Raw genomic sequence first — 144,179 nt, 5'->3', positions numbered from 1 at the left:
ATAATCACAAACTTAAATTTGAAGCCTCATTTTACTGAATGCAACTTGCTTTTAGAGTATAATACTGAAAAAAAAATTAAGGGACAGTTTTATAGCCAGGTACATGTGTATACATCTGAAACTTGGTCATTTCTGAAGCAATACATACTTACTATACACATTTAATCATTTCATGTGATAAATCTTCTTCCTGGAAGCTTTCTTATACCATGTGTTTCAAGAATTCATAGTCTTTGCTTTTATTTAATTATTCAATCAATTAATTAGCTTACTATTTGAAACAGCTTTTTGTGTAGCCCAGTTTGGCTTCAAAATTATGTGGCTGAAGCCAGGCTTGAAGTCCTAATCCTCCCATCTCTATAAAGTGCTGGGATTACCAGGATGTGTCAGTAAACCTTGGACTGTCACCTCATTTGATCATTTTGAAAAAGTTCTTATTTTTCATTCGTTTATAAAATATACCTGCTCTTGATATAATGTTTTGAATTGGTATTAATTTTCATTTTATACCTCATCATTTCAATACTTTTTGGCTAGTTAGTTTATGGTGAGAAATTGGTGGTAATGCACACTTTAATTTTTATGCTGTTTGTCTTTGAGTACTTCATTAATGAACACTGAGTTTCCATCATTCCCACCCTCACTTGTCCCCAATTCCTCCATTGTCCCCTCCCTCTCTCTTCTTTCTTATGGTTACACACACATATGTGTGTATGTATATAACATCTACTAAGTTCATTTAGTGTTGTATCCATGTATATGCGTTTAAAGCAGACCACGTAGGATTGGATAATTCAGTAAGGAGACAGTCCCTGAAGAAATCTAATTCTCCTATTCTCAGCAGTATTTGATTTTCTGTATCTTTTTCACCAATCAATATTTTATCTGAATAGCTTTAACTATGTCTAAGTTAGTCTTTGCGCAGAGACCTCTGTATTATATGTGATAACTATGTTAGTGTAGAGTTGAAATAGCTAAGAAAAGAATCCCTGAGAGACAGAAATCAGTTAAACACAAAGAGAAAAGAACAAACCAAGCAAGAAAAAAGAACAACCAATCCAAATGCTGTGGGAGAATATCAGGTTACTGTGGGAAGCATTTTGGTTTCTGCAATCACTGATTTGGTACCCTCAGGTTCAATTACCACTCTTAACAAAGCATCTGCGTTGTGAAAGGGTGATCTACATGTGACTGATGCACACAAGGGGACATGCACAGGTAAGGGCAGTGTCATCCTGTACGGAGATTTGAGTGTGCACAGGGTTTGCTGTTCTGGAGACAAACACCCCAGATTCAGAGTGGCAAGAGCGTTTATGTTGCATGTGTTGTTTGAAACTGTCCACCTCTGCTTTGGTCATCCTCTGACATTTGGAAGTTTTGTGTAGTGCCTCCTAAAACAGGTTCTCCTCTCCTTGCTCACACAGCTGCTGCAACTCCATGCCCATCAGGGGACTGGATATCGCTCTAGAGTTTTGTTCTGGTATTTTGAACTGCATTTATTGGTAGTTTTTCAGTGTTTTCTTTTCTATGCTGCTATAGTATTTCAGATTCCACTAATTTCCATCCCTTTGATCAATTTCCTTAATTTTCAAAATCCACTGGCCTCCTATACTTTTCTACCCCTCCCAAAACTCATCCTTCTTTTCCAGAAGAGCACATTTTCACTTGATCATCAAAAAAAAAAGAAAACCAATAATAGTTATTTTAAAAGCCTATCTAACAGTTACAGCATCTGAAGCAGCTCCCAATATGTCTCTATTTATTGTTTAGTGTCAGACAATGACCCAGTGTTGGATACAAACTGCGAGAATGGCCTCAAACATTAGTTAACACTTCACACACTGAAGCATCTGTCTTAGGGTTTAGTGCCTGTATTAATTACTTTTTGTTTTTGTGATAAAATACCATGAAAAAAAAAACAAGCTTAGGGGAGAAAGAGTCTATTCTGGTTTATAATTCCAAAAGAGATGCTGTCCTCCATGGTGAGGAAGGCCTGGCAGCTGGAGTCTTGAGCATTCCTAGCAATCAGGAAGCACACTGATGACATTTTATGTACGTACAGGAGCCAGAGAGAAAGAATAAGAAGGGAATCAGGCTATAAAACCCTACAGCACAAACCAGTGATGTCCTTCACTAAGGCTCTACCCCTCATTGGTTATAGAACCTTCCTAAACAGCACCACTAGCTAGGGACTAAGTGTTCAACAAGCCAGCCTGTAACAGGGGGATTTCACACTCACACCACAAGAGTGTGTCCTTCTTAGGTGACTGAAAGAACTTAGAGATAGAAATGAATGAAGACATTCCAATCTGTAATTTTTGCCTAGTTCATTCCAATCTTGTAATTCAATTCTAAAATTGAATTTTAGGATCTTCATATCATAGAATGATTTGCAGTGTTAGGATCAAAGCACTTTCTATTGACTTCTTATGATGGCTGAGTCATTACATCTCCATTAGATGAGTATTCCTTTAGAGCTCAAATAATAATGCTCTCTGAAAATAATACTACTAGTAGAAAAAAACCAATTTGTTATTAGCTCATGGCATTTTTGTCGTCATAATTCTGTATTTTTATAGGTCAAATAATACCATGAGGCCAGGTCTGAATATCTCTAGTTCCAAGATCTCTCTCTCTCTCTCTCTCTCTCTCTCTCTCTCTCTCTCTCTCTCTCTCTCTCTCTCTCTCTCAGAAGGGATCCTTTGCCAGCAAAGGAGCAGCAGTTTTTGTCAAACTTAAGAGCACTGGTTTCATACTAAGCAGCGACAGGGTGCTAGAGATTTAGTACTGTTGTCTTTGTCCTAAACTTTCTCACAGGGAAGAGTTATCATAGTTTGATAGCTGAGTAAATGCTTTTCTTTCAGGATTAACTCTGGTAGACTGCAGACCTTCACCACTTTGATCTTGATAATTCTGCAATCAATGCAGGAAATAAAGAGCTACTCACTGCCTTGTAAAACAGTGCCATGTAATAACTGAATCTGGATGCTCATTTAAGTTTGATATGTAAGTCTAGATAAAGTTGCTTTAAGTTTGATTGATAAGGCATGAATGATTCTTTTGCTTACTTTCATTTTGATCATGGAGTTCATGTTTGCATGCACCATGTATTAACAAAAATCTGAACCCACACAAGTATATAAAAATCACTATGTAATAATAGAAAAGCATAAAATAAAAAGGCAAGTTTGTCAATTTCATTATTTTTGTACAGAAAACCCACAATGCAGTCTAGAAATCCCTGTCTATATTCTAAGTGCAACCAAGAGTTGTAAACACAAAAGTAATCAGGTTATAACATTGCTTTCAGCTCAGGAGAACAGAGAGGAAGAAATAATACCTGGCCTGATCCTTGAAGAACATGCACATAAACGAAAGGACAACATACAAAACGGGAATATTTATTTTTCTGAACTATTTAGATTGAAAATGCTCCCTATCCACCTACCTACTTGTATTTCTGTACTATCTATCCTCGATAAAGTTGAAAATAAAATGCTAACCATCTACATCATAGTCCTTCACTTGAACACAGTACATGCAGTTTTCTTTATTTGAATCATTGCTCTTTAATCTTTCCTCAGGACATTTTCAGCACCATGTAACATCATTCATACGTGTCTCTTCTAAAGAAGAATGTGAGCCCTCTGTTTCCATACAGCTTGCATTCTATAATAGGAATCGTCTTTAGAAAAAACTGTAGATTTATCAAAATTTGGAGTCTGACTTCTGAATTTTTATTAGTTGCAGAGCTATTGATCATTCCTCTCCACCAGTAAAAATGAACTCCATCCATTTCTTTCAGAGGATCCAAGTTCAAGGCCTAGTACCCATGCAAAGCAGCACACAAGCACCAGTTCCAGGGAATCTGATGCCTGCTCAGGCATCTGCATACACTTGCCACACACCCATACAGGTAGACATGTACACGTGAGTGAAATAGACAACTGAAAAAAAAGAGAAGATTCTTAGCCACTATAATAACAAAACCCTAGCAACTGTCTTCTCATGGTCTGAATCAAATCTATGCCATAACTGGAGAGCAGGTCTGCCCTATATATCAATTTCTGTAAAGTGGAATTGATATCATAGCAGGTGTATAAAGGGAGATCTGTGAAATCTACGTTTGTACTGCTGTGGTAATTAGACTTCACATATAATAAATAACTGTAAAATATTTCTATTTTATTACATATAATATGAGATGGAAGTATCTAAGACAAAATAGGAATTCAGTTAAAAATCAAGATTTTAATGAACTGAGAATAATGGATTGTACAATGCTGACAGTGTGGGGGGTCTTCCTCAGTGGTTACTGGCAGGTGGGTTGCATTCTAGCTACTGATACAGTGCTGTACTTGGTAACTATCTTCAAAAAGACCAGGAATAATGTTAAGAGACTTGGATACAGGTGACATAAGAAACATGGTGTGGCTTTGACATGCGTCTTTTTAGTGCAACGTTCAATGTAATATTTACTGTCAAGTTTATATCCATGTTACAGTGGTACAGCCATTTCCTAGAAATGGTGGAAGTCATGAAACCAGCACAGCTGCATGACAAATTTCCACCAAAGCTGAGCCACGGGCTACAATCATTGACCTGATGCCCTTTACTTGAGGTTTGAATCTCTGTGAGATAAACTCTTTGGGGGCTATTAGCATAATAAGACACCCATGCCTTTTCCAAGAAAAATTGTTTCTGTGTCCCCCTGAAAAAGTACTACCCCTGCTTTCAGGGAAGTAACCTTAGTTGGCCCTACTTCAGAGTCTTTTCTGTGCCATGGAGATTGTTATTTGCCCCTGTGTAAACTCAAGAACAAAAATAGTTAGAACTGTATGAATTCAGAAGAGACTGACAAGGTTTGGCAGAATAGGAGAACTGGAAGCAGATCAGAGCACAGAGCTCCTTTCACAGTATGCTTAGAATTTCTTAGAAACATGTACAAGATAGAGGACTATATATAATAAGCCTCTAAAAAGAATTCAGCAAGAAGAACTAGAATGACTAGGATAACATAGTATCATACATAAGTGGTATAAGAATGATATAGAAGAATGTAAGAAGTATAAGGTAATTAAGATTTGTCATTCCTAAGTAGATTGATTTACATCAGGTTGCTGTGATGTTATCTAATTTAGAAACAAAGTAATTCTTTTATTTACCAAATTTCTTTTTTTTGTCCTTTTCCTGATATTTCTCTGTGTTTATCTTTTTTTATTTTATAATTTAATTTAATTTTACATGTCAGCCACGGATTCCCTTGTTCTCCCCTCCCCTCATTCCCTCAAGCCCACCCCCCATTCCCATCTCCTCCATAGCAAAGACTCCCATGAGGATTGAGTTCAACATGGTAGATTCAGTCCAGGCAGATCCAGTCCCCTCCTCCCAGGCTGAGCAAAGTGTCCCTGTATAAGCCCCAGGTTCCAAACAGCCGACACAGGCACTGAGGACAGGTCCCAGTCCCACTGCCTGGATGCCTCCCAAACAGATCAAGCTAATCAACTGTCTCACCCATTCAGAGGGCCTGATCCATTTGAGGGCTCCTTAGCCATTGGTTCATAGTTCATGTGTTTCCATTCGTTTGGCTATTTGTCCTTGTGATTTTTCCAACCTTGGTCTCAACAATTCTCGCTCATACAAACCCTCCTCTTTCTCACCAACTGGACTCCTGGAGCTCCACCTGGGGCCTGGCTGCAGATCTCTGCATCCGGTTCCCTCAGTCATTGGATGAGGTTTCTAGTACGACAATTAGGGTTTTTGGCCATCCTATCACCAGAGTAGATCAGTTCGGGCTGTCTCTCGACCATTGCCAGTAGTCTTTTGTGGAGGTATCTTTGTTGATTTCTGTGGACCTCTCTAACACCCTACTTCTTCCTATTCTCATGTGGTCTCCATTTACCATGGTCTCTTATTCCTTGTTCTCCCTCTCTGTTCTTGATCCAGCTGGGATCTCCCACTCCCCCAAGCTCTCTTTCCCTTGACCTTTGTCCTTCATTACCCCCACTCATGTCCAGGTTGTCCATGTAGATCTCATCCATTTCTCTGTTATTGGGTGATCCCTGTGTCTTTCCCAGAGTTCTGCTTTCTAGGTAGCCTCCCCGGAGTTGTGAGTAGCAGTCCAGTCATCCCTGCTTTACATCTAGTATCCTCCTATGAGTGAGTACATACCATGTTTGTCTTTCTGAGTCTGGGTTACCTCACTCAAGATGATATTTTCTAGATCCATCCATTTGCCTGCAAACCTCATGATGTCATTGTTTTTCTCTGCTGAGTAGTATTCCATTGTGTATGTGTACCACATTTTATTTATCCATTCTTCAGTTGAAGGGCATCTAGGTTGTTTCCATGTTCTGGCTATTACAAACAATGCTGATATGAACATAGCTGAGCAAGTGCCCTTGTGGTATGATTGAGCATTCCTTGGGTATATGCCCAAAAATGGTAAAGCTGGATCTTGGAGGAGATGGATTCCCAATTTTCTAAGAAAGCACCCTATTGATTTCCAAAGTGGTTGTACAAGCTTGCATTCCCACCAGCAGTGGAGGAAAGTTCCCCTAGCTCCACATTCTCTCCAGCATAAGCAGTCTTCAGTATTTTTGATCTTAGCCATTCTGACAGGTATAAGATGGTATCTCAGATTCGTTTTGATTTGCATTTCCCTGATGATTAGGGATGTTGAGCAATTCCTTAAATGTCTTTCAGCCATTTGAGTTTCCTCTGTTGAGGATTCTCTATTTAGTTCTATAGCCCATTTCTTAATTGGACTGTTGGACATTTTGTTGTCTAATTTCTTGAGTTCCTTATATATTCTGGATATCAGTCCTCTGTCAGATGTGGGGTTGGTGAAGACCTTTTCCCATTCTGTAGGCTGTCGCTTTGCCTTGTTGACCGTATCCTTTGCTCTACAAAAGCTTCTCAGTTTCAAGAGGTCCCATTGATTGATTGTTTCTCTCAGTGTCTGTGCTACTGGTGTTCTATTTAGGAAGTGATCTCCTGTGCCAATGCATTCAAGACTACTTCCTACTTTCTCTTCTAGCAGGTTCAGAGTAGCTGGATTTATGTAGAGGTCTTTGATCCACTTGGACTTAAGTTTTGTGCACGGTGACAGATATGGATCTATTTGCAGCCTTCTACATGTTGATATCCAGTTATGCCAGCACCATTTGTTGAAGATGCTTTCTTTTTTCCATTGTACAGTTTTGGCTTCTTTGTCAAAAATTGTATGTTCATAGGTGTGCGGGTTAATGTCAGGGTCTTCAATTTGATTCCATTGTTTCACATGTTGGTTTTTATGCCAGTACCAAGCTGTTTTTATTATTGTAGCTCTATAGTAGAGCTTGAGGTCAGGGAACGTGATGCCTCCAGAGGCTGTTTTATTGTACAGGATTCTTTACGCTATCCTGCGTTTTTTGTTTTTCCATATGAAGTTGAGTATTATTCTTTCCAAGTCTGTGAAGAATTGTGTTGGTATTTTGATGGGGATTGCATTGAATCTGTAGATTGCTTTTGGTAAGATTGCCATTTTTACTATGTTAGTCCTGCCTATCCATGAGCATGGGAGATCTTTCCATTTTCTGACATCTTCTTCAATTTCTTTTTTCAGGAACTTAAAGTTCTTGTCATATAGGTCCTTCCCTTGTTTGGTTAGTGTTACCCCAAGGTATTTTATGTCATTTGTGGCTATTGTAAAGGGTGATGTATCTCTGATTTCCTTCTCAGCCTGTTTGTCAATTGTATATAGGAGGGCTACTGATTTTTTTGAGTTGATCTTGTATCCTGCTATGTTGCTGAAGGTGTTTATAAGCTGTATCAGTTCCTTGGTTGAATCTTTGAGGTCACTCAAGTATACCATCATGTCATCTGCAAATAGGGAAAGCTTGACTTCTTTCTTTCCAATTTGTATCCCATTAATCTCCTTATGTTGTCTTATTGCTCTGGCTAGAACTTCAAGTACTATATTGAATAAGTATGGGAAGAGTAGACAGCCTTGCCTCGTTCCTGATTTTAGTGGAATCGCTTTGAGTTTCTCTCCATTTAATTTGATGTTGGCTATTGGCTTGCTGTAAATTGCCTTTATTATGTTTAATATGTTCCTTGTATTCCTGATCGCTCCAAGACCTTTATCATGAAGGGGTGTTGGATTTTGTCAAATGCCTTTTCTGCATCTAGTGAGATGATCATGTGGTTTTTTTCTTTGAGTTTGTTTATATGGTGTATTACATTGACGGACTTTCGTATGTTGAACCACCCTTGCATCCCTGGAATGAAACCTACTTGATCATGGTGGATAATTGTTTTGATGTGTTCTTGGAGTCTGTTTGCCAGTATTTTATTGAGTATTTTTCGCATCAATGTTCATGAGGGAGATCGGTCTGTAGTTCTCTTTCTTTGTTGTATCCTTGTTTGGTTTAGGAATCAGGGTAATTGTAGCCTCATAGAAGGAGTTTGGTAATGTTCCTTCTGTTTCTATTGTGTGGAACAATTTAGAGAGTATTGGTATTAACTCTTCTTTGAAGATCTGTTAGAATTCTGCACTGAAACCATCTAGTCCTGGCCTTTTTTTGGTTGGGAGACTTTTAATGACTGTTTCTATTTCGTTAGGTGTTATTGGACTATTTAAATAGTTTATCTGGTCTTGATTTAACTTAGGTATGTGGTACCTATCCAGAAAGTTATCCATTTCTTTTAGGTTTTCCAGTTTTGTGGATTAGAGGTTTTTGAAGTATGACCTGATGACTCTCTGGATTTCCTCAATGTCTGTTGTTATGTCCCTCTTTTCATTTCTGATTTTGTTGATTTGGATGCTCTCTCTCTGTCTTTTGGTTAGTTTGGATAAGGGCTTGTCTATCTTGTTGATTTTCTCAAAGAACCAACTCTTTGTTTCATTAATTTTTTGTATTGTTCTCTTTGTTTCTATTTTATTGATTTCAGCTCTCACTTTGATAATTTCCTGGCATCTATTTTTCCTGGAAGACTTTGCTTCTTCTTGTTCTACAGCTTTCAGGTGTGCTGTTAAATCACTAGTGTGAGATTTCTCCAACTTATTTATGTGGGCATTTAGTGCTATGAATTTCCCTCTTAGCACTGCTTTCATAGTGTCCCATAGGTTTGGATATGTGGTGTCTTCATTTTCGTTGATCTCTAGGAAGTCTTTAATTTCTTTCTTTATTTCTTCCTTAATCCATTGGTGATTCAGTTGGGTATTATTCAGTTTCCATGAGATTGTAGGTTTTCTGTAGTTTTTGTTGTTGTTGAAATCCAACTTTAGACCATGGTGGTCTGATAGAACACAGGAGGTTATTCCTATTGTTTTGTATCTGTTTAGATTTGTTTTGTGGCCAAGTATATGGTCGATTTTAGAGAAGGTTCCATGGGGTGCTGAGAAGAAGGTATATTCTTTTTTGTTAGGATGGAATGTTCTGTAGATATCGATTAAGTCCATTTGAGTCATGACATCAGTTAAGTCCTTTATTTCTCTGTTAAGTTTCAATTTGGGAGATCTGTCCAGTGGTGAAAGTGGGGTATTGAGGTCTCCCAATATTAATGTGTGGGGTTTTATATGTGATTTAAGCTTTAGTAATTTTTTTTTTACATATGTGGGTGCCCTTGTGTTTGGGGCATAAATGTTCAGAATTGAGACTTCATCTTGGTGGATCTTTCCTGTGATGAGTATGTAATGCCCTTCTTGATCTCTTTTGATTGATTTTAGTTTGAAGTCTATTTTGCTGGATATCAGGATGGCTATACCCACTTGTTTCTTAAGACCATTTGATTGGAAAGTCTTTTCCCAGCCTTTTATTTTTAGGTAGTGTCTATCTTTGAATTTGAGGTGTGTTTCTTGTATGCAGCAGAAAGATGAGTCCTGCTTTCGTATCCATTCTGTAAGCCTATGTCTTTTTATAGGTGAATTAATTCCATTGATATTAAGGGATATTAATGACCAGTGATTGTTCATTCCTGTTATTTTTTGGAGGTGATGTGTGTGTACTTCTCTTCGTTGGGGTTTTATTGCTGTGGTTTTATCTATTGCCTGTGTTTTCAAGGGTGTATCTGACTTTCTTATGTTGGAATTTTCCTTCTAGTGCTTTCTGTAGGGCTGGGTTCGTGGATAAGTATTGTTTAAATCTGGCTTTGTCTTGGAATGTCTTGTTTACTCCATCTATGATGATTGAAAGTTTTGCTGAGTATATTAGTCTAAGCTGGCATCTATGGTATCTTAGTGTCTGCATTACATCTGTCCAGGTCCTTCTGGCTTTCAAAGTCTCCATTGAGAAATCGGGTGTTATTCTGATGGGTTTGCCTTTATACGTCACTTGGCCTTTTTCCTTTTTTGCTCTTAATATTCTTTCTTTATTCTGTACGTTTAGTTGTTTAATTATTATGTGGCAAGGGGACTTTTTGGGGGGTCTAGTCTGTTTGGTGTTCTACAGGCTTCTTGTATCTTCATAGGCATTTCCTTCTTTAAGTTGGGAAAGTTTTCTTCTATGATCTTGTTGAATATATTTTCTGTGCCCTTGAGTTGGTATTCTTCTCCTTCTTCTACCCCTATTATTCGTAGGTTTGGTCTTTTCATGGTGTTCCAAATTTCTTGGACATTTTGGTTCATGACTTTGTTGGCTTTAGTGTTTTCTTTGACTGATGAATCTATTTCTTCTACTGTATCTTCAATGCCAGAGATCCTCTCTTCCATCTTTTGCATTCTGTTGATTATACTTGCATCTGAAGTTCCCAATCGTTTACTCAGATTTTCTATTTCCAGCATTCCCTTGTTTGTGTCTTCTTCATTTTTTCTATTTCCCTTTTCAGGTCTTGGACTGTTTCCTTCATTTGTTTCATTGACTTTTCTTGATTTTCTTTCAGTACTTTATTGTTTTCTTCCAGGACTTTATTGATTTCTTCTAATTTGTTTGCCCTTTCCTCTGGTTATTTACAGCATTCTTCCCATTTTTTTGTCTTTTCCTCTACACAAGCCTCTAGCTTCTTCATGATGTCATTCATAAGGCTGTTTTCTTCTGCTTCTTCCAATTTCTGATGTTCAGGTCTAGGTGTTGGAGGAGGGCTAGGGCCTGGTGATGCTGTATTGCTATTCATTTTGTTGTATGTGTTTCTGCCTTGACGTCTGCCCATCTCCTTGTGGTTCGTTCTTGGCCTTATCTGCACACTTGGTTCAGACAGAGCTGACAGATTCAGGAAGTCTCTCTCTCTTGTCCAGATGGGAGCTCTCTTGTCCAAATTGGAAGTCCGGGACAGGATGGGAGCTCTTGTCCAGAAGGGAAGTCTGGGGCAGGATGGGAGCTGTGCTCCAGAAGGGAAGTCCAGGGCAAGATGGGAGCTGGGGGCTGGCCTCTAAGTCTCAGGAAGTGGCTGGTGTCTGGGCGGATGGGCGTGGGCCGGGGCAAGGAGATTGCAGGGTCTGCCAGGGGTCTTGGAGAAGGGGATCCTTCCTGGTGGGATTAGAAGGGAACCTGCCCGGTGGCCAGAACCTGGGGCCAAGTTGGGCAGGTCTTCCCCGGAGTGGCTGGTGCCCAGAGATGAGGTCCGGGCCGAGCTAGGGCACTCACCTGTGCTCCAGAAGGGAAGTCCAGGGCAGTCTCCAACTTCTTTATGTGGGCATTTAGTGCTATGAATTTCCCTCTTAGCACTGCTTTCATAGTGTCCCATAAGTTTGGGTATGTGGTGTCTTCATTTTCATTGATCTCTAGGAAGTCATTAATTTCTTTCTTAACCTATTGGTGATTCAGTTGAGCATTATTCTGTTTCCATGAGATTGTAGGTTTTCTGTAGTTTTTGTTGTTGTTGAAATCTAAATTTAAATGATGGTGGTCTGATAGAACGCAGGCATTTATTCCAATTGTTTTGTATCTGTTGAGATTTGCTTTGTGGCCAAGTATGTGGTTGATTTTAGGGAAGGTTCCATGGGGTGCTGAGAAGAAGGCATAGTCTTTTTTGTTAGGATGGAATGTTCTGTAGATATCGATTAAGTCCATTTGAGTCATAGCATCAGTTAAGTCCTTTATTTCTCTGTTAAGTTTCATTTTGGGAGATCTGTCCAGTGTTGAAAGTGCAGTGTTGAAGTCTCCCACTATTAATGTGTGGGGTTTTATATGTGATTTAAGCTTTAGTAATGTTTCTTTTACATATGTGGGTGCCCTTGTGTTTGGGGCATAAACGTTCAGAATTGAGACTTCATCTTGGTGGATCTTTCCTGTGATGAGTATGTAATGCCCTTCTTGATCTCTTTTGATTGATTTTAGTTTGAAGTCTATTTTGCTGGATATCAGGATGGCTACACCTGCTTGTTTCTTAAGACCGTTTGATTGGAAAGTCTTTTCCCAGCCTTTTATTTTTAGGTAGTGTCTATCTTTGAATTTGAGGTGTGTTTCTTGTATGCAGCAGAAAGATGAGTCCTGCTTTCGTATCCATTCTGTAAGCCTGTGTCTTTTTATAGGTGAATTAATTCCATTGATATTAAGGGATATTAATGACCAGTGATTGTTCATTCCTGTTATCTTTTGGTGGCAGTATGTGTGTACTTCTCTTCTTTGGGGTTTACTGCTGTGGCATTATCTATTGCCTGTGTTTTCGAAAGTGTATCTGACTTCCTTAGGTTGAAATTTTCCTTCTAGTGCTTTCTGTAGGGCTGGGTTTGTGGATAAGTATTGTTTAAATCTGGCTTTGTCCTGGAATGTCTTGTTCATTCCGTCTATGATGATTGAAAGTTTTGCTGGGTGTATTAATCTAGGCTGGCATCCTTGATGTCTTAGTGTCTGCATAACATCTGTCCAGGTCTTTCTGGCTTTCAAAGTCTCCATTGAGAAATCAGGTGTTATTCTGATGGGTTTGCCTTTATACGTCACTTGGCCTTTTTCCTTTGTTGCTCTTAATATTCTTTCTTTATTCTGTGCGTTTAGTTGTTTAATTATTATGGGACTCTTTAGGGGGTCTAGCCTGAGAACAAGCTCTTACATTATGTTTGCTTAATGATCTGTAGAAATTTATGAATAGGGATATGGGGTTGATAAAATCTATTCTATCTGTACTTAACTTGTAAGCCCAGGCATGCTAGAGAAGTATGCCCAGGACAAAATGATGTGATCCATATCTCTTGAAAATAAAAAAAGTCCTTGAAATCTATATTAATAAATTTCCTGATTACTCTTCAGTCAGATTTGCATAGTCTCCTCACCTGGGTGTCTGACTCAACCTTCCACTCACCTGATTCGTACATCCTCTCTGGAAACTGTTTACTGCTGGGGCTGGCTCAAGGCATCACCATCACATCAATTCTGAGTGATATTGCTTTGTGACTACATTAGGTTACAGAATGGGAAAACACTAGATCTTGCAGGCAGTCTTCCAATTTTAACACTAGATCAGTTTTTAGAGATTGTCATTCAGTGACACATAGCAAGCACTCTTACTGAGCTGAGCATGATGATTAGTTTCTGAACCCTTCAGAATTTCACTGAAGTTCTATCTCAGTATGAAGAGATTGATTGCCAACTCTTCAATAAACAACTTACGAAGAATATAACTAACATTTTAACTAAAATTAAGCGTCTCACTAAAAGCTCCCTGTTATAGACACTAGCTTGAAATTTGCACACATTCCAACTGAGTATGGTATTGTTATCCATTCAAAAGGACTGTCTGGTAAGTATAAGAAAATAATACACAATTTAAAAATGAAAATGGACAACTGAATCAAGTTCTTGGGAACTCACAAACTCTAGATTGACAGCCGTGGAGCCTGCATAAGATAGAACTAGGCTCTCTGCATATTTGTGTAGCTTGGTCTGCTTAAGGGGCCACTGACAGTGGGACAAGGATTTATCTCCAGTGCATGAGCTGTCTTTTTGGCGCCTATTCCTTATGGTGGGATGCCTTGTTCAGCCTTGAAACAAGGGGGAGGGGCTTGGTCTTGCCCAGTTGAGTGTACCAGGCTTTGTTGACTCCTCATGTAAGGCCTTACCTTTTAGAGGGGTGGAAGGGGGTAGGGTGGGGGAAAGGTGGAAGGATGGTGGGAGGTGGGGGGAAGGAAGTGGAAGGGGAAACTGTGGTTGGTATGTAAAATGAATAAACAATTAAAAAAATGAAAATGGTAACAATGTGAGTATAATGATGTGGGCTTCGTAAAATGTTGAAAGTTGTCTACTCCCTTGCTGTGGGATGGTCTGTATGTCAAGTGTGTTGCTGATTGGTCAGTAAATAAATCACTGATTGGCCATTGGCTAGGCAGGAAGTATAGGCGGGACAAGGAAAAGAATTCGGGGAAGTGGAAGGCTGAGAGAGACACTGCCAGCCGCCATGAGAACAAAGAAGATGTAAAGTACCGGTAAGCCACAAGCCACGTGGCAAAGTAAAGATTAATAGAAATGGGCTAAATATAAGAGTAAGAGCTAGACAATAACAGGCCTGAGCTAATGGCCAAGCAGTTTAAATAATGTAAGAGTCTGTGTGTTTATTTTATAAGTGGGCTCTGAGACTGGCGGGACTTGGTGGTGGGAGCTGGAGAGAAATTCTCCAGCAACAAATGGCGCCCAACGTGGGGCAAGAGTTTCCACCTAAAAACTTAAAAAAAAGATTCTAAAATGGAGCTAAAAACAGCTTCCTAATTGTCTCTCTCAAATGAGCGGCAGCTGCTGGTTTGAGCTACTGGCGGGTTCCTAGCGTGCGCTCTCGACCTGCCGCCGTATGGCGGGAATGAGGCCTCTGCGAATGGCACATTAAGCTATGTGGTGAATTTAGCCTTTGCTAGCACAAAACAAAACAAAACAAAACAAAAAAAAAGAGGTTTCTGCGCTACACGCTGCTTTGATAGAAGCATAGACCCACTGTTTCTGAGAGTTGATGGCTCCCAGAGCTGGCGGAAAACGGACTACCGCCATGTTGGGAAGCTGAAGTGGGCGGAACCAGCAGCCACAGCACCAGTGCCGTTTCAGGCTTAGAAGGCTACAGTTTAAAGCAATAGGCTCAAGCTAATATAAAAAAATAAGCCACGTAAAGATGGCTACCACACAGAGAATCTGGATTATGTTCTCTTTGATATTCTTAACTGCAAAAAAACATTTGATTGTAAAAGCTGTTGAGTTATGCCAAAATGTATATTTTAAAGGTACCTTGACTTCAAAATTTAGATATAAGGATATGTTGCTTTGGAAAAGAGTCTCTGCTTTTGTTTCCACAGAAAGCCAGAGACTATGGATTTGTTCCAGATTAAGATACATCAGGTTTGACCAGCCAAGACCCCCTGAAAGGTCTCCAGTGACACCATGGCCCAGATGATTCAACATCCAGAATGGTTTCAAGGCAACTGGCTCAGACGATACAGCCTCATGGACTACTCCATGATCCTAAAATTTTCTTCGTGTCCCCATAAGATACAGCGCCCCCCTCCAGCAGGAAGTAGTAAGAGAAGCTACGCCCAAATTCCCAAATATACCAAGCTGGCTTTAGAGATGGAATTGGCTCACTCCCCCTCTAAACCCAGACATATTGCTCAAAAAAAAAAAAATGGTTAAGAGATTCTTATGTCCCAAATCAGAAGAGCCCTCCGGTATGGGACAGACAAAAACCAATATTTTTATTTAAAGCAGGTTGATTATAAATACAATCTCTTTCTAAAGAAAAAAAGGGGATAGTTTAGATATGATAGGATGAAAGGGTAGATTAATGAACCTACTTTTAAAGAGTAACAACTTGTTTAAAATGTTTTACATCGCTATAGATTTTAGTTTATTGATACAAGTTTAAACTTAATTTTGTTATACTGTATATATATTTCTATTCTTGTTTGAGGTATTATGTTTATGTAACTCATTTAAAATTATAATGGATAATTAAAAAATAGATTAATAATTAGTCATCTATGATAATCATATTTGTAGCCATGTTAGTTAAGTCTTCTAGGTATACATAGTTATATTTCAGATAGATAGGTAGTCTTCAAACACTTCAAAGACCTACAAAATATGGCATTTAAAATGTTTTAAAAATTTAGACTTTCTGGACAGTGAGACATGTCTGCTCCTGACAGCACCGATTTACTTCAGAGAGGAGGATGGGCATTGAAGACACTCCATATGGAGTTTATCTTCACCTTGACAAAAATAGCCATTTGGGCAAGAAACTGTTCTTGCCTGGACTGCCTGATCAACTGGACATACAGGACCCATACAAAGGTGACCACTGAACTTTGCTTGACAAAATGGTCCTTCAGGTTCCTGCTTTGCAGAAAAAACTGCCAGACATTCTACAGGACACAGAAAAAAGTAAATAAGAGACTCTAGGCCTGTGGGCTAAAGACAGATGCCCCAACTTTACAAGAGAACTTTGAATGACTGTCCAGGCTGCCAGCTGTCTCTGTCTACCCTACAAGACTCCTAAAAGTTGCTTATATCCTTCTCCATTTCTCAGGTAGTAGTATATCCTTCTGAGGTCTTTGATGTGGTTAAAGACTAGATACTTACAATTTTCCTTAGTTATAATAAAAGATAAGTTAGATATAAAACCTTAAACTCACAAATATAAGATAGATAGGATCTCTTCTTTAATATTGTAACTGTAATTCTTGCTTGATAATTGTTTTGTTATATGTAATTTTACTATGTTAAAGTTAAAACCTTCCTTTTTAAGAAAAGAAAAAGGGGAAGTGCTGTGGGATGGTCTGTATGTCAAGTGTGTTGCTGATTGGTCAGTAAATAAATCACTGATTGGCCATTGGCTAGGCAGGAAGTATAGGCGGGACAAGGAAAAGAATTCGGGGAAGTGGAAGGCTGAGAGAGACACTGCCAGCCGCCATGAGAACAAAGAAGATGTAAAGTACCGGTAAGCCACAAGCCACGTGGCAAAGTAAAGATTAATAGAAATGGGCTAAATATAAGAGTAAGAGCTAGACAATAACAGGCCTGAGCTAATGGCCAAGCAGTTTAAATAATGTAAGAGTCTGTGTGTTTATTTTATAAGTGGGCTCTGGAACTGGCGGGACTTAGTGGCGGGAGCTGGAGAGAAATTCTCCAGCAACACTCCCTGGATCAGGAAATGGTCTGTAACATAGAGGGAAGACTATATATGGGCTGGGATGAAGCAAGGGTTTGATTTCAATGAGTTCAAAGAGGACATTATTAAGCTTATATCTCAGAACAAGCTAGTTCAATCTTAGAGTTAATTTTGTTCAGATTCATTATTTTTAATGCCGATAAAGCTGCAGGCCAAAGAAACTGTGAATCTCAGCCAAAATCTTATCAGCAGAGTATGTGGATCGCTATCCAGTAGTGTTCACAGGTTGATGAATTCTTCAATACATAATTTTGCACCACTGAATGTGAAGGGGTTGTGTTTGCAATGTTTGCAGCTCTTTCTTTTTAATTAACTATTCAAACCCCTGCATTTATTTACCTTGTGTTCTCCCCTACTCTGTGTGACAGCAAATTAATCCTGATAAATGAAAACACCTTTACCTTTAATAACAGTTACCATGGAAGGAAGAAATATATGATGTGATTCTACCCAGGCTGCTAGGAAAGGACACTTTATATGGATGCATTTTGGTAAAGCTTTTATTACTGATTGAAATATAAGTAAAGTGGATCAGATCAAGTTCCAAGAAAGAAAAATGACAGAACCATAAAAACACACATGTAATGATTTATTACAAAGATTTGGCTTACAAAATTTGAGTTATCTAGGAAAGTGTCCATGGGGAAGATAATCAGGACAGACAATTGGAACCACTAAGGCTGGAGAAGAACCCACTGTCCACTGGTAGAATTACTCTTCCTCAGAGTATCCCCTATCTGTCCTTGAGATCCTCCAGGAATGGGACATAGCCACTCAGACAAACCAGTGTCTACTTTGTGAATTTAACTGATCATAGATGTTAATTATATCTAGACAACACCTTCACAGCAACATCAACATTTTTTGTTTAACTGTACAAATGAGTACTATGTGTTCACCAAGCTGGCATATGAAATGACTCTCACATGTCACAGAAGACATGCTGATGCAAATATTCCTGCTACTGTGGGATGTCAGCTTTCAACCTGTAACCACTGGATTAGTTTAAAATGACATATTGAAGTTCTATGAAATAAACAGTGAAAGAATTTGTATCTTTGAAGACAAGTTTAAGCCATTGTCTCAACTAATTCTCATCAACCTTAGGGATGTTTCTATGCCTGTAGGTGTACTGTGTGCATGCTTGAATACAGGCAGACCAACCTCAGCTGGTCTTCTTCAGGAACTGTAAAAACAAGTAGTATTTGAGTGAGAGTCTCTCAATAGCCTCGTGTTCACTAAGTAGGCTAGAATGGCCTACCCAAAGAACCACTATGGTCTGCCTATCTCTGTTTACCCAGTGCTAAGATTAAAAGTCTCCACTTCTATGCATGACTTTTACTATTCTAAATGTAGTTTTTTGGTGACTGAACTCAGGAACTCATACTTACGGGACAATTTTTTTTTTCTGTAACCCCAGCTCCTTCAGCCGCCTTTATAGAATAAAAATAATTTCTTTAGCTAACAGACCTTGGTGTTATTAAAACCTGGTGCTGTATGCAGCTAAAATAATCCACTCCACTCCACTCCACTCCACTCTAGGTCATCAAGCATCATGAGCAATTGTAAAAAGTGTTAAAATAGAACACTTGTAAAATTGCTATAATCTGACATTCATTTTCCCTGTGAATGTTACTCACAGTTATACCAGGGAGAAATTGGTCTATGTGTCAGTTATAATTTGACTCAACAACCTGGTCATAATTGGACTGATCTTAGGAACCAGCATACTTCCTATCACATTGTTTGATTAGTGAACGATCGTTTTGCACTCTCTAAGAACAGACTTAAGCATCGAGGCTACCTGTTTGAGAAGGCCTGACGGATGTGCCAATTAAGCTTAACTTCCTCCTATCCCAAATCTTACCTCTGGTTCCAGATCTCCCTTTAACTATCACCAGAGGCATCTACCTGTACACAGGTTGCCTAGCAACCGAGCACACTTTCCCCCACCCTGCAGAAAAATGGCAGATAGCTTGGACAGATAGGAGCCACGGGGAAAAAAGAAGGCAGTTTTATTTTCTTCCATTGACCTAGCAACTTATAGATTCTTAACATTTTCTACTAATCATGTTTAAGCCTATAGTTGAGCACATAAGGTCCCTTTTCTTAGATATTACCCAAATTTAGCCTTTAGTTAATTCATTTCCCCATTAGTCACTTCCCTTTGGGGTTGCAAATGATAATTAATGGTTATTGCCTCTCTATGTGATTCTTATCACCCCTCCATTTGACCCTGGAAGTATGGCTTTGCACTGCTAAGGGAATACTGCTTGTAAGTGTGTATGTACCAGGACTTCCAGGGCGCGGGAGGATGGAGAAGAGAAAAGAGAATGGAAGAATTAGATAGGTAAGTACTTGAGAGGAACAAACTGAGATGGGGAAGAATTAGATTGAAGGGCTAGAAGAGAGTACTAGAAGAACGAGATAGGAGATGGGGAAGAGCCAGATGGGGAAGAACAAGATGAGGGAGAAGGAGGTGGGAGAGGAGCTGATATGGGAAAGAACTAGATGGATGAGAACCTAGAAGGGACAGAACTAGATGAAGGAATTAAGATAAAACCTGGAGGGGACAACAGATAAATGTAAAGAGAAATTGGGCAAGAAAGGAGCTAAAAATGAGAGTAGAGTATAAGCTTGTAGAGAGAGAACCGACAGAACAATAAAGTATATGGACTAAGGAATTTCGTGTACATAGATTCATTTCTTCTCATCAAAGATTAATTATCAGCTGGTTGTATATTCTTCCCGGACCCTGGGAGGGGACTATCGAAGGGCTAGACCCCCGTAGTCCCCGATAAAAACCCATACTAGACAATCTTCAGACAGTATTTTGTTTTCTAATTTCTTAAATTAATATCAGGGACATGTGCTTTTATATTGAAAAGCAAAGTATTAATCACTGTAAGTGTAACAGATACTTGCATTTAATCTTTAATCTTAGTTCTATGGTAAGAATACATCAAATATTTTCTTTCCTGGAATTCTATGACTACCTTTTTATTAAAACAAAATCAGCAATATCATATCTACATCAATGTGGAAAAAGCTGTTAGCATCTAGACAATCATAGTTTCTGGCACCATGTCACTTTACATTTTCATAGTTTGGCTAGAATATTTCAGTGTGATATCCTTTGGTGCCTTCCTCAGATTGCCTCCAGTATCTATGTTAACTTAGAATACCCAGTTAAATATTAGATACACTCCCTGTGTATTAGAAATATATGTCATTGGTGTCTTTTATTAATGGGCAAATCATTTAGGACAACAATCATAGAGGCGTTCAACTTCAGTTGAATGTGATATATGTAATGAACTGGTTATTCTTGTGTTCCAAACAAAATTGAATTAAAAAAATGAAAGTGTCTATAATGAAAAGATGATTTTGAATTATTTAAAGGGATAAAGAGACTTCTAAATGAATTAAACAGAGGAGGGATGTGAGAAAGCATAATGAGGAAAATATCCAGGAGAAGGAAGGGAACGTTCCTGAGTCACTGTGGTCAGGACATCAAGTCTATACCCAACTCACAAAACTACCAATAACACAAATTGAAAATTCCTAAGGTCAGAGAGACAAGTAGACTGGATGGGTCCCACCAAGACCTGTGTTTTAGCCTTTAGATCCTATAGCTACGTTGTTTTAATGAGCAAAGGAACATCAAATGTGTGATTAACTAAAATTTGAAGGAATCTTGTTGTAGATAATGTTCTCAATTTAATCATGTCTTTTCACAACTGTGAGAGACTTTCTTGGCTGATTGAGAGAACAGTGAATAAGAATATTGTCTGAGAGACATAAGGTTTTGAGATGAAGAAAGGCCTCCAGGAGCCAAGACCTGGAGACACATAGCATCTGGAAACACAAGGAAATGAGTTCTCTGCCAGATCATGCAGAAATGAACAGTGCCCTAAGACATGGAGATTTTAAACTAGTGAAACTCAAGCCAGACTGTCAAAGCTTGCCAGATCATGAACGTGAGTTGCGTTAAGCCATAATTTCCTGGAAATTTGTTAACAAGGCAATAAGAAACCAATGCTGTGTGAATGTGGTTAAACTCCTTTTTGTATTGAGAATCTGAGGTAAGGAAGTGAGAACAACACAAGAAACCTTAGCTTGCTAAACAGCACAGTGAAGATGCTTTGCCCTTCTAGAAACAGTAAGGGAAAGGTACTGCCGTGTCCCTGAAAGCTACATTTAGTGACTAAAAGTTTCCAATCCTTCTAGTCTATATTTTACTTTTTTGATTAGCACATACACTAGAGTGGAAATAAGTGTGTATTTTCCATTGCTATAAGATCATTACACCAAGCTAAGCTGACCACACAGGATGAAGTAGACACTTAAGGATTTGCTACTGAGTCAATGCACTAACCTAAGAGGGGCAAAAGAAAGTCTACCATTCATTCTTGCTTCAGAATGACTGGAGCTGTATCAATGTACTCAAGTGAGGGATGAAAAAGGGACAGGAGGCAGAAGAGGTAGGGGTGCAGAGAAGAGGAGGAGAGAAATCTAGAAAGTATTCATAAGAAGCATCTCTACCATCAGAGTTTATTTGTCTGATGCCATTCATTGGGAAATCTCATTATGGAGATAAATATTTTGTAGCTGGTCTCTATCACTATTTTCAACTTGCATTTAAAGACAAATATCAACTTACTAAAAATGAATTTCAATATTTTTCAAATGCCTCAAGCTAGAGTTCTGGCTCAGCATTCAGATTATCACCCAAGATGCAATTACCTTATTTATTTTAGTTCATAATTTGTGTAATGCAAAGATTGCTTTCAAGAATAGTTATAGCAACACTAATTCTAAGAATTAAAAATTGTTGTCTTTCATAGCTTTTCAATTAGATAGTAATAATTTACATTATAAATATAATTATAATTATAATGATACTTTAATATTCAAATTATCATGATAGACCTTGATTGTGAATAACTAAACATTTTTCCAGTTCACATATTTCAAAATAAATTTCTAGTATCTCATTCTTATGCCTGTTGAACAATCTATTTAAGTAAGGATAGTTTAACAAGAAACACTTTAAAATCTGAATGTTTTAGCTACCACAATTGAAAGCATCTATGCAGCCAGGCGGTGGTGGCACATGCCTTTAATCCCAGCACTCAGGAGGCAGAGGCAGGCAGATCTTTGTGAGTTCGAGGCTAGCCTGGTCTCCAAAGTGAGTTCCAGGAAAGGCACAAAGCTACACAGAGAAACCCTGTCTCGAAAAACAAAAACAAACAAAACAAAAAACAAACAACACCCATCTTGCCCCAGACTTCCCTTCTGAAGCACAGGTGAGTGCCCTAGCTTGCCCTGACCCCATCCCTGGGCACCAGCCACTCCAGGAAAGACCTGCCCAACTTGGCCCCAGGTTCTGGCCATCAGGCAGGTTCCCTTCTAGCCCCAATGGGAAGGATCCCCCTCTCCAAGACCCCTGGCAGACGCTGCAGTCTCCACGGCCTGCCCCCACGCCCATCCGCCCAAGCCCCAAGCCTCTTCCTGAGACTTAGAGGCCAGCCCCCAGCTCCCATCTTGCCCCAGACTTCCCTTCTGGAGCACAGCTCCCATCCTGCCCCGGACTTCCAATTTGGACAAGAGAGCTCCCATCTGGACAAGAGAGAGAGACTTCCTGAATCTGTTAGCTCTGTCTGAACCAAGTGTGCGGATAAGGCCAAGAACAAACCACAAGGAGATGGGCAGACATCAAGGCAGAAACACATACAACAAAATGAATAGCAATATAGCATCACCAGGCCCTAGCCCTCCTCCAACACCTAGACCTGAACATCAGAAATTGGAAGAAGCAGAAGAAAATAGCCTTATGAATGACATCATGAAGAAGCTAGAGGCTTGTGTAGAGAGGAAAAAACAAAAAATGGGAAGAACGCTGTAAACAACTAGAGGAAAGGGCAAACAAATTAGAAGAAATCAATAAAGTCCTGGAAGAAAACAATAAAGTACTGAAAGAAAATCAAGAAAAATCAATGAAACAAATGAAGGAAACGGTCCAAGACCTGAAAAGGGAAATAGAAAAAATGAAGAAGACACAAACAGAGGGAATGCTGGAAACAGAAAATCTGAGAAAACGATTGGGAACTTCAGATGCAAGTATAATCAACAGAATGCAAGAGATGGAAGAGAGGATCTCTAGTGTTGAAGATACAGTAGAAGAAATAGATTCATCAGTCAAAGAAAACACTAAAGCCAACAAAGTCATGAACCAAAATGTCCAAGAAATTTGGGACACCATGAAAAGACCAAACCTACGAATAATAGGGGTAGAAGAAGGAGAAGAATACCAACTCAAGGGCACAGAAAATATATTCAACAAGATCATAGAAGAAAACTTTCCCAACTTAAAGAAGGAAATGCCTATGAAGATACAAGAAGCCTATAGAACACCAAATAGACTAGACCCCCCAAAAAAGTCCCCTTGCCACATAATAATTAAACAACTAAACATACAGAATAAAGAAAGAATATTAAGAACAGCAAAGGAAAAAGGCCAAGTGACATATAAAGGCAAACCATCAGAATAACACCCGATTTCTCAATGGAGACTTTGAAAGCCAGAAGGACCTGGACAGATGTAATGCAGACACTAAGAGACCATGGATGTCAGCCTAGACTAATATACCCAGCAAAACTTTCAATCATCATAGATGGAGTGAACAAGACATTTCATGACAAAGCCAGATTTAAACAATATTTATCCACAAACCCAGCCCTACAGAAAGCACTAGAAGGAAAATTCCAACCTAAGGAAGTCAGATACACACTCAAAAACACAGAAAATAGATAAAACCACAGCAGTAAACCCCAAAGAAGAGAAGTACACATACATCACCACCAAAAAATAACAGGAATGAACAATCACTGGTCATTAATATCCCTCAATATCAATGGACTTAATTCACCTATAAAAAGACACAGGCTTACAGAATGGATACGAAAGCAGGACCCATCTTTCTGCTGTGTACAAGAAACACATCTCAAATTCAAAGATAGACACTACCTAAAAATAAAAGGCTGGGAAAAGACTTTCCAATCAAACGGTCTTAAGAACAAGCGGGTGTAGCCATCCTGATATCCAGCAAAATAGACTTCAAACTAAAATCAATCAAAAGAGATCAAGAAGGGCATTACATACTCATCACAGGAAAGATCCACCAAGATGAAGTCTCAATTCTGAACATTTATGCCCCAAACACAAGGGCACCCACATATGTAAAAGAAACATTACTAAAGCTTAAATCACATATAAAACCCCACACATTAATAGTGGGAGACCTCAACACCCCACTTTCACCACTGGACAGATCTCCCAAATTAAAACTTAACAGAGAAATAAAGGACTTAATTGATGTCATGACTCAAATGGACTTAATCGATATCTGCAGAACATTCCATCCTAACAAAAAAGAATATACCTTCTTCTCAGCACCCCATGGAACCTTCTCTAAAATCGACCATATACTTGGCCACAAAACAAATCTAAACAGATACAAAACAATAGGAATAACCTCCTGTGTTCTATCAGACCACCATGGTCTAAAGTTGGATTTTCAACAACAACAAAAACTACAGAAAACCTACAATCTCATGAAAACTGAATAATACCCAACTGAATCACCAATGGATTAAGGAAGAAATAAAGAAAGAAATTAAAGACTTCCTAGAGATCAACGAAAATGAAGACACCACATATCCAAACCTATGGGACACTAAGAAAGCAGTACTAAGAGGGAAATTCATAGCACTAAATGCCCACATAAAGAAGTTGGAGAAATCTCACACTAGTGACTTAACAGCACACCTGAAAGCTCTAGAACAAGAAGAAGCAAAGTCTCCCAGGAAAAATAGATGCCAGGAAATTATCAAAGTGAGAGCTGAAATCAATAAAATAGAAACAAAGAGAACAATACAAAAAATTAATGAAACAAAGAGTTGGTTCTTTGAGAAAATCAACAAGATAGACAAGCCCTCATCCAAACTAACCAAAAGTCAGAGAGAGAGAGAGCATCCAAATCCACAAAATCAGAAATGAAAAGAGGGACATAACAACAGACATTGAGGAAATCCAAAGAATCATCAGGTCATACTTCAAAAACCTCTATTCCACAAAACTGGAAAACCTAAAAGAAATGGATAATTTTCTGGATAGGTACCACATACCTAAATTAAATCAAGACCAGATAAACTATTTAAATAGTCCAATAACCCCTAACGAAATAGAAACAGTCATTAAAAGTCTCCCAACCAAAAAAAGCCCAGGATCAGATGGTTTCAGTGCAGAATTCTAACAGGTCTTCAAAAAAGAGTTAATACCAATACTCTCTAAATTGTTTCACACAATAGAAACAGAAGGAACATTACCAAACTCCTTCTATGAGGCTACAATTACCCTGATTCCTAAACCAAACAAGGATACAACAAAGAAAGAGAACTACAGACCGATCTCCCTCATGAACATTGATGCAAAAATATTCAAAAAAATACTGGCAAACAGACTCCAAGAACACATCAAAACAATTATCCACCATGATCAAGTAGGATTCATTCCAGGGATGCAAGGATGGTTCAACATACGAAAGTCTGTCAATATAATACACCATATAAACAAACTCAAAGAAAAAAACCACATGATCATCTCACTAGATGCTGGAAAGGCATTTGACAAAATCCAACACCTCTTCATGATAAAGGTCTTGGAGCGATCAGGAATAAAGGGAACATACCTAAACATAATAAAGGCAATTTACAGCAAGCCAACAGCCAACATGAAATTAAATGGAGAGAAACTCAAAGCAATTCCACTAAAATCAGGAACGAGGCAAGGCTGTCCGCTCTCCCCTTACTTATTCAATATAGTACTTGAAGTTCTAGCCAGAGCAATAAGACAACATAAGGAGATTAAGGGGATACAAATTGGAAAGGAAGAAGTCAAGCTTTCCCTATTTGCAGATGACATGATAGTATACTTGAGCAACCCCAAAGATTCCACCAAGGAACTGATACAGCTTATAAACACCTTCAGCAACATAGCAGGATACAAGATCAACTCAAAAACATCAGTAGCCCTCCTATATACAATTGACAAAGAAGCGGAGAAGGAAATCAGTGATACATCACCCTTTACTATAGCCACAAATGACATAAAATACCTTGGGGTAACACTAACCAAGCAAGGGAAGGACCTATATGACAAGAACTTTAAGTCCCTGAAAAAAGAAATTGAAGAAGATGTCAGAAAATGGAAAGATCTCCCATGCTCATGGATAGGCAGGACTAACAGTAAAAATGGCAATCTTACCAAAAGCAATGTACAGATTCAATGCAACCCCCATCAAAATACCAACACAATTCTTCACAGACCTAGAAAGAATAATACTCAGCTTCATATGGAAAAACAAAAAAACCCAGGATAGCCAAAAGAATCCTGTACAATAACACAACCTCTGGAGGCATCACGATCCCTGACTTCAAGCTCTACTATAGAGCTACAGTAATAAAAACAGCTTGATACTGGCATAAAAACCGACATGTGGACCAATGGAATCGAATTGAAGACGCTGACATTAATCCACACACCTATGAACACATAATTTTTGACAAAGAAGCCAAAAGTGCACAATGGAAAAAAGAAAGCATCTTCAACAAATGGTGTTGGCAAAACTGGATATCAACATGTAGAAGGCTGTAAATAGATCCATATCTATCACCGTGCACAAAATTTAAGTCCAAGTGGATCAAGGACCTCAACATAAATCCAGCTACTCTGAACCTGCTAGAAGAGAAAGTAGGAAGTAGTCTTGAACGCATTGGCATAGGAGACCACTTTCTAAATAGAACACCAGTAGCACAGACACTGAGAGAAACAATCAATCAATGGGACCTCTTGAAACTGAGAAGCTTTTGTAAAGCAAAGGATACAGTCAACAAGGCAAAGCGACAGCCTACAGAATGGGAAAAGTTCTTCACCAACCCCACATCTGACAGAGGACTGATATCCAGAATATATAAGGAACTCAAGAAATTAGACATCAAAATGCCCAACAGTCCAATTAAGACATGGGCTATAGAACTAAATAGAGAATCCTCAACAGAGGAAACTCAAATGGCTGAAAGACATTTAAGGAATAGCTCAACATCCCTAATCATCAGGGAAATGCAAATCAAAACAACTCTGAGATACCACCTTATGCCTGTCAGAATGGCTAAGATAAAAAACACTGAAGACACCTTATGCTGTAGAGGATGTGGAGCTAGGGGAACTCTCCTCCACTGCTGGTGGGAATGCAAGCTTGTACAACCACTTTGGAAATCAATAGGGTGCTTTCTTAGAAAATTGGGAATCCATCTTCCCCAGGATCCAGCTATACCACTCTTGGGCATATACCCAAGGAATGCTCAACCACACCACAAGAGCACTTGTTCAGCTATGTTCATATCAGCATTGTTTGTAATAGCCAGAACATGGAAACAACCTAGATGCCTTTCAACTGAAGAATGGATAAACAAAATGTGGTACATATACACAATGGAATACTACTCAGCAGAGAAAAACAATGACATCATGAGGTTTGCAGACAAATGGATGGATCTAGAAAAAATCATCCTGAGTGAGGTAACCCAGACTCACAAAGACAAACATGGTATGTACTCACTCATAGCAGGATACTAGATGTGGAACAAGGATGACTGGACTGCTACTCACATCACCAGGGAGGCTACCTGGAAAACAGGACCCCAAGAAAGACACGGGGATCGCCCAGTGACAGAGAAATGAAATGAGATCTACATGAACAGCCTGGACATGAGTGGGGGTAGTGAAGGGCGAGGGTCAAGGGAAAGAGAGCTTGGGGGAGCAGGAGAGCCCAGCTGGATCAACAACAGAGAGGGAAAACAAGGAATAGGAGACCATGGTAAGTGAAGACCACATGAGAATAGGAAGAAGCAAAGTGCTAGAGAGGCCCACAGAAATCCACAAAGATACCCCCACAACAGACTGCTGGCAATGGTCGAGAGACAGCCCGAACTGACCTACTCTGGTGATTGGACGGCCAAACACCCTAATTGTCGTGCTAGAAACCTCATCCAACTACTGAGGGATCTGGATGCAGAGATCCATGACTAGGCCCCGGGTGGATCTCTGGGAGTCCAGTTAGTGAGAATGAGGAGGGTTTATATGAGAGAGAATTGTTGAGACCAAGGTTGGATAAAGCACAGGGAACACATGAACTATGAACCAATGGCTGAGGGGTCACCAACTGGATCAGGCCCTCTGAGTGGGTGAGACAATTGATTGGCCTGATCTGTTTGGGAGGCATCCAGGCAGTGGGACCGGGTCCTGTGCTCATTGCATGAGTCGGCTGTTTGAAACCTGGGGCCTATGCAGGGTCACTTGGCTTGGCCTGGGAGGAGGGGACTGGACCTACCTGGACTGGGTCTACCAGGTTGATCTCAGTCTGCGGGAAAGGCTTTGCCCTGAGGAGATGGGAATGGGGGGCAGGCTGGGGGGGGGAAGGTGAGGGGGGCGGGAGGGGGGAGAACAAGGGACTCTGTGGCTGATATGTAGAACTGAATTGTATTGCAAAATAAAAATTAAAAAACAAACAAACAAACAAAAAAACAAACAACAACAAAAAAAGCATCTATGCTTTGTGGTGTGACCAAACTCTGAATGTTGGAATTCATTTGGAAATTTCCACTGATCAAACTATTCCGGTTTTGTATGTCCACAAAGAAATGAGTTATAAAACTATAATAGGGAAATGAAGCCATCTGTACCTCAGAATCTGGGGACTTTGTCCTTAACCAGAAGAGAGGAGACACATTTCTTTAGTCTCTGCAGCTAACTTAATTACATAAATAGGAACTATGGTTCTTCGAGCCTCTTCAACACATATATACTAAGAAAGTATCACATAAATAGAACATCTTGCTACCCTCTATCTACTTTCAATTGGTGTTCATAGTCCAGTATACAAGACAAATACTAAAATTAGTAATTATTAACACATTAAAATTGTTACACTAAAGCCAGGCAGTGATAGCAAACACCTTTAACCTCAACACTTGGGAGGCCAGTCTGGTCTACAAAGCAATTTTAGGACAGCCAAGGCTACACAGAGAAACCCTGCCTCGAAAAACAAAACAAAGCAAAACAAAAAAAGAAAATAAAGATTGTTATAAGAAAAGAAGAAAAGGTCAAAATGAGGAGTTAGAAACCACCTTCAGCAGAGAGAAGGGGAAGAAAGATTCAAAGAAAGGAAGTAAGTTTTAGGAACATGCAAAGACTTAGACAAAAGACAGGCCTAAAAGCAGAGGTTGTTATTTCTTGTGTGCCAACGTTTACCTCATTTAATCAGATTTCCGATTTTGTTATGGGTATTTTGGTCGTAATTATTATTTTTTTTATTTTTTTGTTTTTTTTTTTCATTTTTTTCATAAGTATTTTATAAACAAAGTAATGAGAAATAGGAATTGAGAAATTGACCCAAAAGCATGTGGTAGGGAGGGGTGGCTGAATTTTGACAGGTGCCTGGCTCCAGAGCATCTTACCACTACTTCTGATGAGGAGGTAAAGATATCCTTCACAAAGGTGATATGCACAAGGCAAAGCCCTGAAATATGCTGTTGGAAAGTTAATTATCTCAGTATGGTGGGCCATAGACTATGTGACAGGAGTTGTGGGACAAAGGTGTAGATGTAATTCTAAACGATCTTATTAAATAAGAAACACAGAGCCAAATAAAAAGTTAAAAGCCCAGAGATTGAGCAGTAGCCAAGAGCTAAGACCACCTTATCTTACCACTTGCTGATGTCCTTCCCCTAAGAGAGAGACCTTCTTCCTGTGTCCTATCTTTTTATTACCTTTCTGTTCTGCCTTCTCATTGGCTGTAAACCCAACCACATGACTTCCTCGTCACTGCCTGCCTATACAGACCTCCAGGTCTCTATGGTTCGTTCTGAGATTAAAGGTTTGGGTTGCACTTGTTTGTGTCCTTGAACACCCAGAGATTCTGCCTGCAGTGTGATTGGATTAAGTGCGTGTGCCACTACCGCCAGACTTCTGCTAAATGGTTTGCTCTTAGCTCTGATCTCCAGGCAACTTTATTAACATACAAATAAAATCACATTTCAGCACAAATAAAATATCACCATACAAAGGTTTGATGGAAACACCAGGATCCAGACAACAGGGTTGGTATGTGTTTTCTGTGTGGAAGATGAAATAGAGAAATGGGACCATTTAGCTTTTGCTAGAAGGAGAGGGCAACCACAATCAAAGAAAAGCAATGCTGGCAAAGTAAAGCATTAGAAAGATGCAATGTGCTGTCCAAGCACTCACTGGCTTTGTAAAGTGATAAAATTGGTTAGAAAACCCTCTAGAATGGAACAGGAATTTGTACCTTGCTGACCTTTGTAAAAACTAGCACCACTCACAAAGGAATAGAGAAGTTAGTTCTTTAAGCAATTTTGTACAGCTGGTATCTGTTCTAGAAAAATTTGTGGTCATTATTTAGCTTTCTCTGTAACTATGAAGTCAATTAAAAATATTCGCTATCATCGGAAATACATGTATGAGAAACAAGACTCTTTCCTTCAACTGTTGAAGATCATGGAACAGCAAGGTCCCTTCTGTAGTAAAGAGGTATCCTTCCATACCTCATCTCTGTGAAGTCAGACATTTGCTTCTATCCCCTACTTCTGTGAAATCAGATTCAGCCCTCATCATCATCTCAGTGAAGTCACATAAATCTGCATGCTATTTCCCATCTCCGTGAAGTCAGAGACTTCTTCCATCCCCATCTCTGTGAAGTTAAAGACATCTGCTTCCAAATCTCCATGTGGTCATAGACATCTTCTTTTATTCCCACATCTGTGAAGTCACAAACATCTGTTTCCATCTCCGTGAAGTCACAATTATTTGTGTCAATTCTCCAATCTCTGTGAAATCACAGACATCTGCCTTCATACCCATCTGTGTAAAGACAGAGACCTCTGCTTCTATCCCCCATCAGTGTGACGTCATTCCCCATCAGTGTGAAGTCATTGACCTCTGCCTCTATCTCCCATCAGTGTGAAGTCATTGACTCTACTTACATCCCCATCCATGTGAAGTCATTGGCCTCTGCATCTATATCCCATCAGTGTGAAGCCATTAACTCTGCTTCCATTCCCCATCTCTGTGAAGTGACCTCTGCTTCTATCCCCCATCAGTGTGATGTCATTGCCCATATATGTGGAGTCATTGACCTCTGCTTTCATTCCCCATCTGCGTGAAATCATTGGCTCTGCTTACATCCCCATCTCTGTGAAGTCATTGACTCTGCTTCCATTCCCCATCCATGTGAAGTCATTGACCTCTGCTTCTGTCTCCCATCAGTGTGAAGTCATTGACTCTGCTTCCATTCCACATCTGTGTGAAGTCATTGACTCTGCTTCCATCCCCCATCTCTGTGAAGTCATTGACTCTGCTTCTGTCTCCCATCACTGTGAAGTCATTGACTCTGCTTCCATCCCCCATCTCTGTGAAGTCATTGACTCTGCTTACATCCCCATCTCTGTGAAGTCACAGACATTTGCCTTCATCCACATCTCTGCTTCTGTTTCATTTTCACCTTAGAGTCAAAATGCAGCAAATTGCTTTTTGGTGAGACATTCACTCTGTTTTGTAGACATTATCTTTCCAATAGATGTTTCAGTGGGTGAAATTGTCCAGGGAACAATTTATCCCTGTCTTTAAAGTGTAAGGAGGGGAAATGATTCATTTCTGGAACTGAAAGCAGAGGTTCAACATCCACAACAGGCTCTGTGTAGAAAAGGTTCTTACAAATGTCTTCCAAAATGAAAGTGAGCTAAAGGCTATTGAAATTTTGTCAGACATGCGTTTTCAGAGACACCATTTACTGTAAACTAAGAACTCAGAGATGAAGGGACACTGAGCATGGTTTATTCTAGGTACACAACATGTGCTGAGTTTTTTGGGGGGTACGCTTTCCTCTGAGACATGATTCTGAAACTAGAAACTGAAAATGACTTTCAGTTTCAGGGGATTATCCACACAGGTATGTACAGAAATATTCTCTCTGTTTAGCATGCTTTATAATAGGCATTATATGCTACAGTAGGTGAGTCTGTGAGAATGGATTAGGGTAAGTCATAGGTAATGCATGAAAGTTTTATAAAGCCCAGAAGTGTCTGCTTCGAAAAACTGATTTGCTTCTGAGTCCTTGATTCTGCTTCTTTAAAATAGTATTCAAGCCAGGCGGTGGTGGCACACACCTTTAATCCCAGCACTCTGGAGGCAGAGCCAGACAGATCTCTGTGAGTTCGAGGCCAGCCTGGTCTATAGAGTGAGATTCAGGACAGGCACCAAAACTATACAGAGAAAACCCATCTCAAAAATAAATAAATGAATAAATAAATAGTATACAAAACCTGAAAATTATATTCCAAATGAAGGAATCTTTTGTGGAGAGATCACTTCATCATTGGGAAAAGGTAGCTTTATCCAGTAATTTCCCCCTGTATTTATTACTTTGTATTATATATATATTAATATATATATATATATATATATATATATATATATATATATATATACGATTTTATGTGTGGATAAGTGTACATGTTTGGGTGCACATACCATGACATGCATGTGGTGGTGGGAGAAAAATTAGGGGAGTCCATTCTCTCATGCATCGTGCAGGATCCAGGGATCAATGGAACTCAGGTCATTAGACTTGGCAACAAAAGGCTTTAAGTGTTAAGACATCCCAAAACCTCATCAAAGTGTGCTTTATACCAGACTGGACTAGATCTTCTACATACAGGAAAGAGTTGTGTAGCTTGGTCAGTTTGAGGGACCCCTGGAAGTGGGATCAGGTTCTATCCCTGGTACATGAGCTGTCTTTTTGGAGCCCATTACCTATGGTGGGACACCTTGCACAGCCTTAATGTAGGGGGGAGGGGCTTGGACCTGCCTCAAGTGAGTGTACCAGGCTTTGGTGACTCCCTATTGGAGGCCTTACCTTTTCAGAGGACAGAATGGGGGGTGGGGTGGGGTGGGGGAAAACTGGGGGGAGGGGAGAGAGGGAGGTTGGTATGTAAAATGAATAAAAAAATTCTTAATAAAAAATTAAGAACACAGAAATCTGATTTTCCAAATATACTTTGGTGGTTAATTTTTAACGTGTATTCGTCAGATTATAGAAGCCTTCAGTACTTGTCCTCAGTCCCCTATGACCATCCAGCCTCCTAGTTGGGCTCCTTTTCTCCCTGCTTGCTCTCTTGGGCACACTCTCTTCTGTGTGCACTAACTCCCTTCCCTCATCAGGCAAAGGCTGTCTTAACACCTGTTTTCTCTTCTGTCTTCCACAGTGTTCTTTTTTTTTTTTTTTTAAGTTTTCCGAGACAGGGTTTCTCTGTGTCACTTTGTGCCTTTCCTGGAACTCACTCTGTAGCCCAGGCTGGCCTCAAACTCACAGAGATCCGCCTGGCCCTGCCTCCGAGTGTTGGGATTAAAGGTGTGTGTGTGCCACCACCTGGTCTTCCACAGTTTTTAAGAGATAGTTACGGTAATTATTTCCTCAGCACATGTGGATTCTCCTATTTTTAGAAAGTGCCATTTTAATCTGTTATTATCATTCCTGCAAATCTACCTTCCTCCTTAGTTTTCTCTTTCTTGTGAAGTTACTTTTTTTGACACACTACATAGATTTAATTTGCTTCATTCATTATCTATCTGTCCCATGTCACATGTCCCTTGTCCAGGCAATGAAAAACCTTTGCACCACTCTGTTCACCAAAGAGAATCTTGAGACTGGTTATGACTCTGTGAGGGGTCAATAACTGGTTGAAGGTAAACCAATTTTATTGTAAGTAGAATTATTAAAAATTTCAAAAGAACAAGTAAGCAATATTTTAGCAATATCTTCATGGAAAATGCCTATCATCTTACAAGCCCATAGAGAGTCCTTCATATGTTTCATCCATAAACCACACTGCACACTGTGTGAACCTGTCTGTAACTGATTCACTTTGAAATATGAAAAGGTTGGCTTAACATGGATGTAAAAGTAAATACAGGAAAAAAAATGGACAACTACATAGAAAATATGTTAAGGGTAAAAACAACAACAACAAAAAAAAATTCTCCTTTTCTTTCTTATTCTGTGCTGGGTGGTTTTTTTTCTCCCATTTGAATGCCTGAGGTATCAGGATATAGTTTTCTATTGATGAAATTAAAATCAAAAGTGGATGTGTAGTGTCTTCAGGACCCCAAACCTCAGTGATGCAGCTATGCCCAGCAGATGCAGGCAGGAAACCTGGCTCAGGGCCCTCTCAGCATCCCCGTCCTGGACTCATCTACATATTTAGGTAGTCCTGAAAGAGAATAGCTAGCAAGATTTTTTGTTTCCTAGAGAAAAAAAATACCAAATATACTAAAAGTTTTAAAATATTGTGTTGTTTCATCATTTTTGATGACATTTCCATATAGTTTTTTGAGTAATCTTCTAGGAAAATTTAACTATTTCATATTATTTAAACTAAAACCCACACTTTTTTAAAGGAGTAAAGGGGAGAAAACTAAATAGAAAAATAAACTTTCTGTGCTACCCACCCTTGACTTGACAACAGCATATTTTAAAATGTAGTAAATTTAAACTAATTAACTCTCTGAGATGTACTTTTCCTGGTAGGAACTTGGTCCTCTTTATCTTATTCAGTTGACATCACTCATTACCATTTCTGTGACAGTCACACATAGATGAAGCTTAAGGACCCAGAGTGAGATCGCCTGCTCATGTAATCATTGGTGAAGATTTTAAGGTTTCAGTGCTACTTTAAACCTTTGCTTCTTTTTTTTTTTTTTTTTTTTTTACTACCCAGCCCACCTCCATCTGCCAGGGCTTCCTCTGTTCCTGCCTCTAGACTGTCATGAGTCCTTGCTCCAGCATGTATCCCTGGGCCTTTGTTTTCTAGATTCGGCATACTCTGAGGAGTGTATCTCACTGCCTGCTATAGGTTTCCAAGGAGTTAGATCTAGTCATCTTGATTATCAGATGGAACAATAATTTACTCATGGTCTGGCATTCATTCCCAGTCATTCTTTGTGAAGATAGATTTATCCCCATACACCCTGTGTCTAGTCAGGATTTAATAGCAAGTGTGTCTGTGGATGGGGATGGAATTCTAAGACCCATGTTCAGAATGTATGAGCTGCAATAACTTAAGGCCACCTTTCAGCTCTGTTTTTATTGAAATAAAAAGATTGAGATTACTTCTGACGCTTTTGTGATGCTGGCTTCCATGAGCCACTTGTTTTTTATGGAGAGAAATGCTCTTACTAGATGCAGAAATGACACTATGAATGAGAGCCTACTATGTGCATTAAGGGATACACACAGATGTTCTTCATTTAATTCTTCTAAAGGGCAAAAGTAAAAATGTTCAGCATATTTTAGAGATGAAGAACTGGGTTCAGGGCAATTTAGAGTAATTGGACTCTAAAATGATCAGATGCCAGCAATGTATGTAGAACGCCAGGCCTCAGTACCGCTTACTTCCTGGAGGTATGTCACTATTTTTATCTGTTTGAAATAAAGTTTTCAGTGTTTTTTTTTCTTTACTTTTTTATTAGTATATATTATATTGACTATACCAAGCAATATTTTCCTATGACATATGCCTATATATGGAACGTACTTTGTTCACATTGACCCCATTGACCTCTTGATCCCCCAGGCACCTCTGTCTGTCCTCTTCTTCATCTCCCTTCCTCATCTTCTTTCTATTTCCAGAAATGGACTTTTCTACTTTCATGCCTTTTTTTTTTTTTTTTGGTTTTTTGTGACAGGGTTTCTCTTTGTAGTGTTGGTGCCTGTCCTGGAACTCACTCTGTAGACCAGGCTGGCCTCAAACTCACAGAGATCCACCTGGCTCTGCCTCCCAAGTGCTGGGATTAAGGCGTGCACCATCTCACCTGGCTACTTTCATGACTTTTAAGAAGAAATCCATATTCAATATGTGAAGGAAAATCTGCAATAGTTGGCTTTTACAAAACATACAATTCTTATACACAGGCTTTCAGAATTATTTCAACCATAAGAGAATTGAACATCCCTTACATGTTAGTCCAAATTAAGGAGAATATCTCACAGAGACCATCATCACAGGAAAGCATCTTTAGGCTAAACTCCTTCCTCATGTCTCATGGACAGTAAGGTGGGGACATGAAGGAGGATGGCAGACATCCTCACGCACTTCTCCAGGATGTGCCCACATCTTCAGTGTTTACAGAAGGGAAAAAACTTTGACAACCCTCACAGGTTTAATTTTTTCCTTAGGGATTAGTTTTGATTGTTTTTCATGTGAAACTTACCACTTTAATACTGTCTATGTTGAAATCCCACCCACCCTCCGAGACTACAACTGTTCCCCGAGACAGAACCTGCCAGCACCCAACTGGACTAAGAGGTGAGAATTTATTCTCATACTCGAACATCCCAACCCCCAGGCTTTGGGCCCAGGGGAACAACCCTGCACCCTACACCACCACCCATTACAGCTCCAGTTTCAGGCCAATTGGCAGGAAGACCTCCTGCACACAGGGCAGACTACCACCATCCCCCATCAGACCCTGTAACCCAAGGCCCACCTCCCCCAAATCCCACCCACCCTCCAAGACTGCAACTGTTCCCTGAGACAGAGCCTGCCAGCACCCGACTGGAGTAAGAGGTTAGTTGGCAGGCAGACCTCCTGCAGACAGGTCAGACTACCACCATCTACCACACACTAAGACTACAACAACTCCCTGAGACAGAACCCACTAGTGCAATTTGGACTAAGAGCTGCTCCCTGAGACAAAGGGTCCATCAGCATTGATAAGACCAAGAGCTCCCACTGGATCAAGAGTATCATTCAGACCAAGAATGGCTCCCTCAAACACAGACACCACTTTCACCAAGTAAAGAAAGAGATGGGTAGATGCCAGTACAAAAATACAGTCAACAACATAAAAACCAATGTGGCTCCATCAGAACCTACATCAGCAAGACCTGAACATCCCAACACAAAAGAAACAGAAGATATCTACCATAAAAATGACTTTAAGAAGATATTAGAGATCTTGATGAAATGAAAAATTCCCTTAAAGAAATCCAGGAAAGGTCAAACAAAAAATGGGAAGAAATCAGTAAATCCCTTGAAAGCCAAGAGAAAGCAATTAAATAAGTGAGAGAAATAGTTCAAGATTTCAAAACTGAAATGGAGACAATAAAGAAGACACAAACTGAGGTAATACTGGAAGTGGAAAATCTGAGTAAACGAACAGGAACTACAAATGCAAGTATAACCAACAGAATGCAAGAGATAGAAGAGTGGATCTCTGGCATTGAAGATACGGTAGAAGAAATAGATTCACCAGTCAAAGAAAACACTAAAGCCAACAAAGTCATAACCCAAAATGTCCAGGAAGTTTGGGACAACATGAAAAGACCAAACCTAAGAATAGTAAGGATAGAAGAAGGAGAAGAATACCAACTCAAAGGCATAGAAAATATATTCAACAAAATCATAGAAGAAAACTTTCCCAACCTAAAGAAGGAAATGCCTATAAAAATACAAGAAGGTTACAGAATACCAAATAGACTGGACCCAAACAAAAAGTCCCCTTGCCACATAATAATCAAACCACTAAACATACAGAATAAAGAAAAAATATTAAAGGCCACAAAGGAAAAAGGCCAAGTAACATATAAAGGTAGACACATAATAATAACACCTGACTTCTCAATGGAAACACTAAAACCCAGAAGGTCCTAGACAGACGTTATGCAGATACTAAGAGGCCATGGATGCCAACCCAGACAATTATACCCAGCAAAACTCTCAATCAACATAGACAGAGCAAACAAAATATTCTATGATAAAACCAGATTTAAACAATATCTCTCCACAAATCCAGCCCTACAGAAAGCACTTGAAGAAAATCCAACCTAAGGAAGTTTAGATACACCCATGAAAACACAGGCAATAGATAGTCCCATACCAACAAATACCAAAGAAGGGAAATATACAACACTAACACCAAAAAATAGCAGGAATTAACAATAACTGGTCATTAATATCCATCAATACCAATGGTCTCAATTCATCTATAAAAAGACACAGGCTAACAGAATGGATATGCAAACAAGATCCATCCATTTGCTGCATACAAGAAACACACCTCAACTTCAAAGACAGACACTACCTTAGAATAAAAGGCGGGAAAAAGATTTTCCAATCAAATAGATTTAAGAAGCATGCTGGTGTAGCTATCCTAATATCTACCAAAATGGACTTCAAACTAAAATCAATCAAAAGAGATTGGGAAGGACACTATATATTTATCACAAGGAAAATCCAACAAGATGAAGTCTCAGTTCTGAATATTTATGCCCCAAATACAAGGGTACCGACATCCTTAAAAGAAACATTACTAAAGCTTAAATCACACATCAAACCCCATACACTAGTAGTGGGAGACTTCAACACCCTACTCTCACTAATGGACAGGTCTGCCAGACAGAAACTTAACAGAGAAATAAGGGAACTAACAGACATTATGACTCAAATAGACTTAATAGATATCTAAAGAATATTCCACCCTAACACAAAAGCACCCAATGGAACCTTCTCCAAAACTGACCACATGCTTGGTCACAAAGCAAATCTCAACAGATACAAAAAAAATTGAAATAACCTCCTGTATCTTATCAGACTACCATGGCTGAAAGTTAGATTTCAACAACAAAAAATACAGAAAACCTACAATCTCATGGAAACTGAATAATGCCCAATTGAATCACCAATGGGTCAAGGAAGAAATAAAGAAAGACATTAAAGATTTCTTAGAATTCAATGAAAATGAATGTACGACATACCCAAACTTATGGGACACCATGAAAGCAGTGCTAAGAGGAAAATTCATAGCTCTAAATGCCCACATATAGAAGTTGGAGAAATCTCACACTAGTGACTTAACAGCACAACTGAAAGCTCTAGAACAAGAAGAAGCAAACTCACCTAGGAGAAACACATGCCAGGAAATAATCAAATTGAGAGCTGAAATCAATAAAATAGAAACATAGAGAACAATACAAAGAATCAGTGAAACAAAGACTTGGTTCTTTGAAAAAATCAACAAGATAGATAAGCCCTTATCTAAATTCACCCAAAAGCAGAGAGAGAGCATCCAAATTAACAAAATCAGAAATGAAAAGGGAGACATAACAACAGATAATGAGGAAATCCAGAGAATCATCAGGTCATACTTCAAAAACCTGTACTCCACAAAATTAGAAAATCTGAAAGAAATGGACAATTTTCTGAATAGGAACACCATACCAAAGTTAAATCAAGTCCAGATAAACTATTTAAATAGACTAATAACCCCTAAGGAAAAAGAAATGGTCATTAAAAGTCTCCCAACCAAAAAAAGCCCAGGACCAGATGGTTTCAGGGCAGAATTCTACCAGATTTTCAAAGAAGAATTAATACCAATACTCTTCAAATTGTTCTGTACAATACAAACAGAAGGAGCATTACCAAATTCTTTTTATGAGGCTACAGTTACCCTAATACCCAAACAACACAAAGATGCAACAAAGAAAGAGAATTACAGACCAATCTCCCTCATGAACATTGATGCAAAAATACTCAATAAAATACTGGCTAACCAAATCCAGAACAGCATGATCAAAAAGTTATCCACCATGACCAAGTGGGCTTCATCCCAGGGATGCAAGGATGGTTCAACATACAAAAATCTGTCAATGTAATACACCATATAAACAAACTGAAAGAAAAAAAACGTATGATCCTCTCATTGGATGCTGAAAATGCCTTTGACAAAATCCAACACCCCTTCATACATAAACATAATAAAGGCAATTCACAGCAAGCCAACAGCCAATATCAAATTAAATGGAGAGAAACTCAAAGTGATTCCACTAAAATCAGGAACAAGACAGGGCTGTCCACTCTCCTCATACTTATTCAACATAGTACTTGAAGTTCTAGCTAGAGCAACAAGACAACATAAGGAGATCAAGGGGATACAAATTGGAAAGGAAGAAGTCAAACTTTCATTATTTGCAGACAATATGATAGTATACATAAGTGACCCCAAAAATTCAACCAGGGAACTCCTACAGCTGATAAACTCCTTCAGTAAGGTGGCAGAATGCAAGATTAACTCAAAAATATCAGTAGCCCTCCTATATACAAATGATAAATGGGCTGAGAAAGAAATCAGAGAAACATTGCCCTTTACAATAGCCACAAATAATATAAAATACCTTGGTGTAACTCTAACTAAGCAAGTGAAAGACCTGTATGATAAGAACTTTAAGTCTCTGAAGAAAGAAATTGGAGAAGATGTCAGAAAATGGAAAGATCTCCCATGCTCATGGATAGGTAGAATCAACATAGTAAAAATGGCAATCTTACCAAAAGCAATCTACAGATTCAATGCAATCCCCATCAAAATACCAACACAATTCTTCACAGACTTGGAAAGAACAATACTTAACTTTGTATGGCAAAACAAAAAAAAAAAAACTAGGATAGCTAAAAGAATCCTGTATAGCAGGGCGGTGGTGGCGCACGCCTTTAATCCCAGCACTCAGGAGGCAGAGCCAGGTGGATCTCTGTGAGTTCGAGGCCAGCCTGGGCTACCAAGTGAGTTCCAGGAAAACCAAAAAAAAAAAAAAAAAAAAAAAAAGAATCCTGTATAATAAAGCAACCTCTGGAGCCATCATGATCCCTGACCTCAAGCTTTACTATAGAGCTATAATAATAAAAACAGCTTGGTACTGGCATAAAAACCGACATGTGGACCAATGGAATCGAATTGAAGACCCTGACATTAATCCATGAACATATGATTTTCGACAAAGAAGCCAAAACTGTACCAATGGAAAAAAGAAAACATCTTTAACAAATGGTGCTGGCATAACTGGATGTCAACATGCAGAAGATTGCAAATAGATCCATATCTGTCACCATGCACAAAACTCAAGTTCAAGTGGATCAAAGACCTCAACATAAATCCAGTTACACTGAACTTGATAGAAGAGAAAGTAGGAACTAGTCTGAAACAAATTGGCACAGGAGACCACATCCTAAATATAACACCAGTAGCACAGACACTGAGAGGGACAATTAATAAATGGGACCTCCTGAAACTGAGAAGCTTTTGTAGAGCAAAGGACATGGTCAATAAGACAAAACAACAGCCTACAGAATGGGAAAAGATCTTCACCAACCCCACATCTGACAGAATCTCCAAAATATATAAAGAACTCAAAAAGCTAGACTTCAAAATACTGAACAATCCAATTAGAAAATGAATTAACAGAGAATTCTCAACAGAAGAATCTCAAATGGCTGAAAGGCATTTAAAGAATTGCTCAACATCCTTAGTCATCAGGGAAATGCAAATCAAAACAACTCTGAGACATCATCTTACACCTGTCAAAATGGCTAAGATCAAAAACACTGAAGACAGCTTATGTTGGAGAGGATGTGGAACAAAGGGAACACTCTCCTCCACTGTTGGTGGGAATGCAAACTTGTACTCTGGAAATCAGTATGGCAGTTTCTCAGAAGATTGGGAATACGTCTTCCTCAAGACCCAGCTATACCACTCTTGGGCAAATACGCAAGGAATGCTCAATCTTACCACAAGGACACATGCTCAACTATGTTCATGTCAGCATTATTTATAATAGGAAGAACCTGGAAACAACCTAAATGCCCCTCAACTGAAGAATGGATAAAGAAAATGTGGCACATATATACAATGGAGTACTACTCAGCAGTAAAAAACAATGATATCATGAAATTTGTAGGCAAATGGATGGAACTAGAAAATATCATCTTGAGTGAGATAACCCAGACTCAGAAGCACAAACATAGTATGTACTCACTCATAAGTGGATACTATATGTGAGGGAAGGGATGGCCAGACTGCAAACCACAACTGCAGAGAGGCTAGCCAACAGGGAAAGACCCTAGGAGGGACACATGAATGACCCTGCAAATGAGAAGTGGATAAGATCTACAAGAGAGGACTGAGTGTGGGGGGTTGGAAGAGGGTGAGGAGTGGGAGATGAGAACATAGGGAAATGGGAGGTTCAAGCTGGAACAGGGACAAAGTGGGAGGACAGGGAGAAGATACCATGATAGATGAGGACATCATGGAATAGGAAGAGACAGGGTGCTGGGGTGGCTCTCAGGAATCCACAAGAATGACCCCACTGTGGTCTGCTGGCAGTGGTCCAGAGGGTGCCTGGACTGGTCTACTCTGGTGACCAGCCTAGAGAATAACCTAGTTGTCATCATAGAGCCTTTGTCCCGTGACTGATGGATGCAGATGCAGAGATCCACAGCCAGGCACCAGGCTAAGCTCCAGGAATCCAACTGATGAGAGAGACGAGAGATTCTGCAGGCGAGGGAAGTCGAGGTCATGACGGTAGGATGTGCAGAGATGACCAGCCACACTAGTGGAAGCCCATGAACTGTGGACTGGTGGCTATGGAGCCCCCATGGGACTGGACTAGGCTCTCTGGATACAGAAGACGATTGTTTGGCTCGAACTGTTTCGGGGGCACCCAGGCAGGGGGATGGGGATCTGTCTCTGGTGCATGGGCAGGCTTCTGGGAATCCGGTGCCTGTAGTGTGATGCCTTGTACAGCCTTGGTGCAGTGGGAAGGGGCTTGGACCTGCCTAGGCTCAGTGTGCTGGGCTCTGCTGACTCTCCATGGGAGACCTCGATTTGGGGGATGTGGAGACGTGGGGTGGTTTGAGAAAGAGGGCTGAGGGGTGGGAGGAGGGAGGAGGAGGTATCTGTGGATTGTATGTGAGTGAGTAGAAAATTTCTTAATAAAGAAAAATGAAAAAAAGAAAACAAGGGAAAAATACTGTCTATGTCACAATCATTAATTTTTACTTTTTCAGTAAAATATAAATCATTCTTTTCCTGTTACGTTTTCTTAATCTTTATTCTGATAGTCTAAAGTAAGTCCAGTGTATATCATATCTGTTGTTTCATAATAAGTCTTTGTAAGCCTCGGAACACATTGCAATCACGTAATAAAAGAGATATTGCTGTGTGGAAATCATTTTTTCCTAGTATTAACAAGCTGCATTTTCCATAATCAGCTGTCCTGATTAACAAATACCTCCTAACCCTATCTAAAATGAGCTTCAGTTATAATTTCTCATTCTTACCTTTAGAAATTATATCTAGGTTTCTAGGAGGCTCAGACCTGCCTCATTTGAGGGGAGCTGGCTGGTTCACCCTTCCTGACAGTCATTTGCACTGCCTAGCAACAATCAGCCCATAATCAGAGTTATTGATGCTTTGAGGGTTCTCTCAAGCTCAACAGCAATGTCACGTGATGCAGGATGAAATGTAGCTTCATAATTTCCATCCAAGCCACAGTTTGTGGCTTCCAAATAATGTGACAATAGCGTGTTTGCAATGTTAAGTGATTATACTTTCGCATAATGGTGAGTATCATTTACCAAGCACATAATGTGTGCCAAGTGAAATCTTCATTGTATTAACAAACTAATGATCCTCACAATGCATGCAGTCACACTAGGGTCAGGTTCAAGTCACATTCAAGGACAAAAGGAAGCATGGAACAATGAGGTGAGCTGCACACCATTGCAGTTCCCTCCAGAGAGGTAGTATTCAGCTGCTTACACAGAGGGTAGCTCTGCCCTAAATCCCAAGGCCAAGCACTGGAAACCTCCCTTTGAGTTGTGAGCTAAGAGTGTCAAAGACACTCACAAAACAGACTATTGCTGTAGCTATTTGTTATCTCCCAGAACTTGACAGTAAGATCCTATTGCTGAAGACACCCCACATTCTGGACACAAAACACAGAGGTATTGAATTTGAACTGACATGTGGCATCTTTGATTTATGCATTTAAATATATTAGGGTGCAGTGAAGATGGTATGAGTATAAAAAAAGTAGAGATGAGCCCAGACTGCATCAGATGAATTTGTATAGGACTGTGTTACCCACATGCTTTGTTGTTTAAGAACAAGGGTTTCTCATCCCTGCAATTTTCCAACATCTTTAAAATTTGAAGCCTTAAAAAAGGAGAATAGGGTTTATTTTAGCTTATAGTTCCAGAGGGGATACAGTTGATCCTGCCAGGACAGGAATGGCAGCAGGAATGTGAACTGGCTGGTGGTCAGGAAACAGAGTGATCACATTTTATCCATATTCATGAAGTAAATGGTTAGAACAGGAAGTAGGGTCAGGCTATAAAACTCAAAGTCCACCCCCCAGCTTCCCGTATCAAGAGCTCACCTTGTAAGTTTTCCTCTCCTTACTTTTATTTTAAAAAAAAGATTCATTTCTCACACAATATATCCTGATTACTGATTCCCCTCCCTCTACTGCTCTCTCTTCCTCCCTACTTCCCCTCTCCACTGGATTCATTCCCTTTCGGTCTCTCATTAGAAATAAACAGTATTCTAAGATGTAACAAGCAAGTATAACAAAATAAAATATAACAAGATTAAACAAAAACCATCACATTGAGTTTGGACAAGGCAAAACAACAGAAAGAAAAGATACCCAAGAGAAGGCACAAGAATCAGAGACCCACTCAATCACACACTCAGGAGTCCAACAAAAATACTAAACTGAAAGCTGTAATATATAGACAGAGGACCTGGTACAATGTTGGCCCTGTGATTGCTACTTCATTTTCTGTGAGTTCAGATGAGCTTTGCTCCGCTGATTTAGATGGCCTTGTTCACCTGGTGTCCTTCATCCTCTCTAGCTCTTATACACATTGCCTGGGTTTCCTGAGCTCTGAGCAAAGGGATTTGATGGAGACATCCAATTTAGACACATGTGTTCCGAGATATCTCTCTCTCTCTCTCTCTCTCTCTCTCTCTCTCTCTCTCTCTCTCTCTCTTTGTAATCTCTGGCTGTGGGTCTCTGTATTTGTTCTCATCTGCTGTAGGAGGAAGCTTCTCTGATGAGGCCTCAATAAAGCACTTAACTATGAGTATAGCAGAATATCATTAAGGGTCATTTTATTGTTACATTTATTTATTTATTTATTTATTTATTTATTTATTTATTTATTTATTTATTTATTTATTTTTGAATAGTAGTATTGGTTTTATCCTAGGTCTCTGGGCTGTCTAGTGTCTGGTTCTCAGTCACCCAAGTAGTATCAGGTTTGTGTTCCATCTCGTCAAGTGAGCCTTAAGTCAAATAGGACAGTATACCATTTTTGAGCAGTCTACACAAAGGGAAAATGTACCCACACCAATCCAAACAAAATGGTCTCCAGGAGCTCACTGTGTCTTTGTACCCCCATACAATAATTGAACACTCACTAATACACTGTAGACTCAGCCCTAATATGAATCACTTGCATTCTTGTAGAGAGGTTCATGTAATAGCTGTACTGAGACAGGAGCATGGAGACAGAGCTCCTACATACTTTTGTTTGCTGTGTACAGATTTAGAGATGTTTATATCTGTAGGCAGAAAACACACAGAGAGGGAAAAGATAGAATTACTGTGGGAAGTTTGTTAAGATTTCTGCTCCAGACAAATTGAGCTCCCTGGAGGAACCATTAGATTAACTAGCAGCTGTACCTTTCTGGACTTTCTCCAGCCTGGTTTAATCATGTCCTTAGACCAGGCAGTAAATATGTTGGAGTTGAATCTTCTTGTCAAATATTTCTACCTTGGAAAGTAATACAAATCCAGTTCTCTGTTGAAATCATTTGTTTGCCCCTAAGTTAACAGAGATAATCATTTGCTAGAATTAGACCCACTTACCATTTTAATAGCCCATCAGTGTCCCCGTAAGTAGTGATGAGGATTGATGGGGTGGCATTTCAGAGCCACAGTAACCTTGTGAAATGAAATCCAGTAATTCCAACACTACAGATATTCCCTTTTGGATTTCTACCTGTATTCATAGAATGATACTGCAGGCCTTGAAAAACTCCACAGTATTGTCTTTTCCCATAACATTGACTTTTCCTAACTGGATACAAGTGCACAGTAGCAGTTTGAAAGCATATAGCATTTCAGGAAAACTATGTCATTATAGCTCTGTCCATTGGATACCTGACACAGAGGCTTATTCACAAACCCTACAGTGGTAAATAAGCCATGAATGCATATGATGCTAATAAATATATGCTTGTATATGACCATGAAACTAAGAAGGGGGAAATACAGTGGCCATTTGCCTGTCAACTTGATTGTGTTGAGAAATACTTGGGAAATTGGTAAGTACACTGGGTGTTCCTGGAAGGACTTTCCATAGATGGTAAATTCAGATGTACTCTGAATGTGGTCAGTGCCATTCAACACCTTGGGCTCAGATGGACCAAAAGAGAAGGAGAAGGAGCCCATAAACTCATATATTCTTCCTGCTGCCATGAGGAGAGATGCTCTCTTTTATCACAGGCCTAAGGACAATGATCCAGGCAGCCATGCACCAAAACTTTTGGCACTGAACCAAAGTAAATCTTTCTCCATTTAATTGTTTCCTTCATGTATTTATGAAAACAATAAAATTGTGAGTTGAACAGAAACATCAGGGACACTTTGTTTGAGATCCACATTCCTCACCCACCATGCTCTACTGAAAAGCTTTGTCAATGTTGAACTCAAAGTGTCATATTTCATATGAACTAAAATAAGCTATACAAAGCTCTTTTTCTTATCATAAATAATATAATATAAAAATATACAACTGACAAAAGAACATGAGGAAGTGGGGTTTTAGTTCCAAGAACCTCTATAAATACCACAACCCAATGTTGTGTATGGTATAGAACTTGCATGTCTTATAAGCATCATCCAATAGACTTCATTCTTTTTTTTGTTGCTACTAATACCAGATGCAATGAAACCTTTTGCAAATGTTGTATTGTTTGGTGCTTAGGACAAGAAAAACAATCTGCAAAAGCTTAGACTCTCTTATTTCAGATATTTTTAATCTATAATTTTCGTGACTCGTAAATATATAGTACATATGGACAAAGAGATTGACTGTATTCCCAGTTAAAATTTAAAGTAAGTTTTCATGGTTTTTTTTTTTCATAAAGAGAGAGAAGTGAGTTGCATGTATTGAAGTGTGTCTTCCCCAAATCGATGAATTTCTGACTCCAGTGAAATTGCATTCGTAAGGAAGTCTTTAGGAACTAATCAGGGTAAACTGAGGTCAGAAGGGTAGAGCCTTGTTCTGACAGGGCTAATATCAAGAATTTTTACTCTTTCTCTACTATTTAAAGGCAAAATTAGAAGTAGGTAACTGTATTCCAGCCAACAAGGGAGTTCTCATAATAAATAAAACCCTACCAGAGTCATACCATGCACTTTCCAGCCTTTTATATCAAAATTAATTAACTGTCAGGCACAGCAGTGTGAAGCTTTATTCTTAGAAACTCTGGAGAACATGAGGAAGTGAGATAACTGAAACACAGGGGCTCAAGACTAGCTGGGGAAACAATGTGAGGCAGGCTCAACAAATCCAACTGCTGTAAGTCCAAGTTATTGGAACTGTGATCTGTGAGATGTTCTTCATGTGTACTTAAAATAGTTTCATTTACCTTCATAGCTACAGACAAAACATACCACGGAAAGAGAATACACAGGAGACCTTGAGCAAAACATAAACATCAGGAAATATATAATGCTGATGGAGGATTGGTAAACAGTGAAATAAAGTGCTAGGTATTTCCTGTGTTTTCAGTTAGTGTTTATCAACTGAGAGTGACAACTTTGGATAAGTCACTTCTATAACGTTGCCATAGTTACCACTAGTGTGACTAATTTCTGATGTCTTTGCAGAGATAAAGAACACTGCACAGATCGGAAGAACTGAACTGATTATATATCTTTAAGTTTTTAAAACAGCTTGCTTGACTAAAGGAAGCTATGGAAGTCTGCAGGATCATACTGTCCTCTGTAAAGCTTCCCTGATAATTACACCTGACAGTGAAGTTTGGTCCTGAATTGGTGTTGCCTTCAAGCCAATATTAATGGTAACATGCCATAGCATAGATTCTTCAAGTACTTTAAATATGCTTGAGGTAAAGACAAGTGTCTCAACACAATGATCAAATTCCCAATGCCTAGCTAGGACATCAAGAACTAGCCCTAGAACAAACATTTTTTGTTTGTTTGGTTTTTTTTTATGTTTTGATATTTATTTATTTATAGACTCACATAACCTATTCCAGCATTGATACCATGTCTATGAAATTACCATATCTTTGTGTCATCACCCTGTTTAAGGAAATTCTAACAAGTCAGTCTTCACTCTTTGTGGGAGCGCACATAGGTTTTCCAGTGAGATCTGAGCTTGCTTTACACAGCAGGGCTGCATTAAGGGATGGCTAGACCACATGCATGGTCACCAGGTGTTTGAGATGGTCTACACTTGGCTGTGCTTGGGGAGGTCTTTTGCCTCACCCCTTGGCATTCCTTTAAAAAATAGCCCTTTAGTAGAGACAGAAGGGGCTGGTGGCTATGTTATGTTTTATCTCTCTGTTTCTCTCTTTGGCTCCTCTCTCTCTCTCTCTCTCTCTCTCTCTCTCTCTCTCTCTCTCTCTCTCCCATATATATATATATATATATATATATATATATATATATATATATATATATTTCTATCTACAAATTCTTCATTTCTCCTTGCTCAAGAGTACCCTGGGGGAATAAGAGGGAGCCGGTCTCCCTCAAATGGTGCCTGAACAGGGACAAACCAGAGTACTTGGTGAAGGCTTGGGGAGAAAGCCCCATGGGAAGCAGTTGGACTGGCCCAGTTTTGTAGTAGAAATAAAGGTGGGGGGGTTTATTCTAAGGAGGATGAAAAAAGTGACTGGAAGGGTGTTTGAATGTAAGGCTGCAGCATAGAAACTTCTCCATCAAGATTTCTCTCCTTTTGTCTCTCTGTTAAATTTCTATCTATGAAAAATAAGAAAGGTAGAGTGTAGTAATATAGTGCAGGAAAAGAAAATGTATGAGTATGGCTTAAAGTAAGCAGCAAGACAGAGAAACTAGGTCCTAAATTTTTTAACTATGGGGTCATGAGTGCAAAATCCTGGGGAAAGATCAAAGGAAAAGAAAAATCTGGAAGAAAAAAATATTCCTATGGAAGCTTTTGGTCTGGGGACAGCTATAATGCTAAGTCTAAGGAAATAGATTTCCCTTGCAGCAGATATGGATGAAGAATTAGTTTCTTCCTGGTCATGAAGTCAAAAGTTTAGAGAACAGAAGTTTTGGGAGAACTGGGAGGTTTCTCTCTCAAAAACTAAAAGGTATCTTGAGGAAAAACCTTAGTAATCTGTCTCTAAAAAATTAAAAAAACCTTTCAAAACTGTCTTTCTCAGTTTCTTTCTGTAAGAACAAAATTAGATTCACCTGTTAATGACATTGATGGGAAAATCACCTGTAGTTCACTCTAAGAAGAAACAACAAACCTCTTGGAACAGGGCAAAACTTCTCTGCTAAGCTCTTTCTTTCAAGCCAGGAGAATAGTAGCAGTTTTGGTGAACAAGTAGTCTTGCTAAGAAAAACTGGGCTAATAAAAAATCTATCAGAAACACCAACATTGTTAAAAGAAATAATACAGCTTAAAAAATTAAGAAGGGGGAAAATTGTCTCTGAGTTTGAGTGTGAAACAGAGGAATGTCAGCTCTAATGACACTCCTCTAGAGGAACTGGAGTGATAAGCAGCTAAATCAGTTTTTCTGATACTAAGGTTCCATCTTGCAGTCTAGAGATAGTAGGAGAATAAGGAGACCTCCAGACTGCTGAGGAGTTTGGGATGAAGTTTTGGCAATGTTTTTGTTATACAGGTGAAGATGCTGAAGGCTGTAGCTCTGAAACCCCACTCTAACTTAGGCAAGGTTTTTCTGCTCATCTCTTTTTTTTCCCTTTTGTGTTTGCTATAAACTGAGATAGATTTTAATAGAATGCATAACGTACTGTTTAGCAACAACATTCACTAATTCCCAGGGCTGAGGGAAAGACACTGAAGAATTAGGCCCCTGTTTCCAACTGTCAGAAGAACTTAAAGAATGATATCAAAGCTGACTATAAACTCTGAACTTTCCTATAAACTCTGAACTTCAGAAATAATTTACTTTCTTCCTGTCTTGTTAATAGAGTCTTTCTAATAGTTTTAAAAAAATAGTCCTATAGAATGTAAGTTTATATTAGAGTAGATATTGTGTGAGTCTTTCTAATAGTTCTAAGAAGTATATTTGCTAAGGTAGTACTATCTACTAAGTTCTGCTAAGAGATTCTTTCTAGTGTAAGTTAGTTCTGCTAAGAATCTTTATAGTTAAATCTCTCCTAGATATTTTCTAAGATAGTCCTGCAGAGTTTTCTTAAGAATATGTTGAATGTAAGTTTGTAAAGTGTAAATATTGAGTGTGAATCTAAATGCTTATGGATGCTAGCTAAAAAAAGTGTAACTATGAATAGTGATACTAGTAAATATATATAGTGATGATAATGTGTAGCTGGAGTTTTCTCCAGTCCTGCTCAGACACAAGTAAACACACAGAGACTTATATTACTTATAAACTGATGGCCTTGGCAGGCTTCTTCTTAGCTAGATCTTACATCTTAAATTAACCCATTTCTATTCATCTATAAGTGGATTGTGGCTTACCAGTACTTTACATCTTACTTCTCGTGGTGGCGGTGACTGGTAGCATCTCCTGACTTAGCCTTCCACTTCCCATAATTCTCCTTTCTCTTTGTCCTGCCTATACTTCCTGCTTGCCTACTGGCCAATCAGCATTTTACTTATCAATCAATCGGAGCAACACATTCACTGCATACAGAAAGACATCCCCAGCATAGGTCAACTAAGAGAGTTGTAAATATGAGTGATGATGTTTATACCAGAATTATGTTGAGGTTAATGAGCCAGAGTTTGGTAAAAAAAACTAAGGGAATCTTTAAGTTGAATGTTTATTGAATGTGGTTTGCATTAAGAATTTAAGTTGAAAAGGCACGTGGCACAGCTAAAATTGTTATGGACATCTTAAAACCCATTTCAAAACAGATATGCCATCCTCTACTCCTGTACTGGGAGGTGTGGCAGCTATGAAGGTCACTATGGATGTTGTAAACTCAATAGGAACCTGGGCCAGAGCTGAGTTAAGCGCAGTACTCCCTCCTATTAGAAGCTGCAAGTTAATGACAGGCAACTTTCTCTTGATAGCTTCCAACCTAAGACAGAGTATGCTTTCTGAGTCTGGGTTACCTCACTCAGGATGTTTTTCTCTAGTTACATCCATTTGTCTGCCAACCTCAGGATGTCATTATTTTTCTCTGCTGATTAGTACTCTATTGTGTATATGTACCACATTTTATTTATCCATTCTTCTGTTGAAGAGTATCTAGGTTGTTTCCAGGCTCTGGCTATTACAAATAATGCTGTTATGAACATAGTTGAACATGTGTCCTCATGGTATGATTGGGCATTCCTTGGGTATATGCCCAAGAAAGGTATAGCTGGGTCTTGAGGGAGGTTGATTCCCAATTTCCTAAGAAAGTGCCATATTGATTTCAAAAGTGGCTGTACAAGTTTGCATTCCCACCAACAGTGGAGGAGTGTTTCCTTTGCTCCATATCCTCTCCAACATAAGCTGTCTTCAGTGTTTTTGATATTAGCCATTCTGATGGGTGTAAGATGGTATCTCATAGTTGTTTTGATTTGCATTTTCCTGATGACTAAGGATGTTGAGCAATTCCTTAAATGTCTTTCAGCCATTTGAGATTCTTCTGTTGAGAATTCTCTGTTAAGCTCTGTAGCCCATTTTTTAATTGGACTGTTGGGTATTTTGATGTCTAATTTTGTGAGTTCTTTATATATTTTGGATATCAGCCCTCTGTCAGATGTGGGGTTGGTGAAGATCTTTTCCCATTCTGTAGGCTGTCATTTGCACTCACTCATAAGTGGATACTAGTTGTAAAGCAAAGGACAATCAGACTGCAACTCACAATTCCAGGGATGCTACCTAGTAAAAAGGCCCTAAGAAAGGCACAGGGATCATCCAACAACAGAGAAATGGATGAGATCTACATGAGCAAACTGGGGGTGGGGGTGTAATAGAGGGCAAGGATTAGGGGAAAGAGAGCTTAGGGGAGAGGGAGGTCCCAGCTGGATTAGGAGCAGAGTGAAAGAACGGGGAGGGAGATGTCATGATGAACGTAGACCCCAGAGGAATAGGAAAAAGCACAGTGCTAGAGAGGTCCCCAGAAATCCACAAAGAAACCTCCACTGTAGACTACTGGCAATGGTCCAGAGAGTACCTGAGCTGACCGGCTCTGATGATCGGATGGCCGAACACCCTGGCTGTCATGATAGAACTCTCATCCAGTGTCTGATGGAAGCAGATGAGGAGATCCACGGCTGAGCCCCGGGTCGAGCTCCAGGAGTCCAATAGGCAAGAGCGAGGAGGGATTGTATGAGCGAGAGATATTGAGACCATGATTGGAAAAGCACAGGGACAAATAGCCAAACTAGTGGAAATGCATAAACTGTGAACCAATGGCTGAGGAGCCCCCCATGGAACTGGACCAGGCCCTCTGGATAAGTGAGACAGTTGATTAGCTTGAACTGTTTGGGAGGCCCCCAGGCATTGGATCCAGGACCTGTCCTTGGCACATGGGCTGGCTTTTTGGAGCCTGGGGCCTATGCTGAGACACTTTGCTCAGCCTTGATGTAGAGAGGAGGAGACTGGACCTGCCTCAGCTGAGTCTACCAGGCTGGGCTGACTCCTCAGGAGAGACCTTGCCTTGGAGGAGGTGGGATTGGGGGGTGAATTGAGGGGGAAGGCTGGGGGATGGGAGGAGGGAGGACATGGGAATCCATGGCTGATATGTGAAATTATGTTAATTATAAAATAAAAATATTTTTAAAAAGACAGAATATGCTTGATGGAAAGCATATCTCCATGATGGGTAATGGAAGAAATAATCATAGAGAACAACCTAAGACAGACCTCAGTCTATCTGATGGAGCCTGATGGGCTCTTTTAAAAAATTAAGAGGAAGGACATGTGGGAGCCCACAAAGATTTTCTAGTGAGATCTGAGCTTGCTTTACACAGCAGGGCTGCATTAGGGGATGGCTGGACCACCTGCATGGTCACCAGGTATTTGAGATGGTCTACATTTGGCTGTACTGGGGGAGATCTTTTGCCTCATTCCTTGGCATTCCTTTAAAAAGCCCTTTAGTAGAGACAGAAGGGGCTGGTGAGTTTGGCCCCAGGCCCTCCTAAAGCTATCCTATGTTTTTGATCTGTCTTTCTCTCTCTATCCTTCTGTCTACAAATTTCTCATTACTCTCTGCTCAAGAGTACCCTGGGGGAATAAGAGGGAGCTGGTCTCCCTCAACTGTTTTCATTTCTTGAACTTCAAGGCAGTCTGTGCATAATGCTTTGGGGCTTTCTGCTCTTTATTATTGTTATTATTATTATTGTTATTATTATTATTACTATTATTATTTCATTCTTCTCTCATATGTTACATCCCAATTGCAATTTTCCCTCTCCTCCCAGAATCCTCTTCTCCCTTCTCTCTCAGATCCACTCCTCCTCTGTTTCCCTTCAGAAAAGAGCAGGCCTCACAGGGATATTAAACAGACATGGCCTAACAATTTATAATAAGACTAGGCAGAAACCCTCATTCAATACTGGATGTCACATTCCAGTAGGAGGACAAGGGTCCCAAGATCAGGCAAAAAAGTCAGAGACACACCCACACGCACTGTTAGGAGCCCACAAGAACACCATGCTATACAACCATTTATGTTGATAAATGCAGAGGACCTAGCTTGGAACCATATAGGTTCTCTCATTGTTCCTTCAGTCTCTGTGAGTCCCTAAGCACCCTGCTCAGCTGATTCTGTAGGCCATGTTCTAATGATGTCCTCTTCCTCTCTGGCTTCTATGATTCTTCCTCCCTATCTTTCTCAGGGTTCCCTAAGCTCTGCCTAACAACTCTTATGAACCACAGCAAACCACCTGCTGACTTTAAGGATCAAACCAAGTAAATAATTATTTGATAGAAGCAAAGAAAACTCAGAGCCAACAAAAGCATTTTAGGTACTAGACGTTGTGGCTTTTATGTCCTCCCTCCCAGCTGTCTCCTAGAAGGTCCTTAAACATAAGGGGGCAATAAGAGAAGTGAAAACAAGTTTGACATTAGACCAAGTGAGCATGTTGTCTCTGAGTTAGAAGGGATAAAGTTTAAGTGTCTCAAACACCACTGAACAGAGATGATACAAAATATCTTTAAAAGGTAAACTTGGGTTTCTATCAGAAGGGAGTTTACTGATACTAAGGATTTACATCTCTCTCATTTGAGTCCATTGGATACATAATGTCACAATCATTAGGTTGCTTGTTCATGGTCCAGTTGACTCTAAGATCTCTGCTTGAAAGGAAAATCTTAAACTCAGAAACACATTTCTGGGTTGTTTTAAATTCCCAGTTACTTTTTTGGTGGATCTATAAGAGCTTTTACACTTACTAATAATTCCTAAAATGACTTTTGCATCTTTTAAGTACCCACCTGTCATTTACTTTTTGAGAGAAATTCATGGCATGCACCCTTGTAAGTCTAATTTTTTGATAAACAAGTTTCTAAACATTTGAATACATCTAGTGTCTCTTTTGTGTCTGTGAATTTGCTGTTAAGATGTTCAAGTTCCATTTTATTTGCTCCTTAATTCTTTGTATTCATTTTGTCCAGTTCATGTGCCTTCAGTGCTTCTTTCCAGATGTTGTGTTTTAGAGATGTAAAACCAAAAGTGCTGCAAAGATAGATACTGATGTTACAGTTTATAAGTTGTTACCTTTGAGAATATATATAAAAGATGACTTTAGGTACAGGAGAGTCCCTAGTAACTGTGGTAACTCAACATTATATCTTTGTGGTATGTTACACATAATTCAATAAGTAACATTAAGTTTTACTTGTGCAATACTTGTTCTACAAAATACCAACAAAATAATCTGTTTTGGAGTTAAACTGAATCTCTGACTGAAAACCACAGGAAGTTTAAAAACTGTAGGAATATGAGTAGTGTCTCAGAGGACATAGAAGCGTGGATGGGAGAGTCCTGTGTCTGGCTTAGGTGACTCTGTCATGCTTGAGTAGGATGGAAGAGCCAAGGAACTGCTGATGAAGCAATGAGATAAGTCAGTGAGGATTTCATGTTCTTCCCCCACCCCCATGCCTCTGCACTGTCAACATTTGGATTTATTCCGCTGATATGGATGATGTCTACACATTTCTGTTTTTAATTACATCATTTTAAATATGTGGTTTTAAATATTTTGGTTTAAATATGTTCAGAATATTGCTTGGCTATCTTAAGAAAGTCTGTCAGCTTCCTATTTTTCCTTTTATGTAAAATAGAATTTTTCTGTATGCTGATTACTGTTTCCATTCCCTCTACTCCCTCCAATTCCCCCTCACATCCCCTCTCATCCAGATCCACTTCTTTTCTGTCTCTCATTAGAAAACAAACAAACTTCTAAGAGATAACAATGAAATAAAGTATATTACAATAACATAAAAACTAACACATAGGAAGAGTACAAAACAAGCACAAACAAAAAAGTAAAAGAGCCCAAGAATAGGCACAAGAAACAGACATTGACACAGAAAGCAAATCCTTCACACATATGAATTTTGTACAAACTCTGAACTAGAAGCCATAATATATGTGCAAAGGATCTGTAAGGTAAAAAGAGAGAAAAGAGAGAGAGAGAAAGAGAGAGAGAGAGAGAGAGAGAGAGAGAGAGAGAGAGAGAGAGAGAGAGTGTGTAAAATAAAATTTAAATTGAGACAATTAAAAAAATCCATGGCACAACATTATGAGAAAAGGAACCTCCAAACATGCCATTGAAATCATTTTCTGTTAGCCATATATACTGCTGAGTATGTAGCCTTTTTAAGAGTAGTTTGTTTCCCCAGTGAGAATCCCGTGGAGAAATATAATTTTTCATATGCAAGTGGTTTTAAGTTGGAGATAGCTTCTGAGTTAGAGACGGTGGCATGTGTACACTTCTCTTTTCAATTCTAGGACCTCATCTGGTGCAGACCCATGCATGCCCAGCGCTTGCTACCTCAGTCTCTGTGATTTCGTATGTGTGTCAATCCTGTTGATTTTGAGGGCTTTGTTTCCTTGGTGTCTTCCATACCCTCTGAGTCTTACATTCATTCTGCCTACTCTTTCTCAGGATTTTCTGAGCCTGGGAGGGGAGGGATTTAATAGAGATATACCATGTAGAGATGAATGTTTCAGGATCTATCACTCACAGCATATTGTCTGTCTGAGGGTCTCTTATATGTTCTGTATGCTGTGGGAGGAAGCTTCTCTGATGATGATTGAGCAAGACACTGATCTACAAGTAAACAGGAATGTCATTAGCAGTCATTTTATTGCTATATTCTTTTAGCAGAACAGTAATATTTCATTTTATCCTTGGTCCCTGGGCTAGCTATTCTCAGGTTCTTAGTCACCCAAGCAGTGTTGGCTATGGGTTCCATCTCCCGAAGTAGGCCTTCAGTCAAATCAGATAGTGGTTGGTTACTCCCAAAAGCTTTGTGTCACCATTGCCCTAGCATATCTTGCAGGCAGGACAACATTGTGTATCAAAGAGGTTGTGGCTTGGTTGGTGTTTGCATTTATCCTTTGGAAGCATGTGGAGTACTTTCCTGTACCAAAGATATTAGCATTTAGGTGTGAAGACATTTTGTAGCCACCAGTTTGATTTCGCTGTGTTCAATGAATTATATTGGTGTTGTTTTCAGCAATGACATCTTGCTGCCAGTTTGTGGAGAGCAACCTATAGTCTTGGCAACAGCCTGGGTTGTTTGGCGGTTCTCAAATGAACCCTTTGACCAACAACTTAATTAGATGTAACTCATTCCCAGTACAGGAAGTTTCATTTGGTCACGAGAGATGTTCAGTTGGCGTTCTCTCTCCCACATTATTTAGTGATTTCATTTATATCTTCTTCATATATGTATATACTTTAGGAAGCATCTACAGTAATAGATTTCCATACTACCACTTAAGTGGCCATTAAATTTATCTGTCTCTCCCAGTATCCCCCCCAATTGTTCTTCTCTCTTCTGCCCCTCCCAACTTGATCCTCCTATTTTATGCCCCCATAGCTATTCATAACTAGTTATTCTATTTTCTTTTCTTAGGGACATCTGTCTGTTCCCCCAGTCCCTTACTCTATAACTAACATCTGTGGTTCTATGGATTTTAGCTTGGTTAACTTTGACTTAATAGCTAATATACAATATACACATACAAATGAATACATACCATATTTGTCTTTTGGGGTCTGGGATACCTCACTCAGGATGATTTTTTTCTTGTTCTATAATTTACCTATGAATTTCATGATTTCTTTTTTTTAAACAGCCAAGTAATAATCCATTGTGTAACTGAAATACATTTTCTTTATTCAGTCTTCTGTTGAGGAAGCTCTAAGTTGTTTCCAATTTGTGACTATTATGAATTGGCAGCAATGAAAATGGTTGAACAGGTATCTCTGTAGTAGGATGAAAAGCTGATTGGGTATATGCCCAAGAGTGATATAGCTGGATCTTGAAGTAGGTTGATTCCTATCTTCCTAAGGAACTGCCACTTTCCATAGTGGCTGTATAAGCTTTCACTCCCACCAGCAATGAAGAAGTGTTCCCCGTGCTCTACATCCTCATCAGTATGACCTGTCTCTTGTGTTATTCATCTTAGTCATTCTGACAGGTGTAAGATGAAATCTCAAAGTAGTTTTTATTTGCAATTCCCTGATGGCTAAGGATGTTGAACATTTCTTTAAATTTTTCTCAGCTCTTTGGGTTTCCTCTATACTCTATTTTTAATTGGGCTATTTGTTTCCTAGATATCTAGCTTTTGAGTTATTTATATATTTTGAATATTATCCCTCTATCAGATGTATAGTTGGTGAAAATATTTTCCTCTTCTATAGGATGCTGCCTTGTCTGAATAATGGAATCTTTTACTGTGCAGAAGCTTTTCAATTCTGGTGAGGTTCCATTTATTAATTGTTAATTAATTTCCCTGCTAAAGGTTTTCTGTTCAGATATCTTTTTTGTGAGGATTTCTAAGGAAGTCTTGAGTGACTAGTCATTAGATCAGATTACCTCAGAAAGGAGGGGCTTTACCATGGGAATTGTGCTTAAAAATCTGTGTATTTATAGGATGCTTCAGTTCCTCAGTAAACACGGTTATTTCTGGTGTTAGATGAGATGTTTATGGACTTTAAAGCCAAATGAACTTAGCTAATAAGTTGTTTGTACTACTTACTTTCCCCATCACTATGAACAAATACCTAACAAAAAAGCATTTGATGAGAGGAAGGATTTATCTGGTTCCTGACTTAAAGAGTACAGTCAGTCATGGTGGGCATGGAGTAGAAGAAGCCATGGCTACAGGAAGGTTTGGCTGAGACCAGTAACCAGAGAGAGGGAAGGCTGGCAACTTTTTTATTTTCTCCTTTCATTTTCATTTAGTCTGGGGCCCCGGCACATGAGATGGTGTTAGCCACATTCAGTGTGGCCCTTATGTCCTTATGCAATAAGCTGACTTATATAATCCTCTTTGGAAAGACCCTCATATATATAAGCACAGGCCTTTCTTCTTGGCTATCCTAAATAACCAAGTAGACAACAAAGGATAAATATCACAGTATGAATATAAATGTATTTAATTTTCATAGGAAGTAGCTGCCCTTTAAAACTGAGCCTAAGGTGGCAGCCTTTCCAAGATCAATTACAGCATATAATGTAAGAGACATTTCTAGAAGTTTAAGCAAATACTATAGAAATTGCAGTCAGTAGCAGATAATATTTGGGGGATTTAAGAGAAACATTATAATTATTATACATATAGAAATGGCTGCTGACTCTTGCACAGAGATTGTGATTGTTAGAAACATTTCTTCTTGTGATAGTAAAGTATTTCTAGCATCTATGGCCATTTTTGAAATTAAAAAATAACCCTTTCATCTCCCCAGGACTTGACCTGTGTTATCTCAAGGATCCCCATATATCTCCGGGACTAGATGTCAATCTGGTTTCTAGAAGCTGTCTTGAATTCCAGGTACTATTAATGTGGATATACTTATGCTGTATTATTCTAAATTCTGGATTTTCAGCACAAGTTTATGTGATTAATTAGTTTGCATAAACAATACCAGCAACAATAAAAAGAACAAAGCAGGAGTTCACATAATGAGTCAATTTATATACAAACACTAACACCGGTGAATCATGTTATCAGAGCAAGCTAAGCAATTGTCCCTAAACTTCAAATTTTTTTATTTTAAGCACAAGTATAGCAAAGATTATCTTTTAGTTTTGACATAAAGTTCCTTGCAAGTACATACTTTTATTTATTTTATTGTGTTAAGCATTGATAGGGCAGCTTACTGTGAAAGCAAGTAGACAAAAATAAGTCATGATTTACAAATAGTTTATGAAAAGATGAGGGCTTCTTTGGCATGCATGAGGACAAAAAAGGCAAGGATTGCATTTTTGTGAGAAAGGTAGGAAAAGTGAGAGTTTCTTTTAAAAGGTGGTGTTCGTTGTCTGGAAAGACAAGTGAAGGAAAATGCCCAGAGATAAGGAAAAAGAGGAGGTGAACTAGCAAATGAAATATGGGCAACAGTGAACTGAGGGCAAGAAGAAAGGCCAGCTGCTAGCATTTAGGTATTTGTACTGGCCTGCCCGTAGGGTCTTGACAGGATATATCCTCAGCTTTAGCCACTAAGAGCAAGCCCTGTGCACATTCACTATGTTTCCTTGTAAAAGGCAGGCCTTGCCCACTTCCCATCACTTTCTCTTTCTCTTCCTTCATTCACTCTGGTCATCAGGGACAGGTCTCTGGCCCCTTCTCTGCCCCTTCTCTTCCCTCCCCTGAATAAACCTCCCACGTGGGCCATGTTGTATGGTGTGACTCCTTCCCGCCATTTTTTAAATACAACATCGATAACTTTCAAAAACAAGTGTCCTTCCTTTTATTAACTTTTATTTTTAAAAAAATAGTAAGCCATTAAATTTTATGATGGATTCTTAACAACAATATTTCTGGGTTAACCACAATTATCTGTAGTTGTTTTATTTGGTGAATTTTGAGTCCCACAGAAAAGTGAGAGATATGCTCCCATGTGGGATTCCAATTAGAAAAAGAACCACAGAAATAACAAAGAAGAGCTATCAAGCCAAACACTCACCACAAGAAATGTTAACAAGAGTTTTTCAGGTGAGAAGTGTAGAAATGTGTTAATGATATTGATTAGAGTTCATTGGTTTCTACCAGAGAACAGTGGGAAGTTGCCATAACTTCAAAAGGGGCTATCATCAGCATGGTGCCATTCTAACAAAAGAACTGTGCTTAATAAAGACAAAGCAGTCGTTAAATGCAAGTCTCAAAATAGTCTACCCTGTCATTATCCTGGAGAAGGACTCTCAATTCTGACTTAGCACAGGGATCCAGGAAGTTTTCTCCCTTGCTCAAGAGGTCTCACCCCTAGTCTCTCTATACAGTACTGTCTAGGTACTGCCTAGAAACATAAGCCTCAACCAACTTTGGTTTTAAACATATTTGAATACATTTAACTGGAAACAGTTGGAAAACTGTGCTGTAGATATTAAACATGTAGATAAAAATATTTGCATGTTGTCCACTGGAAATGTATAATTGATCAGCAAAATTTTTATCATCTCACTGGCATGTCATATTCAGCTGAAATCATTGATCATGAATAAGACCTAGTAAATTAGCATGTTCGTTGAATGCATTAATAGCTGTGCTTGAAAATGTAAACCATCTCCTTTCACACAGAGAGGAATAGTGTGTATCTGCAGATACTGTAAGCCAGAGTCCACCTGTAAACCTAGTTGTAGCTGTTCACAACAGTCCCTGACTCATCTTCAGACACCAACAGTTTACTCAGTATCTAACTTGTCACCAGGGCTGTGCTTTCATTTGTTCTCCAACAGGTAAAATATTTCACATATATATATACACATACGTGTGTGTGTGTGTGTGTGTGTGTGGTGTGTGTGTGTGTGTGTGTGTAAGTGCTTGTGCTCACTGGTGTAGGTTCCCACAGTGGCTAGAGCTGTTAGAGGTGTGGAGCATGCGTTACAGGCCATTGTAAGCTGCTTGACATGGATACTGGGAACAGAGATCAGATCCTCTGCAAGAGCAGTAAGTGCTCTCAGCCACAGAGACATCTTTCTGAGTCCTCAAACTGTTTCTTTTTATCTCTCAAGATGATTGCTTTCAGATGACAAATAGTGCTTTCAAACTCTTTAACCTCCTCTCGTCAAAACAAATTAAAAAAAAAAAAAACACAGTACACCATTCTAGAGTTTATAGGTCTTGTAAATGAACATAGTAATTTTGAAATCCAAATCTTAAAAATGTTTTAACAAATAAATCAAATTTAAGCTCTAAAGAAACACCTTTAGAGATGTGTTATTGATGATAAAGTGATAGAAATTAGCTCTTTCTCCATTGGTCCTCAGCTTGGGTTGCCCATTTCATTTGTTGTATCCTATGAGATACCCAGCTCACAGGACACCTTAGAACAGACACACACTTTTAGAATTATTCACTCCTGCTCTGAACCCAGGGAAATATACAGAACCTAGTGTTTCACACACTGATGTACAGAGATCACTTGTGAGAATTACAGCTGAGATAAGATCACGCTGTGGAGCCAAGAGTTGCCCCTGTGGGCTTTCTTAATTTCAAGTCTCACCTGTCATCAAGGGGTTTCTTCTGAGATACAGGAAGGCTGTTAGACATCAGAGAACATGTGACTGTGGGTGCCCATCCTCAAATGGGGTATCTGTAACACAACACACACTGAGGCTCTGAGAGCCCAGGTATATCTTGGACTCTGTAGAATATACGGTGTATAATTACCTATCAAGGAGAGGAAGTGATTTTGAAAATGGAATGTTTTAAGAAGGGAACTTTGGGGGAACAAGGGAAGAGCTGCAGGGAAGAGATGATAAGATTCATTGGCCTCAAGTATAAAATGGTCAAAAAAATTTAAAAAACTCACACGGTGGTGAATGTGCTCTGATAATGGCCCACTCCTGCTGTGGCTAGCCATCTCATTTAAAATCTGATGTGGGCCGAGTGACATAGCTCTGCAATTAATGGCTCTTGACACACAAGCCTGACGATCTTTGCTTGATCCTCGAAACTCAAGGTGGAGGGAGAGACCCCACCAAGTTGTCCTCCAGTCTCCCACACATGTGCAACCCCCATCATGCATACAGTACAATAATGAAAAATAATTTAAATTTGATCTTACCCAACTATACTTTCTAAATTTTGTACCATAATTAACAGTGTATTTAATATATTTGTAAAACACGGTAGTCACCAGTGGCCATAATTTAGCATTTCTGATATCTCTGATTTATCTAATGGCACCAAAAATATCTTATAACTTAATAAAGAATAAACAAATAAAATTATCTGTCATTTAATTGAAAATGATTTCTTGACTTAGTAGTATGTTGTATTATTCAATTTTTCTTTTTATGAGAAAATACATACTGCTTATCATCTATCAAAACAATGTTTTACTGTCTCCCATGTTATGTAAGAACTATGTGCTGCAAGATAAGAAGTAAAATAATGTCTTTATGAAAAAAAAAAATCCTGTAAAATCCCCTGAACAGTGAGGTATATGCATCATGATTTTGTTCTTCCCTTTCTCCTCCTCCTCTTCTTTTATATTGTGTATATTGTGTGTACCTGTGTGTGTGTGTGTGTGTGTGTGTTTGTGCTCTGTAATTAACACAACGCTAATGTAAAAGTGAGGTTTTGTTTCATTTTCATGGTCAAGGCCCACAGACAGCATTAAGTGTTTAGTAATAGTGACAAATGCTGGAAACAAGTCATGTGACACTTTGTGATATACCTGATAAAGAGACATTCTGAGAAACTGTACAAAGTCAGAAAAAAATTATAGCTCAGCTGTAATTTCCCTGACTTTTAAAATAATATATTTTTGTTCCAAATACCTAAAACTTCCAAAGTCTGTTCAGTGAAGACTTAAACTAAATAATAAAACTCACAAAAGGCAATAGAGTTATCTCTATGGATATAGATGCTTAAAATTTATTGGATTAGAATAATATTCTAAAGATTTTTGGTACAGTGGTTAAGGTTAAGGATCAAAGCTTTGGAATATTTTTATTTTTTCTCTTAAAGCTGAGAGAGAGAGAGAGAGAGAGAGAGAGAGAGAGAGAGAGAGAGAGAGAGAGAGAGAGATGCAAAGTGACAAAGTTTGAATTAACCAACATGGTGTAAAATGGGCTGAAAGAAAAAACCAAGAACAGAAACTGAATATCATAAACAATTGCTGATTGCTTATTTTAGAGAAAAAACAGTGGAAACATAGAAGAGAGAAAGACATGAAAAATGAAAAATGTTCCCAAGTAGATTGAGAACTCTGTCTGTTGCCCTCAATGTGTAAAGCAGTGATGATGAGGGCCATGTGAGTTCTGTTTGTAATAAACGGATTGTTCAGTGTTACTTAGGAAGGTAGAAAATATGCATGCCAGCCAGGTGAAGCTGAGATGTCTTTTCTCAGATATATTGAAAGACATTGATTGATTCACCTGCAGAGGAAAGTTGGCACCCCTGAAACACGGGGTGGCTACCTGAGGCAAGCAGATGTCATGGGGAGGAGTACCTAAGCTATAATTAGAAAACAGTCAGCCAGTGTCTCCCTAACAGACCCAGCAGAACACTTCACATGGTGCTCAGGGAAGAGTCCTGCTTAAAGACTTACTGAAGGGGCCCGACACAGGCAAGGCAGTGTCCACTCCAGTATCATGACTTCTGTCTCATTGAGTACCACGAACAGTCAGCGATCTTTGTGCACTGGTTAACTAGGAGCAAGGAAACAGACATAAAGGAAAAGCCAAGGGAAAGGAAGAGAAGAAATAATCATACCCTGGGCATGCACAGGGTGCTGAAGAGTTCTTGAAGCCCCATGTCAGAGAAGGAACTCGCCTCATTAAACCCACACTCTAAATCTGCCCCAGCTTCCCACATAGCTGTACTAAGTTGCTGAGGAGGCAAAGATCAGATACTTTAAAAATCTTTTTAAAAACGGTCACCCCAGGGCCTCCCTTTCACCAAGCAAGACATAAAACCCTTGACTTATGCCTTGTCAACCTGACTCACATCCAACGCAGTCTCTTTAGAGTCCTACTCACTCCATAAAAGAAAAAATAAACGGCAGATGCAACTCCAGTGTTTGAAGCTGGACTGGGCCCTCAGATGTTTGAAGCAGTTTGCAATCCACTGCTACTTTGCCTGCAGCATTCCTGGGGTTAGAGTTTCCAACGGTGCTTGGTGGATATTAACAGAAAAGTCGTCTTTCAAGGGCATTGATTATGATTCTGTTTAGAAAAAAAAGAATGACTGGGGGCCACAAAACCTGAACAGTACGTTCACAATGCATATATACTTATATTTTCCTGCAATAAAAACAGAAATTAGAGTTAGAAGATTATTAGTATCAACTCAGTCCACCTGACTGAAGTTCATATGCTCCTTACATATATCCCACTGTTGGGAAGTAAAACATGTGCCTTGGACAATGAGACCCCACCAATTCAAGATTCCAAGCACCTATAATTACAATATTCTTCTAAAGGAACGAAATCATAAGCACTCTGATGCACTCATTAAGAAACAAAATTATTCTATTTATTTTTGAAATGTGAAATAAGGTGGCTATGGGCATGCACTATGAAAGAAAAATGTGATTGTCATTATTATTATTATTGTCATTATTATTTAGTTTTTTTAGATGGTAAGAGAATTCCATCCAGATTTTCTATTTCTTTGGCCTTTCTATGTTTCCATATTCATAAATGGATTGATGAGCTGCAGGGATGGGTTTCCATTACGTATTTCTCTTCTTTCCATACCGTGGTGTAGTTCTCCCTAAGATAAGTACTGCTTACTGACAGTGACCAATGAAACCTCAGCAAACACAATTGAAACAGAACAGGGATAGGCTTACTCCCTTGGAAGGTGGCTGGAATATAAGAAATCCACTCAGGATTGACCTGCTGAGGACAAGGAATCTCTGTTAGACAGCACCTACATGAGAGTGAGACCACTCTAGGTATTCTATCATCATACTCTTAGAAACTACAGCTGCAGCTGGACATAGAACATTGAGAGCAGAGTTACACGCTGAGAGAAATGCATGATGGTTCCTTAAACTGTTACATTTCAGGGTGATTTATTGAGTGACATGAGTTTATTACTCAAATGTGTTGTTTGGTTTTTAAAAACAACCTTGTGACTTGTCTTAGTCAGCAAAAGTGAACCACCTTCCCTACAGTCAGAGCCATTAGCCTGACCAATCTTTGTCAGCATACACATAATATTCTTAATAGATAAATGCCACGAAACCAATAAACTCTTTTTTGTGCATTTATGCAAAAGCTTATTAGTTTGCTCCCCATAGCAAAGTATAGTCAGTGAAAATGGATAAAAAGTCTTCTTGCAATAAATTATATGTTTTAAATGAAAATACATCAAAGTTCAATAATAGCTATTTTCGATTCCAATGCAGAACATCTAAGTGAAAATAGAACTTTGATTTTTTTTTCCTCCATCAGGTTGATTCTGAAGCATGTGGATTCTCTGTCCACCCTCTTTCCCCTCTTCTCTCACTATCTATCTCTTTCTCCTTAACCTTCTTTCTTTCTTTCTTTCTTTCTTCCCTCAGACTTGCAGATCTCTGGTAGAGTCTGTCACTTCTTTAAAGTCATCATTATGTATTGCGCCTAAAGATTACAAGTATTTATAGAAAAAAACAAGAATAAATTTTATCTTGAACTGTAACGTTATTGATGCTTTATAAACACTTACATTCTTTCCTTTCTTTGTTTTTGTTTAGTTTTTGACATGTTTGAGCAGACTTCACACAGAGGAAAGGTTAAGACAGAAGCATGACATCTTCCTTGTTGGCGTCCAGCACCTCTTAGGAAGAAGTAATTGAAGTGTCCAGATGACTGTAAGGTATTATGTAGGAATGTATTTAGTTACATCTCCACCATGACACCAGGTTATAGTCAGGGTCCTATTCTGGACTTTCAAATTATTTTTTAATTTCATATATATATATATATATATATATATATATATATATATATATATTACATTTATAATTTACCCCTTCATCCCCTCTTTCCAATTCTCCTGTGTCACCTTTCATCTCAATCCCTTGCTCACTCTCAAATATGTATCCTCTTTTTCTCTCTCACATACACACACACACACACACACACACACACACATACACACACACACACTCACACACACACAAATGAAAGTACAAATACACCCTGTTGTGTCCATTTAATGTTGCCCATATATATGTATATATAAATGTGCACATGCATACACACAAACACATAATAAGGCTGATCAGTTGGTATTAGATAACTAATTAGTGGGCTCATGCATGGGGTAGACTAATTCTCCTTCTCTAAGTAAACATTAATTACCTGTAGATCTTTTGTTTTGTTTTGTTTTGTTTTTCGAGACAGGGTTTCTCTGTGTAGCTTTGCGCCTTTCCTGGAACTAACTTGGTAGTCCAGGCTGGCCTTGAACTCACAGAGATCCGCCTGGCTCTGCCTCCCGAGTGCTGGGATTAAAGGCGTGTGCCACCACCGCCCGGCGACCTGTAGATCTTTGTCTAAGAAAGGGATTCCAAGTAGCTCTTACTTGTGTTAAATTTACAATAAAATTAACCATGACAACAACCTAAGTAACATCTGCTGGAACTACCACTCTTTAATGTACCACAACTCCTTTTGCTAAGATTTAGTGCACATAGTTTACAATGCCATCAAACTTGATTTGAGAATTTCAAGACCCCTTTTTTCCTGTTACATGAAGGATTCAAAATGAAAGTGGCCCCTGATTTAAACTATTAGAGTCATTTTTACTTTTCATTCTATCTGTAGTGAAAGTTTGTTATGTGTTATGTGATGAACCCTGAACCAAAAGGAAAGTTAGGACAGAACCGCTCATCAAACAAGACACATTCTGGATGTATTGGTGAAACCTTCAGATAAACAGGTTACAGCAAAGGGGAAATTTCTGCTGCCAGCCTTAGCTGGCATCTGATTATATTCTTAGCTTTGGGTTGGAGGAAAGGAGCAGAAAGTTTGTATACTCCCGAAGGGTTTGTTCTGAAAGCACAAGGACTTTAGGTCATAGAAAAAAGTGGCAATGAATAGCTATTTATGGAGGTTAGACAGCTCATGATTATTTGACTCTAGACTTGGAGTAGTCCAGCTCCCTATAGTCATTGAGTTGATCAGCATTGTGGAGATTTTAGTGCAGATGTGGCTTGTGATTGTTTTATTGAAAATTCCAGTTCACAGTTTGCATCACTATCTTTTTTATAAATCATTTTTTTTTTAATGCTCAGGAATGTTTATCATCTCATTATCACACATACACAAATGCTTAGGGGATAAAGTAGAGATAGACAATAGGAGATTAGGTAAATAGATTCTAATATATGTACCTTGGAATTTGAAAGGGTTCTTGAAAGTCATGTTTTGGACAATAGTTAATGGTATGGGGAAAATATCCATGTTGGTGAGTGAACTGGGGAACTATGGTGGTTTTTGTTTTCTTTTATAAAATTATCTGTGTTTTTCAAATTTTGATAATGACCAAGAATTATTTATAACCATAGAAAGTGATACCACTGGAGACAAAGAAATAATATATTTTAATATACACTTTAATGTATTTTATAGTCTATCTAATCAATATATTCTTCAACATAAGAAGTAAATTTTAATAATGTTTTTAAAGTGGATTTTGCAAGCTTCTCATCTCAAACACACACACACACACACACACACACACACACACACACACAAGTTTGCAATCCCAGCATGAGGAACTTGTGAAAGCCTGTATTTTTTCGAAATTAATTTACATTATGTTTCCCTGTGGAAGTATTATTGAGGTGCATAAGCATAGAATTCTAAGGGTCCGTGGACCAAATCTGGTCATCTGCCACACATGTAATATTCTATGTCCATGTGACAATGGTTCAGCTGAGAAGAAAGTAAGCCATAAGCCTGCTGTACTGACAAGGACATGGAACAGTAACAGGGCAGAAAGTTACCTGTGTGAAATGAGCTCAGGCAAATGGGGCTACACCTCAAGCTAGGTCTGTCTGCAGATAGTTGAAGGCAACCAACCCACAGATCAAAGATAAGATGTCAAAACCACAGCCTGTGTTACAGCATTGCAATGAAGTTTCACCTATCTTCACATATCAACATTTAGATGATTTCTCTCCTAATTGAGGTTCACTTGACAATGAAGCCAAATAATTCAACCAGAAAACTTCCTAGATTTAATTTTAGCACTGTTCTAGACTGCTGAAGGATTAAGGTGACAAAGATTGTTGTATTTTTAGTATTTCCTTGTATCAACTCATTCCTGACATGCCATTCAAAATATCTAAAAATACTGAATTCAATTTTTAATTTTTTACTATATCCAAAGATGGGTTCATTATTAAAAATGTGTGCTCTCATAGAATTGGTATGTTCCTTCTTGTGAGGCTATGGATTCCTTGCTTTACTGAATGTTGGAAAAATATAGTGTATTTTTAAATGATGTGAGTGTAACCTAAGATAAATAATTCCTCATTTATCAGTATTTAGAAGAATATTAAATATTCTAATATAACATTACAAAATCAGAAATTACTAGGACCATGTTTACATCTCTGATGGACAATCTATAGATTTTTTTTTGTAGATATTTGACTTTCATTTCACAACTCTGCTTAAAAGATACAATTTCTTTGCCTGCTTGTGGGACCCTTTTCTACCTACTGGGTTGCCTCATTCAGCCTTGATAAGAGGATTTGTGCCAGTCTTATTGTTTCTTGTTATTCTGTGTTCTGTTGATATCAACAAAAAGTCTGGGGTTTTTTTTTTGTTTTTTTGTTTTTTTTTTTTTTTCTGAAGGGAAATGGAGGAGCAGTGCATCTGGGGGAAAGGAGGGGTGGGGGGAACTGGGAGAAGAAGATGGAAGGGAGGAAGGGGAGGCTGAAGTTCCAATGAGTTGTATGAGAGAAGAATAAAGAAAAAAGGTACAACTTCTTGTGTCTTCAGAAAGTCATAAATAATGTTTATTCTCTTGAAAAGTGAAGCTTGTCAACATAATCTGAAGGTTCTGATGTTTCGGTAGAGAGTGTGAAACACTGCCTGAAATCATTGCTTGGCTAAGTGAATGATTCCCAGAGAGCCGAAGTTACAGTAAGAATTCTTTCAATTAAAACTAGGAAATCTGAACAGAATGTTAATAAATTATCTTTAGTAAACATGAATGCTGCATATCAAGGGTTCTTAAGTCAGAGTCATACGTAAATATCAGGAGATCTGTAAATTTGTACAAAAATATGATTTAATAACATGAATATTTAGTTTTTCTCCACTATTATGCATATGACATGACTGAATCATAATCCTTGGGATTTAGTCCTCAATATAAATCAGAGAAATTTTCACTTAAAATGTGATGTTTTTGCAGATTGCTCTAAAGATATTCTACATGCTAACAACTTGAAACAGCAATGACTACTTGCTTCACATCTTAAACTCTTTGGTGATGATTTCATTTTAAAATTTTGATTTTGTATTTTATGTTGCATTTTTCTCTGAGAAGAATCAATAGGCTTCATCAAACTGAGAAGAGTGATCTACTGCACAGCACACCCTTAAGATATATTGTTCTCAAAAGTGCTCGAAACTGCCCCTTTTTCATATGCCATTCAATACAATGGTGGGCCCTGTCTCCTTGACTTCCAATGTATGACTCACTACAATCTTCTTTTAGGAGTTTCCTCTACTGCTTCCTTGTATCAAGCCACAGTCTTATTTGATATTGTAGCTCTCTCACAAATCAGAATATTATTTTAGTCAGAGCAAGGTTAAGGTTGGAGTGGGTGTCAGCTGTAGAAGATGATTTGTTTAGTGTTGGGGACCGATTCCGGACAGCGGTGTCCTTACTTTATCAAACCTTACAAAGGCAGGAAGTTCCTGGCCTAACCGCGGGCTGTACAACTTCCTGGAATACCTGCTAATCAGCCAGCTGCAGGGGCCTGGGACCAAAACGACCTCACCCTCCTTTAGGAATTTTCCATCCTTCTCTCCGTGCTTCCCCTGTTCCCCCTCCCTGCCTGAAGCCCTGTTTATAAGCTTCAACACCCAGTCAATAAACGGAGACCTCGACGCAACTCAGAATGTCTCTGTCTTCCTTTACGCGCCTGGTCTCCTTTCTCTCTCACCCCCATTGATCTTTCAGGAGGTGCCTCCTCGGGTCTCATCAAATAACCTGGCCCGCGGGACCGGGCAAGTGGCGCCCGAACGTGGGGCTCGAGGCACGGTGACCTGCCGGACGACGGACAACGGAAGGGGCCCCGGAGAGGATCAGGGTAGAGACTCCCGGACCGCATCACTCGTGCAACGCGGGAGAGTCTTGAGGTAAGTATGTCGTCCCATCGATCATGGGCAAAAATTTATCTAAAGAGGCTGTTTTTCTAAAGGAGATGAAAAGGTAATCTTAGGGAGAGAGGAATAAGAGTTAAGAAAAAGGATTTGATAAAATTCTTCCAATATGCGGAGGAGAAATGTCCCTGGTTAGTGATTAATGGACCAGGAATTCACCCTCTGACTTGGAACAAGGTTGGAAAAGATATTAACAAATTAATCAGAGATGGGGAAAATGTCCCCGACGCCTTTTTTAGTTTTTATGGTGTGATTAGAGATGTTCTAAAGGAAGCAGAGGGAGATGGGCGTGTTTCACATTTACTAGCCCTTGCAGAGGATTTTCTCTCAAACTCCCCCTGCCTGACACCCAAGGGTCCAGAGGTTTATTGACATCTACCGGTAAGAGCGCTCTCTGTCCTGTCTGTGTCTCTGTCATGTTACTTTTGTTTTGTACCAGTCGATCGATTTGTACTTTGCAGGCTCTCACTGGGGCAGACGTGTCCGGACAGTGAACCTGGCAGCGAAGGGAGACGTCCCAGAGCCCTAAGGCCACCTCAGAGGTGACGATTTGGTTTAGAAGCATCTTTGGGTATCTTCCCCCACAATGGGAGGAAGTGCCACTTTGTATTTTGTCCCGGGAATTTGTCAGAGCCATTTTGTGGGTTTTTTTGTATGTTTTGTTGTGATCATTGTTACTTTACTCTCTCCTTCTCTTCCAAGAAAAAATTTTTTTTAACTAAACGAAAAAAGGGGAACTGCTGCAGGCCGTAGGAATATATCATAAGAACTCAGCTGGTTATGGCAAAGTCACTACCTGGAAAAATCAGGGAATTCCTCCAGAGGAAGCCAAATCCCAAGGAGTTTTTGGTGTTACTTGGCTTGTTATATATCAGCTGTATTCTGTTATAAAAATCATGTGTGCCTTCATAGTTTTCCCAATTGATTTTTCCCTAAGAAGGGCTAACAATGTGCACTGATCACTCTCTAGACATACACATTCCAGGCATTTGGAGAACAGCCCCAGGAAAGGCTTTCTCTGGAATCAGATATCTCCCCTAGCCATTTTCAAGGACTAAAGGAGACACCACCCAGGTGGTCACCCAATTTCCGAGGACTAACAGTGATAACCACCTACATACAAGTCTCCTGACTTAAGGTAAATTCCACAAGGAGACACCGCCTAGGAGAGGTGGATGTTAAGTAATAGCTTTACACAGTTTAGCTTGGACCCTCCCTTTTATATACCGGGACTTCCAGGGCACAGAAAGGAGAAGAGAAAAGAGAATGGAAGAACTAGATGGGTAAGAACTTGAGAGGAACAAACTGAGATGGGGAAGAACTAGATCGAAGGGCTAAAAGAGAGGACTAGAGGAACGAGATGGAAGATGAGGAAGAGTCAGATGGGGAAGAACAAGATCAGAAAGAGCCAGATGAGAGAGAAGGAGACGGGAGAGGAGCTGAGAGGGGAAAGAACTAGATAGATGAGAACCTAGAAGGGTCAGAACTATATGAAGGAATTAAGATAGAACCTAGAGGTAGATAAATATAGAGAAATCAGTCAAGAAAGGAGCTAGACATGAGAGCAGAATAGAAGCTGTGTAGAGAGAGAACTGTCACAGAATAATAAAGTGTATGAACAAAACAAAACAAAACAAAAAGGTGCATGTCTGACTGACAGGGATGTGGAAGCCCCTGATGTCTGTTTGATCAAGGACAGAGATCCTCGAGTCTGGATTGTTTTTGATGTGATTGAGCCTGGAGGGTTCCCCCCCCCCAGAGCACATCAGGCTGTCATTGTTCTTGGAGCTTTGTTGGTTGTTTTGTTGGGGCAAAGTTTTTTTGTGTGCCCTTGGTCTTGGGTGTAATGTGTTAATTGTTCTCATTGTTGACTTGACTGTGACGGACGCTATGGGACAGTTCCCTTCTTCTCTACTAGACCTTTGCCTAGCCCACTGGAAGGATGTGTGAGCCACAATAGAGGGAACTGAGTTCCCCACCCCCACTCCCCGATTGAAGTGAGATAAACAGGTAGCTCCTGCCAGGCAGGGCTTGCATACTGCAAGAGGGGCTTGCTGGCTGTGAATGAGGCCGTCGTCTCAGTGCTGATGTTCCAGTTCTTGGATTGTCTGTGTAAGTGTTATTTGTTTCTGTCTACTAACCTCCCTTATTTTCCTAGAGGAAGAGGAGGAAAGAGAGGCATAACAAAGGCCATCTCTGTCCCTCCCTAGCTCTCTTGCTATCAGGACTGCAGCCAGCTGGCTGCTCTCAGGAGGGTGGGGGTGTGTGCTCTCCGTACAGGCAGGCAAAGATGGGAGCTTTGGACAGGGCAATGGGGACTGCCTGCAATTGACAAAAACTGTGTGAACACTAAAGAGAGAATCTGACCCTCCCTTCCTTTACTGTGATAACTTCAAGGTCTCTTCTGCCGGCCAGCAGCTTCTCTTGTTAGCCCTTCTCTGTCCTGATATTGCTTAAAAAGAAATGTTAAATTACCAGTTCAAGATACTGGGAAAATTATGCTTTTGTTTCCACAGGAAAAATAAAAATTTACATGGTGTGAAACCTCAATAACCCCCCCCCCCTTCCTCTATCCCCTACAGACAAAGAGGAGCCTAAACCAGGATTCCTAAGTGTAGATAAGAAGTTAGACCCCTTTTTCCCAGGTGGCTTTATCAGCTACAGAAACTTAGAAAAACACAGAGTCAGAATATATGACCATCTGGCAGAGGCTAAGTGGTCATAAAACATCCCAAACTTCTCGAACCCCAGAGACAGCTCATAAAACTCCTAGACACGGTTGTTTAACAAACAAGAAATAAAGATAATATGAAAAATTACTGATGTGAACCAGAAGGAAGGCGGGCTGTGAAAGATGAATTATGTAGTCTGTGTCTTTAAGAACTAGCCTCACAAAGAAAGGGTGCGCTCCTTCCAATCTCCCTGCTGTGTGTGAGAGATTTGGAACGAGCCCCCTGCCGTGGCTTGTAAACTTACTTCATCTGAATAAACCTTGCTTTTTGCATTCTGTACCTAAGTCTTCCAATGGCTTCTTTGGGGGCTATCTGGGCATAACAATGGGTTTTGGTCATTTGAGTTCAATGGGTTACAAATACTTGCCATCATTTAAGAGAATTGGTTTCAAATTATTGTTAGTTAAGATAAAATATAATGTTTTTATAAAAAATGACTTGAGGGCTGGAGAGATGGCTCAGAGGTTAAGAGCAGTGACTGTTCTTCCAGAGGTCCTGAGTTCAATTCCCAGCAACCACATGGTGGCTCACAACCACCTTTAACGAGATCTGGTGCCCTCTTCTGGCCTGCAGTCATACATGCTGTATACATAATAAATAAATAAATCTTTAAAAAAAAAAAAAAAAAAGACTTGAAATATATATAAAAAAATGAAACATGTTTCATATTTCTTTGTCTTGCTATTCTGCTGTTACATTGAGACTCCAAAGGGTCATAGTTGTAAAAATGTCTGTCTACAGGTATGAATGAAAAATGTGGCCACATGTATGTTTGGTTTTGAATGTCTGAGTTTGCATGTCCTTTGTGTTAAGAAATGCAAGTCAGATACTAGTTTAAAGCATAAACTTTTATTTTAATATAAAAAAAACTGAGAGGTATATTTGACTAATATATCTATAGGAGAACAAATTGCCCTGGTTATTGTTACCAAACTTAGAGATATTTTCAAGATTACGCCTAGATTTGTTTGGCTCAGATACATTTAATAGATAATGGTCCTCAAACCTGTGAAAGATCTGATAAATATGGCATTTACATTATTTGATAAAAAGCTTACTATAGCAAACAGAGACTCCGAGCTCCCCAGCTCCTAGCAATGACTCCCAAGGTCTCCAAAGAAGATATGAAACAACGACAAGAAGATGCCACCTGAATTGTGGACAATGCTGTCCTGACACCTGTCCTGCCAACACTATGAAGACTATAGGAGCCTGGGATGATGGCAGTCTGGGTAATGGATAATCTATGTTGTTTTTTTAAAATAGACTTAAAAGTCTGCACTCAGGTAAAGTTTATCCTTCTCAGATCGTTGATGTCATTTATGACTGGACTAGCTATAGCTTTCTCAGCTTAGTAATTGATTGATCAATGGATTAATTAATTAAAGTTAATAAGTCTCTTTAAAAAAGATAAACAGGTTCTAAATATAGACTTACAGATGCTTTTCATTGGGCCAAGGAAATTTCAGTCTAATCTATACTTGGTTCTCTAGATAGAAAAGACACTATGAATTTCAGGGCAAATTGATAATACTACAATTACTAAGACTATGGGTCTAAAAGTTCCAAATAAGTTCGTAAGTTTTAACTCCTGTTCCTAGTTTATATCTATCTCAACAGGTTTCCACTTGGCTGACAGATACATCCAAGCATCATTTGCTGGTGACAACCTATTGCAAATGACTATGAGCCCTGAACTTGTTGAAAGCTGATATGGAACAATTCAGCCAATATGCATACCATCTCTTCAGCTGGTCAATAAAACATTCCCTCTTGTCTTTGACTAACATTCTGGCTTTCCAGGGCCTTGACAACAACGTCCCAATGTCAGCAGGAAGTAATTACAGAAGAGAGAAAACATCACCCCTGTTTCCCCCCCACCCCAGAATGTTAGATCAAAAGGGAATTTCTTGTCATAGGGAACCTGAGATAAAGTTCCAAGTTCCTTGAGAATAAGGAACTCTGTCAGCCATCATAAGGCTTTTGGCCCTTGTGCTTCTGCTAATTACTGTTAGCTCTTATATTACTGATGTCTTAACTAAATGATGATTCATGTCTGGGTACCACTAAACTGAGGATGCTAGAATTCCAATATCCACCTCTGAACCCATGACACACTTGCAGATGGCAAAAACTAAATAAGGGGAAGCTCGCTTTGCCATTGATAATAGGAAAACTCTTATGTTCTGGTCCAATTAGCCTCTGATATGGAATTCTTTGAGCAGAGAGGCAGATACACTCGAGAACCTGTGTCTATGACTATTGCCCTCTTGTTAGGTATTGGGGCATCACTGCAGGGATTGGTACAGGAACTACTGCCCTCGTGCAGAGCAACCATCTTATGCAGTTACAAATGGCTATGACTACTGACCTAGAGGCCATAGACAGATCCATTTCTGCTCTGGAGAAATCTTTAACCTCGATTTCTGAGGTTGTGTTACAAAACATAAGAGGTCTGGATTTACTATTTTTAAAGGAGGGGGGATTAAGTGCAGCCTTGAAGGGAGAATGCTGCTTTTATGCCGACCATACTGGTATTGTCAGGGAATCGATGGAAAAATTAAGGGAAAGGCTGGCTCAAAGAAAAAGGGAGTTTGAAAATCAGCACGGGTGGTTTGACCTTTGGTCCCTGGGCCTTTCAACGGTTGACTCAGTTTATCAAAAATCAGATTGATTCGGCCTTACCAGGACACGTCTCAATTCATTATCACAGAGTAGATTCCGAGGAGGCCGGCCAGGAGCCCCATCAAGGACTCAGATTCAGTGTCCTAAGGCCCTAACGTCCCCACGGTCCTGCTAGAGGGTACTCAATGACGGGAATAGTACAGGGCCCACGCCGGAGACAACAGCATACAGAGGTCGCCCGAGACCGGCTCAACACGGCATGCTGCCGAGCGTGGGAAGCCCCCTGTGTAGCCTAAGACAGGGACTCTCTCGGACCTTAGCCACCCCGATCACATGGACTTGATCCATTTTTGAGAAAAGAGGGGGAACTGTTGGGGACCGATTCCGGACAGCGGTGTCCTTACTTTATCAAACCTTACAAAGGCAGGAAGTTCCTGGCCTAACCGCGGGCTGTACAACTTCCTGGAATACCTGCTAATCAGCCAGCTGCAGGGGCCTGGGACCAAAACGACCTCACCCTCCTTTAGGAATTTTCCATCCTTCTCTCCGTGCTTCCCCTGTTCCCCCTCCCTGCCTGAAGCCCTGTTTATAAGCTTCAACACCCAGTCAATAAACGGAGACCTCGACGCAACTCAGAATGTCTCTGTCTTCCTTTACGCGCCTGGTCTCCTTTCTCTCTCACCCCCATTGATCTTTCAGGAGGTGCCTCCTCGGGTCTCATCAAATAACCTGGCCCGCGGGACCGGGCAGTTTAGGAGCCTTGAGCACTGAAGCATTTTTGCTGCATTTTCCTGATAAAGCTGCAATTAAATTATATACCCATAGATTAAATTATATACACATAGAAAATTATCCTAGTGATAAATGTTATTTCATATTAGTTTAATAATTTAATCAATTATATATTACCCTATTCTAAAAGACTTTGAAAGATGAAATTTTATAATTATTTTTTTAAATAATCATGTGATCTTTTTAAAATTGCATTTTATTGACAAAAACATGATGACAACCTTCTGTTCCTTTTGACTCTCTGTTACAATAATGCTACACAACAGTAGGCTGTAGAGGTGGCTCTGCATTTAAAAATGTGTCCTGCTCTTGTGGAGGACCATTAGTTCAATTCCCAGCATCCATGTGTGTCAGCTCCTAGCTGCTTATAACTCCAGATCCCAGGGGATCCTATGCCTCTGGCCTCCCAGGCCTCCCAGTCACATGCATCACACACACACACACACACACACACACACACACACACACACACATACACACACACACACACACACACAGAAAGACAGAGACAGACAGAAAGAGAGAGAGAGGGAAAGGGAGGAAAGGAGGGAGGGAGGAGAATTAAAGAGGGGGAATTTAAAATAAAAGAAATAAATCTTCAAAAAACATTCAAATATAATGTAACCTGAACACGTGTGTGTGTGTGTGTGTGTGTGTGTGTGTGTGTGTGTGTGTGTGTGTATGTGTTTAAAGATGTGGGCCCTGGCCCCCCACTGTGAGTGGCTGCCGCCTTGCTTGTCGACCTTGACCAGATGTCCTCCCTATGCAGATTCCCTGTAGGTTTCCTTCTCACCTAATGATGGTCACCGGAGGTTCTTTGTTCTTGTATCCTGTATTTGGTGTAAACAGCTTAGATGTAAGAATGTAGAACATTCTAGCGAACTTCTGCCCTCCGGGGATCCTCCATTGTGCTGTAAGCCTGTATTTAAGGTTTCTTCCCTCTTTCAATAAAGGGCATTTGGCATTCAGCTGTGGTGAATGACTCCCTGTCTCTTGTCTCTTATTTTTTAATCCACAGCCCCTCACTCAGACATGGTGAACTGATAGTGGTTTTGCAGGTGTTACATAAACATAAAGAAGGCACATCCAAGAAAGCTTGGGTTCTATAATGCTATTATTGCTGCATAAATAAGGAAGCATTACTAAAAACCAGAGGGTAGAATGTACTGCGAATAGAAATTAAGGGGCTTGATGGAGAGCTGATTCAGTAATTATGGACCTTTATTGCTTTTAGAGGACCCAAGTTTGTATAGCAGCACCAACATTGTAACTCCAGGTCTAGGTGATTTGAGTCCCTCTTTAGGTCTCCAAGGCACATCCAGATGTGCACAAGCGTACACACACACACACACACACACACACACACACACACACACACACACAGATTGCCCAGAGTCTGGGGAAGATGCTACATCCAGTGTGGGATATCTTAGGGGAAAAAAAAAATCTATGCACACTATGCTCTTTATTCCTCTAAGACAAAATTCTTTCTATACAGCTACAGCTCTGTAAGACATTCAGGGCAGGAATAAATCTACATATACCAAGCTCTTTGTCCATCTACTTTATTTCTTTGGGATGAAATCCTGTCTACATAACTTCAGTTCCATCCTGACACTCAGTTCCTCTTTGTCCCCTCTTTTACTGCCCTCTCATAGTCCTGCTAACGACTAAGCTCTTATGCTTCTAGCCTCATCTTCATCCTCTGTTTCTTCGCCCTCCATCTCTACTTGCTCTCTACTCCTGGCTCTGATGAACTCTACAAGAGTTCTACCTTACCATCTACAAAACCTCTGTGTTCTTCCCTTCTCCCTGGTCATGCCATTCTGTCTGCCTCTACAGAAAATGCCTGTCTCTTCTTCCCCTGGCCATATGGTTCTCTGCCACCTCAGGAATGTTGCTCCACCCTACCTTCCACCTTGATATGTAAAAACCTCTTTTGTTCTCAGTCAATTGCTCTTTAGAGCCACTAGGCCTCAAGGCAAGGGGATGGTCTGAGCTTCATTTGCACGAGAAACAAAGTTATGCATCTACTGCTTGCTTGGGTCTGCCTAGGTGACCTTATCTAAATACTGGCCCTAGCAGGAAGTTCACACACACATTCTGTGGGAATTGTGAGTGATATAAATTCCCAACACACCCCCATGGTTGGGCATGGTTGTGCATGCCCAGTGGGACCTAGTCACTTCCGCCTAGTCATTTCCCGGTCAAAATGTCCTGTGTGACCCATTACCCTGCAGGTCTGCGGGTCGCACATGTGTGGTGGGACACCTAGTCATTTCTGCCCAGTCATTTCCGGGTCAAATGTCTTGCGTGACCCAGGACACTTAGGCTTTACGTGGTTGCATAAAGTGTGCAGCACACCCATGTGATCTACACGAATGCGTGGAATAGCCACATGGGCCTGTGTGCACAGGTGCAGCCCAGCCTTTGTAAGCCGGCACCATGATTCCCCAGCCCCCTTCACATACATGTCTTTCTGCAGGCCTGTGCACATCTGTCCCTCTCCCTTATCTTAATAAAACTCTTGTTAGTGGATTCTGTCCTGTTTCATGACTTTTCCTCACAGGGTAAGAGCACTGTAAAAACTAACATCTGGTTCCATGACCCAACCGGCACTTCTGGGTGCTCTGCACCTGGTAACCTGTACACCAGGGAGTCTGCTCTGTCCAAGACAGACCACTGTTCATTTGCCTGGCCGCAAGGCCCTGCATGCAACACCACTGTTTCCATTGGTGAGTCCCCCACTTTTTAGCCACTATAAACAGTTTCCTGAATCTGTGGGAATGACCATTGAGCATCCAGCATCCCTTGAGTCTTCTTGAAGCCGGGGGAAACCCTGACTATGGTCTTTATTGGCTACGGTCGGCCCCTATAACCTCACACACCCTCCAGGGGCTGAGGCGGTTCCTGATCAAGAACCACATTGGGATTATAACACCCAGGGCGGGTCTCTAGCCAGAGATAGGTTTATTACCTGTCTCCTGACAGGCCTCCATAAGGCTGCCCTAAAACCAGTAAACTATGAAAAATTAAAAATGATAATTCAAGATAAGGACAAAAATCTGTCTCACTTCCTAGAGTGGCTCACCAAGGCTCTCCTTCAGTTCACTAGCTTAGTTCTGGGGAGCCCTGAGGGCAGGCAGCTCCTAAGGACCCACTTTGTCTCATAGAGCTTCCCTGACATTAGGGCTGTGAGACCAAAATGAGCCATCTTAGAAATAAGACCAAAATGCTTTCACCCTAAAATTAAGGCCTAAGATTTCTCCTTTTGGGAATAGGCCATTAGTTACTGAAACCAGTCAGTTCAGATTCCAGAAACCAGGAAGTGTAAAAGTACAGAGTCACAAGGTAGTCACAAGGTAATGCCTGCCAGACTATGGAATGTCCTCTCCCTGGTTTCCAGGGTAACTGATCATAAAAATGCCCCCACCTGAGGGCAGCCAATGAGAAATGGTGGTGGGCAACCACTCCCTTAGAAGTAAGATTAAGCCATGATTTCTAGAAAGCCCCTAGAAGCAAGCCAATCAGAATTGCACCCATACTAGCACCCCTAAACTATGTAACCTTGTGATTTTTCCCTTTAAAAACTGAGCTTGCAGATAGGTGGGCACTTCCTCCAGCCTCCACTGCATTGGATGTATTGGACGAAGTCCCTGCCTAGGCTTGTATTGCTTTTGGATATCCAGAATTAAACCTTGCTTTTGCATTCCGGCATGCTCGTCTTTGGTGGTCTCTCTTGGGGGTCACGATCTGGGTACAACAGGGTGAAACTTAAACATTTAGAGAACAGCCCTCTGACCCCACAGGCAGATGTGCTAGCAGTAGCATTAAAGATTTACCATGGGAGTGATGAGAAGGCCCCAAAAAGGAACTGCCAGATGCTGGCACACACTATCCGACCTGCTCCCCGAAAGCCATCTGGTACCTGTTTCAAGTGTGGGAAAGATAGCCATTGGGCCTGGGCTTGCATCATTGCCCCAGGAAGGATACCAATAAGGCCTTGTCCAAAATGTTGCCAAAAGGGTCACTGGTCAGCTGACTGTCCTAATGTACCTAGCAGAACAGGAATGCCAGATAAAGACAACCCTCCAGCTGACTTTCTAGGCTTGGCCTACAGTGATGACTGACACTGCTCAGTTCCTGCCCCGGCCACTCCCATCTCACACAGGGAACCTAGGGTAGTGATAAAAGTAACTGGGCACCCCATCTCATTCCTTTTGGACACCGGAGCTACCTATTCTCTCCTGAGAAAGTTTTGGGGGCCTACTTCTCCTTCTCATCTCCCTATTGTCGGGGTTAGGGGACAGCCTTATCTATCTCATCAGACACCACCACTTAATTGCATTTTCAAAGGCATCCCTCTCACACACACATTCTTAGTGGTACCAACCTGCCCTGTACCTCTAATGAGAAGGGACCTTCTAGCTAAGGTAGGAGTGTCCATTTCTTTTGTTCCCCGCATTTGCCTCACCCCAGACTCACCAGCAGCTCCTCTTCTTATCCTAGCCACCCACTCTACTGACACTAAGAGTTCTTTTCCCTTGCCAGCCTCTCAGGTAGACCCAGTCTGGGATACCCAGAACCCTTCTATCACTAGGTACCATCAGCCTATTACTATCCAGTTACAGGACCCTACCAGATATATCACCCAAGCTCAGTACCCTCTCTCACTCCAGAGCCTAAGAGGACTTAAGCCTATCATTTCTGACCTTCTCAGGAAAAAGCTGCTCTGCCCAACCTCTTCGCCTTTTAACAACCCCATACTTGCAGTTAAAAAGTCCAATGGAACCTACCACCTGGTTCAAGACCTCCAGCTCATTAATTCTGTAGTGGTCCCCATCCATCCGGTAGTGCCTAACCCTTATACTCTCCTGTCCACTGTCCCTTCAGGAACCTCTCATTTCTCAGTTCTAGATCTCAAGGATGCCTTCTTTTCTATTCTTCTCAGTCCTCAGTCTCAAAATATCTTTGCTTTCACCTGGATGGACCCTGACACTCACCTGTCCACACAGCTGACCTGTACTATTCTGCCACAAGGATTCAGAGACAGTTCACACCTATTTGGTCAGGCTCTGGCCTTGGATCTGCTTTCTCTGTCTCTCCATGGCTCTAAACTAATACAGTATGTAGATGATATTTTACTCTGTAGCCTATCCTTAGAGGTTAGCCAAACTAACACCTCTGCTCTCCTAAATTTCGTATCCAGCCGAGGTTACAGAGTATCTCCTTCTAAAGTTCAGCTGTCCACTCCCCAGGTCACCTATTTGGGTCTAACCATTACTCCAACCAACAAGGCTATTACTGTAGACAGAAATCATCTAATCCAGTCTCTTGCAGTCCCTTCTACTAAACAGGAGATTTGTCTTTCCTAGGAATAGCTGGCTTCCTACAGTCTTGGGTTCCATCTTTTTCTCTCCTTGCTTGCCTCTTATACGAGGCAGGTCAGGGCTCTCCACATGAGCCCCTCCTCCATCCTGTTACTAAACCTTCCCAAAGCTCCAACAGTCTCTTCTCCAAGCCCCAGAGCTTCACCTCCCAGACCTAACCCATCCCTTCTCCCTCTATGTAGCAGAGAAGGAGGGATTTGCCCTGGGAAATCTAGGGCATCAGCTGGGACCCTCCTTTGCACCTGTAGCATATCTGTCAAAGAAGTTAGACCTTACCAGTCAGGGATGGGCACCTGGTATTTGGATTTTAGCAGCTGCTGAGCTCCTTATTCGGGAATCAAAGAAGCTAACCTTTGGGTTACCTATTACTGTCTTCTCTCACCATAACCTGCCCCATCTCTTAACTTATAAAGGCTTACAAACTTTACCTCCTTCCCGGGTTCTTTCTCTCCAGGTGGCATTACTAGAGGACACCACACCCACTTTCCGGACCTGTCCACCTCTTAATATTTCAAGCATTTTCCCTCAGCCAATGCTAAATACTCTACTTCTCATTGCTGCACTGAAACCTTAGAGGAACTGTTACCTCACCCTTCACACACACAGGAGGGCACATTGCCTCAGGCTACTTATACCTGGTACACAGATGGCAGCTCCTTTTTATATGAAGGGACCCGTAAAGAGGATTATGCCATAGTGTCAGATACTGAGGTAATAGAAGCACAGGCATTATCCACACATACTACTAACCAACAGGCTGAGCTGATAGCTCTCACCTGTGCCTTCCAATTGGCATAGGGACAATCTCTAAATGTTTACACAGACTCCAAATATGCTTTTCATATCCTCCTGTCCCATGCTGCTATTTGGAGGGAGGGTGGCCTCCTCACAGCAAAAGGGGGATCCATATCTAACTCAGGCCAAATAATGGCCATGTTGGAGGCTTCCCACCTCCCCAAGGCTATAGGAATTGTCCACTGCCTGTCTCATCAGACCAATAGCTCTATCATCTCTAAGGGAAACAACCGGGCTGACCAGGCAGCCAGGACAGTGAGCGGCCCTCTAGGACCAAGTCTCACCCCACCCACCACAGGGAATCCATACAGTGCAGCCTACACCCTCACAGGGAACCCTGACACTAGGCAAATTCTTTCCTATCTACACTAGCTCTTTCACCCTAATAATCTTGCTCTGTCTCAATTTGTAAAAGCCCACCTGCAGCCCACCTCTGAGGACTTACAGTTCTTAAGAACTGTTATTGCCTCTTGTGAGATCTACCAAAATACAGATCCCAATACCAAGTACAGGAGTCAGCCCTTTCCCACCCACCAGGTTAGAGGTTCCCTTCCAGGGACTGACTGGCAGCTCGATTTTATCCATATGCCCACCATCAGGAAAGTTAAATATCTCCTCGTGATGGTGGACTTATTTTCAAATTGGGTGGAGGCACATCTGGTTTCTAATAAGTGGGCTCAGACAGTTGCAGACCTCTTTCTCCGAGAAATTATTCCTCGGTTTGGGGTTCCTGCTTCTCTTCAGTCTGACAATGGCCCAGAGTTCACCTTTCAGATTTCTCAGACAGTAGTTAAGGCTCTTAACATTCCTTGGCATTTTCATATCCCATACCATCCTCAATCCTCAGGAAAGGTGGAGCGTTCCAACCGGTCTTTAAAAACTATTCTTACTAAGATGTCACAGGAAATTCACCTCAACTGGGTAAGATTATTGCCTCTAGCTCTTCTCAGGCTCAGGGCTCTTCCTAAAAAGCCTCTTTCAATTTTTCCATTTGAACTAATGTATGGAAGGCCAGTTCTTCTATCCAACCCTTCAACTGTTCCAGATAGCCTGTTAACTCCCCTGCTATGTCACCTTAGGTCTATCCTGTGGAACCTCACAGACCATTCCTTACCTCAGCCATGTGACAATCCTTGCCCACCTCCAATCCACATTGGAGATCAGGTTCTTCTTTTCTCCTCCAGGCCAGCACCTTTCATCCCTTTTCCCCTAAGTGGCAGGGACCCTTCAAGGTAATTCTTGTGACTTCTACAGCTGCTAAACTCGAGGGCTTTCCCTACTGGGTCCACCTGTCTCATCTAAAACCTTTTATCTCACCTCCATCCCAGAAAATTTCTCTTCATATACAGTGACATGAGCAGGGCTTTGTTCTCTCAAGCTCCAGAGGACATCAGGATCCACTGCCTTGTCACCAATTCCAGAGGAATAAGGTATTACCCCATAAACTCTTCCTTTCCTAACTAGGGCCACACAGAGCCGGAGGCAAAAGGATCATCAAAAATATCCAGGCAGTAAGGAAAAAACAACAAAAAAACCAGTAATAATCAAAAGGTATTTACACTCCCAGACCCAAAAATGTCTGGGCTCTGCAAAAAACAGACTGTAATGTAACAGTCTATCATTGTTAAATGCTCAGCAACCAATCACCTATGTTTCCTGAATGCTAAACTAATGAAAGGAACAGGTGCCTTGAATAAGCTACCTCTAATAAAGCTTGTCTCAGGTAAAACTTAAACAGAGTACTAAATCACCATAATAATCACTAATTTTCTCACAGCCACTTCTTAAACATGTCTAACCTTTTTTTTTTCCAAGCTCCAAAACCAGCTTAAATCCATCTGGACAGGCCAAATCTATCTTAGATAAGTGCCAACTCCTATGGTCTGAGAACACTTCAATAATAATAATAATAATAATAATAATAATAATAATAATAATAATAATGATTCCTTTTTCTCTAAGCTTTTTCTGTGTCACCAGTATCTTGTCAGACAAAATGTTCCACAGCCATGAAGGATGGACAGCTCCAGAGCAACGGACGACAGACAACCCATCATCCAGGACTTCAGAAGCTCCCCTACCCATTCTCCCAAGAGCCAACCAATGTCCACCAGTCAGCTGGAAGCAGTCTTTGAGAGAAACGACACCCCATACCCACTCATCCACCATTTTTTTTTTTTTTTTATAAAACCAAAGAGTCTGGGATGATATAAATTCCCAACACACCCCCATGGTTGGGCATGGTCGCACATGCCTTTACGTGGTTGCATAAAGCATGCAGCACAACCATGTGATCTACATGCATGCGTGGAATAGCCACATGGGCTTGTGTGCGCAGGTGCAGTCCAGTTTTTATAAGCCGGTGCCATGATACCCTGGCCCCCTTCACACACGTGTCTTTCTGCAGGCCTGTGCCCATCTGTCCCTCTCTCCTTATCTTAATAAAACTCTTGTTAATAAATTCTGCCATGTTTCACGACTTTTCCTCAAAAGGTAAGAGCGCTGTAAAAACCAACAGTGAGCACAAGAAATTCGTAACAAGGCACAGCTGAATATTAAGCTGTGTAACACCAAATAGACCATGCTAGATGGCTTCCCACTTGACTGACCCTTGCCCTGGTCAAGGTATAGCTTTAATACACAGCTGGACTCCTTATAATATATTCTTGTGGCTACACACACACACACACACACACACACACACACACACACACACTAAAGGAAACTAAGAATGCACATTCAGTAACTCTTCTAATAATACATTAAGTGCCTTCTTTGAAAAAATAATCCCTATCTAGATTCAAGACATACAACATATAGTTAGGCACACAGAGCCTTATGCTTCAGTGAGGAGGTGGATTGCACGAACAATGAAGCAGTTTAAAATTTAAAGAAGTAAAGATGATTGGTTGTGGGAGGTGTCTTTCTAAAAAACAGCCAACCAGCCAACCAAACAAAACCTTAGTGATTTGCATAATTAGCATAGTAGAAGAAATGCTTTATAGAGCTGAATTTGCATTAAATACTGTGAGTTTGGCTATTACCTCTTTGTACAATATAGTTCTCATACAATAAGAGAAAGTGATTCCAGATGCCTAAATAAATGTATACTCCATCAAGGAACAATTGGAAGCCTTAGGCAGTTATCTGGATGGAGTGGAAGTAATGTCAGACGAGTGAAGGAACCCCAGCTCATTAAATTCATCAAACTGCACTCAGGGTGAAATGGAATTGCACACCATTGGTTATTTTAGGAGATTCCAATACAAAAACAAGTTAAATAATGACATGTAAATGTGAATCCATTAGGTCTTGAAATTGCTGACATTCTGATTTCATTTTTAATGATGCAGAAATTGATTTTAAAATGTTTTAGTTTTTAATTGAAGGTCATTGTTCTGTGAGAAGACAGTACCATAAATTTCTACAATGACACAAAAATTACTATTTTTTCTACAACAAAGAAAATATGCCATTGAAGAGCCATTTGAATGAGATGTGATTTTACCAACATACATGTGTGGCTATTCTCCACAAGCTAAGTAAATTTAACATGGTGACTCAGGCATGCAAAGCACACACCTTGCTGGGGGTACAGAATGCAAAGGAGAATCCAAACTGCTTGGAGGTCATTTGACATCCTGAACCTTGGTGGTTTGGAGCAGATTAGTTAAAGATAAATGATACAGTTTGAGATGTTTTAAATCATAGTTTGAAGTATGGATAAATGCTTCATGATACATTTGAAGGGTGCGTAAGCCAGAAACAGCACTTGTGCAGAACTTATTCACAAACTCTCTAAACGAAGAACATTCTGTATAAAAGCATGTGATCAATTTATACATCAGCTCGAAAACAGGATGACATTTTTATCAGTGTTTAGATTTCGGACCCATGCAACCTGAGCACTGAAGGCTTAGAATAATGACTCACTGCTCTTCATTGGAGGTAGTTCTTGCTACTATTACATCTGGCAGCAAGAGTAGCTCTGAGACTCCTAACTTTGGAACTTCAGACAAGACTTGACAAACACCCTGAGCATTAGCAGCAGATCTTGAGCTGGCTTTTCCTCACAGGATCTGAGGCAGATGCTGCTTCATTTGCACTATGTTGGGCAAATTCCTTACAGTGCCCTGGAGATCCTGCCTCCATGAAGACTGCACTACTCTCCCTGCACACTAACTTTCACAGCCCTCCTTGAAGTATGCCATCCTGTGCACACAACACAGTATTACAGTATGTGTTCTCAACAAAACACCTTAGATTTGAATATGTAACATTTACATTCATACCAGGTTCAAGACAGCCAAGGGGTCAGAACTAGGAGACAGAAAAGTACCCTAGAGAAGAAGACAAATGCCTTGACCATTCTAGTCACAATCAACAGCAGGGTGCAGACCTGCAAATTCCTTAAAGTTCTTTGTCCTAGACTCTGACATTCCCTGAATATTTTTCCCTAATTATTCAAATTATTAACCAAGCAAATCTGTCAGTTATACAAGGGGAAGAAAATCAAACAATAGTTAGATTTATTTACCACGAAGGTCTCATTTAAAGTAAGGAAATATGTATTTCTTTAGCCCTCACCAACAAAAAGCACCAAGCCAATGCATTGGCTATTGTCCATAACTTTACCATTTATCTTGAATATTCTTTCTCAGTAGCATTTGGCAGATCTCAACACCATTATCTTAAAGATACTCATAAAGCCAGTCAATTTGCTCACAGAGAAAATAACTAGTGAGAGAAAAACATATTTAATTGAAAAGTCTGCTTTGTTGTTAATTTATGTACTGTATCATGAGTACGACCTCTCATCTCACAAGAAACCAGTGTTCTCTCTGCAGGTGAAAGATTACAACAGTTTACCATAACTTACATCCCTCCACATACTTCTAAATACACATAAAAAATAAACATCCAAGATAAAGTACTGAATTTCCCAGGGTTGTAAGTCACTAGCGGTTTCTCTTAAGTAGAAGACTTATGTTCTACGTTACAATAGCTTCTCTTCTGTTTTCTGTTTTGTTGTATTATAACCTACAGTCTTTGAAGCCACTTTCCATTTGATTTGGGTCTTGAATACCTATTTTACCTTTGACTGGCACTAAATAATTCTGGGTTAATGAAACTGGTTTTCAGGATTTCTTGTTTGTTTTGTTTCGTTATTTATTCTATTTTGTTTCTTTTAGGAATAATGGGGTGAGATTTGTCTTTTGGATTTTTAATTAAACATTAACACAGTGGTTACTATCATGTTAAGAAAAAGATAAGTTGATTTCCTATAGTTTATTTTTTTCCTTAAACTCACTAAACCATACACGGTGGGTCTGGAGAGAATGGCTCAGTGGTTAAGAGCAAGTACTGCTATTTCAGGGGACTCAGATTTGGTTTTCATTACCCAGATCAGGTGGCTCACAACTGCCTGTGACTCCATCTCTAGGATATCTAACTATTTGTTCTTGCCTCTACATGTGTACAATTTTGTGTATGTGTACAAACTATCCCTTCACTCCCTTATATACACATAAACTAAAACATTAAGTTAAATAAAAAAAATACGTACTTTGCTATTTACAAATAATATTTATATGATCTCAGAATTGAAAGAGAATCAACATTGGACCCAATGTGTTTCTATCTTAATTTAAAATCTTCTAGATATGTGAACTGGAAAAAAAACTTAAGTAGACAGGCTTACATTTTGTCATCTGTAAAAAGTGTCTTTGCATCATAAAACTGCACTAAGGACAAATGAGATAGTATTGTTATCTCTTGCCAGAACTAAGGGTTATGAAGTCCCTCAGGAATTAAAACTAAATCTGTCCAAGCCTTTCCAACAATGAAGAAAACATGCCTCCAAAACAAAGAAAATTCGGTGCAGATCTAGTAATGAACTAAAGATTCAGGGAAGGCAGTCTTGGCACTAATCTCAATGTTCCTTCATTCTTCCCTCTCCAAAGTCCCTGATGCATGGGCCTAATTCTGCTTACATGAATATGTTGTGCTTCTACCCTGTCAATGCAACACTAACTATTAAGAAGCCTCCAGGCACTGTGGAAAATAATGATGTGGATTTCCAGTATAGTATGTGCCTACCTATTTATCAGTTCCAGAGTGGGGAAAAAAAAGAGAATATGTTTTCAGAGAAAAAGGTACACTGAAGATAATAGTCCTGACAGGGCTCATTTCACCTCAGCTTCACATTAAAGAGGAAAAATATGAAAATTGTACAGAATAAGTTGATAGCTAATTAATTCATTTATGTAAAAAGCCTTTTTATCACTTTTTTTAAATATAATCCTAAAAGTTGAATTGACAGGATTTCAGCAACTCATTTCTTTATAAAAAAAATCGGGAACAACACCTCCATCCCATGCGGCTGGGGAGGGCAGGACTCAACCAAATGCAGCAGCCTGGGCTTTCTAGCCCCGGCCCTCTAAGAGGACTCCGCAACACCACCGCACCAACCAGTAGCCAGCTTGGCTCTTCTGGAACAGGGCGGCTAGGCACTGTTATGATCTCTTTGTGATGAGGAGGCATGGTCCTGCCCAGGGTCATGATAGACTAAGTGGGACAAGGAGAACCACATGCAGGCCGGGGACAATCCGCCCTGGGCTCCGAGGAGAAAATATCAGCCTCCCGGTGGCACATTAGGACGCCACGACTATGGTGAGAAAATGTATGGTGTGCTATGGGAGGCAGAGAGAGAGAGAAAGAGGGAGAGAGAGAGAGAGAGAGAGGGAGAGACAGAGAGAGAGAGAGACAGAGATAGAGACAGAGACAGAGACAGAGACAGGCAGACAGAATGCTTCATGTCCTATGAACAGAGGCACATCTGAAGAGGTGAAAGAGGTGAGCAGCAGGCTGGGGTGGGTGGCATGATTGTCACCCAGGGCCATGGTGATGCCTGGGCCTGGGCTTCTGCCGGGTCCCATGTCTGGCTGGATTTGTGGATGATACAACCATGGTCTCTGTTGATGTCATGGTTCCTGATACCATCAAAGGCTAAGAGGATAGGGCTGTACAGAATTGGCCCCACCTCTTACTGGCTGGAACACTAGGAAGACTTGGTCCTTCACTGGCTGGAGTACTCAGAGGATAGGGTCCTCTACCTCACCTGGGCAGCACAATAACACTGACCCTGTTCTCAGGGGCATGGGCAAACTGGCCCTGAGGGTGTGGGATTGGGAGAGCAGGTTGTGCCTCTCTTGTGGCTGCATGAGTGAGGGAAAGATGCCTTCCTCCCCTCTCCAACTAGCTGCACATTGGGGACGTGACCGCACACCTCACAAGTTACAGCACTTAGGAGAGCAGTCCCTGAGCCTTTCCGGGACGGCACAGTGGAGTTGATCCTGTAGATAGGAACACAGGTGAGCCAGCCCTGAGGGTGTGAGGGGAACATAGCTGGTACTCTCTCTCTCTTCTGTGGTGTGGTGGCTGGAGTGAGGGAAAGATGCCCCCCCATGGCCTCCAGCTTACCCCTCACCCCTTACTGCCCGAGACAGACAAAGGAGCCCACCCTCTTCCTTACCAGCTATAGCATTCAGGAAAGCAGGTCCTGCTCCTCAACTGGGCAGCGCAGTAGAGCTGACCCTGTTGAGGAAGGTACAGGTAAGGCAGCCTGGAGGGTGTGAAAGTGGGATAGCTGACCACACCCTGAGTCTGCCATGTGGTGGTGAGGACAAAGGAAAGTTGCCTTATCCCACTTGCCCTTGACACCTGTGATGGGTGAGGGAGCTGACACTCCCTCCCCCCTACCAGCTGCAGTACTCAGGAAAGTAGGCCCTAAACCTCACCTGGGCAGCACAGCAGAGCTGACCCTATTGGTAGGGGTGTGTGTGAACTGGCCCTGAGAACATGAGCATGAGAGATCTGGTCCCACCCCTCATCGGTCATATGTTGGTGTTCCTTGGGGAGAGATGCCCTCTATCCCCTCGCCACCTGTGTTGAGTGGGAGAGCTGGCCCTGAGGTCACAAGAGCAAGAGAGCTGTGCCTGCTCTTCACTGGCTGCAGCACTCGGGAGAGTGGGCCCTGCACCTAGCCTGGACAACTCTCTAGAGCTGGCCCTGGTAATGTAGGTGTGGGAGAGCTGATCCTGAGAGTGTCAAAGCAGGAGAACTGACCCTGCCTCTTGTTCAGCACTGCAAGGGGTAAACTGGCAAGGACAATACTTGAGAGCTCCCTGGTAGTGGGAGTGACGGCAGGCTGACAAATTCTGCAACTTCCAAGGCCCATAACCAGGATTATGAGTTGGCCCATCCCACATCCACCCCATCCATGATCTGGGGGAGCACATGAAAAGGGCCAGTCCTGCAGACGCAAAGCTGCAGGATCTCCATGACACAGGGCAACAACAGGATGTCCAAGAGGAGTCCTAGTAAGGACCCAGCATCAATAATGTAGCAGAAACCAGAGGGCTGGAACCAGACCAATGATTCTTTGCAATGAACACTTGCAAATAAAGATATATGTACAAAAGGGTTTACTGTGTGACTCACTGTGTCACACTACAGCTTCCATGATGAGGTATTTTCCTTTTTTTCTTATGTGTTTTCTTTTTTTCTCTTAAATTTTATTTTATTTGGAGGGAAGGTTGCAAGGACAGAGGGTGGATATGAAGGGTGGAGAAATGAATGAGATCGAGATGCATGATATGGAAGACATAGAGAATAAATAAAAAGTAAATAAAAAAGATTGTTTAAAAACCATGCAAATTGGCTCTGCATCTTTTAGAACGTGGACATTGAAAATAGGCCATGGCGGGAGATCCCAGCTGGATCAACAACAGAGAGGGAGAACAAGGAATAGGAGACCATGGTAAATGAAGACCATATGAGAATAGGAAGAAGCAAAGTGCTAGAGAGGCCCACAGAAATCCACAAAGATACCCCCACAACAGACTGCTGGCAATGGTCGAGAGACAGCCCAAACTGACCTACTCTGGTGATGGGATGGCCAAATACCCTAATTGTCGTGCTAGAAACCTCATGCAACTACTGAGGGATCTGGATGCAGAGATCCATGACTAGGCCCCGGGTGGATCTCTGGGAGTCCAATTAGCGAGAATGAGGAGGGTTTATATGAGTGAGAATTGTTGAGACCAAGGTTGGATAAAGCACAGGGACAAACAGCCAAACGAACGGAAACACATGAAATATGAACCAATGGCTGAGGGGTCACCAACTGGATCAGGCCCTCTGAATGGGTGAGATAGTCGATTGGCTTGATCTGTTTGGGAGGCATCCAGGCAGCGGGACCGGGTCCTGTGCTCATTGCACGAGTCGGCTGTTTGAAACCTGGGGCCGCTTGGCTTGGCCTGGGAGGAGGAGACTGGACCTACCTGGACTGAGTCTACCAGGTTGATCTCAGTCTGCGGAGAAGGCTTTGCCCTGGAGGAGATGGGAATGGGGGGCAGGCTGGGGGGAAGGTGAGAGGGGCGGGAGGGGGGAGAACAAGGGAATCCGTGGCTGATATGTAGAACTGAATTGTATTGCAAAATAAAAATTAAAAAAAAAAAAAAAAAAGGCCATGGCACCTGCCATGCAGACAGGAGAACGGCTCTAACTCTGGAGAGATCTGACTGTTGCTGCAGCTGTGTTTGAGTGTTTCCACACATGCTGACTTCCAAAACCAAAAGAAGCAATTTGTTCAATAAACGCCATTGGCAAAGTGCCTGGTAATTGGTCTTTCTGTTATAAATATTGTTAATATTTAAAAATATTATTACTGTGCACATGATATATGTGTAGGCACACATGCCACCGTGTGTACATAGATGTCAGAGGACAACCCAGTGAAGTCAATTCCTCCACCTTAAAGTGAATTCTAGAGTTTGAACTCAGATGCTCAGGCAGAGTGTTGAGTGCCTCTACGCCACTGAGACATTACCTGGTCTCCATAATTTTTCTTTTAACAATTTGTTAGGATTTTCCTTAAAGTAGTATTACTGAAATTGTAACATGACTAATTTGTTTATTTTTAATTATATTAATGCTAAAATTTGTCATTAGCTCATGTGTATTGCTGAGATATCATCAAATAATCATCATATATAACATTCTGGAATGTTGGACAAAAACAAGGTTGAATATAGATTATACATATGTTCAGTCTAACTTCCGATTTCCTACCTTATCTCTTCAATCTTTAACAAATCGGAAATTGCACAATACATTTCCATGTTTTGGCCATTTGCATTGTGAATAAATACGAGGAATCAGTAATCCTGCAAAGCAAAACTGCATAGTGATTAAAAGCAGCAACAGAGCAGTCCACACTCAAATCTTCTACCTTATTGTCTCACAGTAATTTTTTCCTAATTTTGAACATCAGATCCAAAGCACATTTCAGTCTGTTTGTATTGACAAAATACTTTAGGCATGGTATTTAAATACTATAAATTTATTTCTTTTGGAACTAGTATCTGGATAGGTCAAGATGAATTCTGCATCTAGAGATGTGGGAGTCTCTGCAAACACCAGGTCTGGAAAAGCACAATGTTGGTTTGAAACTGATCCTTCACAAAGAAGTTAATAAATTATAATTTATAAGAATCTTGCACCCTTCTCCTTCCCTACCAAGAACAAAACAAACAGTAAAAAATATATATCGCACATTAGTTCTTCTCTATTATTCATCTTCCCATCACAGTAATAAATTTCCTTAGAGAAATGAGCCTCAAGGAAGGAAGGTTTCCTTTAGCTCATGGTGTTAGCGCATCCAGTTCATAGTCTTGCAGCACAGTTGCTTTTGGAACTGTCAATGTAGAAGGATGTGGCAAAAGGAAAATCTCACCCTGCTTATCAGGAAGCAAAGAGAAAGAATGAGAAAATAATCAAGGCCAGAGTGTACCCTTCCCAGGCACAGACTAAATGACCTGCCTCTTGCATCTAAGCCCTGTCTTGTAAAGTCTCTCCTACCACTCTGTAGCCCCTTAATTATGATGCAATCCACATCCCAAGCTCTATCTCTGCACAAAGCTACATTGAGGGCAAAGCCTTCAATCTGAGTTTTGGAAGGACATCTCAGATGCAAACCATAGTACTTCTGATCAAGGTGATAGGGTTCTTTTCAGACCAAGATGATGCCTGCATTTACCAGTAGCTATGCCTGTTGCTTTGATGTGGAAGATTGAACTAAAACCTGTAATAGAAGATCACTAAGTGATTAAGAATTCTTATTTGCAGAGTCACAGATTGCTCAGAATTTTCTAGATGTTACAAGAGTCAGAAGACTGAAAACCTTGACAATCAAAATGTTGATACTAACTGCTTTCTATTGCTTACCCCACTGTGTACCCCAATGCCCATGATCAGGCTTACTGGGCAAATTTGAAGCCCATTGTTTAGAAGTTCATAACAAGCACCTTCTTTCTACTGTAGTCTGAGTGACTGGATTGAGCATTCATTTTTAAGTGACTTAAAGACAGGAAGAGAGGCGTAGAGATTGAATGAAAATCAGCTCCATTAGGAGTGACTTGTTGGGAATTCCCATTCCTTGTGTGAAATGTACAACCTGTGTACATGACTGTATAGCTTTCTGAAGCTGATGTCAGGGGACTGGAAAAACAATCAAAAGATGTTAACATCAATGTATAAATAGGTTGATAACAAGAAATTTAAATCAGCCAACAAAGAGAAAAAAACTGAACAAAATAATAAATTTCAGAGGAAATGACAAATTGATAGCAACTTAACAAGATGAGAAGATATTTAAAGTATTGAAAGAAAGTCTTGTAACTGAAGATGTGAGTACATAGTAAACAGCTAAAAAATGATCACACTCACAGTTCAAGACCTTGGGATAAGTGGAGAAAAGACTAATTAAGAATAAGCTCAAATGTTACAACTCAAATGCTAAGTCAAACCCATATGCTAGGTTTACAACCTAAGCGGAATTGCTAAGATTTATTTATTTATGTGTTTTATGTATGTGGATGTTTTGAGTGTATGTGCATCTGCACAACACGAGGGATCATTGGAGCTATCTTAATCAATGTACCATTGCTGTGAAGAGATACCATGACAATGGCAACTTTTATAAAGGAAAACATTTAACTGAGGCTGGCTAACATATTCAGAGTTTTAACCCATTATTATCATGGTGGGAAGCATGGCCACAAGCAGGCAAACATGGTGACACACTTCCTCCAACAATTCACACTTCCTAATTCCTGTCAAGTAGCACCATTCCCTAATGACCAAGCATCCACATATATGAGCCTGGGGGGGGGGGCGCGGGGGCAATTCCTATTCAAACCACAACAGGATCCCATGAAGCTACAGGTATAGATGGTCATAAGCCACAATACAGTGCTGGGGATTGAACTTTTAAAGGAGCTGTAGTAAGGACAAAGTATTCTCAGTCATACTAGCAGAGGATAGAAACAATCAGCTCTGGGCTAAAACACTGGCTTAAGAACAGCAGAGAATGGGTAACACAGTCTGTCCACTATGGAGTCTTAAAACACATTCAAGTGGAGTTAAAGTGATGGAAAACTACACTTTCACACTCAAACGTTTCTTCTGTAGCTCCTGGAAGACTTTTCTCAAGCAGAATCTCTGTTACCCAGCTGTCAAAATAATCAGGAGAACACAAGTTGATGCAATTTCTAGGTTCTATGAATAGCACTTCCAATCTTATAATCCCTAACCTTGTTCCTTTCAACCAGTTATTTGCAAATACATGGGAAGGCTGGAAAGTCTCTAGCAACATGACAACAATGGCCAGGAGATATAACCAGGGAGAAATGGCATTTACTTTTTCACAAACAGTAAATGGATTAGAAGTCATATGCACTTTACTTCATTATGGCTGATGAGATGAGAGCCCTGATTCAAAGCATTATTTGGTATGTCAAAAGACCATGGGAAATATGCTATTTCCTGAGCTATATGAATTTTATTACAAGATGGCAATTTTTGTTCTAGCAAGAGGAATTTGGTTTTTCATATCTGATCTTGAGATTCATAGTCTTCATTCAATTACTATTTTAAGAATACATTACACATTGTGTTATAGATAGTTTATTTTCTCTAGAAGTCAAATAATCACCATTGAGAAGAAAATTATGTACTTTTTTGTTTAGATGGAGCTGCTTAATTTTACTACATTGTGTGGTGTTAAAATTCCCCCAAACAATCTGTTCTCCACGAATCACAAAGGAAAAGGCTCTCATATGTCTGAGTGAAATAGGCAGTGGGGACTTTGGGATGCTCTCCTTGTTTAATATGTATTTAAGGAAAAAAATTAGTAAGTTACGTTGGTAGTGAAATGACAAAGTAAGCCACCACATTTCACTTCTCATTATACATTTTGTGTATACAGATAACATGAGTTTATCCCTGAGTTCAAGAAATGTGCAAAGTTTATTATCAAGTTATTTAAAATAATATTTAATGTTTTAAAGTAGACAAAGTAAGGCAAAATGCAATCATACAGGCAAGATGCATCCATGTAAACTTCACTGAAGGATGGAAGTGTCCATGAGATGAAGAAATATTTTAATACATTAATAATGAAAACATAATTCCATTTTTTTCAGATTGAATTTGTACTTTTTATTAAATACTCCCAAAGGTAAACAACATCTCTCTTTGTCATTAATGGAAGTTTTTGCTTCAGTGAGATTGCTTACATAAAGAATAGTAGTGCCCATATTTTTCTCTAACACAAATAAATCAGACTGTCTTTAAGGTATCTCTCATGATATCTTGTGCCCAAGTCTTCTCTATTAAGGAGACATGTAACCACATCCCTAGATACTACTAAATTAGCAACAAGCAATAGTACTATTTATTCCCAGATATTATTGTCCCAACCATCTTTGGTTTAAAGCAGTATATATCTATATATGTATGTCTATATCCATATAGTTTGGTTTAAAGCAATATCTATCTATCTATCTATCTATCTATCTATCTATCTATCTATCTATCTATCTATCTATCTATTCCAGCTTACTGTAAGTTATGTTGACTTTAAAATTGGCTATTCTAATTTTTTTTTCAGTTGTTTTATAGGAACTACAATGAGCTTCCATACTGAGTTGGAAACAATGTGCAACTGAGCAATTTTTATTCTTTTCTAGCAGGTTTAGTGTGTCTGATTCTATATTGAAGTCTTTGATCCATTTGGTCTTGAGTTTTGTGCAGGGTGATGTGCATGGATCTGTTTGTATTCTTACATGTGAACACCCAGTTTGAATTGCACCATTTGTTGACGATGCTTTCTCTTTTCCAGTTTGTATTTCTGGCTTCTTTATTTAAATTCAGGTGTCCACAGGTGTATGGATTTAAATCTATGTCTTTAATTCAATTCCATTGATACTTATGTCTGTTTTTATACCAATATAACGTGGGTTTCTGACTATAGCTCTGTAGTACAACTTGAAATTGGGAATGTGAGACCTTCAGCAGTTTTTGTTGCTGTTGTCTGTTTATTTTGTTTAGTTTTTATTGTTTGGGATTCTTTTAGAAATCCTTGTTTTGGTAGGTATATTTATTGAGGGCTATTGAGGGCTAGCCTTAATGCCCTCTCAGGGTTCAGAGGGAAGGCTACTGTCAGAGTTAGGCTCAAGGTATCTGAGGGTTAAAAAAAAAAAAAAATCTCACTCTGTGCTTTATTGTGCCAATTTCTTTTTTATTTATTTTTCCTCCTGGTCTTCTAATTTTCTTGGCCTAATTGTTTATAATTTCTTAGCTCTAACTCTCTGTTCTCATCTTCCTGCTTCTTCTCATGTCATGTAATAATTCTTCTTTCACAGGTGGTTCAAAGCAATAGAAAATGTTACAAGAGTTACCTCTCTTTGGTCAAAAGCACATTCCTAGGGTTAGCAATAAGGAGTCGAGCCATTTACCATGACAACACACATTTTCAAGGTTTCAGGAATAAAGGGGGGGGGGGTCAAACATAGTGCCCAAATGAGAAAAACTTTAAGACATAGGTCTAAGCCAGGCGGTGGTAGTGCAGCAGCACCAGCACTCGGGAGGCAGAAGCAGGCGGATCTTTGTGAGTTCGAGGCCAGCCTGGTCTACACAGCAAGATCCAGGAAAGGCACAAAGCTACACAGAGAAACCTTGTCTTGGGAAAAAAAAAAAGACATAGGTCTATTGTCAGCAGACTTAGCAAGTGAAAAATTGGCATGTTTTTCTTAGGATGTTTTGTGTTAGTCACCTTGGTAAGACACCTACAACTCTGACCTTGTGCATAGCTGTAAAGTTTTAAACTTGTGATCTACTTACAAAGGCCTTTAGTCTAATTTGAACATGCTTTGAAGTAAAAATGAGCTAAATGTGTGCAGTTTGTGTTAGACTGAAGAAAGATTGTTATTTTGTTAGTCTAAGTAAAAGGAACAAGGCAGGCTTTAAGTGTCTACAGTCTAGTGGGAAAATAGATATGGCTATGAAGCATATCCTAGTATACTTTCTATATACCAAAATAACATAGCTAACTGAAAAGTCATCTTCCTGACCACCCACAGATGCATGTACCCATAAGACTGAGATGTAATCATGAGATTACATATACACATTTTGTGGAAATGCATGGTAATGGGGGAAATATCATAGTTGTTATTACATAAGAATTAAATAAGAAATAACCAATTCATTCAAAAGGAAATAATTCCAAAATGTCCTGCATTTTGGTTTAATCCACCATTAGAATCCTTGACTCTGGTGGATTGGCCTTTTTACGATGGCTGAAAAAATTTCTCACTGCATAATCCTGCAGCCTGTAATAGCTCATGGTAATGGCTCCTGACATACATTTATTTTCTTGATTTCTTCGGAATTGGTGCTTATCTCCCCCTTTTCTGATTTTGTTAATTTTTTTTCTCTCTGTGTTTTTTTGTTAGTTTAGATAAAGATTTTTCAGTCTTGTTGATTTTTCTCAAAAACCAACTCTTTGTTTCATTGATTCTTTGAATTGTTCTTTTTGTTTACATTTTATTGATTTCAGCCCTTATTTAATTATTTCTTGCCATCTGCTTCTCTTAATTGTGATTATTTCTTTTTATTCTAGAATTTCATGTGTGCTATTAAGTTTCTAGTATAAGATCTCTCCAGTTTTTTAAAATAGGCTCTTATTACTATAAATTTGCTTCTTAGACCACTTTCATCGTGTCTCATATGTCTGGGTATGGTATATATTCATTTTCACTGAATTCTAGAAAGGTGTTAGTTTGTTTGTGTCCTGACCCATTTTTCATTCATTACAGAAATTTTCAGTTTCCATGAGTTTCCATTATTTTTGATATCTAATTTTAATCTGAGATACTCTGGTAATATGCAACAAGTTATTTCAAGTTTTTGCATCTGTTTGTGTCTAGGTATGTGGTCAGTTTTGGAGAAAATTCCATGAAGTACAGAAAAGAAAGTATTTTTCTGTGTTTTGGTGAAATATTCTGTACATTTCTGTTAGGTCCATATGGTTTATAGTGTCTGTTAGCTCCAGTAGTTCTCTGCTAAGATTTTGTCTGGATGACGCGTCTGTTGGTGAGAATGGGGCATTTGAGGCCCTACCCCCGTTATCAGTGTATGAAGGTCAATATGTGATTTTAGTTGTGTTTCTTTTACAAACTTGAGTACCTTTGTATTTGAGGGATAGATGTTAAGAATTGAGATGTCATCTTAGTGTATTTTTGTTGTTGTTGTTGTTGAGTATTTGGTGTCCTCCATCTCTTTTGGTTAATTTTATTTTGAAGTCTGTTTTGTTAAATATTAAAGTAGCTACACCAGCGTGCTTCTTAAGTCAATTTCCTTGGGATATCTTTTTTTCAGACCTATACCCTGATGTAATATCTTCCTTGATGTCGAGATGTTTTGAGGTTTTTTTTTTTTTTTTTTCTCTTGAATGGAGCAGAAGTTGGATCCTGGTTTTGCATCCATTCTGTCAGTCTGGTTTTTGTTTTTTGTTTTTTTTCAAATTGGGGAATTGAGATCACTGATATTGAGAGATATAAATGACTAATGATTAGTGATTCCTTGTATATGTTGTTGTATTGGTTCTTGGTGGTAGTTGTGGTATTGGTATGTGTGAATATATGAGCATTGTGTGTGTGTGTGTGTGTGTGTGTGTGTGTGTGTGTGTGTGTGTGTATGTGATTCCTTTAATTTTTCTGGTGTGAGATCATTTATTCACTGTGTTTTCCTGGGTGTAATTAACTTTCTTAGGTTAGAATTTTCCTTCTACTACCTTTTTTTAGGGCTGGATTTATAGATAAATATTGTTTAAATCTGGCTTTATCATAGAATATCTTATTTTCTCCATCTATGGTAACTGAAGTTTTGTTGGGCATACTAGTAGTCGAGGCTGGCATCTATGCTTTCTTAAAATCTGAAGCACAACTGTCCAAGCTCTTCTGACTATTAGAGTCCACACTGAAAGGATAGCTGTAATTCTAATAGGTCTATTTTTATATGTTACTTGGTTTTTTTCCCTTGCAGCTTTTAATATTCTTTCTTTGTTCTGTATGTTTAGTATTTTTGGTGATTATATGCCTAGGGTTTGTTCTTTTCTTTTCCAATCTATTTGGTGTTCTGTATGCTTTTTGTACTTTGACAGGCACCTCCTATAGCTTAGAAAAAATTTCTTCTGTAATTTTGCTGAAAATATTTTCTAGGCCTTTAACCTGGGATTCTTCTCCTTCCTCTATATCTATTATTCTTAGATTTGGTCTTATCATAGTGTCCCAGATTTCCTGGATGTTTCATGTCAGGAATTTTTTATATTTAACATTTTCTTTGACCAATATATCCATTTCTTCTAATGCATTTTTTATAGCCAAGATGCTCTCTTCCATCTCTTGTATTCTATTGGAGAAGCTTGCCTCTGTAGTTCCTATTTGAATTCCTAAATTGTCATTACCAGAATTCCCTTAGTTTGTGTTATCTTTGTTGGTTTCTATTTCCATTTTCAAGTCTTGAACAGTTTTTTTTTTTCATTTTTTTCCACTGCTTCTTTGTGATTTTTCTTGATTTCTTTAAGCTATTTATTCATTTCCTCACACTGTCTATTTTGGTTTTCCTGGATTTCTTTAAGTGATTTATTAATTTATTCTTTAAGGACCTCTATCTTCTTCATACAGGCAGTTTTAAGTTTTTTTCTTGTTCTTCAACTTCGTTGAAATATTCAGATCTAGCTCTAGCAGAACAGCTGACTTCTAGATGACAAATAATACCCTGGATGTTTTGATTGCTTTTGTTTTTTTCCTCAACATAATATTTTTATTAATTATTTGGGACTTCACGCAGTGCACCCTGGTCACAATTGCTTTCCATTCCTCCCAGGCCCACCATCCTGCCCTTGTGCTCTCCCCCAACCAGAGAGAGAGAGAGAGAGAGAGAGAGAGAGAGAGAGAGAGAGAGAGAGAGAGAGAGAGAGATACAAATCCAATTTCTGTAACTCATTAGAGCACGAGCATATAGTCATGGTCAAACTCCCAGGAGTCACTCTGTTAAAGAAAACTGAGGCATCTCCCCACTGGCATCTTGGCATTTTGGATTGAGGTGAGTATAGGTTTAGGTGCTGATTTCTGGATTTATATTTGTTGGGTGGGTGTTTTGGTCTTTGGTTTCTGTTTCCCCTCTGGGTTTTTCAATATTTTAATGGCTGTGTGTTTTGTGGTAGAAATTTTTTTTTGATCTAATAGTTGCAGCCACTGGGGATTCCAGGAAAAAAGAGTGTTTCTGGGTATTAGGAGCTGACACTTAGGTATGGATGTAAGCTAGGGGTCTGAAGGGGTTCACAGGAGGGAGGAGAACAGAAGGTTCCACCAGGATATACTTATTTCTTCTCTTTAGAATGTAGGAACACACTGAAGAGAAGTCATCCCAGATGAACTGCTAAAATGCTGGGGTTTGGATCGAAAGCACTGGAGGGAGAGGAGAATTTTTTCAGACAGCCTAACTGTTTCCCTGGCAGGAGTGGTCTGTGGTTTAGCAGGGAGTAGAGTTGGGGGCTGGGATAAAGCAAGCAGTGTTGGGGGAGCTACCAGAGGAAGGTCTGTGCAATGCACAGGAGATGTGGGCAGAAGGGAAAAAAAGGCTGGAGCAGGTTTTCTGTTGTAGATCTAGGCATGAGACTGAGGGATTAGTCTGGAGGAACAAAGGGAGAGGTGAAGATAGGCAGTCTGCTGACAGTCTCCATCAGGGATTGGAGCTCAGGATTGGGACTGGAGGAGGAGAAGGAGAGGTGAAGATCTCCCCTACATTTTCTCCTTTTTAAAATATGCCACTGGTGAGACTGAGCATTCTTTAGAAAGCCTTCAGTTTGAAAAGGCAGCTGGTGGCAGTGTGTCTTGAGCAGCATCAACATACACTGCAGAAAATTTATTTTCCTCTACATCTAATCAATATATTTTAGAACAAAACTATGTGCATTTGTTTTGGCAATAATTAAAGACTAACGGTTAAGCAGTATTATTTGTGGACTGGAGTAGGCACCTCTGGAAAACAGAATAGACTAGCAATTTTTATACAATAATTTGTTTTTCTCATAAATCATTTCAAGCATCATTCAATAATAATTGTTTAAGTTATTGGAGTGAGTATTATCAAAACTATTCTCCTAACAAGTATATGTGAAAACATTTTGTGCAATTTATTGTTTTTTTATTTGTTATGTGTATGAGTGTTTTGCCTGAAGGTATATTTCTGCACCATATCTGCGTGCAGGTCCAGTAGCAGCTAGAAGGCCTTGGATTTCCTGGAACTGCAGTTACTGGGGCTTATAGGCCAGCATGTGGCCAGGACCTCTACAAGAGCAGAAAGTGTTCATTGCCTCTCAGCCATCTCTCTAGCCCCTCTTATCAAGTTTTAGTGCCTAACCTCATTTACCTGTACTTGTCTGGTGCTTAGAACTGAACAAAAATTCTTTCTACAAAACTGTGTGACTTAAGTGTAAGACAGTCTTTACTGCTTTCATAAAATGTTCTTCCTGTGGAAAAAGCAAGAATCAAATCTACCAACATCAGAATCAAATCAATTCCTATTCATTCGTTCACCTTATCTTCGAAAGGAGTTCAGAGGAGCTGCAAGTTGAGAGAGGGTAGAAACCAATCAGGGAGGCCAAGAGCTACTCTGCTATATTACACTGTGACAAGACCTATTGTGATCTGCTTAGTTCCAGGAATGAGACTGAGGTTCTGCTCTAAGAAAGTAGATCCAGCAAAGTCTTACAGCTAGTGGGGAGCTCAGTAATGTCATTCCAGAATGCTGTAGACTGTCAGCATCTAGTACCCAGCACCCAGCACCCAGCACCCAGCACCCATCCAAAATGTGCTGTCAACCACCAGTTAGAAATCAAGCCTGGATCTAGTTGGCTAGCCAGACTAACCAACATAACCAGGGAACTTCAGATTCAATGAGAGACTAGGCCTCAGTAAATTGAGTGGAGAGTTCATGAGTAATATATGAGACATCAGTCTCTGGACTCTATATGCCATGTAGATGCATGCACTCCAAGAGAACACACACACACACACACACACACACACACACACACACACACAGGTATGCACTCCAAAAACATGTGTGTGCACATACACGAGTGCACACACACACATACACAAACACATAAAAATATCCCTAAAATTAATTAAATTCACAAATTAAAATTAAATGCAAGCTATTATATTAGTTATGATGTCACCAAGCAGACTGACATCCAACCAAAAGACTGACAAAACCAACTGTTGTCTCTATTCATATTATAAATCTTCAAATCACTTTCACACTATCAGAGAAAATTCTTGCATTGACATGGTGTGGTAGAGTGAACAGGAAGTCATAATTTGCATGCTCTCTTGACCTGAGGTGTTCTGGCTCTGTATCATCTTAGTCCTACTAAGGGAGTGGTGATTATTTTATCACTGCATAATTGAGGAACTGGGGACCTGGGAGGTAAAATGCATTCTGACAGGTAAAATGGAAAGTTCTGAGAAATATATATATATGGAAATAAGAATTTAAATTGAGGGACATGTTCATAAGTATTCTCATTCCCTTCTTAATAATTAAGGACTGTCAGGAAATTACCTCCCACAGGGTCTCTAAGACAGATGAATTATATCCTGCTTCTCATCTGCAAAGCTTCTTTTCAATATGTCATTTTAACACAGAATTGAAGAAGCTTAAAATTTAGTGTGGGAATTAGTCACTAAAATCTGTTGACAGTGACATTTTGACCTCAGAACTCACACAATAGTTTTTGAGAAGAGAGAAAACACAAGGGTTGAAACTGAGTTCAACAGAAGGCAACTAAAAAATGCAGCATTTTAGTAAGCTTTTAAGCAAAGATTCATATAGTCTTCTTATTGGCTTCATTAAGGATATCTGGAGAACTTCGTAGTGCTGTGGATATCATTCTGTATAAATAAAACACTGATTGGCCAGTGGCCAGGCAGGAAGTATAGGTGGGACAAGGAGAGAGGAGAATTCTGGGAAGTGGAAGGCTGAGTGAGGAAGTTTATCTTCACCTTGGCAAAAATAGCCATGTGGGCAAGAAACTGTTCTTGCCTGGACTGCTTGATCAACTGGACATGCAGGACCCATAGGAAGGTGGCCACTGAATTTTGCTTGACAAAATGGTCCTTCAGGTTCCTGCTTTGCAGAGGAAACTGCCAGACATTCTACAGGACACAGAGAAAAGTGACTGAGAGACTCTAGGCCTGTGGGCTGAAGACAGATGCCCCAACTTTACAAACAAACATTAGATGACTATCCAGGCTGTTAGCTGTCTCTGTCTACCCTGCAAGACTCTCGAAAGTTGCTTGCATCCTTCTCCCATTTCTCAGGTAGTATTATATCCTTCTGAGGTCTTTGATGTGGTTGAAGACTAAGTTATAATTTCCTCAGTTATGATAAAACATGGGTTAGATATAAAACCTTAGACTCACAAATATAAGATAGATAGGATAGCTTCTTTAATATTGTAACTATAATTCTTGCTTAATAATTGTTTTGTTGTATGTAATTTTACTGTGTTAAAGTTAAAACCTTCCTTTTTGAAAAAGAAGAAAAGGGGAAGTGTTGTGGATATCACTCTGTATAAATAAACACTGATTGGTCAGTAGCCAGATAGGAAATATAGGCAGGACTAACAGAGAGGAGAATTGAGGAAACAGGAAGGCAGAGAGGGAGACCGCCTGGAGCTGCCACCTGGACAAGGAAGATGTAAAGTACCAGTAAGCCATGAGCCACGTAAAGTAAAGATTAATAGAAATGGGCTAAATATAAGAGTAAGAGCTAGACAATGATAGGCCTGAGCTAATGGCCAAGCAGTTTAAATAATATAAGCGTCTGTGTGTTTATTTTTATAAATGGGCTGTCGGACTGCCGGGGCTTGGTGGGACGCAGAAAGAAAACTCTCCAGCTACACCGTAAATATAGACCTAACCTTTCAACACGAAGTCACCAATCTTGTGTGCTACACACATACAAGAGAACACTGTGAAAAATATTACAACTCCATTTAGAGACAATAAAACAAAAATTGAAAATATTTGGCTGTGTTTTCTAATAAGGCATATTCAGTAAACATCTTTAGAAACTTGTTACCTGTATACATTATTACAAAATAGAAATGAATACATATGGCTATTCACTCATACATGCATGAAGGAGTGGAGATTAAAATATAATAAAATAATTGGATATTAAAGTTGGATGTGATGGTGCAAGTCTTTAATTCCAGCACTCCAAAGACAATCAGGCAGATCCCTGTGAGGTTTTTGAGGCTAGTCTGGTCTACAGAGCTAGTTCCAGGACAGCCAGGTCTACACAGAGAACTATGTCGCAAATAAACAAATAAATATAAACTGAAAATATTTAATCTTTATTTTTTTTTAAAGTACCTGGAGGTGGTGGCTCATGCCTTTAATCCCAGCACTCAGGGCCAGAGGCCGGAGTTCAAGACCAGCCTGATCTATACAGTGAGTTCCAGGATAGCTAAGGCCAGTGCTACATAGTGAAACCTTTTCTTGAAAGACAAAAAAAAAAAAAAAAAAAGAAAGAGAGAAAGAGAGAAAGAGAGAGAGAAAAAAGAAAGAAATGTGTAGTTTAATTATGTTAAAAATCTGGATATATCATAGTACAATTGAGTGTCACTGTATTAGCCATAAAATAGAGGCCAATGGCATACCAAACAGAAGAATAAGCTTTCCTGCTTAACTTATAAATCAAAGCTTGATATGTTTATCCATTGCACCAAAGGAAAAAGAGATTGTGTTGAACAAGCTGTGAAAGATGGGCAAGGTGCATGGAGAACTAAAGAGAAGACATGAGAGGGACCCTGACAGAAAGCAAAGTAGTATCTGCCACACATAGTTATCTATCTGGGCATATGTCATCATGATGTAGAACTTTACACATCAGTAAGAGAGAAAATTATTCATTCTTGTGGATCCAGTGACACTCACAGGAAAAACACACAGAAGTGTCTGGTGAACTGAAATGCTGACTATTTCTATGAGGTAGAGAGATTAATTAAAAAGATAAAAACTTGTAGCTGGACAGTTGGTTCACAGAGACTAAATTGGCAATCAGGGAGCCTGTATGGGTTTAACCTATTTTCTCTTCATATACGTTATGGCACTATACCTTGGTCAGCTTATGGAACTCCTGACTGTGGGAACAGAGGCTGTCTGTGACACTTTCATTTGCTTTTGGGTACATTTTCCTCCTACTGGGATGCCTTGTCCATCCTTAATATGAGGGATGGTGCCTAGACTTACTGCAATTTGATATGCCAAGTTTGATTGATATCCATGGGTGGGCTGCCCTTTCCTGAAGAGAAAAGGAAGAGGAGTGGATGGGGAAGTGGGAAGGGGAAACCGGGAAGGGAGAAGGGGAAACTATGGTCTGGACTTAACATACATATAAGAAAAGAAGAAATTTAAAAAAAGGAAAAAGAAATTGGTGTCTGGGTATGTCCTGTACCAATTCTGGGAGGCTGACCTCCCTTTCACATGTAGTTTTTGCTAACTATGTGATTTTGTCAATGGAAGCAACCTGACTTCTGTCTCACCTCTTTTATACTTGTTTACTGTTGAATTTCTCAAGCCTGGTGGTGTTTAAGTATATTTGAAGTCATTCTATAACTATGCAGAACTCTTCATAGTTTTCCTAGAATAGAAGAACAAACTCTGGGGAGTTGGTTTCTTTTAAAACAGCAGTCAGTCTTTACAGGATACAGAAGAAAGTCCATTTTCATCAGACAAAAATGAAGAGCACACATTGTTCCTTCTGTACTTCACTGATAGATGACCTCAGAGTGTATTGCAAACATTTCTTCTAAAAGCCCCCTTTCCTCCCCCTCTCCCTCCCTCTCTCTTTCTTTCTCTTCAACACACACACACACACACACACACACACACACACACACACACACACACACACTTTTTATTCATAATAACTGACTCTCATCATTCACCAGGTAATAACTAAAACATTATCTAAGACTTTTTCTTATGGTTTCTCTGTCAACATACAGAATGACACCCAGACAAAATTGCCCGCACACTATTGTGGGTTAAAGAGACTGTGCTCCAATGGGCACTCATTAGAACAAATTCAGCCGTCATGTCTGTCTGGGTAAGAGGCCTGTGTAGGCAATGTCAGTTGATTTATTTTTGAAGCTTAATACACACTATGCCAAAGCTGACTGAATTTATCAATACACAGTTTTTGAACAATTTTTCTTCCCGTCTTTTGGATTTTTTTTTTTGTTTGTTTTTCAAGACAGGGTTTCTCTGTGTAGCTTTGCGCCTTTCCTGGAACTCACTTGGTAGTCCAGGCTGGCCTCGAACTCACAGAGATCCTCCTGGCTCTGCCTCCTGAGTGCTGGGATTAAAGGCGTGTGCCACCACCGCCCGGCTTCTTCCCTTCTTTTAAATGAACATTTGGATTTTGATAAAGTCTGCTACTCATATTGATGATCCTAAATTCATGATTAAAAACTAATCCAAACATAAAAAAATCCAAAAATCTCAACTGTGGACATGTCTGACAGGTATTACCAGTAGCTAAGTGTACAATTATTCTGTTTAAATTTAACACCAAGATTTTCATGGCATCATGCATTGTCAGCATACACTGATGTCAAACAGAGTAACCTAACTCTGGAGTAATCTCCTAGGGTCAGTGAGGAAAAATGGTGCTTGTTGATGGTGGATGGACACACAGTATGTTCAGACCATGCCAACACAGTCCAGTGCATTTCCCAAGAGCTCTTTGTGTATCTGCCAAGCACTCACCAGGGACACAGCAGGACAATAACAAATTTCTAAAATGACCCTTAATGAATCCGGGCAGATGTTTGTTTTTAATCAAAGGCCATCACACTTTGGATAGCAGATTTACAGATGTCTTTAGGGACTACATTGGACATGAGTGCATTTTAGAATTATTCTGTTACTTTTATTACATGCGATGTTGCTTCCCCCAGAGCATAGCCTACTCTGTGGATGCTATTACATCTGACTTCAGCATCCTCAATAGCTATCAATACTTTTATCCTGTTTTAAAGATGAAAGCAGATCCTGAGAATTTAAATTATCTAGAACAGCAGCTATCCCTGAGCAGTTAGGTTTCTTACTAAATTAATGAAAAGTTTCAAATTAAATGAAGGGTAGAGAAGAGATCTTTGCAATGTTAGTGACTATTGGATTGAGTCCTATTTTACAATACCATCTAATCTCAATGCCCTTGCAACAAGAAGATTGAGAGCTCAGTTACCCCTTATTGTCCAAGTTCTTGACAAATGGAAGGCAGAGCCAGATTGAACCAAGTGGTCCCAGGAATCCTTCCTGATTCTTTTGAAGGTTTATCTCTATTACTAGGAATCTTGTGTAGCTTTATTGACAGAGAACTCTGAAGGTAAATTAAAAATCAGATACCTGTGTTTATGATGGTAAGTAAAGTTGGAGGTAATCAAAACTACCAACATGCAAGTATTTGATTTACACTGTTTAGTCTACCGAAGCAGCTTGCTTTGGGCATTTTAAGGGCATTTGTGATATGTCTTTCACAGTGTGTCTCAACCTCCATTCTGAGACTAGAACAGGGTCTTCCTTCCACATCAGATTTGAAGACCTGAATCCCTCAACCTATTTTTCCAAAGGACAAGTGATTAAATAGACACATACCTCTGTGTCTATAAAATTAGAATCTAGACACAGGGTGTCCTCATTTTGTTTCCATAGCAGCTTGGGGAAGGAGTGTGTTTATCTGGCTTACAAGTTCTGATCACAGTCTATTGTCAAGGGAAATCAGGGCAGAAACTCATGCAAGAACAGAGGCAGGTGCCATGATGGAACACTGCTTCTTGGCTCTCTCTCCAAATCTTTCTCAGCTTACAGTTCTATAGGACATGGAGCCACCTGCTCAGGGTTGGCACCACCCACAGTAGACTTGCACATACCACACTGATCGTTAATCAAGGAGATGCCAAGCAGACATGCCCACAGCACAATCTGATGGAAGCAATTCCTTAATAGAGATTCCCTTTTGTTAGGTATATCTAGGTTCCGGTCAAGTTGACAAAAACTCACCAGTACACAGGATTTCTTTTAAGGCAGTCCATATAAAATTCCTCCTGGAGAAGGAATGCAATCAAAGTTGCAGGACTACAAGCATTGCTATTCTTCACACCCTTATTGAGAGGCCCCACTAGTCAAGTGAGAGACATGGGGGCTGGCATGCAACCAGCCTTCTCAATGCTCTCTCCACACCAGTCCAACAATAAAGTTGAAGATTGGGATATGAACAACTATACACATCTCTTTTCAACCCATCCATCACTGAATATATAGATTGTCCTGTACTTTCATTTTGTAAGTTACTGAGAAAAAAAATGATAGGGAAACATGAAAACTTATACACAGTCCCATACTCTCCAACCAGTCAAAACCTGATCTTCAGATTAGTAAATTTCCACAAGTCAGGAAACAGATATTTTTCCTAGAATAAGTTAGGTAGACCATTTTCAAATATAATAACAAATATAACACCAACAAAATATGAAATCTTATACCACTTTCAACATTTTGTGGGAAAGTATGAATAAAGTTAAATTTTCTGTACTTTATTATTTACAAAAGTAGAATAAAAAGGTAATATTTACTAAAATAGTTGTTTAAATCAACAAATAAGGGAAAAATAAATTGATAAAAATGGGAAATTAATTTTGCTTCTAATTCTAGCTTTGCAGATTGCAAAGCTACTATTTTATAATAAAATGTCAGGTGTATCTTGCAGTCAATTTAAGATCAGGTTGTTGACAATGTGTTGCTTCCATCTACACTTTCATTTTAACTACCACCGAAAGAGTAAAATGAGAAAAATATCCCAAAGAAAACCATGTAGACTGCCAGCCCCTGTCACATTTGCATAAACCCTCAGGAAATGTAACCTCGCACCCTAAAATATGTGAGATCTGGTATTTTAAATTTTATCAAGAATCTTGATGAATTTTACATATTCTATAGGTGTTAGAGATACCTGATATATTTCCACCAAATCAAAGCACAGAGAAATGTAAAATTCTAGCTTTAAGTCCATGGAAATCATGTGGGTTTTTTTTGAACAGAAGTAGAAGTGGGAGGTGAGGCTCTTTTCCTTCACTGACCTTGAATGTAATATGGCTGGTGACCTCACAGCTCTGAACATGGCTGTTTATCAACAGGGCAGGGGAAGTAAGACTCCATTTCACGGCAGTGGTTCCAGGAGTGTTTGGAGAGAAATATATCTATATCCCGTTTTCATACATATATATGCAAACATATTCACATAGTATTACCAGCAGGTGACCAGGTCAACTAACACCCTCTTTTGTATCCTGACAGTAGTACTTCTTCTGCTTTGAGGACATCTGTGTCTAATGATAAAAACCATATACATTTGAGATTCTAAAAAAAAATATACTCTTATGGTGTAAAATGGCTGGAAATATTGAAATAAACCCTAATTTCACTTTGCCAATAAAAGTAATAGATTTTTTTCTGACCCTCTGGATGAAAAAAAAAAATCAAGGCTTAGTATAACCAGCAGTTTCTGTTACAGCTTTTTGTCTGCACCAGAGTGAAAAATACTAAAATAGCCTGAAGTACTGAAGTGTTGACATATATTTAAATTGGGTTCTGTGCGATCATTTGACATATGATTTCTAAGTGAAAACCCAAGCAAACTGAGGTTTCCATTTACATCTCTTACCTTTTTATATAGGGTAGTTGCAGAGTTTAAAAACTTACCAATGCATATTCTAAAGCAAGAAATATTAGACATGCTGAAGAAAAAAACTCAGTTGTCCTATTTGCAAGGCACAGTAACTTACTGAATACATTTTTCTAATGTAAACCATTCTGAAAACACAACCAGTTATAAAATAATATGAAATTATGAAAGTAAAATCAGACAGGTCATTAAGAGCTGCATGTCATTCCAAGGATGTACAATGCTGAATAATTCATTATTTGTTTAGCATATCTGCACTCCCTAAGAACCATGCAAACTGTTTTTATTACTATTTTTTTTATTTGAAAGAGAACTATGTATTTACTTTTCATCTGTGTGATTTAAAAATTCTAGATTCAAAATAATTAACATTGAGCTCTATCTAATTAAATCAGTGGAGGAGATTCAGTGATGCTTTGCTGTGTACTCAGATTGAGCAACTGTCTCATTGAATTAAATAGAATACATTTATCCCAGATACTTTCTCAGCAAACTTGTTTGATACACTATCTTGTGTTGAAATCAAACGAATCTCCCTTGGATAGGCACCAGCAAAGCACTGTGGTCTTGCTTTAACTAGCTGATCTAAAAGTCCATACCACCAACCATAAGCTGTGCCAGACCAGAACAAGCCTGATGCAAGTTTCCTCTCATTGAGCTGACCATTCTTGCACAGCTAGATAGAAGGGCTGTATGAATTGTGCTTCCATACATTAAGAAGTAGTCAAGTATCAACATCAGTGGATATGTTACTCCTTAAATCATACAAATAAAAGAAATGCTCAACATTCTTAATCATCAGAGAAATGCTAATCAAAACGACTCTGAGATACCTACCACCTTACACCTGTCAGAATGGCTATGATCAAAAACACTAATGACAGTCTATGTTGGAGAGGAGCAAAGGGAACACTCCTCCACTGTTGATGGTAATGCAAACTTGTACAATCACTGTGGAAATCAGGATGGCAGTTTCTTAGAAAATTAGGAATCGATCTACCTCAAGACCCAGATATACCACTCTTGGGCATATACCCAAGGAATGCTCAATCATACCACAAAGATACATGCTCAACTATGTTCATACCAGCACTATTCATAATAGACAGAACCTGGAAACAACCTAGATGCCCGTCAACTGAAGAATGGATTAAGAAAATGTGGTATATATACACAATGGAGTACTACTCAGCAGAGAAAAACAATGACAGCATGAAATTTGCAGGCAAATGGATGGAACTAGAAAATATCATTCTGAGTGAGGTAACCCAAACCCAGAAAGACAAATAGGGTATGTACTCACTCATAAGTGGATACTAGATATAAAGCAAAGAACAATCAGACTGCAACCCACAGAACCAGGGAGGCTATATAGCAGGGGGGACCCTAGGATAACTGTGGCTTATATTAACCTTTGGTTTTACTCAATTACTGGGCAAGCCACAATGATTCATTTCACTATTAGGATAAGAATTTATACTGTATCAAGCTGATAATAGAAAAATAAATAAATAAATAAAAAGGCAAGAAAGAATCAACATCCATCATTATATATTTTTCATAGTAGATGATTCTTATGCAAAGTGATCAAATTATGAACCTAGAATTATTTGGAAAATTTATTTAATTTATAAAATTAAAACTTTTTCTCAGGTAATTGTATAGAAATCTGTTTCTTTGCTCCCAAATTACAAGGCAGGAAAGAATAAATCAGCATTGGTGCTCTGAGATGTCATTTCAGACCCCAAATACATCTTCTAGTATGTCAATGTTGTGTACTTGAAATATTGTGGACATTTCATGAAGATCTCTGACAGTTCTACTGCAGTTCAGTCAAGTAAAGTAAGTGAGTGTGTCAAATAAGTACATTCATCAAGTTTCCACTAGGATGGTAAACTAAAACAGAGGGGTTCCTCATCTGTTGTTACAACTGACCACATGGATACAGCTTTCTCTGTAACCACCCTGTCTATTGATAGACATGTTTGACATCCATCAGCCTCACAGAAGGTTGCTCACCATGTCCCATTCTGTTGGCTCTGTTGTCTGTCTAAGCATTTCATGTGACCAAGGCTAGACAAACAGCAATGCTTTGGGTTTACTGTTTACAAACTCAGGTTTAAATCCAAGTTCTTCTCTTCTTTGTATGTATGTATTCCATATAGGTTTCAGTGGTCTCAAAAGCTGTTCTCCACTTTATATTATTACAGAGTTGCTTTGTCTATGCTAATGAGCTGTTCAAAAAGTGTTGCATTTTTAAGTCCCTATTTGTGACCAAGCCTGCTTAGGTTTTAGATTCCCAGCTATTGATGCTCTATGAGAGGTGTGGGAAAGGGGTTTGAAAAATGTATATAAATATTGGAAAGGAACTCAGGAGGCAATAAACTTTTGGGATCTAGCATTTTCTTCTATTCTTCAAGGAGAAGGAAACCTAGAGGCTATAATACAACTGCTCACACTGACTATTAAGAAATGTTTATGGACCACCTATCGATAGATTCATAGAAACATCAAAGTTTAGCCTTAGTGTCAACTGTGTCCACCCTCTCACCTGGCATAGCCTCCACTAAAATAAGATACTTCCCGGTATCAGTCCAAATGTATCATAGAAACTAGGTTTGAGTCATTTTCTGCTTCAGAATTTTGTTTAATTAAGTAAGAACCCAGAATATTTCACATTATATGAACTCATAATTTTTAATGTAAAGCAAAAATTATGAATTCTAGCAGAGCAAACAAAATCATAATTGCAAGATAAAGAGTGTGTATTTAAAGGAAGAAGGAGGGAAAACTGGATTATTCATGCCAGAGAAAGACAAACAAAGTCAGAAAGACTTAGAATGTGCAGGATGGAGAGCTCAATCTCTTTCTTATTGCTGTTAGCCATCCCCTTGTGAGACTCCACCATTTGTCAGACTCCAGGTTCTGTTTGTTCTATGCTAAGTAAGCAGAGAAACACTGGAGAGAAAAACTCACAGAGCAGAATTACTTGGCTCACCGAGCCAGAGGTTTCAGCTTTTGCTGATCCAGTTTCATGCACTTGAGTAGAAGATTAGGGTGACAAGAGACTGTGGTGAAGGGTTACCATCATTGCATGCACAAAAAGGTCAACATTTGACAAGCAAGATGGGTGAGGAATAATAGCGTATTTTGCATTCTAGTATTTATATCCAACATAGATGGTGTGTTTTAACAACTGGATCTCCAGAGTCAAAGTGACTTCCCTGTACTAATATCTTAAAATTATATTCCCAGACTTGTGTTAGGATTTGAGTGACTGTTTGGACTGAATAATTTCACTTGAGGAAAAGTATAGGTGTTGGAAGAATTTTTAAAACATGGGAGAAATTTCCAGGCCTGTTTAACTCAAAGGGACTGTTAACAAAAATACAAATATTTTTGTGATTCTGGGACTGCGGAGGTAGACTAAACCAAGGAAGCCATTGCTACGAACATTCTTATGCTGAACTGTGCTCTGATATTTTATAGACAGTAGAATTTTTGAGGAATGATATCACATAGGGTGTTTCTCTGAGGAGGTTTCTAGTTCACTGTTGATAGTGTTTCTTCTTAAACTCTTGGTAATACCAGGGAAGATAGAAAATCATTTCCTTTCTGACAGTCTTTTACCTGAGATGTTTGCTGTCTTCTGCCCATCACTTCACAGTGAATCCCTACCTTCCTAGAGTCTTCTGATGTGGATTACACCCTTGGCTCTCCTATGACATTTTGACATTATCATACATACTGGCGCCAAACTCAGCCCTCCTGGGTCTATAGAGGTGGAGACACTTTGTAGAACTTGGACATCCCTAACTCCATGGTATTTAAGCTAGTTCCTTATAATCAAAATTTTTATGTGTGTATTCACATACATATTTGTGTATATATGATTGTATATATGTATGCATCTGTTATAAGCATATTATGTGTATGTCTTAGCCCATTCATATAAGAAATTATCATGTTCAATGACACTTAAAAGCAAAATGAACTTGCTTCTCACCATCTTGGAGAGCAGGTTATCCATCAAGTTTCTAGCAGATTTGGTGTTTGGTGAGAGCCTTTTTCCTATGTCATAGAGACCCACCTTTTAGCTGTGTCCTCGTGTCAAAATGGAGAGGGAGAGTTCTGGCTTCTCTTTTGTAGACACCACTGAAGCCTAATGTGATATAAATGTAATATTCCTGAATATCTGATGATATTATATACTGCCTTTAAAACCAGAGGAATACTATAGAAGGAAGAGTTTTAACAGTCACCTGTGCCCTTGTCCCCAGTGTCATCATGAAATCAGTGGCTTCCCTTCATGGCAATCAGAACTCATCACCATCTAGATTCCTTTACAAGCATAGTAGAAAGCAGAATACACCACACTGAACCATGACTACAACAGAGTTCATGGTATGGCATGGCACCTAAAGTATGCTGGTTGTTCCTGGTGATTATTTGAGGTATAAGGCATTTGAAAGAGAAAACAAGCTCAAAAGAGACATCTTCTCTGGCCTACCTTTTATCTTCCCAATTACATGCCCTCCAGGAAGAGCACAATTCTCAGAACCTTGCCCCCGGGATTCATCTTCCAGGAAAGAGAACTTATTGATGGTGCAGAGAAGAGGGTCCATACACCTACAATCTGTCTTCTCTCCTGCAATACCCACCCCTGCTCTGTGATTAAAATGGTATACATGCTCACAAATCTTCAGACTTAATGGACATTCAGCCCTTTTCCTATGGTCTACTTGTGCTTGTGATACTGAATTTAACCTGTGTGCATACATTTATTCCTGTGAATCTGCTCCGTGTTTATTTCTTTGATTAACCTACAAAACACAGAAGGAAAAAGCAAAGTCAGCTCTCCTCGACAATTTCCCTTTTGCAGCTCTGATGGCCTGTGATAAGCCGTGTCATTTATCATATAACCCCTGCTTACTTTGCCACATCATCAGCTACCATTTGAGCATGATAAAATGTGCTTAGAAATATAGTGTAGGAAAGGCTTGAGTTTATACTGTGACATAGAAGGTCAATGTCTGCAGACAGCATTGTCTACAATGAGCTCATGCTCTCACTTCCTAACCATATCTCAAATTACAATGCAAATGTTTATGTTTCTGGGAAGTATCTTATCTTTGAGAGACACAATGCAGGAGGCTAAGTGAAATTTGAATTTCAAATAAATAATGAGATCTAGTCAAGTATGTAGTAAGTCATACAATGGCACCAATGTGTAATATACAAAAATTTTTAATCTGAAATAATAATGAAAGTATTTATTATATATTTTCTTTGGTTAAATCTAGCATCTTATCCTTTCCAACATTATTGTTCTTAGGGTCTTCCATTTCTTTAAGGCATATGTCCATCATCAGTGTGCCAGCTCTCTTTCTGCACACAATGTTCTGGTTGGTCTTCTTTGTTAGACCTGAAGGTGGGGTTGTGCTGTGTTCTTTAGCATACAGTGATCTACACGGCAGTAGAGTCTCAACACTAATCTTGATTCTTAAATCAAAGGGGAACCACTGTTGATGTGTTTGTACTCAGTCTCAGCTCTCATCTATCACATTCTGAGTAAACTCAGACTGTTCTCTGTGTGCATAGGAGAAATTTGAAATTTCTTTGTGTTTTTTCCTGAGGAGAAAAGCCTGGAACTATTGTTCACTCTCTGGCCTCTTACTTGATACTATTCCACTCTGTGAGGATTTCAGAGCAGCTGGATATCAGGAGGCTTTAACCACTGGCTGCCAAATCAACATGAAAAGGATGCTAGTTTGTTTTGGGGAAAATCTTCTGTTCTCTTATAGTGACTGTTAGGAAAGTTATTCTCTCTGAATAGGCAAAGAAAAAGGCAAGATTGTTGTGTCCCTGCCTTCAAATGCCTCTCTCTCTCTCTCTCTCTCTCTCTCTCTCTCTCTCTCTCTCTCTCTCTGTGTGTGTGTGTGTGTGTGTATTTGTGGCAACAGTGGCTTTTTCTTAAAGTTAGTCAAGTCATCTGATGCATGAGGCATGTAATAACTTTCCTCTTTTCCTAATCATGCACATATTCTAGAAAATGATGTTCTGTTGCAAAGAGCTGATAAGCATTCTTAGAATTAATTGTGTACCAGTGTATTCTCCAGAAATGACTTCTCACAAACAATATGATGGTTTTACAATTATTGCTAGTTCATATATACAGCTGCCCTGTTGTGTCCAGATGGTAATGCTTCCATGTATTCATCCATAATCTCTGGCTCATAAAGTCTTTATATCTACTTCTCCCACAGCGATCTTCAAAACTTGAAAGAAAGGGTAGAGATATAGATATCCCATTTATAGACTGGGCATTCTGCAAATTCTTATACTCTGAACGTTGGCCAGTTGTGGGTCTTTGTATTAAACACAAAAGCAAAGTGAAACTTGTCTAATTAGGGTTAAGTTAAGTATTAATCTATGGGTATAATGATAAGTCATTAACAGTCAGTTTAATCCTATCTGTATTTATCAGAACAATAGTATTGAGTTTTCCAGTAGGCCCTATGATCTGTCTAGCATTAGATTCTTGGGCCAACATTGATACCAAGTTTGAATTTCATCTTGTGAAATGGGACTTAAACGCAGAAAGAAATTAGTTGTCTACTCCCGTGATGTTTTTGCCACTGTGCATTAATAGACACATATTACCAGACTGCTCATGTACTTTACAGAGTTAAGAGTTGGGTAAGATTAATGTCTACTTTTCTCCTCTGGTAACATGCATAGCACCTTTCCTTACTATAAAAGCTACTTAGTATGAATGAAGATTCCAGGTCAGCACCAGCTTGAAATCTCTATATTCTGTGACTCATTATGTGGTGTATTCAGTAATATCATCTTATAGTCAAGTTATGAATGGTAACCCAGAGCATTGGCATATATATAAAGTTCTGCAGTAATAGGTAGGCTTCCATGTGTCTTTTTTGAAAGACATTTGGTGTTATTTATATCTTCCTATATCTTCTCCTCTACTCTGCAATATATAATCATATGCATTTGTCCTTAAGCAAAGTACTACATTTATGTTCCCATCAATATAAATACTTTAAATATGAGCTAAGTTGTCAATTTTTTTCTAATATTTTCCTCTGCTTCTCAGAATAATATTAAGTATGTTTAATCTAAACTGATGGTCCTAGTCTCAAACTCTTTGTAGCAAATTTCTAAATTAAGTTTGACTTCTTCAAAAAAATACAATCATGGGCAGACTTGTTAAAGATGTTATTGTGGAGAAAAAAGGGTAACTTGAAACAAGGGGTAGGGAAGGCAAGAGAGTATCCAGGTCAAATAATATCCAAGTTCAAGTTTTTCAGGCTCCCAAGTATGCGGGGCAGGTTGTTCATGCTGGGAAGTCCAGCTGCAAAGCAAGATTTAAGCACTGGACATAGAGCATTGGAGAGAATTTTTACCTGATGATTGTGCTTAAATCAACTCTCTAATTTTGGACAAGCATTAAATCCTAGACATCCAGGTAAATAGAGGAGTAGGGTGATTCTAGTTTAGCTACAAGCAATCAGTATAATTTTAGCTATCCTTTTACTAACATTTGAGTAAATGAATATTAAAACATGAATATAATACTTTTAAATGTGAAGTATGATGATATTGAGTAGCCAGAACCCTACAGACTCTTAGAATTTTATTAACAATTCCTGTTATGTATGTCACCCAACGTGGCATAATATTTAGTAAAAATTTTCACTGTTATTTATTTTTCTTCTTCATTGTGCATTCATGCTGTTTGGGCTCAGTGTTTTATATGTTCAATGTATCTTTATTTTTCAGAGAAGTATTACGGGCTTTTTCCCTTTAGTTATATTGCTTTAATCTCTTTTGTCATGTGTTAAGTTAATACTTGATTCTCTGAAATAAATACTCAAGATATTTTTAGAGACTAAAGTTAGCCTATTTCAAGTGTCTAGTGTCAGGCACTGGGACACTTCCTTTCCCACTTGTCCTTCCATTCCCTCTCCCCAACTCTTTTCTTCCCCTCTCCTCCATGCACTTCTCAGACAGGGTAAAGCCTCCTAGGGGAGTCAACAAAGCATGGCAGATCAAGTTGAGGCAGGACCAATCTCCTTCCCCCACCCTCTGCATCAAGTCTGAGCGAGGCACCTTACCATAATGAAGAGATTCCAAAAAGCCAGCTTATCCACCAGGAAAAGATCCTGGCCCCATTTCTAGGACCCCACAAACAGACCAAGCTACACAACTGTCACACACATGCAGAGGACCTTGGTCAGTCCCAGGCAGGCTCCGAGCTGTCCGTCTAGAGTCCATGAGCTCCCATGAGCTTGGGTCAGCTGTCTCTGGGGGTTTCCCTGCCATGATCTAGACTCCCCTTGCTTATCTAATCCTTCCTCCCTCTCTTCAACTGGACTCCTGGAGCTCAGCCCAGTATGTGGCAGTGGATCTCTGCATCTGCTTCTGTCAGTCACTGGATGAAGGCTCTATGAGGACAATTAGGGTAGTCACCAATCAGACTACAGAAGAAGGCCAGTCCAGGCACCCTCTCCAATATTGACAGTCTTAGCTGGGGTCATACTTGTGAATTCCTGGGAGATTCCCTGGCACCAAGCTTTTCTCTAACATCATAATGGCTCCCTCTATCAAGATAACTCTCTCATTGCCTCCATTCCTCTCCCAACTCAACCATCCAAGTCTCCTCAAGTTCTCCTCCCCAAACCCCTCTTCTCTACCCTCTACCCCAAGTTTACCCAGGAGATCTCATCTATTTCTCCTTCCCAGGGTAATCCATGTGTCCCTCTTAGGGTCCTCCTTGTTACCTAGCTTCTCTAGGGCTATGGATTGTAGCCTGGTTATCCTGTGCTTTACATCTACTATCCACTTATGAGTGAATAGATACCGTGTTTGTCTTTTTGGGTCTAGGTTACCTCACTCAGGATGATTTTTTTTTTTTTAGTTCCATCCAAGAAATCAGAGAAACGATATCTTTAAAATAGCCACAAATAATACAAAATATCTTCTGGTAAATGTAATCAAACAAGTGGAAGACCTATAATGACAAGAACTTTAAGACTTTAAAGAAAGAAATTGAAGACTATATCAGAAAATGGAAAGATCTCCCATTCTCTTGGATAGGTAGACTCAACATAGTAAAAACAGCAATCTTAGCAAAAGCAATCTACAGATTCAATGCAATCCCTATCAAAATTCCAACACAATTCTTTACAGACCTTGAAAGAAAAATACTTGACTTCATATGAAAAAACAACAAAAAAGGATAGTCAAAACAACCCTGTATAATAAAGTAACTAGAGATATGACTATCTCTGACCTCAAACTCTACTATAGAGCTATAGTAATAAAAAACACCTTGATATTGGCATAAAAACAGACACATAGATCAATGGAATTGAATTGAAGACCCTGACATTAATCCACACAGCTATGAACACCTGATTTTTGACAAAGAAGCCAAAACTGTATAATGGAGAAAAGAAAGCATCTTCAACAAATGATGCTGACATAACTGGATGTCAACATGTAGAAGACTGCAAATACATCCATATCTATCACCATGCACAAAACTCAAGTACAAATGAATCAAAGACCTCAGCATAAATCCAGTCACACTTAACTTGATAGAAGAGAAAATGGGATATAAACTTGAATGCAGAGGAGACAACTTCCAGAATATAACACTAGAAACACAGACACAAATACCAACAGTTAATATATTGGCCCTCTTAAAACTGAGAAGCTTCTGTAAGGCAAAGGATAGGGTCAATATGACAAAACATCAGTCTACAGAATGGGAAAAGATCTTTACTAATCCTACATCTAACAGAGGGTTGATATCCCAAACATATAAAGAACTAAAGAAACTAGACATCAAATTACCAAATAATCCAATTTAAAAAATGGGGGACGTATCTACACAGAGAATTCTCAACAGAAAAATCTCAAAATGCCAAAAGACATTTAAGGAATTGCTCAACACTCTTAACCATCAGGGAAATACAAATCAAAGTGACTCTGAGATACCACCTTACATCTGACTGAATGACTAAGATCAAAACACTGATAACAGTTTATGTTGGAGAGGAAATGGAGTAAGGGGAACTGGTGGGAGTGCAAATTTGTACTTTGGAAATCAATATGAAGTTTTTCAGGAAACTGGGAATCAATCTACCTCAACACCCAGCTATACCATTCTTGGGCATATTGCCAAAGGATGCTCAATCATACCACAAAGGACACCTGCTCAGCTATGTTCATGGCACCATTATTTATAATAGCCAGAACCTGGTAACAACCTAGATGCATCTCAACTGAAGAATGGATAAAGAAAACATGTTACATTTACACAATGGAATATTAATTAGTGGTAAAAAACAATGATATGAAATTTACAGGGTGAATTTCTAAGTTTATATTCCACTTCTATTTAACTAGTGTCTTTGAACTCATGCACGCTAGACTACAATCACTCTACCAACTGAGCTACAAACCAAGCCCCAAAATTGTATACTTGAGCAATACTGGATAGGATTATACCATTGCTCACTGCCCAGGCTCATTGCTTCTTTACTTATATGGGTCAGCAGTCAGTCAGCCTCTGTCTCTGTCTGTCTGTGCCTCTCTCTTCTCCCTTTACCCTCTCCTTTCCTTCCCTTCCTTCTCTCTCCCCCCAGACAATTGTCATGGAAGTATATCAAATAGCACAGCTGCTCTATTAGGAACAAAGGAAGCTCTCAAAAAAGTTGCTGCTCTTGATTGTAAAACTAGTCCACCACACTGACTATTGTATCACTAAGCCTGTAAGTCTGTGGTAGAGAGGCTTGGAACTCACACATGATCATCATTAGTATTGTCTTACTTGTCTCCATCAGTTCACTCTTGCGTCCATTGTTTCTATCTGGCTTCTTAGGAGCACCAGTTAGGCTAACACTGAAACTGCAAGTTAGAATACAGCTTGTAAACGGAAAGAACACTGCTCACCACTGTTTCATAGACTGAAGGAAACAATAGCTTGAGGCTGGCTTGGATGGAAGAACTGGCTCAGACAAAAGTAATTATATATACTTTAAAAGAACATTTCTTCATCATAAAATGCCATTTTATTGATACTTGAATTTGTTTCTTTAATCTAATACTTTGTCTTAACATGAGAATTTAACAAGTTTCAGGGGATAAAAGCTCATTTTGTGTTAGGAACAATGTGCAATAATTGTGCTTGTTAATGGGGTTCTTTCAATCTATACACAGTGTGTGCTGACCAGAAATAGGCTTCTGTTAATAAAACTGTGTGTTCATAAAACAAAAACCTCTCCCGCTCTACCTCTCTCCTCTTTTTTCTCTCTTGTTCTCTTTCTCCTCTGTCTCTGTCTCTGTCTCTGTCTGTCTCTGTCACTCTGTCTGTCTCTGTCTCTGTCTCTCTCTGTCTCTCTGTCTCTCTGTCTCTCTCTCTCTCTCTCTCTCCCTCATTATTCTCTATTGGCTAGTGATAAAATTCATCTATTTCCTTTCCCTATATCAAGTAGAATTCCTAACTACTGATCTGCTTACACATTCATCACTCTGGTCCAAATCTGTTAGTACATTTATTTCACTGCAGCAGGGAATTCACCAGGCCACAGGCAGTTGTGTTTCCTATATAAGAAAGGCAGTTGCATTCCTGTATGAGTACTGTGGCAGTAACACTGAGTATGAAAAGAGCTAAGCTCTTTACATTTGTGACCTCATTTTCTTATAATTTCCCACAGTTGTGCATTTTGCAGTCTCAGATTCAAACAAGAAAATGAGTGAAGCTTAAAATGCTGAGATTTCCTGCAGGAGAGCATGTATGCAGCTTGAAAAAGGAGAAACTGGTGTGACTTCACATCAGGATGACTTCAGAATCCAAACTCTTTCCGAGTGCATGCTCCAAACTCAGGGTCATCATCTCTGCTCAGTGAAGAACATGAGATACACACTCTGCTGGAGTTGTGGAGACCCACTTGGTCCATGGCTACACCTTCCCTTCACAGCATCCCAAAGAGCAGAGAGTTCCAAAAAACCTCAAAAATTGTTATTTGAATTGAATTAGATTTTCACTCAACTTACAAAATGCTAGGCTATTTGGTATTTTTCCAGCACTGAATCAAAAGTAAATAGTTTACATGCAGAATTGTAAGATTAGAATGAATGACTGTGTATAGGAAATATTGAACAATTACAGCTAACCTCAAACTTGCGCTCTAGAAGCAGGCCAGGAAAGTTATTAGTCTGCCCAGTGAGATGCTCATTTTATCACCTATTCCTAAAGGTACGCACTATAAGTTGATTTGCAGAGAGATGAGAGGAGAGAGGAAGAGAAATTGCTATTGTATCATGGAATCAAAAAGAGAGCGAACAGTCAGGTGGTGTTGGTGCATTTCTTTAATCCCAACACTTGAGAGACAGAAACAGGCAGATTTCTGTGAGTTTGAGGCCATCCTTGTCTACATAGAGAGTTCCAGGACAGCCAAGGCTACACAGAGAAGTCCTATCTCAAAAAACATAAAAAAAAAAGGAAAAGAAAGAAAGAAAAAGCAAAGCAAAGCAAGCAAGATAGTAACTTTTATGAAAGTCATAAAAACTGTCACATGGAAAAGTAACATGCAGGAGGTGTCTGTGTGAATGGTTGGATTGATACTTTCAGGCTTAAGTCCAGGAACGTCACTTCATTTACACAGTGGGAAAAACTTGAGTTATAAATATTCTGCTGTCTGGAAAGGTTTCATTTTTAACTTCTGTTTCATTTCCCGAAGATCAGACTATTGACTTCACATGATGGGCCATGATAATTCTCCATTGAAAGTCCAAAGAGAAACAGTAATACCTCTCTACCACCACCACCACCCCCACACACATAAAGGAAAAAGAAGATCAGTTTGGATGAGTTGTCAGTAAGTGTCTGAATTCATAATATCATGGTATGGACTACACAAGTGGAAAAGGAATCTGGGTGGTTTCCAGATGATCAGGGACAGAGGCTATGTATGCATAATCAGTTTAAAACGGAGATGATCTGAGGCATGTGGATGATATACAGAAAGAAACTTTCACAAGTTCACATAAAGAGCCAATTTCAGCACAGTTTATTATACTTTATGGTAGGATCATAGTATAAACATTGATTAACTTGAAAGTTTTACATATTGAATGCAGCATAGCACAGAGAGAGAAGCTGGGAGCAGAGAGAGATACAAGACATGACTTGAAATGGTCTTGCTTATTGCTGGACACTTTGCCAAGCTCCAGCAGAGGTTGCCGAGCCTGGCAAATGTCCAGTGGTTTTGCTGAGTTGAGAAAAATGAACAAGTTTCTGTGAAAGTCAAGGAGACCAGAGGTTGCAGTGACAATAACACACAGAAGGACGGGAAGATACAGAGGCCACTGGGGCTCTCCCTAAGCACAGAGTTGAGGAATGATATGGGTGTTACTGGAGAAAGCTGCCTAAGCCCAAGAAAGGAGTTCCTGGTGAACCCTGCCACTATTTAAGTAAACAGATCAGTGCATAAGTGACTTCTGGTTACCTGCTGTGAAAAAGACTCACAATTCACGAAGCCTTACACAGACATTTCCAGAGACCACTGGATCAGTAGGGTGGCAAAAAATAAACTAATGGTTTATTTTATAACATTTAAATGTCACCCTACAAAAGATCAAACTAGTGAAAAATAACTTGCTTTCATCAGTCAAGAATATTTACAGAGAGAAAATAGATTCAGCATCAAAGAACATAAAATTCATTGCGGCTTTTGACAATTACTGTCTACTTGCAAGGAAGCAAGGAAACAAAGGTTTAATAGGTAGAAACAATCTGAGAAAAGGCACAGACAGATCATAGATTTAATTAATGATGTCACATAATTGTTATTACTAAAGATGGAGACATATTTGTCCAGTGTATTGTTTAAGAATGCAGAGGAAAACCTGGGCATGTCGAATAGAAAATACAGAAAATATCCCAAATAATCTAACTCAAACTTCTAGAGATGGAAATATTAGCATTATCTGAAATAGAAAAAAGGATGAGATGGACAAAGTGTCAGCTTTTATCTAGAAGAGGGAATCACAGGAGATCTTCAAAGAACTAACAAGGATACACATCGGTTTTGCTGGAAGCCTGTGACACAAGTGTCTCCATCCTCACTGAATCCTCAGCTTAGGTACACTGCCACATTTTTCCTTTGACTAGTCCACTATAAGACTTATTTTATTGCAGGGAGCTATGGGAATGTACAGCAGTGACAACTAGTGCTTAACAAGTGGACCCACCAGGCACATGATTCCCTGTTGGGGGTTCCCACTTGGCAAAGTTGTGGGGTTATTGACTGTGAATGACTGGTTACTTTCTGTCCATAACTTGCTTGGGTGCCACTGTTATGCCTCCCTAATAAGAACAGCTGGCAGGTTCTTTCCACAGCCCTTCAGGGGTGTGTTTTACACTTACTGGGCACACATATAGCTGTGGATATTCTGGAAGATGATTTCTGTTTAGGATGTTTACATTAAAACATAGCTCCTTGCAGTAGTTCTCTTTCTGCACGTACTCTGGCCACTCAAGGGTCAGCCAATTGTTTGTTGTCTGGGATCCCTCAAAAAATTTATATCTACGTGCATGGGCCAATGGGACATTACTAGCCTAAGAGAAACTTCATGACTTATCTTGTGTCATGAGTATGGGTCGGACCCTGAAAATGAAACATATATTGAGCAGAGTTTGGCTAAGGGGAGAGAGCAACCGATGTGAAGGAATGGTATAAGAGCTGGGCAGAGGGTAAGAGTGAGTGTGTGAGTGTGTGTAGATGTGCATGCTGAGTGAGAGATGATGTAGCTGAAAGGGCAGAGAGAAAATGTAACATATTATTGTCCAAAGTTGGACAGAGAAGTGTGAGAGTAAGACGAGGGAATGAATGAATGAGAGAATGAGTGAGTAAAGAGTGAGTAAGTGATGTAATATGTGAAGGAGTGTAAGAGTGTAGAGAAAAGAAATGTGTAGATGTAACTGCAAAAGAGGATGTGGCTGTGTGGAGAATTTATGGAGAATGTAACAGTATGAAATGTAACTTGGCTGTATGGAGAATGTAACAATGTGGCATGTATTTATGTGGGGACAGAGAGAAAACCAGAGAAAGAGATTTTTCTACATGAAGTAAAGGAGTAAGTTACCATCAGAAAGCATGTGTGTTTCCTTATTTCACCCCTCATATAGATATAAAATTATTTCTAAATACTCTCAAAAAGAAAAAAAAAATACCTAGCTCTCGGATAAGAACTTTTTCTAAGCTGTTGCTGCCTTCGTGGAATTTTTTTTTTTTTTTTGCATACTCTGGGTAGCTGGGGGCTGTCCTTCTGGCTACTCATATTTTATTTTTAATTTGTATGTATATACACGGGTATAGACATCTGTGTGTAGGTGAAGAAGGAGGTCAGAAGGGGGCATTTGGACCCCTGGTGCTGGGGATACTATGGTTGTAACACATCAGACATAGGTTCTGAGAACAAAACTCAAATCCTCTGGAAGAGCAGTTCATGTTGTTGTTGTTGTTGTTTTTTTTTTTTTTTTTTTTTTTTTTTGTTTGTTTTTTGGTTTTTCGAGACAGGGTTTCTCTGTGTAGCTTTGCGCCTTTCCTGGAACTCACTTGGTAGCCCAGGCTGGCCTCGAACTCACAGAGATCCACCGGCCTCTGCCTCCCAAGTGCTGGGATTAAAGGCGTGCGCCACCATCGCCTGGCCAGTTCATGTTCTTAATCATTGCTCCACCCCCTTTTCTTAATGTGATAAAATAAATAAATTTTAATTGTTGTTTAACACTAGTTTTCAGTTAAAGTATGTATTTATTTGCAAGTTCTCTGTTGTATATATAAATGACTGTTTTCTAAAAAGACATATGCACAGGCATACAATTTAAGGTTATTAGACATAAGTAGTATGGCATTTATCATATGCATAAAGTAATTTGACTGAATAGTAAGTGATTGGAATGATGATTTTAAGTCAATTGTGTCAGCTTTATTTCATTTAGAGTTTAGTGCATACATGTAGTTAAATTTCATTATTTAATATATTATAGTAAAATATTATTTTCAACTGAAAATAAACCACATTTCCTTTAAAGAGGACTTCCCAATAAAATACTTTTAAAAAAGTTAATCAAGTCCAAATGTGCTGCACATATATTCTTGACTGTGTAGACTTCCACTGGAGCAGTAGACCCACCATAGGCTGCAATTTCGAAGAAAACTGACTCCCTCTTTCAGCAACTATCAACTGCCAATGATTTCCCAGCCAGAAGTGAGGTCTATTATAAGAGCCAAAGGCCTTGTATGGCTACAAGGAAACTGTGTTTTCTGGACACAGCAGGGCAGTTGCACATATGTAGTCAGAGTGATTTTAACAGCATGCACAAGATCCGTGAAAGTTCATTCCAAAAAAAAGCTCACCATTGAAGGGAGTTTAGGCTCAAAAGAGTATTTCTTAATACTGTCATTACAGAGCTGTTTTATGACAAATCAAGCGTTTTTTGTTTGTTTGTTTGTTTGTTTGTTTGTTTTTGCCCTCTTGTCCTCATTAGTCAGAAAGATTGACAGGTGCAACTGCATATTTAAATACAATCAGAAATAATTTAAACTTTGATTTCTTCTCCAGGAAATTAATGAAACACATCTAAAGTTAAGATGATCATGTGTGTCAAGCATTGCTTCATAGGACCATTGGTGCCATTTTTTCCTTTGTATGTTTCAGTGAAAGCTTGTGTTCAGATGAAGTTAATTTTCTTGGAACAATTAATATTTTCAACACTATAAAATAGAAGTGGGATGGAAAGATGGCTCAGAAGCTAATATCACTTACAGTTCTCCAAGTAGACCTTAGTTTTTGATTGTCAAAATACAAGTGCAGCGGGTTACCATCACCTGCAACTCCAGGTTCAGAGAATCTGACACACTATTCTGGCCTCAGCAGGTACTTGCGTACACATGACATACACAAATACATACATATTCGTAAGAACAAATGTTTTAACAAATGATAGGAGTGATTTGTCATTTGCTTTCTGATCTCTGATCTTTGACGAGATTATTCAGGTTTCCATCATCTCCCAAACTCATCCAATTCCGGAGCTGTGTGTTTTTGCTATCATGAGTCACTACCACAATACAACACCAAGAAGTTTTAAATTTTTCTCATGATTGCTGTGTAGTTTGAATGAGAATGCTCCCCACAGGCTTAGGTATTTGAATACTTGGTCCCTGATTGATGGCACTGTTTGGGGAGGTTTAGGAGGTGTGGCATTGCTGCAGGAAGTGCTTTACTAGAGGCAAGCTTTGAAGTTTCAAAAGCCATGCACCTTTCCCTGTTTACTCTCTCTTCCTCCTGTTCGAGGTACAAGATATAAGCTCTTAGCTTACATCTGCAGCCACCATTTTTCTATGATGCTGTCATGGACTCTTCTCTCTGGAACAAGAGGCCCAAGTAAACCCTTTCTTCTATAAGTTGCCTTTGTCTTGGTGTTTTATCACAGCAATGGAAAAGTAGGTGATGTAATTATATTTTATAACCCATGGAAGCACAACCACATGCTGTATGCTCATATTCAAGGAATGGTCTTAGATTTCTATAGATAATTGATTTGGTAAGCAATCTTGGTCATGTCTTAAAAACACTTCAAACATGATTCCCTGGCTTATACACAACCATCAAGATTCAGGAAACCAATCTTTAGTCTTGAGAACAGACACTGCAGTCAATTCTAGTCAGAGCTCACCGGCAAAGTACTAAGCAACATTTACTGCTGAGTTCCTTCAGCTAATTTAGCTAATGGAAATGAAGTGTTCCAATGTTGCAATACCAATAGTTCCTTAGATTTATTTGAGGTTACATAGAAAGCCAATCAGTGGTCCATGTGAAGACACACACTTAAAATTGTCCTGTGGAGAATAAAGAACCTTTTTGCTTCCTGCAGAAGATAGAATAGGAATTAGTGGCATACAGGAATACCATTTCAACATGCTAGTTTATAATTCTACAAAAGTTTCAAAGAATTTGAGTGAACATCAGTTCACTAGGGAAAATTGTGAATCATAAACAGAGAAGACTCTATAATTGTTAGAAATTTGGAGACAGGAAACATGATTTGGTATCTAAGTCATTATGCTGTAATTTACTAGTGTTTGTGAAATTATATGTATTCAGCAAAAGTAAACTTTATCTGATATCAATATTGATATGAAATAAGCATATGTGTTTATCCATATGTGTATTATATGTTTATATGTATGTAGATAACTATGTATATGCAGATACTTGTGCAACTTGTGTATGGAGGGAAGAGTGCAACCTTGACTATGGTCCTCAGAAGCCATCTGCACTATTTTTCTCTTTAGAGACAGGGTCTCTCATTGGCCTGGAGTACTCTAAGAAGGTAAGTTTGGCTGCCACCGTGCCTCAGAGATCTGTATGTCTCCATCTCATTAGCACTGAATTTACAAGTATGCAACATCACACAATAATTTTTCTTTTCACATGGGTTCTGAAGGTCAAACTTAGGAGTTTCCTCTTTCTATGGCACCAGCTACAAATATGAATGGATTATTTAGCTACATATAACTAACGTATTTAAAAATACAGTAAAATGTAAACATCAACATATTATGTACTGGATCATCCTAAAATGATTTAGATTGATATCTTTAGAGTTGAAATGTATGTATCCCCAAGTTTTAAATGTTTTCTCCAAAAGAACTTTTATAAAGTTATTCAGATGCTGCCTGCATATGAGCCACCCTAATGAGACTGATATGTTATTCTTCAAAGCAATGTGGATTCACATATCTTCCTGAACTTCAAATCACTGGAAAGATTTTGTGTAATGATTTGAACACTAAAAAGAAAATTTTAAGTTTTAGAGGCTGAACGTACCCAGTTGTATTCATCACAATCTCCAACCAGCCCTGATTCTTTATAATCCCTGTCTTATTCATTAATGGCTGAGTGAACATCCAGTTATTTCTGCTAAAATTGTCTCTGAAATCATATATTTGGTCTCAATTAAGTCATCTAAGTCAATTTCTTTAATATGAGATGGAAAAGTTACACGGAAACACTGATGCTTCTGCTGTGGCTTTCCCTGCATCCGACTTCTAAGAGTGGCAGGAAGAATGTGTGAGTGTTCAGGTGGCTTTAGGAAGGTCCACAGGGCCTGGCACATCTGACTTTAGATCATGGCTATCCTCAGCTGACTCCTGATTGTTTCACTTTTGGTCTTGTGTTATCAGGATTACTACCTATGACTGATGCATTAGCTTCTTTACTGTCTTTTTGTTCTGTATTGTTTGTTTTTTTCCTTTTTAAAATGTATGTATTTGAGAATTTATCATAGAAAAACACTTATCTACTTATGGTAGAGGTACTGAAAAGAAAAGGTTTCAGATTCACCTCTTTCAGGCTTTCAACCTTACAATATTTAATACCTAACATCAAACTTAAGATGATTTTTTTTTAGAGGGCCAATGATTCAATTAGTCTGAAAAATGTTTTATATCTCTATATAATATGTGTATATTTTACCAAAAACTAATTGGTATGTGAATTGTTATATATATCAGAGACTAAGTTTTCAACAATTCACATAGTTCAATGTTTTATGAAATTATCTTGATTTGTTCTATAACTTAGAAATCCTAAATTTGATGTTCACTGAAAGATGAAAATTCTCCAGATAATTTTGTTTGTTTGTTTGTTTTTGGGACAGGGTTTCTCTGTGTAGCTTTGGAACTTGCTCTGTAGCCCAGGCTGGCCTTGAACTCACAGAGATCTACCTGGCTCTGCCTCCTGAGTACTGGGATTAAAGGCATGTGCCACAACTGTCCGCCTCCAGATATTTGTATATATTCAGTTTACTAATGTACTAGATTATTATGTGTCTCTCTATATATCATTTTTCATACTGACTTATAGCACTGTCTTGTTTGAACACTGCAAGTATTTGTGTATCTGTGTTTATCTGTGGAATGTGACACAGCAAGGCAGTATGATGAAAGATGGAACAATCAAGGCTAACTTTCAATGAGCTATTAGCTTTACAACAGATTACAAAAAATTATGATGGCCTAAATGAATGAGAGAGTGCCATGCAGCTTTGAAAAGCTAGTCATATCTATATACACATGTATGAAAAAAAGTGAAAAAAGGGGCCATGTTTTTTAAAAGGAACAGGAAAGGATAGATGGGATGTTTGAGAGGAAGACAAGGGATAATTATAAAATGTTGAAGAATTATAGCATTTGAACATTAATGTTAATGACACATTTAAAATAAAGTAAGCTTTTCACATGCCACCTTGGTTTCTCATTAGATATCTTGGGCATAACTGAATTTCCTATGTATTGTTGGCAAAGTTGTCATTTAACGTTAAAGGACTGTTTTTACTTATGCTACTAATATGAAGTTGAATAAGTTTTCATATTTTTTAAAAATTAACTTATGAAATTTGTATTCATGGCATTGCTCAATTCTACTATGAATGTTTATCAGTATATCCAAGAATTTTAATTCATGGTAGCAGTAAGCAGATTTTGTGCCATTTTACAGAACTTTGGTGAGAAGAACAATAACAAAACTATACTAGAATAAATTCTCAGGAAAGCACAGACAGATCAGGCATATGTTTCTTTCCTTTAATATATATTTAAAAATAATCATAGGCAGTAACATAGGAATATAGAGCATAAATTAAAAAACAAACTGTTACACACTGGTAACAGGAACAAACATTAGTGAAACTTGATAGAAATCAGCATGAAGATTCCTCAGACACTGAAAGCAGAGCTACAGTATGAACCCAGCTTACCACTACACACTCCATGGCATGTGCACCAAGGCTGCTACACATCTGTAATCTAGACACCTTTCTGAATGAGAAGAAAAGCTATTATAGAAGAAAAGTATAATTATTTAGATCTTGGATTTTGTTAAAAGGAAGCTAGGATAAAAATAGTTGGTCAACAATATTTTCATGCACACACAGTGATACAGAAACCTAGAACAGAAGCAGGCTCATACAAATGAAGAATAGAGCATGAAATTAAATGTATAGCCACTTTTTCATGTATGGATAATTCCATGGGACTTTGTGATTGATATATGACTGGAAAGCCGTACTGAGGAAACAACATGATCACTTAACTAGATGTTGTCCAACACTCGCACCAATATTGACATGAATAAGTTACCATGTCCATGTACTGTTGAATTCAGGGACATAAGCTCTTAAAATTAAAGGACTTGAACATAATTCCTGATGGAATATAACAGAATGAAATGCCAACATCTCTGCCACACCTGTGTGAAAATAAAAGTGAAATTGTTACATCCATTTTCCTAGAGATACCAACTTTGTTGAAGCTTAGTTTTGTTCTATTTTTATAGTCTGGGAAAATATAAAAAACTCAGGATATGGTTCTTAGTGAAAGTTAAATGACTACAAGCCAGTCATGATGGCAGATTCCAGAAATCACAACACTCATGAGTCTGAAGCAGGAGGATTGGTGAGTTGAGGCCTTCTTGAACAACACAGTAAGTACAAGCCAGCCAGGGCTACATAACAAGATTATGGGGGATGGAGAGAGACAGAGATATATATATAGAGAGAGGGACTACAGAGACAGAGACAGAGAGACACAAAAAGACATGAGTGGACAATATGTGGAAGTTTGTTCTCTCCCACTATGTATGGACTCAGAATCAAACTAAGTTCATTAGTTTTTGTAACAGATGGTTTTACATGCTGGGTCAACATTGAGTGTTTATATTAAAATAACTCAATACATATTTGGAAGCTCTGGAATTTTTTTTTTTATGCAGCTGTTTTTAAATTTTATAAGCAGCCAGAAAGCATAGTTGAAATTAAACAAATTGGTATTTTTATTTCTTTTAGTGCTCTCAAGATCATTAAAGACAATTTTGTATGTGAGACTAGCGGATCTTTTTAACATCAATCTATCTAATATCTATGAACATGTCTACATCTTTTTCTGTCAGCTCACTAGTTTATATAGTTCCTTCAGAACTGACACTGTTTTATGATAATGCAGGAAATGACATCATCATGATTGCTCTTTAGACTGGCAGGACTTTTGGACACTTTCCCTATAGCAGAGATCAGTGTTCACCAGAAGCATCATTTATCAATTTTAGACTCTAAAAGATGGATGCTTCCTGTTTGGCAAAGAAAATGAAGAGACTTTGTTCTTTCCCAAACTCATCTTAATTATTCTTATGCTAAGAAATAATTTAATTGAGGGTCAAATCCTTACACTGATTTCTCTGATCACAATAATCACAACTAATAAAGAGGTACAATGTATACTTTTTGGTCCTGAATGCTAATAAAAATATATTTATGTTTTAAAATATTTGAGGTAAGGACTTTCATATAATTCTCTTGGATCTTGCCTGTGACTGAGAACTGCCTTTCCATGGCTCCCAGTCAAGCTGGTTTGCTGACTTCATTCTGTACCTGTGATGTAAAATGCTGATTCTTTCCTAGGCTGTGATGCTGAACATAAAGAATAAGAATTTAAAGTATAAATGATGCAGTATTCTTATTTTATACTGTTTATTCTAGAAAATAGTTACCACAAGATTTTTTGTTACTTTCTGCTTACAAATAGATTAAAGGTCTGAATCAGAATGGAAATTGTAGCTGGTTAATTTATCTCCAGCTCCTGCCAAGTCCTGCCAGTCCTGGAGCCCACTTATAAAATAAATACACAGACTCTTACATTATTTAAACTGCTTGGCCATTAGCTCAGGCCTATCATTGTCTAGCTCTTACTCTTATATTTAGCCCATTTCTATTAATCTATACTTTGCCACGTGGCTTGTGGCTTACTGGTACCTTACATCTTGCTTGTCCTGGCAGCGGCTCCAACCAGTCTCCTTGTCCACCTTCCTGTTCCCTCAGTTCTCCTTTCTGTGAGTCCCATCTATACTTCCTGTCTGGCTACCAGCCAATCAGTGTTTATTTATACAGAGCGATATCCACAGCACTTCCTCTTTTCTTCTTTTTCAAAAAGGAAGGTTTTAACTTTAACATAGTAAAATTACGTATAACAAAACAATTATCGAGCAAGAATTACAGTTAAAATATTAAAGAAGATATCTTATCTATCTTATATTTGTGAGTTTAAGGTTTTGTATCTAACTTATCTTTTATCATAACTAAGGAAAAATTGTAAGTATCTAGTCTTCAACCACATCAAAGACCTCAGAAGGATATAATACTACCTGAGAAGTGGGAGAAGATTGCAAGCAACTTTCAGGAGTCTTGTAGGGTAGACAGAGACAGCTGACAGCCTGGACATTCATCCAAAGTTCTCTTGTAAAGTTGGGGCATCTGTCTTCAGCCCACAGGCCTAGAGTCTCTCAATCACTTTTCTCTGTGTCCTGTAGAATGTCTGGCAGTTTCCTCTGCAAAGCAGGAACCTGAAGGACCATTTTGTCAAGCAAAGTTCAGTGGTCACCTTCCTATGGGTCCTACATGTCCAGTTGATCAAGCAGTCCAGGCAAGAACAGTTTCTTGTCCACATGGCTATTTTTGCCAAGGTGAAGATAAACTCCATATGGAGTGTCTTTGATGCCCATCCTCCTCTCTGAAGTAAATCGGTGCTGCCAGGAGCAGACATGTCTCACTGTCCAGAAAGTCTAAATTTTTAAAATATTTTAAATGCCATATTCTGTAGATCTTTGAAGTATTTGAAAATTACCTATCTATCTGAAATATATCTATGTATACCTAGAAGACTTAACTAACATGGCTACAAATATGATTATCATAGATGACTAATTATTAATCTATTTCTTAATTATCCATTACAATTATAAATGAGTTACATAAACATAATAGCTCAAACAAGAGTAGAAATATACACACAGTATAACAAAATCAACTTTAAGTTTGTATCAATAAACTAAAATTTATACCAATGTAAAACATTTTAAACAAGTTGTTGCTCTTTAAAAGTAGGTTCATTAATCTACCCTTTTATCCTATCATCTCTATATCCTATATATCTATATCATATCCCCTTTTCTTTTTTAGAAAGAGATCACATTTATAATCAACCTGTTTTAAAAAAAATATTGGTTTTTCTCTGTCCCACACCAGAGGGCTCTTCTGATTTGGGACACAAGAATCTCTTAATCTTTTTTTTTTTTTTTTTTTAGCAATATGTCTGGGTTTAGAGAGAGAATGAGCCAGTTCCATCTCCAAAGCCAGCTTGGTATATTTGGGAACTTGGGCATAGCTTCTCTTACTACTTCCTGTTGGAAGGGGATGCTGTATCTTATGGGGACACAAAGAAAATTTTAGGATTATGGAGTAGACTGTGAGGGTATATCATCTGAGCCAGTTGCCTTGAAATGGTTCTGGATGTTGGATCATCTGGGCCATGGTGTCATCGGAGACATTTCAGGTTGTCTTGGCTGGTCAAACCTGATGTATCTTAATCTGGAACAAATCCATAGCCTCTGGCTTTCTGTGGGAACAAAAGTAGAGACTCTTTTCCAAAGCAACATATCCTTATATACAAATTTTGATGTCAAGTTACCTTTAAAGTATACATTTTGGCATAACTCAACAGCTTTTACAATCAAATGTTTTTCTTCAGTTACAAATATCAAAGACAATATAATCCAGATTTTCTGTGTGATAGCCATCTTTACTGTTTCTTTAATGACTTTATTTTTAAAAATATCTATTTGTTTATATAACTGTATATATTCCTTTTTCTCTCTCTTTCAAGCCTACGTACATTTTTACATACATTGTAAACTATTTCATCTGAATCAGTTTTATTGTGAACCTATTACTTTAAACTGTAGCATTCTAAGACTGAATAGGCGCTGTGGCTGCTGGCGATGCCCACTTAAGCTTTCCAACATGGCGGTGGTACATTTTCCACCAGCTCTGGGAGCCCTCAACTCTCAGAAATAGTGAGTCTATGCCTCTATCAAAGTAGCGCATAGCCCAGAAACTTCTTTTTGTTTTGTACTAGCAAAGGCTAAATCCACCAGGCAGCATAATGTGCCACTTGCAGAGGCCTCATTGCTGCCATAGTGCAGGTCGAGCACGCAGGCCAGGAACCCGCCACAGATAGTAGCTCAAACAAGCATGTTGCTGCTAACTTGAAAGAGACAACTAGGAACTGTTTTTAGCTCTGTTTTAGAATGTCTTTACTAAGGTTTTAGGTGGAAACTCTTGCCAGCACGTTGGGTGCCATTTGTAGATGGTTAATTTCTCTCCAGCTCCTGACAAGTCCTGCCAGTCCCAGAGCACACTTATAAAATAAATACACAGATCCTTACATTATTTAAACTGCTTGGCCATTAGCTCAGGCCTATCATTGTCTAGCTCTTACTCTTATATTTAGCTCATTTCTATTAATCTATACTTTGCCATGTGGCTCATGGCTTACTGGTACCTTACATCTTGCTTGTCCTGGCTGCAGCTCCAGCCAGTCTCCTCCTCTGCCTTCCTGTTCCCTCAATTCTCCTCTCTGTTAGTTCCGCCTATACTTCCTGTCTGGCTACCGGCCAATCAGTGTTTATTTATACAGAGTGATATCCACAGCAGGAAATAGTACCTAAAACAGTAGAAACAAGTATCAATAGATTTGGACCTAGAATCTTTCTACAAAGCTAACTCTGCTGCTGGAATATTTACTCCCCTTCCTGTTGTATACCTATAGAAATCAGCGCCTTCCACCACTGCCCCAAATGCTCCAAGTATAGACAGACAGTGTTGGCTTGAAATGTAATGTGTAGCTTGCAAATATATATATATATATATATATATATATATATATATATATATATAATTTTATTTAAATATTATGAAGCAACTAGAAAGCATAGTTGAAATTATACATATATGTATATATATGTGTATACATATATATACATTCATATACATAAAACAAAATATAATGTATTTCTGTTCTTAAAGAACTATAGCCTATACAATCTCTATCATGTGACAGAAAATCACAAAACTTTCCTTGAACTTCTGAAGCAGTTCTAGGACACAACTAGCTTATTACTAGAGTCTTTCTGCATGTCACCAACTGTCCTCCAAGGAGAACTGAATTCTTACTCACTCTGATAATACACAACCATCACAAAATCAGTTTAACATTTTCCTTCTGATAGCTCTCCCAACTTGGGCCACTTTGAGACCTGTGTGCCAAAGGGATAATATAAGAAATCACTAGGAGCTGAAGAGATGGAACAGGTTTATTGTATATGCTGCTCTTGCAAAGAACCCAACTGTGATTCTCAGCATCTACATATAATGGCTTATAGCAACAACTTCAATTCGAGAGGATATGGTGTTGTCTTCAAGTACAACACACATACACACACATACACAAGGGCACTGACAGGCACACACACAAAATTTAAATTGAGTCTAAAAATAAATAAATTATTGTCTTACATTATAAAAAAGACAACATCACTTGACAAGCCAGTGTTGACAGGAGAAATTTCACAAGGATCCACACCTGGAGCTACAGGCAATCAATACCTTCTGAAAGAGGTAGAATGAAGTCTTCTCCAGAGAAGAGCCTTGATAGGTTATCCAATCACAAGTATATGTGAACAATACTGAATGAACACAGTAGGTTAAGTGTGTTTGTTTGTTTGTTTGTTTGTGTGTGTGTGTGTGTGTGTGTGTAACAAAAATAAATTAGAGGTCATAAGTTTGAGTTGGTGTGACAGGGGTCAAGGGAGGAGCTGGAGAGGTAGAAACCATGTAAATATAATCTGTATGATAGCCTCCAAACTAAAGATAAATTTAATAATAATCATTCAATATTGCATTATTTTTATTTTTAAGTGTTTTCTCTGCTGCTATGTCTTTAAAGATGGAGACATTTTGTAAAATCAGAATATGCATACAACAAAACTTATGCTGAGAATATAGTCTAGAATTCGTTTTGACTAAAAGCCACCTGCTTAGAAAGATTTGGAAAACAAACTTTCATGTGAGTCACTAAAATATTAGTTGTGATTTTTGATTGTCAGGATCACTGACTTACATTAGACAAGCAGTGGGACAATCACAAACAGATTAATTAATATTGCCGAAGACAGCATTTTAGTGGATCATTAAATGTGAACTTTCAAATCAGAGAAACATGATTTTGAAATTAAGCTAAACTTGAAACCTATTTTATATCCAGGAATTGTAGCTGACCACTCAATAGTAGATTGGCATAATGCTCTGAGCACTAATCATTGCACTAATCATACCTGATCTCATTATTGATCTCAATTAAAATGGGAATAGTGCTTAAGTGCTGGCATTAAAGAGGTTCTGCTTTAAGTGATTTTTGTTTGTATCTTCAAAGTAGTTAAAAATGGTTGACAGAGGTGTGTGTGTGTGTGTGTGTGTGTGTGTGTGTGTGTGTGTGTGTGTTCCTGGGAGTGTGGTGTCATTCTTGAGAATTTCCTTAAAAGAAGAATGTTAAATCCTAGTATTCTGCATTAAATTATATGATTCATGGGGACATCTACAGCTATCCACTGTGTTGTCCAAATTCAAGAACAGATGGAATGATACACACAAGGTGACACATCTACAGGAATATAATATGTTTTCTCTCCATTAATGATGCTAACTGAACCCAAGTCAGACAAGACTGTTTGGGAACAATGGTTTGGTTTTTTTTTTTTTTTAAATGAGTAAGAATTGAAGAGAGATGCCAGGTGGTGGTGGTGCATGCCTTTAATTCCAGCACTCAGGAGGCAGAGCCAGGCAGATCTCTGTGATTTTGAGGCCAGCCTGGTCTACAGAGCAAGATCCAGGACAGGCACCAACACTACACAGAGAAACCCTGTATCAACAACAACAAAAAAAAGAAGATGCTGTGGGATGGTCTGTATGTCAAATGTGTTGCTGATTGGTCAATAAATAAATCACTGATTGGCCAGTGGCCAGGCAGGAAGTATAGGCGGGACAAGGAGGAGAATAAAGCTGGGAAGTGGAAGGCTGAGTCAAAGACACTGCCAGCCGCCACGATGACAAACAACATGTGAAGATGCTGGTAAGCCATGAGCCATGTGGCAAGGTATAGATTTATAGAAATGGATTAATTTAAGATATAAGAACAGTTAGCAAGAAGCCTGCCACGGCCATACACTTTGTAACCAATATAAGTCTTTGTGTTTAATTGGTTGGGTCTGAGCGGCTATGGGACTGGCAGGTGAAAGAGATTTGTCCTGATTGTGGGCCAGGCAGGAAAACTCTAGCTACAAGGAGATGTTTCTTAGTGTGATTTTTGCATAGATGAGAGAAACATGGCAAAAAGTAAGAGCTTAAATTGGAGTACAGGTGAGAGGTGTGTGGGCAACTGGTAGAGAAAAAGCTGAAGTTCTAAGGAAAGAAAAAAAAAGAATGAGTAGAGCATAGGAGAGAACATTGTAGCTGGAGTTTTCATGCCTGGCCCACAGTCAGGGCAAATCTCTGTCACCTGCCAGTCCCACAGCCACTCAGACCCAGCCAAGTAAACACAGAGACTTATATTGCTTACAAACTGTATGGCCGTGGCAGGCTTCTTGCTAACTGTTCTTACAGCTTAAATTAATCCATTTCTATTAATCTATACCTTGCCACATGGCTCGTGGCTTACCGGCATCTTCACATGCTGTTTGTCATCATGGCAGCTGGCAATGTCTCTCTCACTCAGCCTTCCACTTCCCAGCTTTATTCTCCTTCTTGTCCCGCCTACACTTCCTGCTTAGCCAATGGCCAATCAGTGTTTTATTTATTGACTAATTAGCAACACATTTGCCATACAGAACATCCCACAGCAGAACATTGCTTCTTAGACAGAGCCACCCAGAGTATGATCATAGACTTAGAAAACCCCGCTGTGAGCATGCACCACACTCTCCCAGTTTAGTATAAAACCATAAAGACACATCATTTTAGAAGTGTTGTGTGTTCTGGTATTTGCAAAATTATCTAAGATGGGACAGTAATTAAATGTTACATATTAATGCCAAAAATTCTTCTTATTCTTTTTTAAAAATACCTTTCCATTATCTGTACTGGCTAGTTTTATGCCAACTTGACACAAGCTAGAATCATCAGAGAGGAGGGCTCCTCAATTTAAAAAAAAATGTTTCCATAAGATTGAGCTGTAAGGCATTTTCTTATTTACTGATCAATGTGGGGAGGGCCCAGCCCACTGTGGGTGGTACCATTCCTAAGCTAGTAGTCCCGGGTTCTATAAGAAAGCAGGCTGAGCAAGCCATGATAAGCAAGTCAGTAAGCAGCACCCCTCCATGGCCTCTGCATTAGCTCTTGAATTCAGGTTCCTGCTTGTGTGAGTTCCTGCCCTCACTTCTTTTAGTGATAAAATGTTACGTGCAACTGTGAGTGAAATAAACCCTTTGCTCCCCAAGAAGCTTTTGGTTATTGTGAGACCCTCACTCTATTCTCTAAGACAAAGAAGGAGGCTTAGACAAAGATATCTTAATATAGATAGACCCAGGCCAGTTTCAAGCTCCCAGAAATGACAGCGCCAGCCCCAGGAACTCAAAAGTACAAAGTCAGGAAGAGCCATCTGGTAGCAACTAATTAACCAAAGAGTGCCCCAAATGCTGGACAAAAGCCAAGCCATTTGGTGGTGACTGATTAACCACAGGATATCCCAACACCAGAGATGACACGTCTCAACTCCAGAGATGGGCTGTAAAAGTTCTGACAAAGCAAATGGACAAAATAAGATAACACAGAGGCCTGGGAAGATTGAGCCAATTAGAATTGTACCCGTACTAACTCCCCCACAACCTAGAGGGGCTTGTGGGATTTGCCTTTAAAAAGCTAGCCTCACAAAGAAAGAGCAACTCCTCCCTGCCTTGCTGCGGCGAGTGCTTATGGATGAGTTCCCTGCCTGGCTTGTACTGCGTGCCTACAATAACCTTGCTGTTGCATTCTGGATATCCTTGGTCTTTGGTGGTCTCTGGGGGTGCTCTGGGCATAACAGTTATGGTGTTTCATTACATTAATAATAACCCTAACTTACACAGTACTCACAGCTCTAGGAAATGATCCCCGTGGGATATGGTGAATCTTTGATTTTCCTCCTGAAAAAGCCATACCTAATCTGCAAGTTGCTGCTTATTCCAAGCACATAGGACTTGATCTTAGACATACAGTGTTTTCTGAGAAAATGCAAACACACTGGGTGATGTGAAGCTGATGTATGCTTGCAGTGAGACATCAGTACAATGGGTGTCTATGGATTCCTCTGTCACAACCTAGATTTGAGGAAAACATGCTCCATGTATTTAAACTACTGTTTTCATCTCTTATGAAATAAAAAATGAAAGAAAATACCACATCAAGTATAGGCTATGTTAGGTAAAATTTAATTTGCTACCATTAGATTTTTAAAAATGAAAAATAAAAAAAAATATTTTAATTATTTGAAATTCTTGAGAAGATAGATTAGAAGCAAGGAAAAACTACATTCCTCAGAACATGTGGAACATGCTTTTATCAAAAGAGATATTATGAGACATGTTTGTGTGTCTCTGGGAACATTAAAGAAATGGTGGAGAGTGACATTACCAATAGAAACATGTGAAACATGTGCCACAGCTTTGTTGTGTGATTAGAACAGGGAAAAGGAACTCAAATTCCCCTGAGGTTACTTCAAAGAATTAAATAGTAACTCTTTCTAAAATCTGACTTATTTCCTTGAGAATAAATGTAGATTAAAACACAAAAAAAGGCCGGGCGGTGGTGGCGCACGCCTTTAATCCCAGCACTTGGGAGGCAGAGGCAGGTGGATCTCTGTGAGTTCAAGGCCAGCCTGGGCTACCAAGTGAGTTCCAGGAAAGTCGCAAAGCTACACAGAGAAACCCTGTCTCGAAAAACCAAAAAAAAAAAAACAAAAAACAAAAAAAAAAAAAACAAAAAAGGGAACATGGGGCACAACCAAATGCACCATTTCCTGGTGACACAAAACAAGCCCATGGTATGGCAACTTACCATCAAATGTACCAGGATAGGCCTCTGAGGCCATTTCCAAAAGACAGCTATGGGTCCATTATCTTCCTATCTTACTGAAAATTCAACAAAGGACAGGAGGAGTGGGGCCCTGGCATGAACAAAGCAGACAGAACACAACACAGAACCGCTTCTCACTCAGAGTTGCTAAGAAACCTCTAGATTGCTTTCATTGAACTTACTTTCATGCATTTGCAAGTTAAGGTCCAGCTTTGAGTAACGACAGTTTGAGAAGTGTAGGCTCTCTGTGCTGCATGTAGGAAACAGTCACTTGTTAATTTTTTTTTTTTGACCACAGGTATCTGTGCTAGTGTTGAGAGTTTTTTTCTTAGTGACATGACTTGTACTGTTTTATATGTTCTTTTCTGAGTAGAACAAATAGCTTTAAATAGCTTGCTTTCTCTCTGTTGGGTTTGTCAGATTTAAAAATAAAAGGCAGGAGTGTAGATTTTGCAAATGACTGAATACTGACTTTCATGAGGGACTTCTGATAAGATACTGGTTGAAGGTCTAACACTTGCCCTGCCTGTGAAACACTGTGAACTAGCAAAGGCTGTGTAGGTGTTAGTGGAGGGTTATGAACCAGAACAGAAATGTAACTATATAACTGTGTCTTTTCCATGGATTTCCCTGGGAAGGGGAAATAGAAGAAATCTCCTGGGTAGACTGGGGATGAGTGTGAATGAGGGTTCATTTAGGGGTCATGTAGAAACCTGATAAAAGGCAAACATCAATGAATCTACAAAGTTGATTCCAGCTAAGACCCCTGGCAATAGTGGATAGGGAGCCTGAATTGCCTATCTCCTGTAATCAGGTTGGTAACTACCCTAATTGCCATCAGAGAGTCTTCATCCAGTAACTGATGGAAACAGATGCAGAAATTCATAGTCAAACACTGAGCTGAGATTGGGGAATCCTGTTGATGAGAGAGAGGAAGGATTGTATGAGTCAGGAGGGTCAAGGTAATCACAAGGGAACCCACAGAAATAACTAACCTAGGCTCATAGGAGCTCATAGAGTCTGGACTGACAGGTAGAGAGTCTACATGGGACTGACTTAGGTCCTCTACATATGTATGACAGATATGTAGCTTGATCTACTTGTGGAACTCCTAGTGGTGGGAACAAGGTCTGTCTCTAAGGCTTTGGATGGCTACCAGGCACCTATTTCTCTTACTGTGTTGCCTTGTCCAGCCTTAAAGGGAAGGAACTTAGTTCTACTTCAACTCCATATGCCATGTTTTGTTGACACCCATGGGAGGCCTGCCCATTTCTGAACAGAAACAAAGGAGAAGTGAATCTGGGGCTGTGGGTCAAGGTGGGGTGGTGCCCAAAGATAATTATAATTATGGTTTTTCTTGGTTATGATAAGAGATAAATTATATATGAAACTTTGGACTCACAAATATAGGATAAATAGAATATTTTCTTTAAATTTGCCATTTATAAATGGACTGGTTATTGTAACTGTAATTCTTGCTTGATAACTGTTTTGTTATATATAATTTTACTATGTTAAAGTTAAAACTTTCCTTTTGAATTAAACAGAAAAGGAGAAATGCTGTGGGACAATGCTTTTGTACACTGGTTTCATAAAACACCAATTGGCCAGTAGCCAGGCAGGAAGTATAGGCAAGATAAGCAGACAAGGAGAATTCTGGGAAGAGGAAGGCTGAGTCAGGAGAATCCAGCCCA

This window comes from Peromyscus eremicus, chromosome 1, assembly GCF_949786415.1.
Source record: "Peromyscus eremicus chromosome 1, PerEre_H2_v1, whole genome shotgun sequence".
Taxonomy (NCBI): domain Eukaryota; kingdom Metazoa; phylum Chordata; class Mammalia; order Rodentia; family Cricetidae; genus Peromyscus; species Peromyscus eremicus.
This window is presented reverse-complemented; position numbering follows the sequence as displayed.